Raw genomic sequence first — 107,911 nt, forward strand, 5'->3', positions numbered from 1 at the left:
AAATTGAACAAAAAACAAATATTGAACACATAAACAAACGACAACCACTGAATTACAGGCTCCTGACTTGGTACAGGCACATACACATAGAATGTGGCGGAGTTAAACATGTTATTGGGATCCCAACCCTCCGCTTATATGTCTATATGTCTGTTTATGTTTCTTTGATACATATGAAGTGGCTCTGAACTTATACATACCGTCATTGTGTTTACACATTTGTTTTTTTTTTTAGTGATTAAGATAATAGCACAATATTGACTACTGTACCCCTTTTTTGACATTTTTACCTAGTATGTCTGTTGCTTTAGTTCATACATAGTTGTCAATATAATGAAATTTTATCCGACTATCATACAAGTGAGAAGTTTAGCTAGTTATAAAACCAGGTTTAATCCACCATTTTCCACATAAGAAAATGCCTGTACCAAGATGACGGATGTTATCCATGCATTCGTTTGATGTGTTTGAGCTTTTGAGACCCTTTTGATTATGGACTCGCCGTTTTGAATCCACAATTAACTATTTTTATTTTGTCATTTTACGATCTAATGTCATTCTTTTTCAGTCTTCAACAGGAACCAGCTACAAGTATTTACAAATATATTCAATAGGACTGTATGTAATTGTAACACCTAGTGGATGATTTAAGCTGTAAAACCCTAACCCAGTAACTCCCTGCTTAACTTGTTGAGCTAAAGGTGTACACATCATGCAAATGGATTTCGGTAACAAAACGTCAACAAAAACTTCCAACTGCAATATTTTTTCTACCTCAAAGGTTATTACACCTTCCTCTAACTCAAGAGTTGTCTCATTGTAATTGAGGTATCGAACGATACATAGAATCTAAGCCGTTTTAGTTTACCTATTCCTAAGTGCCAAGTGAACCATTCTTATCACTAGGCGTCGATCATTCGTCCGTCTCCATCGTCTTCGTCTGTTAATATTTTGCTGTTAAACTAATGGGCAAAATATAACCTGCCAAACATGGGCACAATCATCATGGGATAGCTAGTTTTAAAAGGTTGTCCGATGACTCTGCCTGCTAACCAAAATGACTAAGAATCGAAAGACTATAGGGGTAAATTAAAAAAAAAATGTCTAATATCTTGAAAACTGCTTCAGATAGAAAAAATCTGACCTTGGCAGAATTGTTCAGAATGTTAAGATCTATTTACAGTCTATTTACATCAAAACTGTTATTTTTACTTCTATAGAGGTTATTGTCCTTAAATGACGAAAATTACTATTTTTTCCTCAGTTTTGCCTTCAGTTTATCTAATAATTAGGACAGATAGAGAAAAATGTTAAAAGCAAAAATGATCAACAAAACTAGATCTACAAATGATTTCATTGGTGTAATCGCAAGTCGTCTATTTACCATCTTGAAAACAGTGAAATATAGTAAGAATCTTTCGAAGATCTTCGAATATGCCAGCAAGGATGACATTTTCATTTTTCTTTTATAAGAGTAATTGCCCTTGAAAGGCGATTGTTACCCAAGAAAACAAAACAGAAAAAATATATTAACAACTAAAAAATTGTCTAGTCGTGATTATATTATAGTCTAGTCAACAATGTTAGAGAGTGCTCATTGTTGGAGATAAACATAGACCTAGGTGAGCGAAATATGTTCATTATAGCGTGTTTTTTTGAAAGTTGAACTATTATTATTTCTTTTAACCACCGTGTGTTTTTCGACTAAAGTGCCAACAACTAACAGTAGAGCATTATGTTCAATCTTCTGTGTTAGATAGTCGGAAGACACCAAATGAACATTCAAACTCATGAGAATGGGGTTCTCGTGTGTAAACAGATTCTGCTCCAGTTGTGGGACCTGTAATGTTGCTCTTGTAAGTACAACTGACCCGGTGATTATTGGTAGTTTAATTCTTTCAATGAAATAATTTTCATGGAGACTCACCAAAGATGAATTCTAGTCTTGGACATAATAGAACGAATCGATCTGGGACCCCTGGTACAGTAAACCATCGCTTTACTGGGATAAACAGTACCCCACAACTATGGCAGGTAATAGCAGGTGTTATGAATTAAATATTTCAATGTTCTTTCGATACGGAATACTACGTTAGCAACCATAATTATTTTCAAATCGGTCCCAAAATTACTGAGGACCATTTACACAATATAAAACGGGATAATACTATTAGCCAATTAGTTCACTTTTTACTGGTCTCAGCTGAAGCTAGCTTTGAACGGAAGAAAAATCCAAAATTCGTATGAAATACTACAAAACAAAGGCGTACAATATCAAGTATGTCTTTGAAAAATGTAACATTCATATCAAGATATTTTGACTCAAGGGTTTCCTGGAAGAATCTGTCAACAGTTGATATATCAGATATATCAGTTAGATTTAACTCGATCGAGTCAGTCTCTGATATTTCGCCACATGATACCTACACCAACTAGATGCATATCTTGAGGTATTCAGGCCCATTTGTAATCCAGCACATGTTCTTAAATTGGTCCAAGCATATTCAGTAGAGACCCATTGTTCTTAAATTGGTCCAAGCATATTCAGTAGAGACCCATTGTTCTTAAATTGGTCCAAGCATATTCAGTAGAGACCCATTGTTCTTGAATTGGTCCAAGCATATTCAGTAGAGACCCATTAGACACTAAGCAAAATCAAAAGCAAATTTGTTTTTGCATACAGTCGTCAAATATTCCCCGCCTTACTCAACTGAGTGAAATACGTTCTTCTTTTAGGTTCTAGCATTCCTTTATAACTTGTATATTGAAGATTTCAAGTAAGCCATATGTCGACTATACAAATTGTGATTTATAAGTAAAAGTCATAGACATTTGACATTTAATATTCAGATAAAACTACTTGTATACATTTGATAACCATAAAAGTGAAGGGTAAAAAATAAGGATCGGAAGTGATTCTGGTATCATTCTCTTAAAACCCTGTACCCTATGTACTACATGAAACTATTTGTTGTGGCAATGGGTTTCTATCTATAACTGTCCATGAATGACACTGATAATTTATAGCTGTCTTTAGGTTTAGTTTAGTTTAAACATATTTATTTATAGTGGATTGAGAAAACAAGTTTTGCAACTTATATTAATCCCTTTCCACTTTGCGGGTGCGAGTGCTGCCTTGTAGCGGTATTAGCCTGCTCTTTTTCGAAATCTACAAGGGTGTTATAGCAAGCCGTTCTCGTCAAAACTATGTTTAAACCCTTTTTTGGAAAAAAAAATACACACTGAGAAATCGAATTTACACAGTTGAGATTTAAAAAAATAAAAAACACACCCTGAGAATTCAAAATTACACACTGAGATTTCAAAAAGACACACCGAGATGAAATAAATTGAAAAACACACACTGAGAATTGTTAATAACACACTGAGATTTCAAAAATACACACTGAGATTAATATGCAAATTACTAATGAATATTCATGAGATGAATAATTCGACAGATCTCAAGAACTCTTGTCATTATTATAATGAAATGCGATTCCTTCAACCAACATTCGTAATAAATTTCAAGACATAAAAATCGCTCATAGTCATAAGTTTGTTGCCTATAATTGAGATCATTACTACCAGTGTATCGGGACTTTTTTTTTTTTTTTTTAACTTTAAACCGTTTAAGCATGGGTCCCTTTTCAAAAGTCTTCCAACTGTTACCCTGATTTCGCAAGGTAATCATACGTTTATATGACATTATTTCTATATCAATATTTTTTTTTTGTTTTTTTTGTAAGAGTCAATAATCTGTATTCATCATTGGGACAGGCAGGTAAAGTATGTCCTTTTGTGATCTTGGAATTTTTTTTATGGATTTTGCCAGCACTAAAGCATATAGTTCTAAATTATCATCTTTGGCTTCTTAAGTGCATGGATTCTGACAACACATGGCATATACATGTAGACACCAAGTGTAGATTGGTTCTCATATGGATTGATCCGATTCTGACAGTACATGTCCTTTGATTATACATGATGATGTAGTTCCAAGTATTGTTGATCTTGGCTTCTAATGTTGTTGTCAAGTTTCAGCAGTTTACAAATAGTTCCCAGTTGCAAGACCAGATGAATCCGGTGTTGACATGCATATCAATAATGTGGTCATTTTTTCTAAATTTTCTGTTTACAAAACTTTGAATTTTTCGAAACACTAAGGATTTTCTTATCCCAGGCATAGATAACCTTAGCCGTATTTGGCACAACTTTTTGGAATTTTGGATCCTCAATGCTCTTCAACTTTTTACTTGTTTGGCTTTTTAAATAGTTTGATATGAGCGTCACTGATGAGTCTTGTGTAGACGAAACGCGCGTCTGGTGTACTTAGTTATAATCCTGGTACCTTTGATAACTTTTACACCACTGGGTGGATGCCACTGCTGGTGGACGTTTCGTCCCCGAGGGTATCACCAGCCCAGTAGTCAACACTCCGGTGTTGACATGCCTATCAATAATGTGGTCATTTTTTTCTAAATTTCCTGTTTACAAAACTTTGAATTTTTCGAAACACTAAGGATTTTCTTACCCCAGGCATAGATTGGCACAACTTTTTGGAATTTTGGATCCTCAATGCTCTTCAACTTTTTACTTGTTTGGCTTTTTAAATATTTTGATATGAGCGTCACTGATGAGTCTTGTGTAATTGAAGCAGTAGAGGATGGAAACTTTATATTTATTATGGGTATAGGTCTGCATCATGGGGGTTGCAGAACCCACTGTCCATGATACCAGGGTTTCATCTTGGCATAATTAGGAGGCTCAAAGATGGGTGGGGTCAATTTTTTTTTACATTTCTTAAATTTCCTACTGTATGTAGAGTAGATGGAATAATGATTACTTCTATGAATATTAAGAGACACATGTCTGCTTCCACATGGAACTTTTTTTATTTCAGTAGGGGGTCTCCTATCAAAAACCACCTCGACCACAAACTTTAACCCGAAGGTGGACAGACGGACGGACGAACGGATGGAGAAACCAGAAAACATAATGCCCATAAATTGGGAGTAAAAAATATTGTGCAATTAGATATTTCTTGCTATTGCGCAAACTGTGCAATTGAAAATACTTGCTATTGCACAATACTGTGCAATTGAAGATTTCTGGCTTTTGCTGAATTTTGTGCAATTGAAAATTTTTTCCTATTGCACAATACTTAATATAATAATTTTGGATCCTGATTTGGACCACCTTGAAAACTGGGCCCATAATCAAAAATCTAAGTACATGATTAGATTCAGCATATCAAAGAAGCCAACAATTCAATTTTTGTTAAAATCAAACTTAGTTTGGACCCTTTGGACCTTAATGTAGACCACGGGGGGGTAACTTCCTATTATTGGGTATACGGGGATGTGCCAAAAATAAGGGTCATAATTTTGCGAGATTTTATATAAGAATGACCCTCCTTTTTAATGACATCCTATATTAAAATGCATTTACGTTTGATAACTGTATATTGATTTGGGGTATGATCTACATATCATATATAAATATGCTATTGAGAATCCTACATTATTAATGGTCAATTATTATATTAAATTAAATCAATTCATTTGAAAGTTCACCTATCAAATAAGTTCCCAAATGAACCCCAGAAATTTGTCTCCTGATTTCTTCTTCAATAACGTTTTGACGTCATATTTTCAATATTGTATATAAGTATAGGTCATTCTTTCTTAAATATTTATATAACTATAGGTACTGAATTTCAGTGAATGTTATATTAAAATGGGTACGTTTTTTGAGGCAAAAATGGCACACCCCTACCAAAAAAATATCGAAGTTACCCCCCCGTGATGTAGACCAACCAAAAAAAGAGAGTATGGCTAATAGCTAATACCTGGAACGTAGTACCTCATCTGCACTGATAGCCAATCAAAAAGCTCCATTCTTTATCAAGTTGAAACGACAAAGAATACAAAATTATTAAAATATAAACTTTTACATTTTCTAACATTAATCGTAAAAAATAAAACATTTCTATAACAGTTTCCACAAAAATTAAGGTAAAATACTTTATTCTTTTAATCAACCAATGAAATCGCTAGCCTTTCATCTGAAGTAATGCTGTCTATAACAAAGATCGACAAGTTTAAACAAAATGCATAACCTTCAGTGGGGACAAGTAAATTCTAGAACTCGAATTTAGAAAAGAGTAAGTAAGTAAGTTTGGCTGTCATTGTCCAAAACTGACAGAAAGTATGTCTAAAGTGATCCCAAAAAAGTTTCAGATGAAAAAGTGCGGGAACTTTCTCAAAATAACAAGAAGTCTCAAGAATCTGAATATCACAATATTCCTCATTTTCTACCCATTTGTTGGTACAAATTAATAAACAAGCACAATTATTATAGCATTTGCAATGACTAGATAAAAACATAAAAATATGGAAAGTAATTTTAACAAAATCTTGATGTTTACAATTTATGCAAAAATGAAAATATTCCTGACTTGGAATAATTTATGAAAATATCTCTTCTATAACAATAAACAAACAGTAAAGTCCTATTATCATAGGAACTTAGCACTCATATAGAATAAATAACATTATCAACAATTTTAAACATATATCTTATCTATTACAAGAAAAAAACATATTTACAGCATAATAAAAATATAAAATCAAAGTACTGAACATCAAATGACCGCAGGTTCTTGTGAATGGTCAAAAGCACATGTCACAGAAACAGATCACATCTCTATACCTGAAACTGAGGTTAATCTACAGAGATATTTTTTTCTGATACAAGTTCATGCTTGGATGAAGCACAGTCGCTTGAATTTTAGTGATATATGTATGAAAAAAAAAGAAAAAAAATACTGTTACAGTATAATGTGGATGAAGAATAAATGACAGGAAATTCAATCTCACGGTAATAACTATCCTATTGTAGTGATACAAAGCAGTATACCTTGGACTATTATACTAATATAATAATAGTCCAAGAGAATACACTGGTTTGTTGTTATATATTATATTAATATTACGGTTGCATGTATCATGTATTTATATAATATGAGGCAGGCCTGTGAATAGGTAGGAAGTCTATGATATTTTTTTTTATAACTTACATAAGGCCAAATAAAAATATATGTGTGGTTCCAGTAACCCTACCGTCCCTACTTTTTCGGCTTAAAAATAGCCTACCCTAAAGATTTTATTGTCATTTTTCAGGAAGCCCTGTTAAAGTCAGAATGTTTCTCCCATAGACTCAATGTAAAAAAAAAAACATAAAATAAAAAAAAATCCCTACCTACCTACCCTAATTTTTTTTCAGATGTAACTGGAACCACACATACTTTTTTATTTGGCCTAAGGCTGAGAAAAAAAATCAGTTTCTGGTAACCCGACCGACCCTAATTTTTTTATTGGATCTTCAAAAATAAATTTATTAAATGGTATCAACTGACCCTGTTTTTGACACAGGCTTCTGTTAATCGACATAATAATTTATCTAACTTGCTTCTACTGGCATAGAAAGCCAGTAAAACATTTTATTAATGTCAAAAGGTATTAAAAATAGATTAAAATCCAAGACTATTGCACAGCAGGTGCTTCAAAAACATTGCAAATGGCCGACTTCTGGTATTTGAAACTAATAACGGACCCGGACTTGGAAAAACCATGATAATTTTTCGAATTTCGTTTACGATGTCAAAAAAAAAGAATTGCGACCTACCGACCCTATTTTACAAAATGATGTTACCCAAAACACAGATTATTTTTTTTACGCCTAATTGTTAAAAAAAAGAAACAGAAATACCGTAATGTTTCTGATTTTGGTTCTGTTGTTAGAGATCTTACTTGGGATGTTATTTAAGTTATGACGTCATGTTCAATGTAAACAAAGAAACACAATGCATCAGGTAACATTAATTCAGTATAATCAAAGACAAAAGAATGATTAAAAATGAAATATTGGTATTGTGTTCCCTGAGTTCCTATATTTTACTAGACTACTAAAAGTCTCACATTCACAACAACGAAACCGGAAGAAGGAAGTAGATTTCTGCGTTCTGCACAAATGCAGGAATTTAAAAAAGCAACAACAAAATTTATGCATGATGGAAATTTAGGCGATAGCAAGACATTGGAGGGACCTCAAAGTCATCCTTTGTAAAAATATATGCCCTGGGGGTTACTTGCCACAGTATTAAGGGGAGATAATTAATCCAAATGACTTCATAGGGTGTGAACAATAAAGATTTGTTTTATACTGTCAGGTTTGAGTTTACCGTAGGTTATACTTTGTGTATAATGTATTAAGGGGAGATAATCAATCCAAATGACATCATAGGGGGTGAACAATAAAGATTTATTTTAGACTGTCAGGTTTGAGGTAACAGTAGTTTATACTTTGTGTATAATGTATTAAGGGGAGATAATCAATTAAAATGACTTGATAGGTTGTGAACAATAAAGATTTGTTTTATACTGTCAGGTTTGAGGTAACGGTAGGTTATATATACCTTGTGTATAATGTATTGAGGGGAGATAATCAATCCAAATGACTTCATAGGGGGTGAACAAAAAAATTGTTTTATACTGTCAGGTTTGAGGTAACGGTAGGTTATATATACCTTGTGTATAATGTATTGAGGGGAGATAATCAATCCAATGACTTCATAGGGGGTGAACAAAAAGATTGTTTTATACTGTCAGGTTTGAGGTAACAGTAGGTGATACTTTGTGTATAATGTATTAAGAGGGAGATAATCAAACCAATGGACTTCATAGGGGGTGAACAAAAAGATTGTTTTATGCTGTTAGGTTTGAGGTAATGGTAGGTTATACTTTGTGTATAATGTATTAAGGGGAGATAAAAATCCGAATTTCTTCATGGTGGGGTGACAATAAAGGTTTGTTTTATACTGTCAGTATGAGGTAACGGTAGGTTACTCTTTGTGTAAGTATAATGTATTAAGGGGAGATAATCAATTCAAATGACTTCATGGGGTGAACAAAAATATTTGTTTTATACTGTAATGGTTGAGGTAATGGTATGTTATACTCTGTGTATAATGTATTAAGGGGAGATAATCAATCAAAATGACTTTATAGGTGAACAATGAAGATTTGTTTGATATTGTCAGGTTTGAGGTAACAGTAGGTTATATTTACTTTGTGTAAAATGTATTAAGGGGAGCTAATCAATAGAATGACTTCATCAGGGGTGAACAAAAAAATTGTTTTATGCTGACAGGTTTGCAGTAAAGGAAGGTTATACTTTGTGTAAAATGTATTAAGGGGGAGATATCAATCCAAATGACTTCATAGGGGTGAACAATAAAGATTTTTTTGAAGTAACAGAAGGTCAGGGGTCACCACACCAGGCGAAGTGAGCGACTTTTCGCTCTAGGTCTCCCCACTTCGCTCTAGAGAAGCTCCAGGGAGAAGTTTATGTCGCCCTCGATTTTCATTAAATTCCCCAATGTCGCCTCATGATTTTTGAGAAATTCTCGATTCAAACGTAAACGACCGATAGGTATTGAAATACAAAGCATGTTTCCCCAAATTCAGAACTGTTTTCTCCGCGATAGTATCATACATCAACGTAAAAGTTGCATGCCCGGGTGTACTATAAGCAAGAAAAAAGGAAAATCTCGATTTTGTTATGATTGTTTATTGTCCGCCATCTTTGTTATTGAAAATTGTAGATGGCGCCATTTCATCTTTTCATCTCTCATCATTTACCTTATCCATATTGAAATGCACTATTAATTTTGATGTTCTTATATTTACTGACAAAATGTGATGTCCCATAAAAAAATTCAGATTTTTTTTTAAAAACGGAATATTATCAACTGGTATTCGCTTGTATTTTTACTACGTATGTAGTTAAGTACACTGCCGGGAACCAGCACAACAATTATAAACTACAAAACGCAGTCGGTTTTTTGTTCAGGATTTTGTTTTACAGACTGATACATGTACATGTGCTTTGTTTCAGCTAAAGGTCCTTTAAACAGCATTTCAATGAATATCTGCTCATTAATTTGATAAGGAACGGCAATATTTACTTCCAAAGTCGTATATTTTTGAAAAATGTAAAGTAAGAATTTTTGACATGGATCGCACCGTATTTGTTTTTGATTTAAAAGTACCTATTCAATTCCGGTTATGAAAAATACGACTTTTCCAATGTTACTTTTTGTGATTTAGTCATATTTAAACACTCGTGAAGTGTTTTAGAATCAATAACATACATTTCTAACGGCTACATGATTTTGGAAATCGGCATTTCCATGAAAATACCGCAAATGTGTGCTATTACATGTACATGATTTGAAATTAACAGTTTTACTTTACGTTTTCAACACATGTCAAACAGTTTTCTCTCTGAATTCTTATTAAATATTATTTTAACAACAAATGCATTTTGAATCATGATCTTAGCTATGAAGGACAGTGAAACCGTATTTTAACTTTTCTTAACTGATTATCATTTTTGTTTTAAAAGGTTCTTGGACTTGGTTTAATTTTAAAATCTTTGAAATGCAGCATAATTTGATCCAGGTCAAATCTTCAATTCATTCAGACCTACCAGAATAAACATAGCTCTTATGTCACTAACTTATGGTCCTTATGTCATGATATTTTTTGACAATTTGCATAGGGTCACATGTAAATAAAAAAGTATTTCAGACTACAAGCATGGCAAGACAAGGACTTACAAAATGTACTTCCTTAGCAATTGTCATGAAAAAATAGAAAAGTAACAACAAATTTTATTCATAAAAAGTATAAACGTGATCTGTCGATTTTCCCTGAAGTCTCCCTGTTGGGCCTTCACTTCTCCCTGAAATTTCCCTGTTGGGTCTTCACTTCTCCCTGTTTGGCTGCCAGGGAGAAGTGACTTCTCCCTATAATTTTGAAGTGTGGTGACCCCTGAAGGTTATACTTTGTGTATAATGTATTAAGAGGCAGATAATCAATCCAAATTACTTCATAGGTGGTGCCTGCGACAATACGTCTCTCGGCTGCCTATAAACATTTAAAAAAGATATTTTTCTTTTTAAATTTATATTTTTGTAAGTGAAGTAGCCGGCACTTGAAGCCACCGTGAACGGAGGATTTCCGCCGGCTACCGACTTCAATGGAAAGCCCTGAGTGTATTAAGGGGAGATAATCAATTGGCTTCATAGGTGGTGAACAATAAAGATTTGTTTTGTACTGTCAGGTTGGAAGTAACGGTAGGTTATATATACTTTGTGTATAATGTATTTAGGGGAAATAATCAATCCAAATGACTACATAAGGGGTGAAAAAAAAATTGTTTTATGCTGTCAGGTTTGAGATTTTATTCTCTGAGGTAATGTTTGAGGTAATGGTAGGTTCTATATACTTTGTGTATAATGTATTAAGGGAAAATAATGAATCCAAATGACTTAACAGGGAGTGAACAATAAGGGGAGATAATTAATCCAAATGATTTCATAGGGTTGAACAAAAAAATTTGTTTTATACTGTTATGTTTCAGGTAATGGTAGGTGATACTTTGTGTATAATGTATTAAGGGGAGATAATAAATCCAAATGACTTAAAAGGGGGTTGATTAAAAAGATTGGTTTTATACTGTAATGTTTGAGGTAATGGTAGGTTATACTTTATGTATAATATATTAAGGGGAGATAATTACTCCAAATGACTTCATAGGGGGTGAACAAAAAGATTTGTTTTCAACTGTTATGTTTCAGGTAATGGTAGGTGATACTTTGTGTATAATGTATTAAGGAGAGATAATCAATCTAACTGATTTTATAGGGGGTGAACAAAAAGATTGTTTTATACTCTCAGGTTTGAAGTAACAGTTGGTTATACTTTGTGTATAATGTATTAAGGGGAGATAATCAATTGAAATTACTTCATAGGTTGTGAACAACAAAGATTTGTTTTATACTGTCAGGTTTGAGGTAACGGTAGGTTATATACACCTTGTGTATAATGTATTGAGGGGAGATAATCAATCCAAATAACTTAATAGGCGGTGAACAGAAAAATCGTTTTATACTGTCAGGTTTGAGATGATGGTAGATTTTACTTTGATGATAATGTATTAAGGGGAGATAATCAATCAAAATAACTTCATAGGAGGTAAACAAAAAGATTGTTTTTTTGCTGTCAGGTTTGAGGTAACGGAAGGTTATACTTCGTGTATAATGTATTAAGGGGAGATAATAAATCCAAATTACTTCATAGGTGGTGAACAATAAAGATTTGTTTTGTACTGTCAGGTTGGAAGTAACGGTAGGTTATACTTTGTGTATAATGTATTAAAGGGAGATAATGGTAGGTTATACTTTGTTTATAATGTATTAAGGGGAGATATTCAATCCAACTGACTTTATAGAGAGTGAACAAAAAGATTGTTCTATACTCTCAGGTTTGAGTAACGGTAGGTTATACTTTGTGTATGATGTATTAAGGGGAGATAATCAGTCCAATTGACTTCATAGGGGTGAACAAAAAGATTGTTTTATGCTGTCCGGTTTGAGGTAATGGAAGGTTATATATACTTTGTGTATAATGTATTAAGGGGAGATAATCAATTCAAATGACTTCATAGGGGGTGAACTAAAAAAATGTTTTATGCTGTCAGGTTTGAGGTAACAGAAGGTTAGACTTCGTGTATAATGCAGTGTTCTAGGATTCCCATTACCCGTTACCCGGGGTAAGTGGATTAGGACAACAGGTAAGTCATTTTTTAGCCTTTGTCACCCGGTGGTAAGTCAATTTTCAAGTTCGGGGAAGCCGAAGAACTCTTGAAATTTCCCGGTCCTCTTCAATTTTCCCATATCTGCTTTTTATTTTTATTAAATCACGAGAAAAAACTTTGATAAAAGATCGAAGATTTTGTCGATGTCTATCGGCGCTTTTATTCAAGCACTCGTTTACTAGGTGTAATCAAGCGCAAAAGAGACCACATTCTTCTATCATTCTAAAAGTCGGTCACGGTGTCGGTAAAATCGGAAAATCCGGATTGATAACTGGTGCTTAAATCGGGACATAAACGATTTTTTTTCTTGTCATCAGAGGAAAATAAACTTACAGTTGCATTTATTATAGCTCTTAATAAATGACATAGTAATAACTATAACATATTTGTCAAATTTAGTAAGAAATCGGTTTTTTTAAATTTTGTACAAAATTCAATCGTATCCGAATCCAGCTTTGTTCAGTAAATTACAATATTCAAAGTTATTATGGCGGGTAAGTAATTTTTTTATTGATCTTACCCTTGGTAAGTCAAGGTGCCAAAAAAATCCTAGAACACTGTAATGTATCAAGGGGAGATAGTCAGTCAACATGACTTCATAAAGGTTGAACAATAAAGATTTGTTTTATACTGTCAGGTTTGAGGTAACAGTAGGTTATACTTTGTGTATAATGTATGAAGGGGAGACAATCAATCCAAATGACTTCATAGGAGGTAAACAAAAAGATTGTTTTTTGCTGTCAGGTTTGAGGTAAGGAAGGTTATACTTTGTGTACAATGTATCAAGGGGAGATAATCAATTCAAATTAGTTCATAGGTGGTGAACAATAAAGATTTGTTATATACTTTGTGTATAATGTATTAAGGGGAGATAATCAATCCAAATGACTTCATAGGGGGTAACTAAAAAAATTGTTTTATACTGTAATGTTTGAGGTAATGGTAGGTTTTACTTTGTGTATAATGTATTAAAGGGAGAAAATTAATCCAAGTGACTTCATAGGGAGTGAACAATAAAGATTTGTTTTATACTGTGGTTTGAGGTAATGGTAGGTTATACTTTGTGTATAGTAGATTAAGGGGAGATAATCAATTGAAAAGACTTCATAGGGGGTGAATCAATAAAGATTTGTTTTGTACTGTCAGGTTAACCCGAATAATTCAGTCCCTCCCCGTAATCGATCTCTCCTACTTGCAAGGGCCTGAAGTCCTAACACGATAAAAACTCTTCACGAATCTTGGATTTTGATTGGTGCCCTGTAGAAGAGGTGACCAATCAGCAATTAGCTCAATTTTATCGAGATATTTCATTGTCTATGCATTCAGGCGTTAATGTAGTAAGCGGAATATAACGACTGAATTATTCGGGTTAGTAACAGTAGGTTATATATATTTTGTGTATAATGTATTTTGGGGAAATAATAAATCCAAATGACTACATAAGGGGTGAACAAAAAAAATTGTTTTATGCTGTCAGGTTTGAGGTAACTGTAGGTTATACTTTGTTTATAATGTATTAAGGGGAGATAATCAATCCAAATGACTTTTTAGGGGGTGAACAAAAAAATTGTTTTATACTCTGAGGTTTGAGGTAATGGTAGGTCATACTTTGTGTATAAAGTATTTAGGGGAGATAATCAATCCAATTGACTTCATAAGGGATGAACAAAAAGATTTGTTGATACTGTAATGTTTGAGGTAATGGTAGGTTCTGTATACTTTGTGTATAATGTATTAAGGGGAGATAATGAATCCAAATGACTTAATAGGAGTGAACAAAAAGATTATTTTTATACTGTAATGTTTGAGGTAATGGTAGGTTATACTTTGCGTGTAATATATTAAGGGGAGATAATCAATCCAATTGACTTCATAGGGGGTGAACAATAAGTTTTGTTTTATACTGTAATGTTTGAGGTAATGGTAGGTTATACTTTGTGTATAATGTATTAAGGGGAGATAATCCATCCAACTGACTTTATAGGGGGTGAACAAAAAGATTGTTTTATGCTCTCAGGTTTGAGGTAACAGTAGGTTATACTTTGTGTATAATGTATGAAGGGGAGACAATCAATCCAAATGACTTCATAGGAGGTAAACAGAAAGATTGTTTTTTGCTGTCAGGTTTGAGGTAAGGAAGGTTATACTTTGTGTACAATGTATCAAGGGGAGATAATCAATCCAAATTAATTCATAGGTGGTGAACAATAAAGATTTGTTATATACTTTGTGTATAATGTATTAAGGGGAGATAATCAATCCAAATGACTTCATAGGGGGTAACAAAAAAAATTGTTTTATACTGTAATGTTTGAGGTAATGGTAGGTTTTACTTTGTGTATAATGTATTAAAGGGAGATAATTAATCCAAGTGACTTCATAGGGGGTGAACAATAAAGATTTGTTTTATACTGTGGTTTGAAGTAATGGTAGGTTATACTTTCAACTTTGTATATAGTAGATTAAGGGGAGATAATCAATTGAAAAGACTTCATAGGTGGTGAACAATAAAGATTTGTTTTGTACTGTCAGGTTGGAAGTAACAGTAGGTTATATATATTTTGTGTATAATGTATTTTGGGGAAATAATCAATCCAAATGACTACATAAGGGGTGAACAAAAAAAATTGTTTTATGCTGTCAGGTTTGAGGTAACTGTAGGTTATACTTTGTTTATAATGTATTAAGGGGAGATAATCAATCCAAATGACTTTTTAGGGGGTGAACAAAAAAATTGTTTTATACTCTGATGTTTGAGGTAATGGTAGGTCATACTTTGTGTATAATGTATTTAGGGGAGATAATCAATCCAATTGACTTCATAAGGGTTTGTTGATACTGTAATGTTTGAGGTAATGGTAGGTTCTATATACTTTGTGTATAATTTATTAAGGGGAGATAATGAATCCAAATGACTTGATAGGAGTGAACAAAAAGATTATTTTTATACTGTAATGTTTGAGGTAATGGTAGGTTATACTTTGCGTGTAATATATTAAGGGGAGATAATCAATCCAATTGACTTCATAGGGGGTGAACAATAAGTTTTGTTTTATACTGTAATGTTTGAGGTAATGGTAGGTTATACTTTGTGTATAATGTATTAAGGGGAGATAATCCATCCAACTGACTTTATAGGGGGTGAACAAAAAGATTGTTTTATGCTCTCAGGTTTGAAGTAACAGTAGGTTTTACTTTGTGTATAATGTATTAAGGGGAGATAATCAATCCAATTAACTTCATAGGAGTTGAATAAAAAGATTGTTTGATGCTGTCAGGTTTGCGGTAAGGAAGCTACCATTTGATTTTTATGGGGGGGCTAGGAGGAAAAATTTTGTCCTGCATTTTTTTTAACTGTAATCTCTGTCCTGCCTTTTTATTTTTCGCTCTGTTCGGTCCTGCCTCTTTTTTTTTAGTTTATCCTGACTTTTTTTTACCTAAATTGTCGTCCTGACTTTTTTTTTTGCAAGTGTCTCATCCTGCCTTTTTTTTTTACTCAAAACTCCTGTCCTGCCTATTTTTTTCAAATTTCATCCTAGCCCCCCCATAAAAATTAAATGGTAGCTCCCTAATGGAAGGTTATATATACTTTGTGTATAATCCACCCCAAGGGTGACTGGGGTATAGAAATATGGTCACTTGGTCTTCTCCCGACCGGCAGTAAAACGCTTGCTGAAGTGGGGCGTCCGTTTGGCTCTGCGGGATTTATCAAGTTCGTAGTCACGTCCGGTCAGAAGAGGGATGTTAAATCTGATGCCTTGTGTAAAGAGAGTGCCACGCTCTTTGCACGTTAAGAACCCTTGCAACAACTCTTTGAGGGGTCCGTAGGTGGCCTGTTGCAAGGTAAAATTTCTGTCTCTATCTAATATACCCTCATTTTCCAGTGGCAGTCCAAATTTCCCCGACCATCATCCTAGATGGCCTCTATAACAATAACCTACCTATTGTATTTATTGTGAACTTGTTCTTGTCCTGAATATGCATGAAATATTTGCCACTGGACGTTAAACAACCAACAATCAATCGTGTATAATGTATTAAGGGGAGATAATCAATTCAAATGACTTCAAAGGGGTGAACTAAAAAAATGTTTTATGCTGTCAGGTTTGACGTAACAGAAAGTTAGACTTTGTGTATAATGTATAAAGGGGAGATAATCAGTCCAAATGACTTCATCGATGGTGAACAATAAAGATTTGTTTTATACTGTCAGGTTTGAGGTAACAGTAGGTTATACTTTGTGTATAATGTATTAAGGGGAGATAATCAATTGAAATTACTTCATAGGTTGTGAACAATAAAGATTGTTTTATACTGTCAGGTTTGAGGTAACAGTAGGTTATACTTTGTGTATAATGTATTAAGGGGAGATAATCAATTCAAATGATTTCATAGGGGTGAACTAAAAAATTGTTTTATGCTGTCAGGTTTGAGGTCATGGAAGGTTATACTTTGTGTATAGTGTATTAAGGGGAGATAATCAATTGAAATGACTTCATAGGTTGTGAACAATAAAGATTTGTTTTATACTGTCAGGTTGGGAATTAATCAATCCAATTGACTTCATAGCGGTGAACAATTGAAATTTGTGTGATACTGTCAGGTTTGAGGTATTGGTAGGTTATACTTTGTTTATAATGTATGAAGGGGAGATAATCAATCCAATAGATTTCAAAAGGGGTGAACAAAAAGTTTTTTTTTTTGTACTGTAATGTTTGAGGTAACAGAAGGTTATACTGTTTATAAAGTATCAAGGGGAGATAATCAATCCAAATGGCTTCATAGTGGGTGAAAAATAGATTTGTTTTATACTGTCAGGTTTGAGGTAGCGATGTATAATGTATTAAGGGGAGATAATCAAGCCAATTGACTTCATAAGGGGTGCACAAAAAGATTTGTTTGATACTGTAATGTTTGAGGTAATGGTAGGTTATACTTTGTAGATAATGTATTAAGGGAATACGATACAGTAGCAGAGGTAGATAATAAGTTTTCAAATCTGTTCATGTTTTTTTTGCAACGTTGGCAACCCTGAACGTTGTAATTTCGCAATGTTTCTAAGAAGTACGTTAACATTTCGCAACGTAGCTTTAAAAGAAGTCATATTTCGCGGAATATTCACTGACGTCATTAATTTCGGTTGTGCGAATTTCAAAAAAGTACCTGCTAAAAAAGTGGTCATGCCATTTCTAAAAGACGGAGAAATCCGCTGAAAAGCAGTGAGATTAAAGGAAATACAATAAATCAAATACAATTTTGCATGACGAAATTGAAGAAATGGTGATAGACACAGAAGAGAGTACTGACAGTATAATATGGAAAGACGGAAGAAGAATTGTGGAGCTTTTTAGTCTGGCACTGAATAACTGCCAAAACTGCCCGGCCCGGCGGAATCTGCTTAACGTAGAGAAAGATAAATTGCAAGGAATTGGGATCTATCTTACTATTCGTTGCTTAAACTGTAACATGCAGAAAAACGTTTTTACCAATAACACAATTCGGTACAAAACAACCTGCAATATTTAATTATGAGTATTGGTAGCTGCTTAACGTCCAGCGGCAAATATATAATTGCATATTGATGACATTCAAATGTTATTTTAATTAAACTTAAAGAAATGAGAAAATGTATGAACCCGTAATTAATAAGAAAAATTTAACATAATCTATGGCACGTAGGGTGGCCGAATCGGGTTTGGTGTTGAAATCCATACGCAAAAGTCACTACTACGGTGTTTTGTACAGCTGTGCAATAGTTTTCATGACGAGAACAGTTATTTTCGTTTATTGATAATGAATTCGAAGTAAATAATACTATCGTGAATTGAAAAACATCAGAATCAAAATAGTTAAGTTTGTATCTTTTTTTTTTTTCTTTTCTTGTTTAGCATTTGGCAGCCTCCAAATTTTACGGAGAATTGTCATTGTAGGTCAAACTTAACAGACTATCAATGAAATAACAAAACCGACTGCATGTGCGAGACCCTCATTGGTGGACAAGGTCGTAAATAAAATAATAAATAAAAAAGGGTGTCTCATCCTGTTCTGGACTTGAAATTGGTACATAAAAAAAAAAATGCTGATTTTAATTGATATTTAAAAAAATATAATATTGTATGTGTTCAAAAAAATATATTGGTGTCGTTTTTGGTTTGAATTTAAGCAAAATATTACCAATAGATGCAGAATTGTCACACGTTAGTTTGTTTAATTGGTTGTATTTTTTTTTGTATATGAAACTGGATGTAATAGACCAAAACAAGAAAACACCACATGCCGTTAAAAGGGCTTGTAATTAAATGGTGTCTTTTGGTATTGTTCATCATATTTGTATTTTGTTCATTGTTTTGTACTTAAATCAGGCCGTAAGTTTCCCGTTTGGGTTGTTTTGCATTCGTATGTAGGGACCTTTCATAGCTTACTATGCAGTATGGGTTTTACTCATTGTTGAAGGCTGTCCGATGTCCTATAGTCGTTTATCCATTTGGTCTCTGATTGAGATTTGCCTCATTGGTAATCATACCACGTTTACTTATTTGTATAAGCATGTCCCTATTGTACTTCAATGTATTGAAAGATAAAAATTGAAGTATCGGCAAATGTACACTGATTGCAGACAGACAGATCAGAAAGTGTACACACGTTGAAACTCGTCATATAGTTAATCGATCGGACAGACAAACAAAGTGTTTTCAATATAGCTCTACTTCTAGACAAACAAGTTAGCCAATATTCATATGTATACGCCATAAAAAAGGTTATGCAGCTTATCTATTGATAAGACATCGTTCAATATTATTCTCTAATACTGGCTGCTGTACTTCCTATGAAATATTATATTACAACTTTATTTTTCATTCGATTAAGGCAATAATGGCATGATTTAAATTGCACAAAACAGCTTTTATTATAAAACAAGAAGTACTGCTTATAATTTAAATTTGAAAGATGATTATCTTTTGAATGTAAAAAAAAAGAAAGTACGTCAGAACCTTTTAAAGTTGACGGTACAGTATCGGTTTTGTCATTGTTGAAGGTTATACTGTTGACAATTTATGGTATCTCCTCACTAATGTATAGTTTGTTCACATTTTGTCATGTCAATAATGTTGTCTATCCTCTTACAGTACATGAAACAATTTAGAACTAATGTCGGACGGAGATGCACCTTTATACTTCTATCAGATTTTCTTTTTTTGCCGTACGTCTGACAAAGCAATCTGCTAGAATCCTTTTTTATAGTCTTTTTTTTTTATTATGAAAAGGTTCCTGTCCAAATTTCATTTTGTAAATGTTAAGCACAAATGTTTTTCCATTTTATGATTAACCATCTTATAAATTTTTATGATAAGTATCAACGCTTTGAAAAACAACTGCATATACTTGACAGTGAACTCGTGTACAGCGGGAATGATTACACAACGTTTTTGCGATTAAAACTTAATTTAACGTATTTTAGCGCCATACTGACAGATGTTTAAAAAATTAAGGTTTATGGCTTTTATTGAAAAAACAAGCACATGGACCCCAATTTTTTTCTTTTGCAATCAATCAAGTACTGTTTCAAGAAAACTTCACCAAAATTTCAGGAAAAAATCAACAATCAAATTTTTTCTGCACTTCCGAAAAGATGCAAAAATCTGGTCAATTTTCTTTATTTCTGATATAGCAATCTAAATCCGGAACATGATGATTTGATTAAACCTTAAACTTGTTTCAGCATGTTGATGCCATGGATCAAGGGAATATTTTACAAAAAACCCGGTTCAGTTATGACTTTTCGTTCAAAAGCATTGTTACTTTCTTTAAAAGTCATAATTTATGAAATTTCAGGGATTTTTTTTCAAATATGCAAATATCATACCAAATTATCTCAAAAAGTAAGTCATGAAGGTACTTTTTTCTTTGCATATTTGAAAAGTAAACATTGAAATTGACCTTCTATCAAAATTTTAAGAAAAAATCAACGAGGGATCTCTACTGTATCGTATGCCCTTAACCGGAGATAATCAATCTAAATGACTTCATAGGTTGTGAACGATGAAGATTTGGCTATATATACTTTGTGTATCATGTATTAAGGGGAGATAATCAATCCAAATGACTACATAGGGGTGAACAAAAAAATTGTTTTATGCTGTCAGGTTTGAGGTAACAGAAGGTTATACTTTGTGTAAAATGTGTAAAGGGGAGATAATCAATCCAAATGACTTCATAGGAGCGAACAATAAAGATTTGTTAAATACTGTCAGGTTTGAGGTAATAGTAGGTTATACTTTGTGTATAATGTATTAAGGAGAGATAATTAATGCAAATGACTTCAAAGGGGGTGAACAATAAAGATTTGTTTTATAATGTCAGGTTTGAGGTAACAGTAGGTTATACTTTGTGTATAATATATTAAGGGGAGATAATCAATTGAAATAAATTCATAGGTGGTGAACAATAAAGATTTGTTTTATACTGTCAGGTTTGAGGTAACGGTAGGTATAATATACTTTGTGTATAATGTATTAAGGGGAGATAATCAATCCAATTGACTTCATAGGGGTTGAACAATAAAGATTTGTTTTATACTGTCAGGTTTGAGGTAACAGTAGGTTATATATGAGGGGAGATAATCAATCTAAATGACTTCATAGGTGGTGAACAATAAAGATTTGTTTTATACTGTCAGGTTTGAGGTAACAGTAGGTTATATATGAGGGGAGATAATCAATTCAAAAGACTTCATAGGGGGTGAACAATAAAGTTTTGTTTTATACTGTCAGATTTGAGATAACAGTAGGGTATGCTTTGTGTATAGTGTATAAAGGGGAGATAATCAATCTAAATGGCTTCATAGTGGGTGAACAATAAAGATTTGTTTTATGCTGTCAGGTTTGAGGTAATGGTAGGTTATACTTTGTATAATGTATTAAGTAGAGATAATTAATGCAAATGACTTCATCGGGGTTGAACAATAAAGATTTGTTTTATAGTGTCAGGTTTGAGGTAGCGGTAGGTTATACTTTGTGTATCATATATTAAGGGGAGATAATCAATTGAAATGAATTCATAGGTGGTGAACTACAAAGATTTGTTTAATACTTCAGGTTTGAAGTAATGGTAGTTTATATATACCTTGTGTATAAAGTACTGAGGGGAGATAATCAATTCAAATGACTTCATAGGGGTGAACAAAAAGATTGTTTTATGCTGTCAGGTGTGAGGTAACAGAAGGTGATACTTTGTGTATAATGTGTTAAGGGGAGATAATCAATCCAATTGACTTCATAGGGGGTGAACAAAAAGATTGTTTTTGATACTGAAATGTTTGAGGCAACGGTAGGTTATGCTTTGTGTATAATATATTAAGGGGAGATAATCAATCTAAATGACTTCATAGGTGGTGAACAATAAAGATTTGTTTTATACTGTCAGGTTTGAGGTAACAGTAGGTTATATATGAGGGGAGATAATCTATTCAAATGACTTCATAGTGGGTGAACAATAACGATTTGTTTTATATTGTCAGGTTTGAGGTAACAGTAGGTTATATATGAGGGGAGATAATCAATTCAAATGACTTCATAGGGGGTGAACAATAAAGTTTTGTTTTATACTGTCAGATTTGAGATAACAGTAGGGTATGCTTTGTGTATAGTGTATAAAGGGGAGATAATCAATCTAAATGGCTTCATAGTGGGTGAACAATAAAGATTTGTTTTATGCTGTCAGGTTTGAGGTAATGGTAGGTTATACTTTGTATAATGTATAAAGTAGAGATAATTAATGCAAATGACTTCATAGTGGGTGAACAATAAAGATGTGTTTTATAGTGTCAGGTTTGAGGTAGCGGTAGGTTATACTTTGTGTATCATATATTAAGGGGAGATAATCAATTGAAATGAATTCATAGGTGGTGAACAATAAAGATTTGTTTTATAGTGTCAGGTTTGAGGTAGCGGTAGGTTATACTTTGTGTATCATATATTAAGGGGAGATAATCAATTGAAATGAATTCATAGGTGGTGAACTACAAAGATTTGTTTAATACTTCAGGTTTGAAGTAATGGTAGTTTATATATACCTTGTGTATAAAGTACTGAGGGGAGATAATCAATTCAAATGACTTCATAGGGGTGAACAAAAAGATTGTTTTATGCTGTCAGGTGTGAGGTAACAGAAGGTGATACTTTGTGTATAATGTGTTAAGGGGAGATAATCAATCCAATTGACTTCATAGGGGGTGAACAAAAAGATTGTTTTTGATACTGAAATGTTTGAGGCAACGGTAGGTTATGCTTTGTGTATAATATATTAAGGGGAGATAATCAATCTAAATGACTTCATAGGTGGTGAACAATAAAGATTTGTTTTATACTGTCAGGTTTGAGGTAACAGTAGGTTATATATGAGGGGAGATAATCTATTCAAATGACTTCATAGTGGGTGAACAATAACGATTTGTTTTATATTGTCAGGTTTGAGGTAACAGTAGGTTATATATGAGGGGAGATAATCAATTCAAATGACTTCATAGGGGGTGAACAATAAAGTTTTGTTTTATACTGTCAGATTTGAGATAACAGTAGGGTATGCTTTGTGTATAGTGTATAAAGGGGAGATAATCAATCTAAATGGCTTCATAGTGGGTGAACAATAAAGATTTGTTTTATGCTGTCAGGTTTGAGGTAATGGTAGGTTATACTTTGTATAATGTATAAAGTAGAGATAATTAATGCAAATGACTTCATAGTGGGTGAACAATAAAGATGTGTTTTATAGTGTCAGGTTTGAGGTAGCGGTAGGTTATACTTTGTGTATCATATATTAAGGGGAGATAATCAATTGAAATGAATTCATAGGTGGTGAACAATAAAGATTTGTTTTATACTGTCAGGTTTGAGGTAACGGTAGGTATAATATACTTTGTGTATAATGTATTAAGGGTAGATAATGAATCAAAATGAATTCATAGGGAGTGAACTACAAAGATTTGTTTAATACTTCAGGTTTGAAGTAATGGTAGTTTATATATACCTTGTGTATAAAGTATTGAGGGGAGATAATCAATTCAAATGACTTCATAGGGGGTGAACAAAAAGATTGTTTGATGCTGTCAGGTTTGAGGTAACAGAAGGTGATACTTTGTGTATAATGTGTTAAGGGGAGATAATCAATCCAATTGACTTCATAGGGGGTGAACAAAAAGATTGTTTTTGATACTGAAATGTTTGAGGCAACGGTAGGTTATGCTTTGTGTATAATATATTAAGGGGAGATAATCAATCTAAATGACTTCATAGGTGGTGAACAATAAAGATTTGTTTTATACTGTCAGGTTTGAGGTAACAGTAGGTTATATATGAGGGGAGATAATCTATTCAAATGACTTCATAGTGGGTGAACAATAACGATTTGTTTTATATTGTCAGGTTTGAGGTAACAGTAGGTTATATATGAGGGGAGATAATCAATTCAAATGACTTCATAGGGGGTGAACAATAAAGTTTTGTTTTATACTGTCAGATTTGAGATAACAGTAGGGTATGCTTTGTGTATAGTGTATAAAGGGGAGATAATCAATCTAAATGGCTTCATAGTGGGTGAACAATAAAGATTTGTTTTATGCTGTCAGGTTTGAGGTAATGGTAGGTTATACTTTGTATAATGTATAAAGTAGAGATAATTAATGCAAATGACTTCATAGTGGGTGAACAATAAAGATGTGTTTTATAGTGTCAGGTTTGAGGTAGCGGTAGGTTATACTTTGTGTATCATATATTAAGGGGAGATAATCAATTGAAATGAATTCATAGGTGGTGAACAATAAAGATTTGTTTTATAGTGTCAGGTTTGAGGTAGCGGTAGGTTATACTTTGTGTATCATATATTAAGGGGAGATAATCAATTGAAATGAATTCATAGGTGGTGAACTACAAAGATTTGTTTAATACTTCAGGTTTGAAGTAATGGTAGTTTATATATACCTTGTGTATAAAGTACTGAGGGGAGATAATCAATTCAAATGACTTCATAGGGGTGAACAAAAAGATTGTTTTATGCTGTCAGGTGTGAGGTAACAGAAGGTGATACTTTGTGTATAATGTGTTAAGGGGAGATAATCAATCCAATTGACTTCATAGGGGGTGAACAAAAAGATTGTTTTTGATACTGAAATGTTTGAGGCAACGGTAGGTTATGCTTTGTGTATAATATATTAAGGGGAGATAATCAATCTAAATGACTTCATAGGTGGTGAACAATAAAGATTTGTTTTATACTGTCAGGTTTGAGGTAACAGTAGGTTATATATGAGGGGAGATAATCTATTCAAATGACTTCATAGTGGGTGAACAATAACGATTTGTTTTATATTGTCAGGTTTGAGGTAACAGTAGGTTATATATGAGGGGAGATAATCAATTCAAATGACTTCATAGGGGGTGAACAATAAAGTTTTGTTTTATACTGTCAGATTTGAGATAACAGTAGGGTATGCTTTGTGTATAGTGTATAAAGGGGAGATAATCAATCTAAATGGCTTCATAGTGGGTGAACAATAAAGATTTGTTTTATGCTGTCAGGTTTGAGGTAATGGTAGGTTATACTTTGTATAATGTATAAAGTAGAGATAATTAATGCAAATGACTTCATAGTGGGTGAACAATAAAGATGTGTTTTATAGTGTCAGGTTTGAGGTAGCGGTAGGTTATACTTTGTGTATCATATATTAAGGGGAGATAATCAATTGAAATGAATTCATAGGTGGTGAACAATAAAGATTTGTTTTATACTGTCAGGTTTGAGGTAACGGTAGGTATAATATACTTTGTGTATAATGTATTAAGGGTAGATAATGAATCAAAATGAATTCATAGGGAGTGAACTACAAAGATTTGTTTAATACTTCAGGTTTGAAGTAATGGTAGTTTATATATACCTTGTGTATAAAGTATTGAGGGGAGATAATCAATTCAAATGACTTCATAGGGGGTGAACAAAAAGATTGTTTGATGCTGTCAGGTTTGAGGTAACAGAAGGTGATACTTTGTGTATAATGTGTTAAGGGGAGATAATCAATCCAATTGACTTCATAGGGGGTTAACAAAAAGATTGTTTTTGATACTGAAATGTTTGAGGCAACGGTAGGTTATGCTTTGTGTATAATATATTAAGGGGAGATAATCAATCTAAATGACTTCATAGGTGGTGAACAATAAAGATTTGTTTTATACTGTCAGGTTTGAGGTAACAGTAGGTTATATGAGGGGAGATAATCTATTCAAATGACTTCATAGTGGGTGAACAATAAAGATTTGTTTTATACTGTCAGGTTTGAGGTAATGGTAGGTTATACTTTGTGTATAGTGTATAAAGGGAGATAATCAATCTGAATGGCTTCATAGGGGTTGAACAATAAAGATTTGTATGAAGCTGTCAGGTTTGAGGTAATGGTAGGTTATACCTTGTATAATGTATTAAGTAAAGATAATTAATGCAAATGACTTCATAGGGGTCGAACAATAAAGATTTGTTTTATAGTGTCAGGTTTGAGGTAGCGGTAGGTTATACTTTGTGTATCATATATTAAGGGGAGATAATCAATTGAAATGAATTCATAGGTGGTGAACAATAAAGATTTGTTTTATACTGTCAGGTTTGAGGTTACGGTAGGTATAATATACTTTGTGTATAATGTATTAAGGGTAGATAATCAATCAAAAGGACTTCATAGGGAGTGAACTACAAAGATTTGTTTAATACTGTCAGGTTTGAAGTAATGGTAGTTTATATATACCTTGTGTATAAAGTATTGTGGGAAGATAATCAATTCAAATGACTTCATAGGGGGTGAACAAATAAATTGTTTTATGCTGTCAGGTTTGAGATAACAGTAGGTTATACTTTGTGTGTAGTGTATAAAGGGGAGATAATCAATCTGAATGGCTTCATATTGGATGAACAATGAAGATTTGTTTTATGCTGTCAGGTTTGAGGTAATGGTAGGTTATACTTTGTATAATGTATTAAGGAGAGATAATTAATGCAAATGACTTCATAGGGGGTGAACAATACAGATTTGTTTTATAGTGTCAGGTTTGAGGTAACAGTAGGTTATACTTTGTGTATAATAATTAAGGGGAGATAATCAATTGAAATGAATTCATAGGTGGTGAACAATAAAGATTTGTTTCATACTGTCAGGTTTGAGGTAACGGTAGGTATAATATACTTTTGTGTATAATGTATTAAGGGGAGATAATCAATCCAATTGACTTCATAAGGGGTGAACTACAAAGAGTTGTTTAATACTTCAGGTTTGAAGTAATGGTAGTTTATATATACCTTGTGTATAAAGTATTGAGGGGAGATAATCAATCCAATTGACTTCATAGGGGGTGAACAAAAAGATTGTTTTATGCTGTCAGGTTTTTCGATATAAGATGCAATTTCCTGCCATCTGAGCACCTCAAAAGCACACAAATGGTCATTTCAGTTTTGAAAATATTTTGGTTTTTTTTTTCAGATAAATTAAAGTTGACATTCAGTGAATAAATTTTATTACTCCTGAACTTTTACCGTCAGAAAATTTTGAAAAATGAAATGCAAAATCTGCAATCTGAGACAATTTCTAAGGCCTTGTTAGGTGGAGTTATTTGACCTTTTATTCCAGGATTATTTAGAAAAAAAGGATAAAAATAAGTCAAAGTTTTCATTAATTCTTCAAACAGTTTATAAGATTTTTCTTGTAGTGATACAATGTCTTTGTTTGTGAACTAGAGGTCAACTTCATCATCACTGTTGAAAGCAATTCAGTGGATATGTTGCTATTATTTTATAATGGTTATATTCTCCCACTGATAGATTATTGTTGTATTATTTGGAGTGATTGGGCCTAAAATAAAATTTCATTTGTTTGGCATTGCCGCTCGACCCACTGAAAAACTTGCCGCCCAAATAATTTTATTTGCGTTTCAGAAATTTATTTTTTTTTATTTAAAAAAAATCGAAATTGTGCCAGAATTTGATCGTATCCGCCGAGTTTGTTCCTTGCTTTACTTATTTGAAATCAAGATCTTAAAAGCGCTTGCCTTACACTGTCTTGGGAGCAAACATTTAAATGACATGGAATAGAAAAAAGTCTGCCAAAAGTAATGTCTAAGAGGCCGGCAGGGGAAGGCATCTCCCCATGCTGCAATGCACTGGTTAAGGGAGATGGATTTTATCAAAAATCAAATTTTCATGCAGCTATTCTTCGAAAGAAACGTTCTGAGATACCTTGTAGAGGACTCAATTTTATCTTTTGTAAAGCAGAAACAGATGATTTCTGCTTGACTTTGTCGCTTCATGAGATAGAAGTTTTTCACCGGGACATCATAGAACAAATATGCGTGGCTCTTACATTTGTTGAATTTATTAAAAATTTGAAATTTATCATTGACAAATTTTCCCTTGAATCAGAGAACAAAGTATCTACTATAGTCAGAACCACAATGATGCCGATGATTCAAGATAATTATCATGCAAGGCCGTAACTACCCTTGAGGCAAGTGAGGCAATTGCCTCACTAAAATTTCGACACTGATTATTTTTTTTATACATATATATAAATATAATAGTCATTTGTTTTTCTGTCACAACCTCAATTGCTATAACTTGTCATCATTCCTTTTAAACTATTCTTTCTGGATATAACTCAGCATCTCAACGGGTGATGTTTCTCGATTACACTTTAACCTAGTAACGATAATCATCATGGATCTTTAGTTAAAAACAGGCTCTTGCAGAAAAAGGAAAAGCGACACTGAAGGTAAAGAAGGAATAATTCTAGTAAACTAGTTTTTTTTTGTGAACAGAGTCTGAGTATTGCATATAACTTCATTAGAACACTCCAAAAACGATAAGAAGACTGACAAATCAAGTACTGGTCTTCGGAAGGGGGCAGTCCTGTCTGCGTATTCGTTTCTCCGTTTCACCAACTTTTGACAAATCAAGTACTGGGCATCGCAAGGGGGCAGTCCTATCTGCGTATTCATTTCACGAACTATAATCTTTCTCTTTACAGATAAATAAAATATAAATAATATGAAACACGAATGCATGGATTAGTTTTTACCCATGTTTCTTTAACCTTAAAAATTGAAAAAAATATCCCATATTCCAACTTGATATTATTGAGGAATGGTAGAACCTTTAACACAGGATTTTGTCTTTACATATTCGGGACTACGGAATTTCGTTTCTTTATATTCGGGGTTTCGGAATCGGACACATCCAACCCCTAACCCCTAAATTTATAGATTCTGGAACTAAAATACCACCAACTATTTCCAGAAATAATTTGAAATTACGGAACTACATGTAAACGTCAAAAACTCCATTCCAATTCCCCTGTACCCATATCATATATACTTACTCTATAAATAGAATCATATACATGTATGTTATCTCATTCTATCCCTAGTTTGTCTACTCTTTGTCAGCATAAAAGCGAGTTTAATAATTTGTAACTGCGACTGTATGATGGTGCTTACAGGAAAGCTTAATTCCCTTTTGCAAACAAAAGCTGCTACCGAATTGCTGATGGAGAAGGAATTGGAAGAAGACATTGATCATTGTATTGATGATAATGTGCTACCTTTAGAAACACAGACTGCCCTGAAACGACTGAAAACTTGGAAAAGAGCATACATGAGTGGCGAGAGATTGTCCATGTTCATCGCGATAAGGATATCAGCAGACCAAATCATGATTCTGAAACGATTTGACTGAACCGGCCATAGAAAAATGTGGCAAACTCTACTGAATCGATGTTTGTTTTATGTTCTGGCAGCAGACTCAAATCAGTGATATTTGGATGATTATCTTACATATAAATTTAAATAAAGTTGTTAAAAATTTGGTGTTAGTAAAAGTCTTAAAATATGAAAAACTTATATAAAAAGTGTACAAATTCAAAACATTATCAAACTCTCTAAAAAATGCCTAGAATGCAGGATTTTGCACCATTCATTTCATACCCTCCAAAAAAAATTTTCGCCTCGCTTTGCTCGGCTCAATTATTTTGCCTCACTAAAATAAGATGCCTAGTTACGGCCTTGTTATGACTGTAACTTGTAAGCACCAAAGCTTAAAGACAAAAATGATTTACAGGTTTATAGTAGTTTTGTACCAGTAGATGCTAGCCTGGTACAAAACATACATATTTTAAAGACTAGCATCTTGTGTCAATTGAAGTACTTCCCCCTTTTCTTGCCTTTTCTCTTAACATGAATAAGATAATTTTTCAAACATAAAAGATACTGACAGCAACATATTTATAAATGTATCTAGTGTACTAGTGATGAATAAAATTCCCTCCTTTTCCACAATTCAAAGGGTTCATTAATTTATCTGTATTCATGTAATGCATGTCCATATTTCTGTTAATCAAAAAAGCATTAGAACCCATAATTTATTTATCTGCAAAAATTGTCTGTCTTGCTGCATATTTCTATTTTGAATTTATCATACGTTTTAAACCTAGCTCTTAAAAACCTTGCACTTGGATAATATTAGTATAAACACCATGTCTATTTGTGCCAACCTTCCAATTTTTTAATTTTTGCTATCCTAATTTGGAACAGATCCTTTATCCTCAAAACTTTATATCAGGGACAGTAGGCGTGTTTGTATGGTTGTTCGTCACACCTTGCGTGTTTGTATGGTAGTAGTTCGTCACACCTTGCATGTATGATTACTAGACTCCAGGTATTGGTTTGAGCCCTAGTTGGGCACTAACGGTTGCAAAATTAAGGTTTAATTTTCATTTCATATGTGATAAGGTTACAGTGTTCTCCCAAGGATTTTTTGATAGCGCTGTTGTAAGCACGCGACGTAAGATTCATTTACCATTTTTACATAATGTTACATTTATATACAACTATACCATGTTGGTTATATTATTTAAAATATACATTAACCTTCATTTTGTATGCTTTCACAAAAATGGAAAAAGCATTTAAAATATTATGTTTTAAAAATCAAAATGCCTAGAGAATTTATATAATTTGATTTCATTACCACCCTTCCAATCCTTTTTTTGTGATAGTAAGTACGTTAGTCTGTTAGTCAGTTTCCTCCCGCAGGTTGGCGTTTCCCTTCAAGTACTACGGTTTAGTACGCCACTTAAACTGACTGCCATGAAATTACCCATATGGTGTAGAAAGTGATGTTTATAAAACCAAAGCAATTTTTTTAAATCTTTGTCCATTTGTACAAGGAGCCGTAGTGGTTGAGCCATTTAACTTATGGTAATTTTACCAAACGGTGACCACAACTTCAAGATGTGACATCAGGCCTCTGTTCAATGGGCAGTCCCACAATAAAAGTTTAATTTTCACGTCATACATTTTATATGGCTAATTTGTCAGATTCCTGCCTCAGTTCTGTGTTTTTTCTGGGTACTTTGGTTAACTTTGCCAATAGAATTGACCGTCTTACATGAAATTATCCATATGATGTAGAATGTGACATTGACGGTTGACCCCTTTCATAGAAACCACCAGCATGTACACACAAAAATGCTGCAATGCTTTACATTGATTTAGAGAATTCATGATTTACATGTAGAAAGCTTTTTTAAAATGTAAAAAAAAAAATAATTTCCCTACCTACCTACCCACCTACTGATAGTGTGGGTCGGCAATGCCAAACAAACAATTTTTTAAGGGTGGCCTTGTGCTAAAAATGAGCTAGTCAGAATAATACATTGCAGAAAAGGGCTGCAAGACTTATTTTAGATGCTGATCCACTTTCATCATCAGCTCCATTGTTTAAACAGCTTGGATGGATGACAGTAGAGAACAGAATCTCATACCACAAATCAGTTATATTGATAAAATGCCTTAAGAATGAAGCCCCTGTATATCTCCCTGAAAAGTTTAAAGAAATGCCAGAAATAAACCAATATTGTTTGAGAAATGCCTCTTGCAAAAATTTACAAGTTCCAAAAGCTAAAACAGAGCTTTATAAGAAATCTTTTATATATTCAGGATCTATTTTATGGAATAACTTACCAATATCCCTGAAAAAATCAACCTCAAGTACAAGCTCATTCAAAAAAGATTTAAAAAAATTACTTGATGGAACATTAAGAAGCTGTGCATTTTTTATATGCTATGCATAATTTTCACACATTTACTCAAACTTATGATGTTGTTGATGCCAATACTATACATGTCATATATGACATGGAACTTAGAGACCTGTTTTGAAAATTGTATATTTCATAACAATTTTTTATTTCATTATTCATGTATGTGTGTCTGTTTGATATTTTGTAATTGTTTGTTATATTTCATTGTATTTCACGAGGGCCTCAGGGAAGATTAGCTTTACAGCTAACTGTGTAACCCTCTTTAAATAAAGAATTATTATTATTATCATTATTATTAAAACAAAATGCCTTTAATACCATTTTGAATGACATGCATAAATGGTTTTTTTTTAATAAGAAAGCCACCAAAAAATATTGTTGGCTTTTTTTTCAAACTACCTCTTCCTGTTTCTTTTTTTAGGGGTAATAATTTTTTTTTCCAAATTTGGGAAGTTTTTGCGTAAACCCCTGAGGGTTTACGCAGTATATATTGGACGAGTGATGTAGTCTTTCGGAACACCGGATGTTAGTCGGAACACTTCTGGTCTTTCTATGACCACCTTTCAAATACATGCGCAATAGCTATGACCACCTTTCAAATGCATGCGCAATAGCTTACAAATCTGTTGAATATGCATTAGCATCTTAAGTTGCTATAGAGATATTTTACGTATGATCTGAAATTTATTATGATATAATATTTTCTTGCACACGATTACAAGCTGCTAATATTAACCTACATGCGTAGTATTTTAATTAGTCAAACGATGTAACCAGCTGTGTTTAGATATGAGATAAGATTTCATGTAAACAATGCGCTTTATATTCTGAACGAGAATAATTAAAAATAAAATCTTTAGAAAGAGTTTTAGTAGCATTTTATTTTAGATTTTACGTTTAGTGAAGATGTACATGTTGTAAAAGAGCAAGCTATTTATTTTTTTATACTGAAATTAAAGGGAAGTCTTTCTTGCATATGATTAAATTATAGTTATTTTTTTTGGTTAAATATTGCAACTTTAATAAAAAAAAAAAATGGTTATTAAAAATAAAATTAAATAGATATTGAATATGAAAAAATAAAATATTTTGAACGAGAACAATTAAAAATAATATCTTTAAAAAAAAGTATTAGCACTTTTTGAAATTTTACGTCTAGGATAGACCAAGGACATGGAAATATAATCATTTTCATTAATATTGCAAATTTAAAGTTATTTTCTTTGTTTAAATATTGCAACATTATTTACTTTTTTGAATAACCTCTGAATCCTTTTCGTCATTAAAATGCGACTGATAAGTATAGATATTCAATATGAAGGGGGAAAAAATAACCGTGACTGAAATCTAAATCTAAAATTTATTTTAAAAAAATACACATTTGACCATGCAGATGTAAGAAATGATACTTCAAGCAATGAAACAACGAATTAAATGTGCCAATTTAATTACGACTGATAACCTAAAAATGAATCATGCATGCATTTTTAGCAGACTTAACCAGGTCGGCGATAAGATATCGAATATAAAAAAAGAAGATATCGGGTTTGGTGTCAATGAGACAACTATCTACAAGAAACCAAAATAACACAGAAATACAAACTATGGGTCACCGTACGGCCTTCAACAACAGGCAAAGCACGTACCGCATAGTCGGCTATAAAAGGCCCCGAAATGACAATGTAAAACAATCAGTCAAAAAAGAAAATTAACAAAGTCCGTATCATCGTATGCGTAACTTAGTTGCTCACCAGAGGAACTTTACGCAAGCGTTTAAACACGCGTTCCATAAGTTTGAAGTACGTCGAAATGCAAAGGTATACGCTTGGTGAACGCTTTTACTTCAGGAAAATTTTAAGGGAACATAAAAAAAATCATTCAGCTCAAGCGTTTGTCAAACGTATATACATGTACCTGTAAACTGCACGCACATAATATACACGCTACACGAGCGTTGAAAACGCTACAGATAAGTTTTAGACACGTTAAGGGCACATTGCATACAAAAATACTCGTCCCCTTAAAGCTTTCATTTAGGAAAAGAAGTCCGATACGGGTGAAACTTCATCAAACCTACAGAAGATATTACACCCTCTCTAACCATGCAACATGGGACTAGACATAGAAGTACAGGAACTACTCACATTAGTTTGAGCTGTACAAGATCTACAAAAATATCCCGCCTGCCTCAAAGGTGCATATAGGATCGACCATGGTCCAGCACTAATGATACAAATACCAACCAGAGTTACAATGACGTGGTAGTAAGTCTTTAAAGGCCACCGAGCGGCCTCCAAAAATGAAAAAAAACTACTATTTAGTCGGCTATTAAATGCCCCGACCATTAAGATTTAAAAACAAAAATCAAACAAAACTAAACAGCCTTATTGATAACAAAATAATTTACGAAAACAACTTGACCGACATGAACAACAACCACTGTACTATATGTTTCTGGTTTTAGAATGGACATTGGCACATAAACAATGTGGTGGCCATAAACCCAACCCTCCCAAATGAACCAAACCTTAAGGACAACACATCGCAAGAAAAAACTGTAAAATATCAGTTGCAATTCGCGTCCCTAAAATTATGTGTACGGTGCACAATAATCACTTACATAAAAACAATAGACACAAATCACTGAAATAATCGCACTTACCGAAAGCTATTTCAAAGCTAGTGAACATGTAGACGAACCAGTGGACAAAGACGGACTGGTAAACATGTAAACAGACGGGCGAATGTGACAGACTTATTGACAAACATTCACATATAGACAGACCTGCAGTTGGGAATGTAGGAAGACCAGGAGAAACGCTAAGGTACGCTTTACGCACACCCAATACACGCTTTAAGCTCGTTGTGCACACGATACAGATATGATTGACAGGTTGAATGCATCAAAATTACTAGCGTTTTGGTAGCGTGCATGATTTTTTTTTACCTCGGCCGACGTACGTCGGATCTATACGTTGATGTGTGAAGCCGGTATTACATTATTTAAACCACTAAACAGGCAATGTCAGTTTCTAATTCTTATGCACAACAAAAGTAATATAAGACAATACATCTTTATCAAACAATGATCTAATATATATATAATGCCAAACAAGCATTTGGGTTTACGATTGCATTTCTTTTTTTAAAGAAAGCAACTTGTTTTTTTTTTTAACTCTGACACCTACGTTTTTATTGCTGACCTTTGCTGTCTAATCTGCAGTTTCTTCACATTTTGGTTATCAGACATTTTCATTTTACATTGAAAATCCCATGTGTTACAAACACTGTGAAGATTCTGATCTGAAATCTGGATCTCAAAAGTGCTTTCATAATAACAATATAAAATTTACATTCTTCCAAATGCCATCACTGTCTTTGTAAAATGTAAACATAATTGGGAGGACTTTTATGTCAATTTTTAGCATTGAAATAGCCAGACCATATACAAATTTCCAGGTGGTCCACAGGACTACTGATTAACCATGTTTTGGTAGTCCTCCTAGATTTTAGGGGGGCACCGGACTACCGGACTACCGGTACCTCGAATTACCGAATAACAGTGTTATTATCCGAATAACTCATGTAATTACCGAATAACTCTTCAAATATCAATATTAACACATTTAAGTGACTTTTAAACATATATTATTGAATAAAATGATAATAGAAGTGTATTTTATAACCTATAAATAAAAAAAAAGTTGCAGGTAAGTTAATATTGATCATTATAAAATTATGGATATCGGTGTGTACTTCCAAGATGGCGACCAAGGAAAACGTAAGAAATGAAGAAAAGAAAGATTGCATATATGCCTTCAAAGGAAAACGCTATGAAAATATAGTATTAAATAATTTACTGTATATACAGAGAATTGTCTAATAATTGTTTTTCAGAAAGGATTTGAAACTTTAACCAGTACATAAAAGCAATGCAATTATTCCAATCACTAATTACTTTTCATAACAATTTACTCAACATTAAATAAAATGTAATTAAGAATTTTCACATATTCAATTCAAATCTAATCAAAAAATTATTATAATTGATTGTTTTAATAAAAACAAAGCTTCTGAATGGATGATTTTTATGTTTATTCTAATAAAATTTTCTCAAAACTAAATATAAGATTTTCATTGGCAAATATAAATGTTTTTACAAGTCACTTTATTTTTGTATAAAAAGCCATGAATACATGTGTGCTGTCTTCCATTTTCAAAATGGCTTTATATCCGTGTGTTCAATGTGATGAAGAATGTGTTGATTGCACCATTCAATTCATGAAGTGGCGATATAGTGTGGGCCGATTGGCCAGTGGGGCGAGTTGACATTGTTTGATATCTACTCATCGTGTTAGGGGGTCATAAAGGGTATACATCATATGGTAATATATAAAGTATATTATAATGGTTGTGTGGCGTTCTAAACTAGATTTTATGAATTGTAAATGGTTTTTCGTCTAATCTAAAACAGCTGGGATGTAAAATAGTTATCCCATTCGGACTTGGTGTGTCAGTGTAAGATCACCCTCTGGCCTCCGGCCATCGGGATGATCTTACACTGACACACCGCGTCCTTATGGGATAACTATTAATTCTGTTAGATTGTTAATTGGGTTGTTGTTTTCTGACACGTGCCCATTACATAATTAATCATTAAGAGATAATGAAATTATATTACAGTATGGACACTCTGCATTAAACAGGCTTGTGACTGTCTTGGTATACCAAGGCTGCATTACCAACACCAATAATTATAATAATGAAAAATAGAACACAAATAAATATTTACAACTATATACAATATGTACATCCTATGTTAGTTTTCTGTCGAAGGGTAATAATGTTCAATGTTTCACCAATAATTTTTGATTATTTAAAATAAAAAATTATTAAAAAAAGATATTTTAATAAAGTTAATTTGAGTTTTCCTGTTAAAAAAAACCCTCTTCTTAAACAAAATACATTGCACGTGGAGTCATTGAGAAAATAGTTCAGTTCATTTCCTAACTTTGTTAATAAACCAACTGACCGACTTCCTCAAAGCTACTAAGAAGGCACGGTAACCCTCTTCAGTGAAATGTATCCCGTCACGAGCTTCGTATTCCACTTTGACTACAGTTCAAAATTCTAATTTCATTTTAATTATTTACAATTTCAGCATCTTCGGTAACCAAGGATTAGTTCATTCGGATGATGACATTTGTTTTGAAGTGAAGTGCGAACAAATTCAGGAACGAACAAAGGAACTGTCAGCTTCGTTCCACCGATATTTCGCCAATCGTGTAGCACGTACCATTCGTGAGTTATGGGAGGGACCGACACCACCAGGTTACTTTGACCAAGGCTGGACCAACAACAACAGCGAATCACTTAACCATGTGCTGAAATCAGCCATAAACTGGCAATCAAAACCGTTACTTGACTTGATAGTGACCATTCAGGAAATTGTTGAAGCCCAAATAAAGTATTTCCGCGGACTATGACAGATAAGCCCGTGCCTTGTGCAGGATATCTTAGTAGTTATAAATTTTTTACAATAAATTCTAAATAAAGTATTTCCGCGGACTATGACAGATAATTAGCCCGTGCCTTGTGCAGGATATCTTAGTAGTTATAATTTTTTTACAATAAATTCTAAATAAAGTATTTCCGCGGACTATGACAGATAAGCCCGTGCCTTGTGCAGGATATCTTAGTAGTTAAAATTTTTTTACAATAAATTCTAAATAAAGTATTTTCGCGGACTATGACAGATAAGCCCGTGCCTTGTGCAGGATCTCTTAATAGTTGTAATTTTATAGATTTAAAGGGGCTTAGTTTACATCCATTTCTAAATCACAAATATAAAAATATGATAAAGATAATATTTTTTTAATAACTAAAATTAAAACAAAAACTAATTTAAATAGTTTACTATTCCATATTTTATTTTAAAAAATGCCCACCCTCACATTGTTCATTGCCGTGACGTGGCGTGAGGGCTCCACTTTGGTGGTCTAAGATGAACACGTTGAGGGATTGTATGCAATCTTTCTTTTCTTCATTTCTTACGTTTTCCTTGGTCGCCATCTTGGAAGTACACACCGATATCCATAATTTTATAATGATCAATATTAACTTACCTGCAACTTTTTTTTTTATTTTTAGGTTATGAAATACACTTCTATTATAATTTTATTCAATAATATATGTTTAAAAGTCACTTAAATGTGTTAATATTGATATTTGAAGAGTTATTCGGTAATTACATGAGTTATTCGGATAATAACACTGTTATTCGGTAATTCGTGTTGCCCCCGGACTACCGTTAGTGTCGAACCCTGTTATGCGGTCAGGTTTGAGGTAATGGTAGGTTATACTTTGTATAATGTATTAAGTAAAGATAATTAATGCAAATGACTTCATAGGGGTCGAACAATAAAGATTTGTATTATAGTGTCAGGTTCGAGGTAGCGGTAGGTTATACTTTGTGTATAATATATTAAGGGGAGATGATCAGTTGAAATGATTCATAGGTGGTGAACAATAAACATTTGTTTTATACTGTCAGGTTTGAGGTTACGGTAGGTATAGTATACTTTGGGTATAATGTATAATGGGGAGATAATCAATCCAATTGACTTCATATGGGGTGAACAAAAAGATTGTTTTATGCTGTCAGGTTTGAGGTAACGGAAGGTTACTTTGTGTATAATGTGTTAAGGGGAGATAATCAATCCAATTGACATCATAGGGGTGAACAAAAAGAGTGTTTTTTGATACTGAAATGTTTGAAATAATCATAGATTATACTTTGTGTATAATATAGTAAGGGGAGATCTAAATGTATCATAAGTGGTGAACAATAAAGATTTGTTTTATACTGTCAGGTTGGAGATAACAGTAGGTGATATTTAAGGGGAGATGAGCAATTCAAATGACTTCATAGTGAGTGAACAATAAAGATTTGTTTGATACTGTCAGGTTTGAGTTAACAGTAGGTTATACTTTGTGTATAATGTATTATGGGGAGATAATCAATTCAAATGACTTGATAGGGGGTGAACAATAAAGATTTGTTGTATGCTGTCAGGTTTGAGGTAATAGTAGGTTATACTTTGTATAATGTATTAAGGAGAGATAATTCATGCAAATGACGTCATAGGGGTCGAACAATAAAGATTTGTATTATAGTGTCAGGTTTGAGGTAACGGTAGGTTATACTTTGTGTTTAACATATTAATGGGAGATAATCAATTGAAATGAATTCATAGGTGGTGAACAATAAAGATTTGTTTTATACTGTCAGGTTTGAGGTAACGGTAGGTATAATATACTTTGTGTATAATGTATAATGGGGAGATAATCAATCCAATTGACTTCATAGGCGGTGAACTAAAAATTTGTTTTATGCTTTCAGGTTTGAGGTAACGGAAGGTTATACTTTGTGTATAATGTGTTAAGGGGAGATAATCAATCAAAATGACTTCATAGGGGTGAACAATAAAGATTTGTTTAATACTGTTAGGTTTGAGGTAACGGTAGGTTATATATACTATGTGTATAATGTATTAAGGGGAGATAATCAATTCAAATGACTTCATAGGGGGTGAACTAAAAATTTGTTTTATGCTTTCAGGTTTGAGGTAACGGAAGGTTATACTTTGTGTATAATGTGTTAAGGGGAGATAATCAATCCAATTGACTTCATAGGGGTTGAAGAAAAAAATTGTTTTTTGATACTGAAATGTTTGAGGTAATGTAGGTTATACTTTGTGTATAATATATAAAGGGGAGATCTAAATGACTTCATAGGTAGTGAACAATAAAGATTTGTTTTATACTGTAAGGTTTGAGGTAACAGTAGGTGATATATATAATATAAGGGGAGATAATCAATTCAAATGACTTCATAGTGGGTGAACAATAAAGATTTGTTTTATACTGTCAAGTTTGAGATAACAGTAAGTTATACTTTGTGTATAGTGTATAAAGGGGAGATAATCAATTAGAATATCTTCATAGGGAGTGAACTATAAAGATTTGTTTTATGCTGTCAGGTTTGAGGTAATGGTAGGTTTTACTTTGTATAATGTATTAAGTAGAGATAATTAATGCAAATGACTTCATAGGGGTCGAACAATAAAGATTTGTATTATAGTGTCAGGTTTGAGGTAACGGTAGGTTATTCTTTGTGTTTAACATATTAAGGGGAAATAATCAATTGAAATGAATTCACAGGTGGTGAACAATAAAGATTTATTTTATACTGTCAGGTTTGAAGTAACGGTATGTATAATATACTTTGTGTATAATGTTTAATGGGGAGGTAATCAATCCAATTGACTTCATGGGGGTGAACAAAAAGATTGTTTTATGCTGTCAGGTTTGAGGTAACGGAAGGTTACTTTGTGTATAATACATTAAGGGGAGATAATCAATCCAATTGACATCATAGGGGGTGAACAAAAAGATTGTTTTTTGATACTGAAATGTTAGAAGTAATGGTAGGTTATACTTTGTGTATAATATAGTAAGGGGAGATCTAAATGTTTCATAAGTGGTGAACAATAAAGATTTGTTTTATACTGTCAGGTTGGAGATAACAGTAGGTGATATATAAGGGGAGATGAGCAATTCAAATGACTTCATAGGGAGTGAACAATAAAGATTTGTTTGATACTGTCAGGTTTGAGTTAACAGTAGGTTATACTTTGTGTATAATGTATTATGGGGAGATAATCAATTCAAATGACTTGATAGGGGGTGAACAATAAAGATTTGTTGTATGCTGTCAGGTTTGAGGTAATAGTAGGTTATACTTTGTATAATGTATTAAGGAGAGATAATTCATGCAAATGACTTCATAGGGGGTGAACAATAAAGATTTGTTTTATAATGTCAGGTTTGAGGTAAGGGTAGGTTATACTTGGTGTATAATATATTAAGGGGAGATAATCAATTGAAATGAATTCATAGGTGGTGAACAATAAAGATTTGTTTTATACTGTCAGGTTTGAGGTAACGGTAGGTATAATATACTTTGTGTATAATGTATTAAGGGGAGATAATCAATCAAAATGACTTCATAGGGATGAACAATAAAGATTTGTTTAATACTGTTAGGTTTGAGGTAACGTTAGGTTATATATACTATGTGTATAATGTATTAAGGGGAGATAATCAATTGAAATGAATTCACAGGTGGTGAACAATAAAGATTTGTTTTATACTGTCAGGTTTGAGGTAACGGTATGTATAATATACTTTGTGTTTAAATGTATAATGGGGAGATAATCAATCCAATTGACTTCATAGGGGGTGAACAAAAAGATTGTTTTATGCTGTCAGGTTTGAGGTAACGGAAGGTTACTTTGTGTATAATGTGTTAAGGTTAGATAATCAATCCAATTGACATCATAGGGGGTGAACAGAAAGATTGTTTTTTTGATACTGAAATGTTTGAAGTAATGGTAGGTTATACTTTGTGTATAATACAGTAAGGGGAGATCTAAATGTTTCATAAGTGGTGAACAATAAAGATTTGTTTTATACTGTCAGGTTGTAGATAACAGTAGGTGATATATAAGGGGAGATGAGCAATTCAAATGACTTCATAGGGAGTGAACAATAAAGATTTGTTTGATACTGTCAGGTTTGAGTTAACAGTAGGTTATACTTTGTGTATAATGTATTATGGGGAGATAATCAATTCAAATGACTTGATAGGGGTGAACAATAAAGATTTGTTGTATGCTGTCAGGTTTGAGGTAATAGTAGGTTATACTTTGTATAATGTATTAAGGAGAGATAATTCATGCAAATGACTTCATAGTGGGTGAACAATAAAGATTTGTTTTATAGTGTCAGGTTTGAGGTTAGGGTAGGTTTTACTTGGTGTATAATATATTAAGGGGAGATAATCAATTGAAACGAATTCATAGGTGGTGAACAATAAAGATTTGTTTGATACTGTCAGGTTTGAGGTAACGGTAGGTATAATATACTTTGTGTATAATGTATTAAGGGGAGATAATCAATCAAAATGACTTCATAGGGAGTGAACTATATAGATTTGTTTAATACTGTCAGGTTTGAAGTAATGGTAGTTTATATATACCTTGTGTATAAAGTATTGAGGGGAGATAGTCAATCCAAATGACTTCATAGGGGGTGAACAAATAAATTGTTTTATGCTGTCAGGTTTGAGATAACAGTAGGTTATACTTTGTGTGTAGTGTATAAAGGGGAGATAATCAATTGGAATGGCTTCATAGGAAGTGAACAATAAAGATTTGTTTTATGCTGTCAGGTTTGAGGTAATGGTAGGTTATACTTTGTATAATGTATTAAGGAGAGATAATTAATGCAAATGACTTCATAGGGGGTGAACAATAAAGATTTGTTTGATAGTTTGAGGTAACAGTAGGTTATACTTTGTGTATAATATATTAAGGGGAGATAATCAATTGAAATGAATTCATAGGTGGTGAACAATAAAGATTTGTTTTATACTGTCAGGTTTGAGGTAACGGTAGGTATAATATACTTTGTGTATAATGTATTAAGGGGAGATAATCAATCAAAATGACTTCATAGGGAGTGAACTATAAAGATTTGGTTAATACTGTCAGGTTTGAAGTAATGGTTGTTTATATATACCTTGTGTATAAAGTATTGAGGGGGGATAATCAATCCAAATGACTTCATAGGGGTTAACAAATAAATTGTTTTATGCTGTCAGGTTTGAGATAAGAGTAGGTTATACTTTGTGTGTAGTGTATAAAGGGGAGATAATCAATCTGAATGGCTTCATAGGGGGTGAACAATAAAGATTTGTTTTATGCTGTCGGGTTTGAGGTAATGGTAGGTTATACTTTGTATAATGTATTAAGGAGAAATAATTAATGCAAATGACTTCATAGGGGGTGAACAATAAAGATTTGTTTGATAGTGTCAGGTTTGAGGTAACAGTAGGTTATACTTTGTGTATAATATATTAAGGGGAGATAATCAATTGAAATGAATTCATAGGTGGTGAACAATAAAGATTTGTTTTATACTGTCAGGTTTGAGGTAACAGTAGGTATAATATACTTTTGTGTATAATGTATTAAGGGGAGATAATCAATCCAATTGACTTCATAGGGCGTGAACAAAAAGATTGTTTTATTCTGTCAGGTTTGAGGTAAAAGAAGGTTATACTTTGTGTAAAATGTGTAAAGGGGAGATAATCAATCCAAATGACTTCATAGGAGTGAACAATAAAGATTTGTTTAGTACTGTCAGGTTTGAGGTAATGGTAGGTTATACTTTGTGTATAATGTATTAAGGAGAGATAATTAATGCAAATGACTTCATAGGGGGTGAACAATAAAGATTTGTTTTATAGTGTCAGGTTTGAGGTAACAGTAGGTTTTACTTTGTATATAATATATTAAGGGGAGATAATCAATTGAAATGAATTCATAGGTGGTGAACAATAAAGATTTGTTTTATACTGTCAGGTTTGAGGTAACGGTAGGTATAATATACTTTGTGTATAATGTATAATGGGGAGATAATCAATCCAATTGACTTCATATGGGGTGAACAAAAAGATTCTTTTATTCTGTCAGGTTTGAGGTAATGGAAGGTTACTTTGTGTATAATGTTTAAAGGGGAGATAATCAATCCAAATGACTTCATAGGGGGTGAACAATAAAGATTTGTTTTATACTGTAATGTTTGAGGTAACAGTAGGTTATACTTTGTGTAAAATGTGTAAAGGACAGATAATCAATCCAAATGACTTCATAGGGGTGAACAATAAAGATTTGTTTAATACTGTTAGGTTTGAGGTAACGGTAGGTTATATATACTTTGTGTATAATGTATTAAGGGAAGATAATCAATTCAAATGACTTCATAGGGGGTGAACTAGAAATTTGTTTTATGCTGTCAGGTTTGAGGTAACAGAAGGTTATACTTTGTGTATAATGTGTTAAGGGGAGATAATCAATCCAAATGACTTCAAAGGGGGTGAACAAAAAGATTATTTTTTGATACTGAAATGTTTTAAGTAATTGTAGGTTATACTTTGTGTATAATATAGTAAGGGGAGATCTAAATGTTTCATAGGTGGTGAACAATAAAGATTTGTTGTATACTGTCAGGTTTGAGATAACAGTAGGTTATATATAAGGGGAGATAATCAATTCAAATGACTTCATAGTGGGTGAACAATGAAGATTTGTTTTATACTGTCAGGTTTGAGTTAACAGTAGGTTATACTTTGTGTATAGTGTATAAAGGGGAGATAATCAATCTGAATGGCTTCCTAGCGGGTGAACAATAAAGATTTGTCTTATGCTGTCAGGTTTGAGGTAATAGTAGGTTATACTTTGTATAATTTATTAAGGAGAGATAATTCATGCAAATGACTTCATAAGGGTCGAACAAGAAAGATTTGTTTTATAGTGTCAGGTTTGAGGTAACGGTTGGTTATACTTTGTGTATAATATATTAAGGGGAGATAATCAATTGAAATGAATTCATAGGTGGTGAACAATAAAGATTTGTTTAATACTGTTAGGTTTGAGCATAGATGTAATACCCATAGATGAAGCTCAACCCTGACTTCAAAGGTTCTATGTGGGTTGTAATGGCTTTCACACTTATCTGATAATGACATGAACCAGTTGGTCATTGAGATGCAGATTGACAATCAAGACAATAGAAAACTGACAATTAAAAGTTACTTAGCAATTAAATATGCTAAAAATCAGAAAGAAACAAAATCAAAATATATATTTTATATTGACTTGATTATAAAAAATAATATTTGTTTAGATAAAACAATGATTACAAATTATTCTCGAAAAGAAACTAATAAATGTGAATATTTTTCTTTTTATTTTAGGCAGAACTTCTGTTTTGATCCTGTTTAAATTTGATATCAATTTAACTCTATCTTATAATTAATAATGCTTACTATTATTTATCAACAAGTTTATTGAAAATATAATTGTTAGAAAACATTAAACAAGTTGAAAATATGTATGCTCCAAAAATTATTTTCAATGCCTTGTATGTTTTGTTATTTCACTAAATTTAAAACTCTTTACAGTAATTATAATTAATACATATTTCATAAACCACTTGAACATGTTGAATGAAATTATTATAATTTTTGTAATTAGCCATAAAATATATAAAACTCATCTATGATTTAGTAACTAACTTATTCTGAAAAATATAAAAATGATTTAAAAAGGACAATTTCTCTCTTAAAACTAGAAAAACTGATGAAAAAAGGAAAATAATGTACTTTCTAATTATTTTTTTCCCAAATTCGACGCAGTTCGACACCTTAATGAAGCATATCAAAGGAAAGGTGTATTTCAGAAGCTCAAAAAGGTGCTATTCCCATTTTCAGGAACTAACAGGAACACAGTTTTTATGAAATATAAAGACACAAGCCTAAAAAATACATTTTTGAATTTAGTTCAATATTTCCCTCGTAAAATGCGGAATTTTTGATCGATTTCATCCATTTTTTAACCATTCTGTTTGTCTGTCCAGTGCGCTAAAAATAGACATATATTAACAACAGAAGGGACATAACTCGAGAAGACATTTAAGAAAATCTATTTTGCTGTACTGGTCAATGAGATCAACAGATAAGAGATATGGCTAGAGTTACTTGATTGATTACAACACACATATAACATCAAAGACAGTCAATTTGGTCATGGTTCTTTGTATCTAACAATAGAGAACAGTGGGGAACTTTTGGGGAGCTTTATCTATGGGTATTACATCTATGGTTTGAGGTAACGTTAGGTTATATATACTTTGTGTATAATGTATTAAGGGAAGATAATCAATTCAAATGACTTCATAGGGGGTGAACTAGAAATTTGTTTTATGCTGTCAGGTTTGAGGTAACAGAAGGTTATACTTTGTGTATAATGTGTTAAGGGGAGATAATCAATCCAAATGACTTCAAAGGGGGTGAACAAAAAGATTGTTTTTTTATACTGAAATGTTTTAAGTAATTGTAGGTTATACTTTGTGTATAATATAGTAAGGGGAGATCTAAATGTTTCATAGGTGGTGAACAATAAAGATTTGTTGTATACTGTCAGGTTTGAGATAACAGTAGGTTATATATAAGGGGAGATAATCAATTCAAATGACTTCATAGTGGGTGAACAATGAAGATTTGTTTTATACTGTCAGGTTTGAGTTAACAGTAGGTTATACTTTGTGTATAGTGTATAAAGGGGAGATAATCAATCTGAATGGCTTCATAGGGGGTGAACAATAAAGATTTGTCTTATGCTGTCAGGTTTGAGGTAATAGTAGGTTATACTTTGTATAATTTATTAAGGAGAGATAATTCATGCAAATGACTTCATAGGGGGTGAACAATAAAGATTTGTTTTATAGTCTTAGGTTTGAGGTAACGGTTGGTTATACTTTGTGTATAATATATTAAGGGGAGATAATCAATTGAAATGAATTCATAGGTGGTGAACAATAAAGATTTGTTTTATACTGTCAGGTTTGAGGTAACGGTAGGTTATATATACTTTGTGTATAATGTATTATGGGGAGATAATCAATTCAAATGACTTCATAGGGGGTGAACTAAAAATTTGTTTTATGCTGTCCGGTTTGAGGTAACAGAAGGTTATACTTTGTGTATAATGTGTTAAGGGGAGATAATCAATCCAATTGACTTCATAGGGGGTGAACAAAAAGATTGTTTTTTGATACTCCACCCTTAAAAAATTGTTTGTTTGGCATTGCCGACCCACACTATCAGTAGGTGGGTAGGTAGGTAGGGAAATTATTTTTTTTTTTACATTTTAAAAAAGCTTTCTACATGTAAATCATGAATTCTCTAAATCAATGTAAAGCATTGCAGCATTTTTGTGTGTACATGCTGGTGGTTTCTATGAAAGGGGTCAACCGTCAATGTCACATTCTACATCATATGGATAATTTCATGTAAGACGGTCAATTCTATTGGCAAAGTTAACCAAAGTACCCAGAAAAAACACAGAACTGAGGCAGGAATCTGACAAATTAGCCATATAAAATGTATGACGTGAAAATTAAACTTTTATTGTGGGACTGCCCATTGAACAGAGGCCTGATGTCACATCTTGAAGTTGTGGTCACCGTTTGGTAAAATTACCATAAGTTAAATGGCTCAACCACTACGGCTCCTTGTACAAATGGACAAAGATTTAAAAAAATTGCTTTGGTTTTATAAACATCACTTTCTACACCATATGGGTAATTTCATGGCAGTCAGTTTAAGTGGCGTACTAAACCGTAGTACTTGAAGGGAAACGCCAACCTGCGGGAGGAAACTGACTAACAGACTAACGTACTTACTATCACAAAAAAAGGATTGGAAGGGTGGTAATGAAATCCAATTATATAAATTCTCTAGGCATTTTGATTTTTAAAACATAATATTTTAAATGCTTTTTCCATTTTTGTGAAAGCATACAAAATGAAGGTTAATGTATATTTTAAATAATATAACCAACATGGTATAGTTGTATATAAATGTAACATTATGTAAAAATGGTAAATGAATCTTACGTCGCGTGCTTACAACAGCGCTATCAAAAAATCCTTGGGAGAACACTGTAACCTTATCACATATGAAATGAAAATTAAACCTTAATTTTGCAACCGTTAGTGCCCAACTAGGGCTCAAACCAATACCTGGAGTCTAGTAATCATACATGCAAGGTGTGACGAACTACTACCATACAAACACGCAAGGTGTGACGAACAACCATACAAACACGCCTACTGTCCCTGATATAAAGTTTTGAGGATAAAGGATCTGTTCCAAATTAGGATAGCAAAAATTAAAAAATTGGAAGGTTGGCACAAATAGACATGGTGTTTATACTAATATTATCCAAGTGCAAGGTTTTTAAGAGCTAGGTTTAAAACGTATGATAAATTCAAAATAGAAATATGCAGCAAGACAGACAATTTTTGCAGATAAATAAATTATGGGTTCTAATGCTTTTTTGATTAACAGAAATATGGACATGCATTACATGAATACAGATAAATTAATGAACCCTTTGAATTGTGGAAAAGGAGGGAATTTTATTCATCACTAGTACACTAGATACATTTATAAATATGTTGCTGTCAGTATCTTTTATGTTTGAAAAATTATCTTATTCATGTTAAGAGAAAAGGCAAGAAAAGGGGGAAGTACTTCAATTGACACAAGATGCTAGTCTTTAAAATATGTATGTTTTGTACCAGGCTAGCATCTACTGGTACAAAACTACTATAAACCTGTAAATCATTTTTGTCTTTAAGCTTTGGTGCTTACAAGTTACAGTCATATAATTATCTTGAATCATCGGCATCATTGTGGTTCTGACTATAGTAGATACTTTGTTCTCTGATTCAAGGGAAAATTTGTCAATGATAAATTTCAAATTTTTAATAAATTCAACAAATGTAAGAGCCACGCATATTTGTTCTATGATGTCCCGGTGAAAAACTTCTATCTCATGAAGCGACAAAGTCAAGCAGAAATCATCTGTTTCTGCTTTACAAAAGATAAAATTGAGTCCTCTACAAGGTATCTCAGAACGTTTCTTTCGAAGAATAGCTGCATGAAAATTTGATTTTTGATAAAATCCATCTCCCTTAACCAGTGCATTGCAGCATGGGGAGATGCCTTCCCCTGCCGGCCTCTTAGACATTACTTTTGGCAGACTTTTTTCTATTCCATGTCATTTAAATGTTTGCTCCCAAGACAGTGTAAGGCAAGCGCTTTTAAGATCTTGATTTCAAATAAGTAAAGCAAGGAACAAACTCGGCGGATACGATCAAATTCTGGCACAATTTCGATTTTTTTTAAATAAAAAAAAATAAATTTCTGAAACGCAAATAAAATTATTTGGGCGGCAAGTTTTTCAGTGGGTCGGGCGGCAATGCCAAACAAATGAAATTTTATTTTAGGCCTAATGGTAGGTTATACTTTGTGTATAATATAGTAAGGGGAGATCTAAATGTTTCATAGGTGGTGAACAATAAAAATTTGTTTTATACTGTCAGGTTTGAGATAACAGTAGGTTATATATAAGGGGAGATAATCAATTGAAATTAATTCATAGGTGGCAAACAATAAAGATTTGTTTTATACTGTCAGGTTTGAGGTAACGGTAGGTATAATATACTTTGTGTATAATGGGGAGATAATAAATCCAATTGACTTCATAGGGGGTGAACAAAAAGATTGTTTTATGCTGTCAGGTTTAAGGTAACGGAAGGTTACTTTGTGTATAATGTTTAAAGGGGAGATAATCAATCTAAATGACTTCATAGGGGGTGAACAATAAAGATTTGTTTTATACTGTCAGGTTTGAGGTAACAGTAGGTTATATATGAGGGGAGATAATCAATTCAAAAGACTTCATAGGGGGTGAACAATAAAGTTTTGTTTTATACTGTCAGATTTGAGATAACAGTAGGGTATGCTTTGTGTATAGTGTATAAAGGGGAGATAATCAATCTAAATGGCTTCATAGTGGGTGAACAATAAAGATTTGTTTTATGCTGTCAGGTTTGAGGTAATGGTAGGTTATACTTTGTATAATGTATTAAGTAGAGATAATTAATGCAAATGACTTCATCGGGGTTGAACAATAAAGATTTGTTTTATAGTGTCAGGTTTGAGGTAGCGGTAGGTTATACTTTGTGTATCATATATTAAGGGGAGATAATCAATTGAAATGAATTCATAGGTGGTGAACTACAAAGATTTGTTTAATACTTCAGGTTTGAAGTAATGGTAGTTTATATATACCTTGTGTATAAAGTACTGAGGGGAGATAATCAATTCAAATGACTTCATAGGGGTGAACAAAAAGATTGTTTTATGCTGTCAGGTGTGAGGTAACAGAAGGTGATACTTTGTGTATAATGTGTTAAGGGGAGATAATCAATCCAATTGACTTCATAGGGGGTGAACAAAAAGATTGTTTTTGATACTGAAATGTTTGAGGCAACGGTAGGTTATGCTTTGTGTATAATATATTAAGGGGAGATAATCAATCTAAATGACTTCATAGGTGGTGAACAATAAAGATTTGTTTTATACTGTCAGGTTTGAGGTAACAGTAGGTTATATATGAGGGGAGATAATCTATTCAAATGACTTCATAGTGGGTGAACAATAACGATTTGTTTTATATTGTCAGGTTTGAGGTAACAGTAGGTTATATATGAGGGGAGATAATCAATTCAAATGACTTCATAGGGGGTGAACAATAAAGTTTTGTTTTATACTGTCAGATTTGAGATAACAGTAGGGTATGCTTTGTGTATAGTGTATAAAGGGGAGATAATCAATCTAAATGGCTTCATAGTGGGTGAACAATAAAGATTTGTTTTATGCTGTCAGGTTTGAGGTAATGGTAGGTTATACTTTGTATAATGTATAAAGTAGAGATAATTAATGCAAATGACTTCATAGTGGGTGAACAATAAAGATGTGTTTTATAGTGTCAGGTTTGAGGTAGCGGTAGGTTATACTTTGTGTATCATATATTAAGGGGAGATAATCAATTGAAATGAATTCATAGGTGGTGAACAATAAAGATTTGTTTTATACTGTCAGGTTTGAGGTAACGGTAGGTATAATATACTTTGTGTATAATGTATTAAGGGTAGATAATGAATCAAAATGAATTCATAGGGAGTGAACTACAAAGATTTGTTTAATACTTCAGGTTTGAAGTAATGGTAGTTTATATATACCTTGTGTATAAAGTATTGAGGGGAGATAATCAATTCAAATGACTTCATAGGGGGTGAACAAAAAGATTGTTTGATGCTGTCAGGTTTGAGGTAACAGAAGGTGATACTTTGTGTATAATGTGTTAAGGGGAGATAATCAATCCAATTGACTTCATAGGGGGTTAACAAAAAGATTGTTTTTGATACTGAAATGTTTGAGGCAACGGTAGGTTATGCTTTGTGTATAATATATTAAGGGGAGATAATCAATCTAAATGACTTCATAGGTGGTGAACAATAAAGATTTGTTTTATACTGTCAGGTTTGAGGTAACAGTAGGTTATATGAGGGGAGATAATCTATTCAAATGACTTCATAGTGGGTGAACAATAAAGATTTGTTTTATACTGTCAGGTTTGAGGTAATGGTAGGTTATACTTTGTGTATAGTGTATAAAGGGAGATAATCAATCTGAATGGCTTCATAGGGGTTGAACAATAAAGATTTGTATGAAGCTGTCAGGTTTGAGGTAATGGTAGGTTATACCTTGTATAATGTATTAAGTAAAGATAATTAATGCAAATGACTTCATAGGGGTCGAACAATAAAGATTTGTTTTATAGTGTCAGGTTTGAGGTAGCGGTAGGTTATACTTTGTGTATCATATATTAAGGGGAGATAATCAATTGAAATGAATTCATAGGTGGTGAACAATAAAGATTTGTTTTATACTGTCAGGTTTGAGGTTACGGTAGGTATAATATACTTTGTGTATAATGTATTAAGGGTAGATAATCAATCAAAAGGACTTCATAGGGAGTGAACTACAAAGATTTGTTTAATACTGTCAGGTTTGAAGTAATGGTAGTTTATATATACCTTGTGTATAAAGTATTGTGGGAAGATAATCAATTCAAATGACTTCATAGGGGGTGAACAAATAAATTGTTTTATGCTGTCAGGTTTGAGATAACAGTAGGTTATACTTTGTGTGTAGTGTATAAAGGGGAGATAATCAATCTGAATGGCTTCATATTGGATGAACAATGAAGATTTGTTTTATGCTGTCAGGTTTGAGGTAATGGTAGGTTATACTTTGTATAATGTATTAAGGAGAGATAATTAATGCAAATGACTTCATAGGGGGTGAACAATACAGATTTGTTTTATAGTGTCAGGTTTGAGGTAACAGTAGGTTATACTTTGTGTATAATAATTAAGGGGAGATAATCAATTGAAATGAATTCATAGGTGGTGAACAATAAAGATTTGTTTCATACTGTCAGGTTTGAGGTAACGGTAGGTATAATATACTTTTGTGTATAATGTATTAAGGGGAGATAATCAATCCAATTGACTTCATAAGGGGTGAACTACAAAGAGTTGTTTAATACTTCAGGTTTGAAGTAATGGTAGTTTATATATACCTTGTGTATAAAGTATTGAGGGGAGATAATCAATCCAATTGACTTCATAGGGGGTGAACAAAAAGATTGTTTTATGCTGTCAGGTTTTTCGATATAAGATGCAATTTCCTGCCATCTGAGCACCTCAAAAGCACACAAATGGTCATTTCAGTTTTGAAAATATTTTGGTTTTTTTTTCAGATAAATTAAAGTTGACATTCAGTGAATAAATTTTATTACTCCTGAACTTTTACCGTCAGAAAATTTTGAAAAATGAAATGCAAAATCTGCAATCTGAGACAATTTCTAAGGCCTTGTTAGGTGGAGTTATTTGACCTTTTATTCCAGGATTATTTAGAAAAAAAGGATAAAAATAAGTCAAAGTTTTCATTAATTCTTCAAACAGTTTATAAGATTTTTCTTGTAGTGATACAATGTCTTTGTTTGTGAACTAGAGGTCAACTTCATCATCACTGTTGAAAGCAATTCAGTGGATATGTTGCTATTATTTTATAATGGTTATATTCTCCCACTGATAGATTATTGTTGTATTATTTGGAGTGATTCAATCAAAGGCAAAAAAAACCTTTTAAGTTCATTAGACCACATTCATTCTGTGTCAGAAACCTATGCTGTGTCAACTATTTAATTTTAGATTTAAAAAGTTTGAAGAAGAAATCTTTAATTGATTTGTAAAATCTTGACATTTGTTTTGTGTAAAAAAAAACCATGTATTGTCAAAAATTTGATCACAATCCAAATTCAGAGCTGTATCACGCTTGAATTTTTTGTCCATACTTGCCCCAACTGTTCAGGGTTCGACCTCTGCGGTCGTATAAAGCTGCACCCTGCGGAGCACCTGGTTATAAGGTGGAAATGAAAGAAGAGAGCTGAAATAAATTTTAAGATGTTTTATGCTAACTGATTTTGATATGGAAAGAGTGATCAGGCCAGGTGTATAAAGGTAATATTTACAGTTTTCGGAACATCTCGTGACTTGTCCATAGGGGTATGGATGTGTATTGGCTAAATTTGTAAGTTGTATACATGCAATTTTTCTGAAACTTGGACATATTTTTGGACTTGTACTGTACATTACACACACAAAAGATCTGCCAAAAAGAATTTTTTTTAATGACAAAATGTTATAAAGAACTAATAGAGAAATTAATTGTGGTCTCGGGACTAAGAGGCTGATTCTCAAAATCTTGTAAATAAAGAATGGACCAACTGAATTGGCAGAAAGTCACTTCAAATGATAAATACTAGTTGTTTATTGTATTTTTAACTTGTATATATCATGATTCTGGGATAATGGGCACTTTAGGGGTATTTTTGGCCATTTTGATGCACTGAATGCCCTTTGACCCCTGTTTCAGCCCTTTCTGTGAATTCTGTTGGACCCCTTTTTAACCGGATTTTTGTGACAAAAATGTCGGTTATTGATTTGGGGATGTACGGCGGGCGGGCGGCAATCAAATGTTGTCCGTGCATTAACTCATGAACCGTTCAACCAAAGCTTTTAAAATTTTAATATGTTATTACTGACAACTATACGAAGGTCAAGTTCAATAATGGCGATTTTGACTTTTACCGTTCAGGAGTTATGGTTCTTGAAAGATTGAAAAATGGAGTTTCCAGTCGTGTCCGTGCATTTACGCATGAACTGTTCTACCAAAGCTTCCCAAATTTTAATCTGTTGTTACTGATGACAGAATGGAGGTCAAGTTCAATAATGACGATTTTGACTTTTACCGTTCAGGAGTTATGGTTGTTGAAAGATTGAAAAATGGAGTTTCCAGTCGTGTCCGTGCATTTATGCATGAACTGTTCTACCAAAACTTCGGAAATTTTAATATGCTGTTACTGATGACAAAATGGAGGTCAAGTTCAATAATGACGATTTTGACTTTTACCGTTCAGGAGTTATGGTTCTTGAAAGATTGAAAAATGGTGTTTCCTGTCGTTTCCGTGCATTTTCTCATGAACCATTCAACCAAAGCTTTTGAAATTTTAATATGTTGTTACTGATGACAAGATAGAGGTCAAGTTCAATAATGACGATTTTGACATTTACCGTTCAGGAGTTATGGTTCTTGAAAGATCGTAAAATGGCGTTTCCATTCACGTTGTTGCATTTACTCATGAACCATTCAATCTAAGCTTTTCAAATTTTAATATGTTGATACTGATGACAAAATGGAGGTCAAATTTGATATTGACGATTTTCACTTTCACCATTCATCAGTAATGGTTCTTGTGATATTGCCAGGACACAAATAAATGTTAATAAATCCGGTTTGCTGTCGTTGTGACAGCCTCTTGTTATTTTTAGAATATATTACTACTCTTATGTATTTTTAAAACAATATACCTTCAAAATGGATGCATTTTTTTCAAAAATATAGACAAAAACTGATTGATAGCTCTGCACCTGGCTACAATGGGCAGTGTTAAATTTGGACAGGTTTATGTACACCTAATGGCAAATATGGGGTTATAAATTGTAAATTTCCAGATGCCAGAGGGTGGAAACAAATGCATGCGCACAGGCTTGCCTATATGGTGCATCATCAGAATATTTTTAGCTCACCTGGCCCTTTGGCCAAGTGAGCTTTTCTCATCACTTGGCGTCCGGCGTCTGTCGTCGTCCGTCATCGTCCTGCGTTAACTTTTACAAAAATCTTCTCCAAGATGGCCGCCATGGCTAAAAATAGAACATAGGGGTAAAATGCAGTTTTTGGCTTATAACTCAAAAACCAAAGCATTTAGAGCAAATCTGACATGGGGGCAATATTGTTCATCAGGTCAAGATCTATCTGCCCTGAAATTTTCAAATGAATCGGACATTTCGATGTTGGGTTGCTGCCCCTGAAATGGTAATTTTAAGGAAATTTTGCTGTTTTTGGTTGTTATCTTGAATATTATTATAGATAGAGATAAACTGTAAACAGCAATAATGTTCAGCAAAGTAAGATCTACAAATAAGTCTACATGACCAAAATGGTCAGTTGACCACTTTAGGAGTTATTGCCCTTTATAGTCAATTTTTAACCATTTTTCGTAAATCTTAGTAATCTTTTAGAAAAATCTTCTTCTCTGAAACTACTGGGCCAAATTTAACCAAACTTAGCCATAATCATCATTGGGGTATCTAGTTAAAAAAATGTGTCTGGTAACTCGGCCAAGAAACCAAGATGGCCGCCATGGCTAAAAATAGAACATGGGGGTAAAATGCAGTTTTTGGCTTATAACTCAAAAACCAAAGCATTAAGAGCAAATCTGACAGGAAGTAAAATTGTTGATCAGGTCATGATCTATCTGCCCTGGAATTTTCAGATGAATCGGATAATCAGTTGTTAGGTTGCTGCCCCTGAATTGGTAATTTTGAGGAAATTTTGCTGTTTTTTTGTTATTATCTTGAATATTATTATAGATAGAGATAAACTGCAAACAGCAATAATGTACAGCAAAGTAAGAACTAAAAATAACTCAGTATGACCAAAATAGTCAATTGACCCCCTAAGGAGTTATTGCCCTTCATAGTCATTTTTAACAATTTTCTTAAAATTTGAAGATTTTCAATAACATTTTCCACAGACAGTACTGTTATAGATGGAGATAATTGTAAGCAGCAAGAATGTTTAGTAAAGTAAGATCTACAAACACATCACCATCACCAAAACACAATTTTGTCATGAATCCATCTGTGTCCATTGTTTAATATTCACATAGACCAAGGTGAGCGACACAGGCTCTTTAGAGCCTCTAGTTAATGATAAATCTTATGATGTTTTGCACCTGTGCCACAATTCCAAATGTATTACTGTCGGGCATCTGTCGGAACCTCATGGTTTCAACAACAGCCAACAGTCATGCGTTTCAACCTGTTCTTGCTTGGGCCACCCAGAACCCCTCCCTCCCTGTAGAGTGGAGTTGAAAATGGACAATAATAATTTGGGTAAAATATCAATTGGGTACATTTATTTTTATAACTATCCAAGGGAAGGGCTGGCAAAAAATTGATATATATCAGAATGAGGGAAAAAAAGAAAAGAAATTTCAAGACTGATGTACAACAAATTCAGATTCTTTTTTTAATATTTGTGTGGTCCTTAAAAGGACCTTTTATGATTCTGTGTGCTGTTGTTCTATAGGTGGATCAGCTGGCATCTCAGTCAGCAGCAGGTCTTGGAAGCTTTGGTTTGCAGTAGCTGTCATGGTCCTGGAACTGTAAGGCAGGCTGTGGATCTAATTGGCCTTTGCAGTAATGATCATGCTTTTTATTCATTTCCCTCCATGTTTTGTGCTCGGCTAACTTTTCTGCATTCTCCTTTAATCTCCTTTCTTGGTCTCAGTTCATAATCCTGACTGTATTTGAAGTCAGTGTCCATTTTATTCAGGTAAAGTTGACTTCTAGTTGAAAGGTCTACTCCTAGATTCTTACATTTCAGTTGGGTTGAAGTTCCTGGCCTGTTGTTATTTCTATGTACTCCTGAAGCAAGTTGTCCTTCCATATTTTTGGAGTAAATTACATTTTTTGGCAAATTTACACTCATTGCTCTGTGAACTCCTTCATTTTTGTTTGTATTGTCATACAGTTTCATACTTTCAACAGCTGCTTTTGTTAGTTTCATTTTCAGGATTTCTTGTAGTAAAAATTTGTCTGTTTTATCCATTTGCAGGGCAGTGATTTGGTATGTGGACAAGTAATGGGAACGACTCCACCAGTTAAGTGCAGCATCATCTTTGCAGACAATGGAATGTTCCTGACACAGGGTGCAGTCGCCATCATAACAGCGAAAAGTTGCATCTAGAACTTTTGGTAAGTCTTTACTCATATCATTAATGTTTTTGTCGTACTTTTCCATCAGTTTATTAATTATCATGGAGCATTTGCACTTAATATCTTTGCTAAACACTGTCTTTAGTTTGTCTATTTTCTTCTTTTGTTTTACCATGGAACATTCCCGCACTGTATTGAGCACGATTAGAGGCCCTGATTTGAGACTGCTCCAAATGTACTGGATCTGCTAGTCTTTCTACCTCCCTTATTGGTTCCAGAGCTTTAATGGCATCTTCAATACCTCTAGCTGAACGTCCATCTCCATCTGTGGTCACATACCGTACCAGAAATTTCTGTAGTCCTAGCTGGTTCCCCATCTCTTTTCCCAGCTCATACTCTGACAGGGCAGCAGCTCTGTATAAATTTGAAGTACATTCTTCATGGGCTGGACATTCTATTGGAAAGCCTTTCCCCCTAAGCCAAGCCTCTTTCCAGCACATCTTATTCTGCACAACTGCAGCTACAATAAACTTTCTGTCTGTCATTGTTTCAATACCAAGTGCGAATGCTTGAGTGGCATTCTGACCCGGCTTCTTTTTACTAACAATTGTGTTGCTGTTGTATTTAGCATCCACAGTTATGTTGATTTCATTTTCTGGTACACCTCTCTTTCTGTTCACTTCTTTTACTTGTTCAAGTTTCTGTGCCATGTCAGTTTTGTTGAGTTGACCATTTCAGCTGCTACTCTGTTAGATGTGCTTTGCATACTGCTTCGGCATGGTGGTGGTGTGTCAACTCCTGCAAGTAGTTGCTGCACCGTGGTATTTCCAATTGGGCAATCCTGCAAAGCAGATGCAAGGGCTACATTTGGTTGTCCTGGGTTGGATCCTGGTTTGCCATTAGCTATTTCTTTATACATCTTCATTCTGTCTCCAATAAAACCACAGGTTATGCATTTTAGGGTATACTGCCAACAAGTTCACCACTTTTTCTGTGCATGGTAGTCCACATTCAACCTAGGACAGGATGGTGACTCCACTTTATGTTTATCATAAGCAGTGTTGACCAAGCTGATTGTCAAGTGACTGTCTATCCATCTCATACCAGAATGTAATGCATTGTTTTCTTCCATTTTCAGGTTAACATTCGCTTGTGGTCGAAGATTACAGATTTGACCAGTAGCCTTTTCACAGTCAGCAGATTGTAAAGTTTGCCACACGTAGGAAGTACTTGCACTAGCTGAATCAGGGATCTGTATTGACGTCCGGCTTCTGCTTCTACCAGTTGTGCCTTCAGTGAACCATCCAGGATTTCTTGGAGAGTTGTCTTTCTTTGACCTCTATATGGGGTATAACCTTTACTGAACATTTTAAAAATTTAACTGGATCCGTAATATCACAACTTGGACTGATAGCATAAACTTTGGACATCCTTATATTTATAATCAAGCACTGTATGATATCTGCTTTGATGTACATTTTTTCCTTTGATGCAGTCTGTGACATGGATTTCAAGAGACCACCTTCAGAGGCAACTCTGAATTAACAGAGTTTTATTAGCAGTATCCAACTAAGCCAATTAATGTACTATTAGGGGTCCATTTAAAGATTGTTTTATCCAGAAATCTGTTAGAAAATTAAATTCTATTTATCTATAAGGATATAAACAAAACAGAAAACTTCACTAAAAAGTTTATTTAAGAGAAATATTTCAAGGAATAAAGAAATTACACTAGTTTGAAATTTTCTTTACATGTAATCTGACCTGATGTTACACTTGAATATTGGTACCTCAGGTAAACAGGCCAAGTACCTGAGAAATTTGACTAATTAGTGTTTATGTTGTATTTTACTTATTACAGATAAGATGAGCAATTTTTTAAGATAAGTTTTGAAAGTAAATTTTCTTTTTAAATATTTTAAATGGCCAACAGGAATTGATTTTTTGGAATGATTTTTGTACCATATGATAAAGTAACAACTACTAAAGGTAATAAATAAAATTTGTAATGAAAAATAGATGTTTAATTTTTTTCTGAAAATCTTATACCCGCGAGCCTCCTTAAAATTGACACTAGTAATTTTTAAACACCCTCTTTCCCCTCCTGTCTAACAAAGAAGGCTTTATATGTGTGTTATGCATGTATATACTTATAGAAAGAGAATCTTCCATAGATTTGATTTCTAATGGTCATAAGGGTGAAATATAGTCCCTTTTGGGTGAAACCATGGCAACAATCTGCATTTCTTAGATACAAAATAATAGCAAAAACGGGATACAAAATAATAGCAAAAACGGGGGTGAACATGTCACAAAAGTCTCCAAAATCTGGTCTAAAGGAAAATTTCAATCAATTACAGTGATACCTTTCCTAAATCCATAGGTTTCTATCTATCAAGTGGTCCAAAAAAAATCGTATGCATTTCTGCTCGTTTTTCCATAAAATTGAATCGAAAAGATCGAGCGCAAAATCTTTGTTGATAAACACTACAATAATTTATGGACCTATGGACGGTTCGGATAGGAAATTACGGACTGTCAATCATATAAATGGCCTATAAAACATGTTAAAAACAATCCTAAATGTTCATATAAACCCACTAAGAAGGCTATATTATTCTTCAATTATCTAAAAATCAATTTTATTATACAAAAACTTTGTATTTAAAAAATTCACAGGGGCCATAATGCGAAACTAAACTTCTAACTGTGTATTGCTACCTAATTTAAGGGATTACTTTTTCAAATCGGGACACAGACGATAAATGTGCAAACGATTTAATCCAAGGACATTCAACTTGTCTTATCCCGGATACAATATGGACCTGTTTTACTGTCAACGCTGACCACTATCCTGTAAATCATGCCACTGTGGACTTCATAAATAAGTATCAGACAAGATGCAATGCAGAATTGTTTTGCAGAATCATCGTAATAGTCTAATAATAACTGTAACATGGCTACAATTTAACTTAAAAGTTAAAGTGTTGAAGCTAAGTTTTGATACTGTACATTAAAAAAAAATTATATAAGATATGACATGTATGATATGAGTTCCAATGAGACATCTCTCCATCCAAGTCAAAATTTGTAAAAGAAAAACCATCATTGGTCAAATTACGGCCTTCAACACAGGAGCATTGAATATACCTATCTTGCCAAAGCAAAGCCTTACAAGTTATCATTATAATTTATTTGGACTTGACTCACAGTTGATATGAATGGATGCCCATGTCCATCAGGCCCAAGATTCAGCAACGTGAGTCGGATCGCCTTGGGCCCGGAACCACCGGATACCGAATAGAGCAGAATACATGTATCTTAATATCACTAAAAATAACCTTGCATTTTTATACGACTGCAAAAGTTGAAAATTTTTTGGTCGTATATTGGTATCACGTTGGCGTCAGCGTCGTCGTCTTCCAAATACTTTTGGTTTTCGCACTATAACTTAAGTTTAAGTAAATAGAAATCTATGAAATTTAAACACAAGGTTTATGACCACAAAAGGAAGGTTGGAATTGATTTTGGAAGTTTTGGTCCCAACAGTTTAGGAATTAGGGGCCAAAAAGGGCCTAAATGAGCAATTTCTTGGTTTTTTGCACTATAACTTTAGTTTAAGTAAATAGAAATCTATGAAATTATGACACAAGGTTTATGACCACAAAAGGAAGGTTGGGATTGATTTTGGGAGTTTTGGTTCCAACTGTTTAGGAATAAGGGGCCAAAAAAGGGCCCAAATAAGCATTATTCTTGGTTTTCGCACCATAACTTTAGTTTAAGTAAATAGAAATCTATGAAATTTTGACACAAGGTTTATGACCACAAAAGGAAGGTTGGGATTGACTTTGGGAGTTTTGGTCCCAACTGTTTAGGAATAAGGGGCCAAAAAAGGGCCCAAATAAGCATTATTCTTGGTTTTCGCACCATAACTTTAGTACAAGTAAATAGAAATCAATGAAATTTAAACACAATGTTTATGAACACAAAAGGAAGGTTGAGATTGATTTTGGGAGTTGAGATCCCAACAGTTTAGGAATTAGGGGCCAAAAAGGGACCCAAATAAGCATTTTTCTTGGTTTTCGCACCATAACTTTAGTAAAAGTAAATAGAAATCTATGAAATTTAAACACAAGGTTTATGACCATAAAAGGAAGGTTGGGATTGTTTTTGGGAGTTTTGACCCAACAGTTTAGGAATAAGGGGCCCAAAGGGTCCAAAATTAAACTTTGTTAGATTTCATCAAAAATTAAATAAGTAGGGTTCTTTGATATGCCGAATCTAAAAATGTACTTAGATTTTTTATTATTGGCCCAGTTTTCAAGTTGGTCCAAATCGGGGTCCAAAATTAAACTTTGTTTGATTTCATCAAAAAATGAATAATTGGGGTTCTTTGATATGCCAAATCTAACTGTGTATGTAGATTCTTCATTTTTGGTCCCGTTTTTAAATTGGTCTACATTAAAGTCCAAAGGGTCCAAAATTAAACTAAGTTTAATTTTAACAAAAATTGAATTCTTGGGCTTCTTTGATATGCTGAATCTATACATGCACTTATATTTTTGATTATGGGCCAAGTTTTCAAGTTGGTCCAAATCAGGATCCAAAATTATTATATTAAGTATTTTGCAATAGCAAGAAATGTTCAATTGCACAGTATTCAGCAATAGCAAGAAATCTTCAATTGCACAGTATTGTGCAATAGCAAGAACTTGTCAATTGCACAGTATTGCACAATAGCAAGAAATCTTCAATTGCACAGTATTGCACAATAGCAAGAAATCTTCAATTGCACAGTATTGTGCAATAACAGTATTTTCAATTGCACAGTATTGCACAATAGCAAGAAATATCTAATTGCACAATATTGCACAATAGCAAGAAATTTCAATTGGAGCTATCTTTCTTTGTCCAGAATAGTAGTTGAATCAACTTAATTCATTGTTTTATACAATATACAATGTATATTCACTTTTACTACCAACTGATAAATTAAAACAATCTTTACCATTCAGTTATAGCAAGCACTTTTTTTACATTTTAATATTTTATGATGTATTTAAATGAGTAGTTATTGTTGCAATCTCCATTAGTAATTTGAATTGAAGTCAGTTTTGGAATAAGGGAAAGGGGGATGTGAAAAAAATTTGTGGGGTGGGGGGGGGGGTTCAATTTTTCTCATTTCAGACTTCATAGATAAAAAGAAAATTTCTTCAAATATTTTTTTGAGAGGATTAATATTCAACAGCATAGTGAATAGCTCAAAGGCAAAAAACAAATTATTAGACCACATTCATTCTGTGTCAGAAACCTATGCTGTGTCAACTATTTAATCACAATTCAAAATTAGAGCTGAATCCAGCATGAATGTTGTGTCCATTTTGCCCCAACTGTTCAAGGTTCAACCTCTGCGGTCGTATAAAGCTGCACCCTGCGGAGCATCTGGTTTTTAATGTGTTAAAAGACAAAATAGCAATATACCAATAATAGATGCACAAACATTGCCCAATTTTACAGTGTATTAGAAGAAAATGTCATGAATGTCAATTCATTTAAATTGATTTACAGGATTTTCCTCAGAAAAGATTACGGGACAGCTATGATGCTCAAGAACAAGAACAGTCTAACATTTCACTGAAAAAACAGAAATTAAATTTACAATACATGTATATATTTTATTTTTATGAAATTGAGAATGAAAATATGGAATTTGTCAAAGAGACAACAATGCTACTTAATAGGTGAAAACAGTATGCTGCAGCTGGCCACTAAACAAAAATGTGTACTTGTTATACATGTAGGTACATTTATAAAAGAGAACTTTCAAAACTCAGAAATATTTAGAATAACTAAAATTTAAAATCATACAAGACCAGGCTCTGAACTGGGGACAAGCACACATATGTATGTTTCTTTAGATATCAAAACTTCCCCAATAACTTAAGCCAATGTAGAGCAAACAAAAATACAGCATTTTTGTGTATTTTATTTTAGTATCAATTGTAAATAATATAAAGCGTATGAGTCATGCATGTGCCAGGCTTTCTTTTTTTTTTTATGCATACACCACCAGTAACTTTTCATGCATTTACCATATTTGCATCAATGACAACATGTTTTCTATTTCTATCTAGCAATCAGTAAAATGGACTGAAGAGGAAACTAAACATAACATCTGAAAGATATTTAGTAGTGAGTACCATAATACAGCACCAGAATGGAAGAAAGTGTCTTCACTGTTAAGTGATGTGTTTCCAAACCAAAGAGCAGGTATAATAGTCTTGTCATTTGTAAAACTAATCTTTTATTGGTCATCTTAATTTGTCAAATAGAGACATAAAGATGACAACTGTTGAACCATTCAATTTCAAACAGAAAAACAAAAGGTCCAAACTATATTAAAAAAAAAACAAGAAATGAGATTCACTTATGAGCCACATCAATAAATGACACCTACTAAACATCAAGTTCCAGACTTATTTTTAAAAAGGTTGAAAAAAGAAAATGTGTTTAAACATTTTAATAGGTACCAACATGCACCTTTACCTAAAGCAATAGTGTAACATAACAAAATAATTATAAAGACAAAGTATACAATATCAAGGTATGAATTTCTTTATCAAAACAATGGTTATACTTTTTTTCAACAGATTTGAGAATCAAAACTCCTTTAATAATATTATAGTTCTTCAAAATTTTACATTTGCTATTATTATTAATTTTGGGTAATCGTATTACAGCCTGACAAACTGGTCTGTTATGTTTGCGTCTATCTCAGTGTTTAAAACTGAGAATGGAAATAGGGAATGTGTCAAAGCGACAACAACCTGTACACAGAGCAGACAACAGCCAAAGGCCACCAATGGTTCTTTAATGTAGCGAAAAACTCCAACACCCGGAGGTGTCCTTCAGCTTGCCCTTAATCAAATATGTATACTAGTTCAGTTATAATGGACATCATAATAAACTCTGAATTATAATAATAATACACATTGCTTCAGGTGAGGATGCAGGTTGGTACCTACTTGTTTCTTTTTCAGCTAATTCATGTCAAACACATGCCACAAGAATGAAACTTCTTGATCATGTTGATGTTCATATTAAACTGGGAAAATGTGAAGCTGCCTGTCAGACAGATATGACATTTGATCCTAAGTATGTAAAAATTACAATATACTATTATAACTTATGGTAGACAATGCCTGAACCGTAGAGAAATACTTTTATCATTTTTATATTTCTATGTGGAAAACATGTTAACATCTTTTAATAAATATTTTTATTTATTATTTGAAATTTAAAATTATGAAAGTAACTGAATTGAGACTTCATATGTATTTCAGACTTACTTTATGGTAGAAGAATCATTTCAACCTGACACACATTATCAAAGTGTGATTTTCTTTGTCAAGCTCTGCTATTAAGAATAAATATGTTTTTCAGAGTACAATTAAAAGCCTGTAATATTAATCTCATTTATTTTACTCATTATTAGTCTCCTACTGACAAAGTCAATGTCCATTCCTTAATCTGCCAAATCAGTCATCCATATATTTCCTAAATGCTTGAAGATATTGATTTGATAATTTTGGTGTATTGTTTTATCATGAAAAGTAATAGGTCAAATTCAATTTTCATAATTTCAGCTTTTCTTCTTGTTCAGTTGAAGCCATTTCCCTTGAAATAAATTTTTCATAAAATTCTGACCATATACTAGATTTCTGTTCAAAGGGAAATAACTCATTTAACAAACATTTTTAAAAGACCTTCAGTGGTTAACTTAACAAAAATTGAGACTTGAATGGAGAGTTGTCTCATTGGCGCTCATACCACAATGACAAACACTGTCAACTGTAAAGATTTTCTGTGATTTTTGTTCAAGATAACTGACTCAAAACTAAACTTATCTTTCTGAAGTGATTAATAGCAAGGTTTGACCTAAACCATTAAGCTAGTCTTCTTACTGTTATAATTTGATAGTTAAAAGATGACAGTGTTGACAGACAACCAATAGACATACCAGTACAAAATGTAATAGATTCCCAGGCTAATGATGAAATTATTCACAGTTATGATGTTGATGATAGAACTTTGGGTAATTCTATGGTATGTTACAACTAAAAAGTTAGTGATTTTGTGTATAACATTTATAGAATTTATTTAAAAAAATGGAATTCTCCTTGTTCATCACTTCAGAAAATGTGGTTTAATAGAACAATACAATAGACATCTGCATGTTCCATGTAAATGCTATTCTTTAAAGAAAGATCAATAGATTTCTATTTCTATTTCTTTGGAAATTTGACATTTATTTAATAATTGAATGCTCTTTTTTGTAAATTTATTGGGGTGTAAAAGCGTTGACCGAAGTACATTTTGTATGAAGTGCAGTCAACGCTTTTACAACCCTATAAAGTTACAAAAAAAAGCATTCAAATACTTATAATTACATTTTTACCTATAGGATCATGAAAACACGCCTTTTATCAAGTTTTTATTTCATTTACCTGTGCACTTTCTTGTGGGACCTCGTCTCATCATGAATGAAAAGTTGCATTGTGTAATGCAATTGATTAAGGAATATCACAAGATTGCTAGTTAGCCAATCAGAATAACGAATTATAATGAATCATACATCTAATGTAATTATTATAGACTACTGTAGAATTACATGATTCAAAGGCAATTTTCAAGTAATTTGTATATTTTTTTTTGTTGAAGGATAATAACTTTGAAGAAAACAGACAGTTGGAAAGAGAAATGTTTCTTGTTGAAATACCAATGACTCCTGCTGGAGACAACATACCTCAAGTTCCTGTGCTTAAGCCTAAGGTAATAAAAAAAGATGGCCTGAAGAAAATATAGTGTAGAGTAAAGTGCAATTTTTCATTATAGTTTCAAATGATTTCTAAGCTAGGTTAATTTAATCTTTCCATTGGTTTTAATTTGTGACTTTGAGTAAATAGTTTCAAATAAATGTAATTGTAAGTGAACTGCATCTTGACAGATAATTAGATTGCTAGTATCAATAATCATCATACATCTGAACCTCCTGATGGGAGTACAAAACTCCCGTTTTCAGGGGTCCCCTCCTGTCCTCCCGTCGAAGAGAAAAAAAACCCGTGCAGAAAATTTCATGAATGAAAATTTTCAGTCGCCACTTTTTACTATTTTGTTTACAAAATTTATCATTGAGGTCGTAAAATCACGAGATTTTTTAAGTCGTAAAAAACACAAGGTTTATCGAACGTATCCGGTATAAACTGAAATTACCTGATTATGTGGAGATTTTAATCCTTGCTAAAGGCTAATTAACAAGTGATAATAGTTTGATTGAACAATCATAAGGTGTTGGTATATCAATCACTCTATGTGGCTTCTGTTTATGGCACACGCCAACGATGATTAAAGGTAAATACCGATAAATACCGGCATTGATAGAAAATGGAATGTTGTTGTCTAAACATTTATCTGAAGTTTTTTGAGGCAGAGAAAAACATTTATTGTATATGAAAATACTGGAAAAAGGAATGGTTTCAGCTCAATGTGAGCTGTTTGCTACACAAGCTGACTGAAACATTATATAAGCAAAATGATTATTTTGTACACCAGTATGTGTTCAAAATGCCAAAACGACAGTTATCTCCGTCTTCAAAGAGACCAGTTTCAAAACAACAGAAATATATGACTAAGTTCAACAATGCCTGGAAAGCTGACTTCAAATGGTGCCAACCAGTTCCAAGGGCCAAGACCAGGCATACTGCACCACTTGCAAAGTAGACTTCAAGATCTGTTATGGGGGCCGTAATGACATCACCAGACACAGTGAGACCCCTTCTCACAAGCAGAAGCATGGATCCATTTCAACAACTCCATCAGTAGCATCTATGTTCACCAACAGCAACAACGTTGACAAAGTTACTTATGCAGAGACTGTTTTTGCCAACTTTATTGCAGACGACAACCTTCCATTCATGATTGCAGACCACTTGACTCTATGTATAAAAGATACTAGAACACACCCGCGAAATCGCGGGCATTCAGAGCGTAGTTTAAAGTATGTAAAGTGTTGTTGGAAGAATTTTGTAAAAAATTGAATGACTGGAGAATTTCAGCAAAAGTGTCATAAGTCATAGCTTATTGGGGACAGGAAAATGCTTTTTTTTTTATCCCTCCTCCTTTATTTCCAAATTCCCAATTTTTGGTTTTCTATCAATTGCAATATGAACATACATTTAGTATGTTATGGACATTTAAGTAAGGAGCCTGTAATTGAGTGGTGGTCCGGCGTTTGTTTATGTGTAACTTATTTGTGTTTCATTCATTTTTTGTACATAAATAAGGCCGCTAGTTTTCTTTACATTGTCAGTTCGGGGCCTTTTAAAGCTGAGTATGCGGTATGGGCTTTGCTCGTTGTTGAAGGTCGTACGGTGACCTATAATAGTTGTTAATTTCTGTGTCATATTGGTCTCTTGTGGAGAATTGTCTCAACATGGCAATCATACCACATCTTCTTTTTTTTTGTAAAAGATTTAATGACTGGAGAATTTCAGAAAAGGTATCAAAAGTTCACATGAATATTTTTAGCGCTTATCTGTATATTATGAAAATTCATTCCTTATAAATATAGTGTATTTACTTTCAATTCTAAGTTTACTAATCGATCCATGGTGGTCATTGATATAGTATACAGACCCTCTCTATTTAATAAATTCTGTGACTGCCGTGGATAGTAAACTTGAAAATGATAGCAGATAGAATTCTGAAAATACACTTTATTCTTTGTTGTATATGTATGTTCAAAGTATACAGAAAAATGCAAACCGGAAGTCTAATCTGACTTAAAATTTCGTCCAATGGCGGGACAATATCCGGATACCTTTTTTTCTCGTTTTTCTCCCGAAATAACTCAATCTGAATAATCATATGAATAGATGACAAATGCGACTATGCACTATACCTATAGGACACAGAGGCGTGTTGATTAATTTGTTGTGGAAAGAGGAGAAGCGACACCCAAAATGAGGTCTTCTCGTTTAATAGTATAGATGTTTCCAGACTCACCTACTGCACAGAAGTTCGCCTGCAGACGTACAAAGACCACACACATTGTAACACAGGCACTAGCACCACATTGGGACAACAGAGTCACTGACAAGTGTAAAGAAGAGAAGTTTACTGTAATGATAGACGAGTCCAACGACAAGGGTGACAACAAAATGCTCAACATCTTAGTCTGAGTCTACAACACAACCCTTCAGAAGATCACAACACACTTTGTTGGCATACCTACATGCAACATCGGTACCAGTGACAACATCTTCAGATGTCTTGACAAGGTATTTAGGTAAGTATCACATTAATAAAAAAATAAAAAAGAAGATGTGGTATGATTGGCAATGATACATCTATCATTTATTATGAATAAAATTTTTAGGAATAAAATAGGCAAGCCAAGTCAACTTCTGAGAATGAGACTATGATATAGATTTATAAAATATTGTGTGTAAAATATTTTTATGTACGACATATAATTTGCTTTCATAACAATATTTTTTTTTTTTTGTATTTCAGTGAAAGGGGCATTCCATGGTCCAACTGTGTAGGCTATTCTTCAGATAACTGCAACATCATGATTGGTAAAAACAACAGTGTCCTTACCAGAGTCCAAGAGAAGAGCCCAAATGTTTTCAACGTTGGTTGTGTTTGTCACCTGGCAAACATCTGTGCACAGAAAGCAGTAAAGACCCTCCCATTACCAGTAGATGACCTGCTTATAGATGTCTTCTTCCATTTTTATCACAGGTATAATATTATAACTTATTCAGATTTAAAAAAGAAAATGTGGTATGATTGCCAATGAGACATTTTTTTTATGTGATAAATAAGTTGAAAACATTTTCATATAATTAATTATATTTGATATATAGTGACTCAGTTTTTTAAATCAACTCTATTCATTTACTTTGTAATTTACCTTTTGTTATAAACATATGTTAAAATGAAGAATAACTATTGACTTTCTGTTATAAATTATTTGTTTATCTATTTCAGTTCTAAACGCAAAGAGGAGTATACTAGTTTCCTTGACTTCACAGACACAGAACCCATGAGCTACTTGAGCACTGTGGTACCAGGTGGTTGTCCCTAAAGAGATGTGTAAGACGATTACTCCAGCAGTGGCCAGCCTTAAAGTCCTACTTCCAGAGTCATGCAGAGAGTGAGAAGCCAGGTCGTATTATGAGGTGTGCAGAATTCCTAGTCAACGACGAGATGTGGCTCTACTATGCCTTTCTTGACTTCATCCTTCCTGTGTTGAACGACTTCAATGTTATGTTTCAGGTACTTTTATTTATATTTTATATATTTAGCATTAGATAGGGTATATTTACATGAGACAACAAAACCAGTAAAGAAGTATAACAACAAAAAAAGATAGCCAACGGAAATATAATTTTAGAAATTGATTGAAATATCATATTATTATGTGCTGTATACTATTTTAAAAACAATATTTATTATAATTCTAATATATACATTTTTAAATAATATTAATTATTTATTACAGGCTGGTGAGTCTATGGTTGGGTTTCTGCACACAGAAATGGTTCGTCTTCTCCGTAAACTCATGGCCAGATTTGTCAGCACTAAGGTTATCACCAGTCAGCAAGACATCACCAAGGTCGACCTCCAGTCCACAGAGAATCAGCACGACAACGTATATGTTGTTACTGACAACAAAATGGAGGACAAGTTCAATAATGACGATTTTGACTTTTACCGTTCAGGAGTTACGGTTGTTTGTCCTGCTAGAGGGTCATTTTCTATTTAGTTTATATGTTGTTATTGTTGACAACATGGAAGTCAAGTTTGATATTGATAATCATAAATTTTACCTATTAGGAGTTTTGGTCCTTGTAATATTGATAAATGCCAGAACACAAATAAATGTTAAAGAATCCGGTTTACTGTCATTTTGACAGCTCTTGTTTTTCTATTACAGTTCTGTAAGACAGTTCTACTGTACAACAGTGTCTACCATGACATGATTACAAAGTTTCCTTTCAAGGATAAGGTGTTGCAGACCATTGCCTACCTCAACCCAGATTCCAGACGGAATGTGTCACCAGAAGATGGTAAGTTATGTTTAATATGGTAATTTATGTTACTTAAATGCATGTAAATGAAACAAAATGAATATATGGTAACACCAATGACACAGTTTACAGAAAAGTATTTGTAGGTTTACATGAGACAAAACACCAAAAAGAAGTATATTTATTGTCAATATAAAAAAGAAGATGTGGTATGATTTCTGATGAGACAATGTTTGTTTGTAATATTATGTTGTGAAAATATTTATATTTCTTATTTATAATATTTTTTTTATCTTATAGTTGCCAGTCTGTCAGACAGATTTCTCTCTCTGAGTCCTGACCAGAAATCACAACTTGAAGACCAGTGACTACATCCTTTCTCCAAAGTCAGACCTGCCACCTTATGACAAAGAAAACACTACTATGAACCAGTTCTGGCAGTCCAGTGCTCCACAACCAGTGCTTAAACTTTGAGACATTAGTGTAAAATAATGTAAAATAGACAGTGCTTTAACTTATTTATTGTGAAAGAGTTTAAACAATGACAATGATCAGTTTTCTGTCATCATATTAGTGCTTTTAACCATGCATACCCATTGTTATTGTTTGTTAATTTATTATTTATTTATTATGTAATAAATGTATAGCATATATCTCTCTTATATCTCAAGCCAATGCCAATGAAAAACAAATAAAAAAAGATCATCATCAGCAATCAACAATGTAAAACAAAAGAAAAAAAGATTCTTCTCAATTATTCCTTAATATAAACAGACTTTAACTAATGCCATTTACAAGGAAGATTGAAGAAAGAAACACAAAAAAACACAAAAAAGACAGATTTTTATACGACCGCAAAAATTGAAAATTTTTTGGTCGTATATTGGTATCACGTTGGCGTTGTCGTCCGAATACTTTTAGTTTTCGCACTCTTACTTTAGTAAAAGTGAATAGAAATCTATGAAATTTTAACACAAGGTTTATGACCACAAAAGGAAGGTTGGGATTGATTTTGGGAGTTTTGGTCCCAACATTTTAGGAATTAGGGGCCAAAAAGGGCCCAAATAAGCATTTTCTTGGTTTTCGCACTATAACTTTAGTTTAAGTAAATAGAAATCTATGAAATTTTGACACAAGGTTTATGACCACAAAAGGAAGGTTGGGATTGATTTTGGGAGTTTTGGTCCCAACAGTTTAGGAATTAGGGGCCAAAAAAGGGCCCAAATAAGCATTATTCTTGGTTTTTGCACAATAACTTTAGTATAAGTAAATAGAAATCAATGAAATTTAAACACAAGGTTTATGACCACAAAAGGAAGGTTGGGTTTGATTTTGGGAGTTTTGGTCCCAACAGTTTAGGAATAAGGGGCCCAAAGGGTCCAAAATTAAACTTAGTTTGATTTTAACAAAAATTGAATCCTTGTTGTTTTTTGATATGCTGAATCTAAAAATGTACTTAGATTTTTTATTATTGGCCCAGTTTTCAAGTTGGTCCAAATCAAGTTCCAAAATTAAACTTTGTTTGATTTCATCAAAAATTGAATAATTGGGGTTCTTTGATATGCCAAATCTAACTGTATGTAGATTCTTAATTTTTGGTCCCATTTTCAAATTGGTCTACATTAAAGTCCAAAGGGTCCAAAATTAAACTAAGTTTAATTTTAACAAAAATTGAATTCTTGGGCTTTTTTGATATGCTGAATCTAAACATGTACTTAGATTTTTGATTATGGGCCCAGTTTTCAAGTTGGTTCAAATCAGGTTCCAAAATTATTATATTAAGTATTGTGCAATAGCAAGAAATGTTCAATTGCACAGTATTCAGCAATAGCAAGAAATCTTCAATTGCACAGTATTGTGCAATAGCAAGAAATTTTCAATTGCACAGTATTGCGCAATAGCAAGAAATCTTCAATTGCACAGTATTGTGCAATAGCAAATATTTGCAATTGCACAGTATTGCGCAATAGCAAGAAATATCTAATTGCACAATATTGTGCAATAGCAAGAAATTTTCAATTGGAGTTATCTTTCTTTGTCCAGAATAGTAGTTGAATCAACTTAAATCATTATTTTATACAATATACAATCTATATTCACTTTTACTACCAACTGATAAATTAAAACAATCTTTACCATTCAGTGATAACAAGCACTTTATTTTACATTTTAATATTTTATGGTGTATTTAAATGAGTAGTTATTGTTGCAAACTCCAATAGAAATTTGAATTGAGATCAGTTTTGGAAAAAGGGAAAGGGGGATGTGAAAACAAAATGGGGTGGGGGGTTAAATTTTTCTCATTTCAGATTTCATAAATAGAAAGAAAATTTCTTCAAACATTTATTTGAGAGGATTAATATTCAACAGCATAGTGAATTGCTCAAAGGCAAAAATATTTTAAGTTCATTAGACCACATTCATTCTGTGTCAGAAACCTATGCTGTGTCAACTATTTAATCACAATCCAAATTTAGAGCTGAATCCAGCTTGAATGTTGTGTCCATACTTGCCCTAACCGTTCAGGGTTCAACCTCTGCGGTCGTATAAAGCTGCACCCTGCGGAGCATCTGGCTACATCATATGTTTAGTTTTACGATAAAAAATATGTCGATAAAAAACCTCCTGATCTGAGGTTCAATCTCCTGACCTAAATTTCCAAATCTCCTGATCTGAATTTTACAGTCCATCACATGTATGAATCATTCGCAGGTTACAGATGAACACAACTACAATAAAATGGACAAGAAAATACTGCAAAAAAACAAAGTCATGTTGGTGCACCAAAAAAAAAGATTACAAAAGTTTCTGCCAATGGTTGAACGGTTGACTAAAACCTACCACTTTATCTTTTCTGACTCCTAAATTTTAAAGAATGTCTTAACCTTTTGTCCATAATCAAAACTGGTAATATCAAAAGTATATCCACCCAGATTTTGTCTGTTTCTGCGCTTTGAAAACAAATTATAGCAGACGTCATTAATCTAGTTGGAAAAAGGCCGGAAAAAATGCTAAACAAAAAAAAAAGGATTTGTGTCAGTACTGATGGAAAAAGATTTTAAAGCTCTCGAAACAGTAAAATTTGAAGATGTACTGATAGAATTTCAAGAAAAATTTCAAGAACTACTGGACATGATAGTCGCTATTATGTTGCCCAAGGATGAAACTTTAATTGCTAATGTAGTTCCACTGCTAGCTATGATTTATGGTATTATAATGCAAACAAGACATCATGAATTGAGCAGAATGCAGAGAGTGGTATCCATGTGCTTAGCTGACAACATCTGTGATCAAAGTGTTAGAGCTCTAAATATCAAACTTTGTTTAAGTATTCTAATTTTTTGCATGTTGTTAATTAATGTTGATATTTTTTAAGGTGACTCATTGAATGGAGAGGTAATCAGGTTTTCCAGAGGTGACATATTTTATTGGTATAGCAAATAATATTTGGCAATGGGTTATATTTTAATACATATTTAAACTATGACTAAATTAATCGTAACCATGATTGATTTCGGTCTAATTAGTCTGTTACAGAGATATCACATCCTGGTGGTACAATGTAGTGCACCTAAATTTTTTTGGAGATGTCAGTTCAAGTCTGACCTGGGATAAATCAAACCTCAATTATGCAGACAATGATTTAAAATGCTTGCATGTATTCTATTGTTTGTGTTTCATTTTCACTGCCCATGAATAAAACTGTTTTTTTCAATAGATCTCAGTAATAAATGTATATTGAAAGTATCTGTTTAAAATTATTGCATGCATATTTTGAAAGGTAACAAATTCATTTATGTGACAGCCATTTTCCTATTCCTTTAAATTTAAATAAAATGTTATAATTATATTAAGAAATAGTCTTGTGTGTTGAATGATTTGAAATTTTTAAAACTTTATCCAAGCTTTTAATAAAAATTATTATGATTCAGGTATATGACCGGGTGAATAGAATTGGAGTGTCGACATCATACACAGTAGCTCTAAGCACTATCAATCAGTTGGGTAAGAGGTACCCTGACCTACTTATAAATGCTATGAAAGAAGGGAAATACATAAGACTTGTTGGCGACAATGTCAACTTCTCAGTTGGTACGAGCCATGAAACCAAGACAAACCACAAACATATTGTTCATATGTTCACATCAACAGCAGTTATTTCTGACCACCACTATTTATCAAAACCAAAGGAACCAGAGATTGATTTGAATCAATTGAGCTTTGAACACATCTTGTTACAACCACAAGAATACATTATCATAAGAAATGATATAATTAATATCGTTATAGATCTGGTTGTACAATTCTTACCTCAACTGTCTTCCTAAAACCTAACAACTCAGACAAAATATCAACACCATGCAAAAAACAGTAACTGTGCCTTTACCATGTCTACCATATAATGAGCAATATCTTCAGGACGACGTTAAAATTCTAACCTGGTACCAGAATCTATTTCAGCAAGTAATTACTGGTTCAAATGCAGATCCAAATACTAAATTCCAAATTGGAGGTGACCAGTTGACAAGAGAACGACTTACCCAGGCAATGTTACTTAGATATGGCAATATCAACCCAAATGACGAATTTAAGAATGTCGGGAGATGTGTGGCAGAGTTTTTCCACCTAGGAATGAACTTTTTAGAAAAGGTTAGTGAGTAAATTACATACTTATTCAAAGTTTGTAGAAGAGTATAAGTAAACAGGAAATCAGGAAATTAATTTACTAAAGACTATTTACTGTTACTTTAAGTAGTAACCAGCCAGTAGATTTTCTTTGAGTTTTTTTTTATTAATTGTAAACTTCTTTACAATTTATATCAATATTTTTAAGCAGACAAATTCATTCACAAGTGATAACATTCTAAAACCTATATAATAGTATTTGGAATATTTGTAAGTCTAAAGACCAAGAATTTTCATTGTTCATTGTCTATGTTAAGTTGGTGTATTGAAAAATTGCAATGAATATGTATGCCTGACAGTTTTTATCTGTCCAGAACCTAATTGTCTTAGATTTTTAAAAATTTTAAGTTTCTGTATTGGTTTAAAAAAAAACCTTTATCTTTGAGACTTTCAACATGATAAATTCCAGTGTATGCACTCTTGTATTTGTGTTACATGCATAACAGGAATTTTTGCAGAGATGTGGAATAAGACAGGATTAGTTGAGGCTGGAACCTTAAGAGGAGAGTGTGAGAGAATCAGCAGAAAAAGAGTAGATACCAACGTTATGAATGCATATGAAGAAGATAAAAAGTATGTCACCAGCTACATGTATGTTACATCCAATTTGGTAGTTGCTGTGATGCACTTTTTTGGAATGGAAACGGAAAATGACAATCCAGTCAGAAATTGTCCATCAGCCCAAGAATCATCATATGACCTGATGGGTAACGACATGTATATCTTTCCAGTTTGGTCTGGAGAAAATGATCAGTGTACAGATTTGAAAGGTACAATGTACAATCCAAATTCATGTAATAATAAAATAAGAGGATGTGATATGAGTGCCATTGACACTTCCCTCCATCTAAATGATGATCTAAGGTATATTCTAATGCAACAATGTTTGTAACGTTCATGTTGAATGGATAATGTCACTTATTTACCAGGCATCAATTGACAATTGATGCTATGGAACATATGCGCATGCACAGACGATACATATGAGAGATTTTAAATACATGTTTCAATGTCGTTTTCTGTCAGTCTTTTTGAATTGATGATTTGATGGTCGCAAATACCTTTTACTGTCTCAGCTAAGGAATCTCCAGTAAACTTAATTTTGAATTGCTGAATGTATTGACATGTAATTTCTACAATAATAAGCCAAAAAACTCAAATGTTGCACCTGAAAATCTTCTTTTTATCAAATTTTATAACATTCTGAAGTGGCACAGAAGCCAGAAAACACCTGGTGTTTATGCTTGACGCAGGAAGCATACCTATGACGTCACCTAGTGTAGGGACCAAAGAAGAGAACATCTTTTCACGGAATTTTCTGTAATGAAGATTTTACAATGAAATAATGATTAAAATTTAATTATGATCTTGTTTTGCATTAGAATAGAGATAACTGTATTGTATTTGAAGCTTTGCGGGCATACATCGGTAGTTTTACTGTTGCAAATACCCGTTTCAAGGTTAACAAAGATTTATATTATATATATAATAGTACATTATAATACAGATTTCACAAAGAATTTTATTCTTTAAAGATTGCTATTAAACATGTTATAAAATATTTCAATACAGATACATAATTATGCTACAATAATACACATAAATATAATGGTAGTTTATTCTAATCATCTAGTTTATTTCTTAGTACATTGTAAAAAAACATGTCAAATTATTTGAAGTTAACAACATTTGATCTTTTACTCTTCAGAAATTTCTTTGAAAAATGGAACTTTACTAATTCTTGATTGAAATTATATTTAACATATCTAGTTGTAAAACCTAATTTAATTCTTCTATTAGAAAATTTTGAAGTGAGGTTTTAATGTTTAACTGTAATAATTTGACATGTTAAAAAAGAAAATTGTTAAAAAAAAATATACCTTAAAAAATTGGTATATGTGTAACATACTTAATATTTCGACGGGAACCAGTCTACTTATGTCGTAACTTCCATACCCTTTCCTTTCATGAATGTGACCTACTGAATTCTATTTACCGGATTTGTTATCACATAAGCAACATGATGGGTGCCACATGTGGAGCAGGATCCGCTTACCCTTCCTGAGCACCTAGGATCACCCTTAGTTTTTAAAGGGGTTCGTGTTGCTTATTCTTTAGTCTATGTGTACTATTGTTTGTCTGTTTGTCTTTTTCATTTTTAGCCATGGCGTTGTCAGTTTATTTTCTATTTATGAGTTTGACTGTCCCTCTGGTATCTTTCGTCCCTCTTTTAGTGGTTAAACTGTTTATTCATAAAAAGAAACCTTGGTAATTCATTGTATTCAAAATATTTAAACACATATCATTTATTTATGTTTTTCAAATGCACACAAATGTGTTTTTTCATGAACAATCTAACCAAATTTAAGCAATTTTCAATGACTCATAGCATGAAGAAATAGCACTGTGACCCATAATTTTTATTATATTTTTGAACTAGAGGCTCTAAAGAGCCTGTGTCGCTCACCTTGGTCTATGTGAATATTAAACAAAGGACACAGATGGATTGATGACAAAATTGTGTTTTGGTGATGGTGATGTGTTTGTAGATCTTACTTTACTAAACATTCTTGCTGCTTACAATTATCTCTATCTACAATGAACTTGGCCCAGTAGTTTCAGTGGAAAATGTTAGTGAAAATCTACAAATTATTTTTAGGTCTTACTTTGCTGTACATTATTGCTGTTTACAGTTTATCTCTATCTATAATAATATTCAAGATAATAACAAAAAATAGAAAAATTTCCTTAAAATTACCAATTCAGGGGCAGCAACCTAACAACCTGTTATCCAATTCATCTGAAAATTCCAGGGCAGATAGATATTGACCTAATCCACAATTTCACTCTCTGTCAGATTTGCTCTAAATGCTTTGGTTTTCGAGTTATAAGCCAAAAACTGCATTTTACCCCTATGTTCTATTTTCAGCTATGGTGGCCATCTTGGTTGGTTGGCCGAGTTGCGGGACACATTTTTTGGAAAGATTAGAACTTGTTCTAAATCTTTACTTAGGCACTGGCCTCCATAACAACAGGACAGGTTAGCTACTGTTACTTAATGTATTCACACTGAAATATAGTTCCCTATGTTCTCATGTATGTGCACATAAAACACATATAAACTGAAAAAAAACTGGGTATATTATTGGAGCAGTTCATTCAAGAATGTATGTCATTAAGGTGTGTTGATGCGCAGTCTTTTTAAAAAAAAACATTGATTAGGTAACTGGGTATTGATTCAACTAGAAGTATGATTGACAACTGTCATTATCACTAAACAATCAGAGACAAGGTGGACCTTTAATTACAATGCCCCACCTCCTAAACTGCCAATCAAATTGACCACATTACCTATCAACCTCAGTCTTACATAATTATACAGACCACTAAATATACATATAATTCTTAATACACAAGTATTTGACCTCATAATTGAATCCACAAATGTGTATATTAGATGTTTGATATTTATAAGGATGATAGATTTATTTATTGCCAATTACTTTTGATCTACATTACATATAGTCACCGTCACGCGGACAGATTCTGTAAATTATATCTGAAAGACAAATTATTAATGGATTAACAAGAAGGAATTGGCTTGAAACAGTTTAAAAATTTTAAAACTTTTAATTATAACAAACCATTGTTTATTAGTTTATTTCCCATCAATCAGTATGTCTATTTTAGTCATTTGAATTTTTATTAGAAGTGATATATATTTTTACAATCGAGAAAGAATCCACATTTCAATAAGATAAGTTTTTCAATTGGTTAACGTTGAAAAAGTACATTTTCAATGCCCTGTGTTGAAAAATACTTTAAAAAATGATCAAAAGGCACTCTAAAACTTTTAATCTTCAATGCCATATAACCTCTGTTTCAACTTACAAAATGCCCCAAAACAACATTTTTCAATTTTTTTTTGTTGACACTTGAAAGTTTTAAGATGTTGGTCCAGATTTATGTCTTACAAGGATAGTTGGTAACATTTACTAGAAGAATTTTTGCATTTTTTTGTTTTTTTGAAACATGTTCAGAACCGGCAACATAATTTCGATAAGATATAAACTGCAGTTTAAATAAAATTGTGCAAATTAAGAGACCCATATTATTTAATTTGAGCTTGTTTTATCCTCATACTGGAAAAGCAAGTTTCCTTCTAAAGACCTGCTGTAAATGCAATTTTCAGTAAAAGTGCTTTATAAATGTTCATTTTTCCCCACCATACCTTAATATGAAATAATTCAAACTACTCTTCTAATCTTTCCATGAGTGATTTCCATCACTTTGATTAAACTAGACACCCCAATGATGGTTGTGCCAAGATTGGTTTAATTTGGCCCAGTAGTTTCAGAGGAGAAGATTTTTCTAAAAGATGACTAAGATTTACGAAAAATGGTTAAATATTGACTATAAAGGGCAATAACTCCTAAAGTGGTCATCTGACCATTTTGGTCTTGTTGACTTATTTGTAAATCTTACTTTGGTGAACATTATTGCTGTCTACAGTTTATCTGTATCTATAATAATATTCAAGATAATAACCAAAAACAGCAAAATTTCCTTAAAATTACAAATTCAGGGGCAGCAACCTAACAACGGGTTGTTCGATTCATCTGAAAATTACAGGGCAGATAGATCTTGACCTGATAAACAATTTTACCCCCATGTCAGATTTGCCCTAAATGCTTTGGTTTTTGAGTTATAAGCCAAAAACTGCATTTTACCCCTATGTTCTATTTTTAGCCATGGCAGCCATCTAGGTAGGTTGGCCGGGTCACTGGACACATATTTAAACTAGATACCCCAATGATGATTGTGGCCAAGTTTGGTTAAATTTGGCCCAGTAGTTTCAGAGGAGAAGATTTTTGTAAAAGTTAACGACAACGGACGCCAAGTGATGAGAAAAGCTCACTTGGCCCTTCGGGTCAGGTGAGCTAAAAAAGCATAGTAAAATCTTCCATTTAGCAAATTAGAAGAAAATTTTGTCTCAAAAAGTTTATACTTATGATCTACCTTAGGTTCAGATAAACCCTGCAAGACAGGCATATTTGTTTTTCATTCATTTTGTACATAAATCATGGATTTTTTTTTTATTTGAATTGTTTTAAATTGTTCGTTTGTCATTTCGAGGCCTTTTATTTCCAATTATGCGGAATAGGTTTCACTCATTGTTGAATGTCGTATGGTGACCTATAGTAATTTCTGTGTTATTTGGTCCCTTGTGGAGTGTCTCATTTACAATCATGTCACATTTTCTAATTTAATAATTTCAATTTCCTTATACATTTAATAATCATTCCATACACCAAATATAGTTGACATATTGATTACACATTTTAGTATATTAAAAGAGGACTTATTTACTATTGACCAAAGAACCATGCAAATGAGGTCAATGACAACTGCCAGACAGACATGCACTCCTTAAATTTGTGAATCATTGCATACATATAGTTTATATTCTACATGAAGAAGATAAAGAAGAAGAAGAATATGCTTTATTTCCATAAAATGGGCCCACAAGGAGCATAATATAATATCATTATAATATTATTCTTTTACAAATATAATAAACAATACAGTATACATAGTTACAAACACAAATAAGAAACAACTGTTTTCATATATTAGTATATATATAAAACCTTCGTCTCAGGCACACCTCTAGAAAGTAACAAAAATGAATACTGCGAGTAGGTTAAATATATCTAGCTGAACTGCAGGAGGCACCAAGGGACAGTGCTATATGGCACGGTGGGTGCATATTAAAATGTGTATCGGGACATTAATGATACGGCAAGATATTGTAAGAAGTTGCACATAACTGGTATGTCATCATCGTGCCTGGTGCAGAGGAGTCAGTACTGTTTAAAGTGACAAAACTGCAAGAGGCACCAAGGGACAATGCTAGTTGACATACCAAAGTGCACATATTACAAAAAAGATAAAATAGTACCATTTTAATCAAAAATATCACAAACAGAAAGGTAATAGAACTTATACAATGTGTCATGTACACCACCATGACAACTTCATGCCTAGTGCAGAAAGCCTGTTTTAAATATTTATCTTTCAAGTTATATTTTGTCTTCATCAACTAACTCACAGACAGATATCAAGATATCAAGATTCTCTACATTAAGAAGCCATATCAGTTTTTGGCTAGGAATCAAATGCATAAAGTTTTGGCATAGTGAGTTAATAGTGGAATTTAAACAATTTCTCTTATCTTGAGATGATGTGGACGAGAATAAATAATGTTTTTCATCATCAACTTCATTTGAGGTGCACCTGACACATATTCTGTATTGTTGGAGAGTACCCAGATAGCGACCTTGTTTAATTCTTAGTCTGTGAGAAGAAATACGCAATCGAGTGAAATTTCTCCTCTGCTCAGGCGATTGTAATAAAGTAATATCTTTCAAGACAAAAATGAGTCTTAAAAGTGCTATAGCTACAAATCTTCCCATCAGCACAATTGTGCATTTGGTTTCTCCACTGTATTTTGTAGTATAAAGTTTCTTTAACTACCCCAATTAATTTTGTAGTATAAAGATATTGATTTAGAAGCCTTATAAAGTATAAAATTATATTCTACATGTACATGTACTTCTAGTATTTGAAAAACACAAATTTTAAAACTTGACATTGGTATTTGAAAAACACAAAATTTTTAAAACATGACATTGACAAATGGCATATCAGCTTATAACAGTATCTGATAAACAACCATACTCAGGATCACTCAGGTATCTTTAACCTTGATCAATTATCCATAAACTTGAAAACAGGTTGAGATCTTTGTTGCAATCTGTATCAGTTTCAGTGGATATCTAATTTTACAAAACAATATTTATCTGATTTTATGATAAGTAATCTGGATCATTATCATGATTATGATACTGTAAGTTCAGAAATTATTGTGATGTTTTAATAAATGCAAATACTGTGACAGGGTTAGAATTGCAACAATAAGAACTCACATTCCGATAACTGAATTTAGAATAAACATCTTAATGCAGAAATTTTTGTCATCCCAATAATTTAACTAAAAATTTAGTTGATTCTTGAAAATTGCAATAATAAATGCACGCAATAATTTCAGAATTTACCATAGGTAAAAGGTTATCAGTTAGTGAGACAACTTTTTCCAGACAATACATGTACATAATTCTTTTGTTTGTTTTGTTTGGTTGCTGTCTCATTGAACAAAACTATATTTTATTACTCCTTGTATCCAGAAAATATAACTTTAGAATTAAAACTGAATAGCATATAGATGGACAACAAATGCCAAATGATGTAAATTATGGCCATTTAGGTCAGAGGTAAAAGATGAAGCAAAGGCATGTGTATTTACCACGACTGCCACTTGATATTGTGATTTCCAAAATTTACAAATCTCATTAGCTTCCTTCTGTATTTTAAAGACAACTGCATAAGTTGCAGTTTGCATATCATGAATCATGTTTGCAGAAAAATTCAATACAGGCAGCAAAAAAATAAATTAAAACAGCTCATTTAAAATTAGTTTTTGAAAGATTTTTTATTTTTATTCCTCATATGTCTATAGCTATGAGATCAAATTGATAAGACACTTATTAACATTGTTAATTTCAATATACTAGTAATTGGTGACATGTACACATCATGTACATGTACAATCCTTAGCTGATCAGTTCTATATTTTCATTATTTATAGTTCAATATTCTTCTTCAGTGTTTTTTTTTAACAAGAACCAATAATCTGTATTCATTATTGGGATAGGTAGGTAAAGTAGGTCCTTTTGTGATCTTAAATTTGTTTATGGAATTTGCCAGCACTATAGCATGCACTTCTAAATTATAATTGATCTTTGACTTCTAAAGTGGATGGATTCTGACAACACATTGCATATACATATAGACACCAAGTGTAGATTGGTTCTCATATGGATTCTGACAGTACATGTCCTTTGATTATACATGATGATGTAGTTCCAAGTATTGTTGATCTTGGCTTCTTATGTTGTTGTCAAGTTTCAGCAAGGGTTGAGATCTCATAAAAAGAAAGAAATTAACACAATTATATTTTGAAACAATTATGGAAAAAATACAAACAGAACATGAATATTTTTGATAGTAATAATTGGTAAACAATTCATGCTCTCTATCAACCAAAAATATGTTATACTACAGAAGAAAAAGAAACAAAAATCATCATCATTTATGGTTGAAATTCATTTTAAACTTATTAATTAAAAAACCAGGATGATCTAAATTGCGTTTGAAATCCCTGGAAAATTTTTCTATCATTCCTTGTCATTATGACACAACATCCGCAACTACTACAATCATGCACAACATACACAATACCATGCATGCACATCGTCAATTGCAAGAGATAATTCATCAGATGATTTACGTAAATTATAACAATTGAAAACTCTATCTTCATCTTCTAATTTAACCATTCTTGAAATGTCTATCAGTGTAGTAGAAATATTTATCATTTCACCAAATTTATATAAATGACAAGCAAAAAAAAAAAACAATCATAAATCTATATTAGGTACTTTTCCCTGTACGATTCTTCATTTTTGAAAACATTAATCTAAGACAAAAGATTGTTTTTGACTAAGATATGATTTTTTCTGTTCATAAGTTTGTCTATCTTGTGCAAAGCAAACACTTAAAAATGTTTGTAGTTTTCTTATCTATTGAACTTAATGCTCTATTCATCAATTGAAACCATCAAACCATACAAATACCAGTACAATACTAGTACAAATGTTGAGCAAGAAGATTGTTGCCAAAAAAAAAGCAGTAATTGATTACCCTTCTGGAGCATCAGAAATCACTTCATTTTTGTTGTTGTGGGGATTGACTTTCTCAGCCTATATATAGTATGCTCACTGCTATATAGTCTTGTTGACATTAAATATAGATCTAAACAACCAAACTGATTATTTCAGATATTTTTTTATAAAAAAGTTAAAACACAAACTGTTTTTAGTGAATACTTACTTGATCTTTAAGGAAGTAATAAATTACATCTCCTATTTTTTTTTTTAATTTTTCACCATTTTTTGTTCTGCCTCTGGATTTTTTAATTTTTCCATCATGGCTTCACTTTTACAGAGCTGTGACCTAAAATGTAATAATAACATCTGTTAAACATTTATCATAAAACGAAACTATCAGAAAGTGGCAAATAAAGGTTTATAATTTGAACAAAATTGATAAAATGTATTTTTATATATATGTATGTAGGACTCAAATCTATGGTGGGTTCCAAATCTATGGCAAATTCCTAATCTATGTCAAATGTGATGTCATGCCATCCCAAATCTATGGCAATTTTTTTACAATCCTAATTTATGGCAAGTTTTGAAATTTCCTAATTTATGGCGGATTTTTGTTGTTTCCAAATCTATGGCAAATGTTGTGCAAATGGAAAACAATGCAGTACATATACGACCAATGACTTGTCTTAAACAAGTGGACTTCTTATTTCTCGTTTTGATATAGATTAGACCATTGGTTTTTAGCTTGACCTATAATGGTTTACTTTTATAAATTTTGACTTGGATGGAGAATTGTCTTATTGGCACTCATACCACATCTTCAATTTGCCATAGATTAGGAATCTGCCATAGATTTGGAACCCGCCATAGATTTGAGTCCTACATATTTATCATAAAATTCTTAAAATTAAAAAGAAGATTTGTAATGCAAACCCACAGAACACGTTTGTTGATAAAAGTCAGATGTTTCTAATGCCAACGGTTGAGATCTCACAAACATGTTTAACCCCGCCGCATTTTTGCGCCTGTCCCAAGTCAGGAGCCTCTGGCCTTTGTTAGTCTTGTATTATTTTTAGTTTCTTGTGTACAATTTGGAAATTAGTATAGCGTTCATTATCACTGAACTAGTATATATTTGTTTAGGGGCCAGTTGAAGGACTCCTCCAGGTGCGGGAATTTCTCACTACATTGAAGACCTGTTGGTGACCTTCTGCTGTTGTTTTTTTCTATGATCGGGTTGTTGTCTCTTTGGCACATTCCCCATTTCCATTCTCAATTTTATTCCTTTTAAGGTGGTACCCAACACCTTCACTAAGATTAATTTGGCTCGTTTAATTTTCATAAAATTTTGACAAAGTATTTACTTTGACCATTTAACAAAAAGTATAAAAATTTTTAAAAAATTTGAACCAACCATATTATCAGAAAATTTACACTGGTCATATAGCATTTTGACAAACACTGATTTTGATCATTGAAAAGCTTAATATTCCCGTAACAACACAACGTAATTAAAACTTTAAGCTGATTTTTACAGTTATCTCCCTGTAGTGTTAGGTACCACCTTAAAGGTATGGTGTTTTCTCCAAGCACTTAAGCTTCATCCACCAACAAAACCTAACCAACACGCAAAACAGAAATAATATAAAGAGAATAAACATACATTGTCTCGATCAAGATCTTAATTATCATCGACTGATTCAGCATCATATAAACCTCTTGCTGATTACTATTATAACAGGTGCAAATAAATACTACGTTTGATATTTTTATATTAATTTTTAACATATCATCATAATATCATATACCATCATTATTTTCAGTTTGGTTTCCACACACAAAACTCTGAATTCCTTCATGGCATATTTCCTCAAATGTTTGTCTTGCTGGATTAACTCTGCAATTAATTTTTCATGTATTAATTTTGAAATACAAAAAAATTTAACTATATTACTGATAAAATTTGAAATTCAACTCAATAGCAATCATGTCAATAAAGACCACACTTGCAAATATTTATGGTCCGCTAAGTGAAATAAAAACTAACACATGTTATGATGATGCAGGCCACAGATGTGACAGTTTATGTTTCAAATCAATCATATCAAAAGATACATGTATAAAATTTGCATACACTACAATTATAAGTACTAATTGTGAATTTAAATATTTAAATACTTTCATTACAGTCTGAACCAATGAGAATATTATGTTATAAATGAAAAGACAAATGTCATCAATTATTGAAATTTAATTTTTTGAAAAGTCAATAAATTTAGAGTTATCTCCCTTTGACTATAAATTCGTTAATAATAGTGTAACATCTCAACTTTTGGGAGCAGATACCGCTCTTTTTGTTTCCATTCAATTCAACAATTAACAAACCTCTTTTCAAGGTGGAAGAAGGGGAAGGGGGAGGGTATTAAAACATTTTATGAAATTGAATGTCACCTAATTTCTGAATGTGTTCTTCCTTCGGCAGCTATTTGGAAAAGAGGCTGGATGTTAAAACATCTGCTTGAAGTAGCGCCCCCTTATCAATTACAAAATCGCCAAATGATGATTAACAAACTCCAATGAGTTTCAAGTCAGTTAATCACATACCGGTATGTACCATACACAACTATTTTCTACGTATTTCTAAAATTTACAAAACATGATTACACAAGACTGAATACAATTAAAAATTACAGTCTTTCATTGTACCTACCATAAAGTCACTTATGCTGCACATAAGTGTATTTAAGTGGAGAATAGGGATTGCTAATAAGTGTATTTAAGTGGAGAATAGGGATTGATGCATACCCAATTTTACTCTGTAAAAACATATTAGTGACACCTTTTCTTATAATCATTTTTAGTGATTTGTAAAGCTTTGTGCTTTAAGGATGTACTTAGGTTTAAATTTAAAGATCTAGGTTTTAAAATTAATAACGTAAATAAGATGAGCGATAGTTAAGGAAAAAATAAAATAAAAATATACATAGCTAGGTTATGCAACTCTTTTTCATGATGTTTGATGTTACAAAAATTGACTGAAGTGATTTCCTCTGACTTTTACCTGATATTTAGCATTGGCATTATTTGGGTAGCAAATTAAAATCTAGAATCTACTTAAAATTTGGGAATGACTTTTTTGAAATTTCTTTGAAAACATAAGTAAGTGATGTGGGGCAAAATAGATTACCCTGTATCTTGTGAAAATTTAATCATGTTAAGAAATTGTGGAACTACCTTTTCCCAATAACTTTCCAACTGCCATTATCCATTGTATGTCCTATTTCTTCTACTTGTGTCAGTTTATAGGCAGTATCACAGTTTGAATTGTAGATTACTATCCCGCACCAACTAAATTCACCTGCCTCTAAAAGAATAATTATATATAATTATCATATAGAACTTTATGAAGATTTACTGTGATCAAAAAGAGGAAAGATAAATCTTTTCAAGACTGGCACATTGTAGAAAATGAATAAATGATGGATAGATCGGGGATACACAGATCCAGTAAATAAATTATTTATTCCCCAGTAAAAAGTAAAAAGTTTAAATCCTTATTTGCAACAAATGGCTTGCTCCTGACATTTAATTTAGTCCTTCGAACCATTCAGCATATTAAGTATTTACTACTTTAAGTATAAAATAACTTGTGTTTATTAAGAGATAACTGTATTGTATTTGAAGCTTTACAGACGTCCATCAGGTAAGTTTTATTGTCTCAAATTAAGTTTACCTGCGATGCACATAATTCAATTTCAATCATTATTTCAGTGTATTAAAATTAAATGTTCATTCAAGCGAATTCTTTGGCGCCAAAACTTTTTACATCAATGCATGCAATAATATCTGAATTTACAGTATCTAGCTATATCAAAACTATCAATTCAATTGAAGATCACTAATTAACCTGGAAGAATCAGTCAATTTACTGTTTATCCCACAAAAATAAGAATAAACATCATGTGGTCAGAGTTATCTCCCATTGACTTAATGTAAACTTGCAAAAAATTTAAAGTACCGTAGAAACTGTAAAAGAAACAATCTGAAATATTAAAGGCTAATGAGAAGGTTTCCAATAAGATGCATATTATAATACAGAGCTGCGCCATGAGCACATGATAAGCCCGTTGGATAATTGATAAACTGTCACTCCCTACTTTAAATGTGCTACTGTATCCGCTGAACTAAAAGTATGAATTAATTAAATATTATATACTGGTAGATGGTGTACAGGTCAATGAAAAAAAATGTATACTTAACTATCTTTGTGCTTCTATATCCTATATCTTCATGTGGACTCCTGCATCTGTAAGAAAAATAAAGAGTTTGAATTAGTTAAATAGTTTAAAAGACAGTATATGGCTCTATTTAAGGGGTACCCAACACTATACACAAGAAAAACCTGACATTTAATTTTTCTCCTTTTTATCCCATTGATAAACTAGGCCAAGCTAAACATCTTGTAAAAATTTCAAACGATTTAAACCATACGTTAAAAAGATTTGGCAACTCGAATATGGCATCTTTTACATGCTAATACCAGCCAAATTTGGAAGTTTCAGATATTGAACTCAACCTGGAAACTCAATACAGAAAATATGTCGGGAAATTGATTCCTGGAAGCAAGCAATTAAAATAAAGTAAACTTCTTCTAAATATGAACAAATTAAAGAATTTTCTTCAGAAAAAGTATACATACATAAGTTTTATAATGAAAACTATCCATTGAGTTATAAAAAACAAATGCATTATTTTTTTTAATTTGAGGGACTTTAAAGTCCATGCAATTGTGGTATAAAATGGAAAATACATCATCAGATTTCACTAGTGAGGTAAATTTACTGTCATATAATGTTTTTAATGAGTCCACATCCTCTAATGCATTGTGGGCAGAGTAATTTTCTCCTACAAACTGTTTGACAAGAGTCTGCTGCTTAAAATTTTCTACATCATTTTTGGGAATATATTTTCTAGCCACTTTCATTGTGTCAATAAAACCTTTTACTGTTTCACTAAATGTTGAAAACAAATTATATTTTTTCAATTTGTTAACAATTACAGGAATGTCAAAGTTACAAATGTTATGACCGATTATAAATGGCTGGTTCTGTTTCTTTTAAAAAAGTATAAAATCAAGTAGGGCTTTAGTTTATGTAGTGACAGTCAGGTTCAACTATTTCTCCTCGAACATACATTTTATTTGTTCCATGGCTGTAAGTTATACCAGTAATCTTATTGGCCTTGATCTGAATGTCCACTCTTGGGATGACATATCTGATAAAATTAATTATTTGAATATGACTTAGCTGCTATCTGAATGATGTCGCTATTCCTTCCCAAGCCTGTTTTTTTCTAAATCAAAAAACACTTTGCATTCAGTGCCATCTAGATTAAAAGGAAGTAGAATTTCTGTGGTTTGCTCAGGGTCCTGTTGAAGATCAAATTCCATTTGAGATCCATAGGGTTTTCCTTCTCTTAGCAGATGTTTACACTTATCTTTGTTGTGGTTTCTTTTCTTTTGTAACTGTACGGCCAACTTTATATTTCTTTGAATTCTTTTCTTTTCTTTTTTCCATTTTTTTTATCTCTTACAGAGGAAATTGTGAATTCTCCAGGAGAGAGGTTTGCTGCTTCATTGATCTAAAAAAAAATGCAAAATAATTAAAATGTAATACATATATGCATTAAAATATTAAAAATCAAGAAAAAAACCAGTAATCTCCATCTTGAACACATATTTTGACCTATTATGGTAACTCTTTATATGTTGTGACTTGGATGGATAGTTGTTCATTAGCACACATACCACATCTTCTTATTAATAAAGAAAATAATTTGAGAAGAAAGTCAAAGATAATTGAGTTACATACTAGATAAACATGATTTGTGACTGTAAATTGTACAATTTATATCTGCAGGGCTAAAAAAGCAATTAACTGTTACAGTAATCTCCTTGTATATAAACATTGGATGTAACATGTAACATGGTTTCAAAAAGATAAAAAATTATTAAGGGGGAATGTGTAAGATGTCATGAATCACTGTAGCTTTGCAATTTTCCAAGTTAAAAAGGGACAGAACTATAGATTGACAAATGAGTCATGACACAAATTTGAACTCTGTCTGAGTATTGTGATTCTTACATGTATCAGTTTTATAAAAATTTGTATCAGACAAACTAATGTTAGAGTAAGGAAACAAAACAATTTGCAATTTTCCAAGTTATAAAGGGGCACTTTAATTACTCTAGAACAGTAAGTGACTCACTTTCCATGATTAGGTAAACTTCAGGTAGAGTGAGGAATGAGAGTAAGGTCAGACAGACAAAAAGACATGGAGTGGACATATAGATAGTACTAGAAATTTAATATTTATGAACTTTAGGTCCAGGTCTTAGTTACCTATCCTGGAACTTGAGACAAGTGATATACCCACATACTTAAAATTCATTATATGCTATATCAAAAGATTAATAAAGTTATGGTCTGAACAGGCTTTTCTGAGAAGATAAAAAAGAAGAAAGAAATAGAAAAGGAAAGAAAATGAAGAAACTGTATTCAAACACTATGTCACCCTTCGTTCAAATAGAAGATGTAAAAATTTTCATAGTTACCTTGGATAAGTAGCCATATCCTTCATTTTTCTGAAGCACAGCTGAAGAAAGCCTATTCTGGAGTGAGCATGATCCACCATAATGTCTAAAAAAAGAGTATGAAGAACTATTTAAGTACATTAAAATATATTCCCCTCTTCCCTTATTTGAACTTGATGTCAAAGGTGCAGGTAACAGTTTCATACCAACTCACCAAATATGAAGACCCTTTGCAAAAGATTAATATTTTTATATAAAGTTTTACTTAAATGATAGTATTAACTTCCTTCATTGAAAACTAATAAACTGCAACCTGCCTGAATAGAAAATTAAGTTTTACATGCATGCGGGTTTGTTTTTTTGTTATTGGCTTTGAACTAGCTGTCAGTAATTGCAATGTTACATATTTGTTTTTCATTTATTTATTTTTTACATTACTTTGGCCTTTAGTTTTCTTGTTTAAATTGTGTTGAATGTTGTACTTTGACATATGTATAATTGGTCTCTCTTTACAAATTGTAACTTGGATGGAAGAGGTGTCTCATTGGCACTATTACCTCATCTTCTTATATCTATATATAAATTTGTGAATTGGGGCCTTTTATAGCTAACTATGTCATATGAGAATTGCTCATTGTTAAAGGCCTTACTGTGACCCATAGTTTTTAATTTCTGTGTCATTTGGTCTCTTGTATAGAGTTGTCTTATTGGTAATCATACAACATATTTTTTATACTTATATTCATTGTTGCTTAAGAATGTGGACTGACATGCAAATACCACATACAAATTACCTTGATTTAGGTGCCTTTACAGATACAAGCTGGTTAAAGCTTTCATTTGACTGTGTAGATCCAAGATCATTTAAAGACTTACTCCTACCAATCATTGTTTGCACTAAATTATTCAATTCAATCTTTAATCCATCAGACTTGAGCGGTTTCCCATTTGGTAAACTCCTGAAATGGAAATGAATAAAATAAAGTTTACATTTCAAATTTTAGTTTGCACAAAATACTTAGCTTGAAACTTTAATGTTAGTATATATGCTCAATATTTCTGTAAACGGGCGGATCAAGAAATTTAAAAAAAAAGGGGAGTTCTTAGAAAAAAAAGAAAGTGCAGCTTGATACGACCACAGAGGTCTGACCTAAAATCAAAAATCTATATACATGGTTAGATTCAGCATATAAAAGAACCCCATATAATCCTTTTTTGTTGAAATCACATAAAGTTTGATTTGGACCCTTTGGACCTCAATGTGAGCCCATTTAAATGGGGCTCAAAATCCAAACACTTAATAGGCAGTTAGATTCAGCATATCATAGAACCAAATATATTCAATTTTTGTTGAAATCAAACAAAGTTTAATTTTGCACTAACTTAAAAAATTGGCCCATAATAAAAAATCTAAATACATATTTAGATTCAGCATATCAAAGAACTCCAGGATTTAAATTTTGGTTAAAAACAAACAAAGTTTAATTTTATACCCTTTAGACCTTGATGTAGATCAATTTAAAAACGGGACCAAAAATTAAGAATATTAATACACAGTTAGTTTCAGCATATCAAAGAACCCTTATAATTCAATTTTTTGAAGAAATCAAACAAAGTTTAATTTTTGACCCCTTGGACCTCAATGTTGACCAATTTAAAAACCGTGCCTTAAATCCAAAAACTTAATACACTGTTAAATTCAGCATATTAAAGAATCATTTTTAGGATTTTAGGATTGACATAAGTTTTGGTTTCTTTTTACAAATTGTGACTTGGATGGAAGAGGTGTGTCATTGGCACTTATACCACATCTTCTTATATCTATTAATTCTTTGAGAAATAAGACAATACAGAAAAAAATATGTTGTCAATACCAGTATAAAGATAATTACATAAATTTTTCTGGATCTTTACAATTTTCATGTGATCCAAAAATATGTGGTACAATTGTTTGCAGGCCAATCTTTATGTCATCTTCATTGTCACATTCCTTAATGGCATACATAAAGCACCTCAATATATATTGTTTTGTTTCATCCTTTTGCAGTTCTTTGTAACTACAAAATAAGAAACAAATAATTAATGTAACAAATTTTAAAAAGTCTTCCGACTTTTATGGGGCATGGATGAAATCTTTAATCATGGATTCATGCATCTGCCTTTCAATTTAAAAAAAAAAAAGGGTCCTAGTTTCTATTTTTTCAATGTCTGCCTTTCTATTCTAAACTTCATATAGCCTCACTAAAAACTATTTGGTTGTTCCATAAGCCATGGAGATTACTCATATATATATACTAATAGTTCTTTCAATTTTCAATGTACATGTAATGTTTGTGAATTCAGTTAACACGAAGATCTTTATATGTCTTTGTACAACACAAAATTGAAATTTCATTGTAATGGTTTTTTTTAGAGTTAGTAGTCTTCACAGATCAATATAATAAGATCTATAAGTATGATTTGATTTAGTAAAGGATGGGCTTAAGCCTTGTCATAGACATACTTGTAACACTAAAATTAATTTGTAAAATACCTCTTTGAAATATTATACAAGCTTATTGATAATCCCTTCTTCACATGGTTCTGGTCATCTTTTTTCTGTATGTTTCCAAACTCAACTTCAAGTCTGGCTGATTTTGCTGCATCATTATCAGAGCATGTATGACTGATTTGAAGATTGAATAATAATTATAAACCTACAAAAAGCCAACACAAGAGCGGTAAAGATATACAACGGCAAGCATATTTATTTATTTGGAAAATAGTGATATATAGCTGTTATATTCTGCCTTATTTAATTACATGTAGCTTATGTAAATAAAGCAACTTAAATAAATATAAACTGGATTTGTACATGACATTGGTCATGTTATATCATTAACGACTTGATTCTATGTCATAAAAGTGTAAGAACAAAATCAAAGTTTCCTGTAAAAATCACAAAATGATCACCTTTCAAATTTGAGAGTATATTTGAAATTAGAGTTATTTCCCTTTATAGGATATTTTCAATGCATTTTGGGGAACTCGTTAAATGAAATTTTATTTCAAAATTCTTTTTTTTTTTAATAGGAAACATACCATTAATTTCACATTCATCATCTTTTAATCTGTGGGCCATGGCCATATCTGCCTCCATGGATTTACTAGCTAGACTCATGCCAATTCAAATGACACTCATGCTCCAGAACTGTCTCGATATCTTTTCTGTTTTGATGGAATTCACAAGTCTAACATGTCTTGTTTCATAAATCAAAAGACAACATCTTTCTTGTCTCCTTTCCAATAAAAGTTGCATGTCCTGCAAGAATTAAAGTAAAAGGTATAACATACATGATTCAATGATAAATAAACAGTTTAGTAAATATTGTTATGAAGTTTGCTTTCAATTTGAATAGGGGTGTGAGATAATGGATATTTTAATAAAAATGTTAACAGATTTTTTTATTAATATGAGGAACAGATAATGATAATAAAGAGCCTGTAGTTCAGTGGTTGTTAATTAGTTTATATCTGTCATATTTTTTTCAAAGGGACGTCCAGTCTGGATATTCCACTTTATGTGCGTTACATTTAATACTTACATTGCCATTTGTGGTGAGTGACTTTTCCTCTCTTTGTGCCATATTGCACAACTGGATTGTTACATTTTTAACCTGTCCAATTAATTATTTCTCTTTTTTCCTTAATGTGCTCTCTGTTATGGATGGTAGGTTACATTCTGCTAGAAAGTTCTGCAGATGAGTTGGGCCCATCCCTGCATGTATCATTCCTTTAATAGAATATATTAGGTATTATTAAAATTGAGAAAGAAAAATGATGGCCTAATTATGGAAAATGTACACACCTACATTTCTAAGACTTATAAGAAACAGTTGTGTTATAAACAAAGTAAAGATGGTAATTTTTTTCTCTTAAAATTGTAAAATTCTTTAAAATTTCCTAGACTGAAAATACATTTACAGGAAACATGTAGGCCGTCAGTCTTGTGCTAATTTTTCTGACTTGGCTTATAAAGTTTCATCTAAGAATATTTACATGATATGATGATGTACATATACATGTAGTTGTACATTTAATATCCAAGCCCTAAAATAAATATTTCACAGTTTATAATTAGTTATTTTAACTCTTTTCAAAGCCTACTTTGACTATGAAAAAGATAAGAAGGGAGGGGTTGAAAGTTGTTATGTTCATTGGGACCTAAAGGGAAAACAAAGAGTATGAATTAGTAAAAAAAATTCAAAGAGAGGGTAGGGGCCTAAATAATGTGAAGATAAATATATACTCAACTTTCAATTTTCTTCTTCTGTACACTTCCCCTACAGCATCTGAAAGAAAAACAGAGTATGAATTAGTAAAAAAGTTTCAATGACAGGGTAGGGGCCTATGTAAAGAAATATATACTTAACTTTCAATTTTCCTCTTCTGTACACTTCCCCTACAGCATCTGAAAGAAAAACAGAGTATGAATTAGTAAAATAGTTTCAATGACAGGGTAGGGGCCTATATAAAGAAATATATACTCAACTTTCAATTTCCTTCTTCTGTACACTTCCCCTACAGCATCTGAAAGAAAAACAGAGTATGAATTAGTAAAATAGTTTCAATGACAGGGTAGGGGCCTATGTAAAGAAATATATACTCAACTTTCAATTTCCTTCTTCTGTGCACTTCCCCTACAGCATCTGAAAGAAAAACAGAGTATGAATTAGTAAAATAGTTTCAATGACAGGGTAGGGGCCTATGTAAAGAAATATATACTCAACTTTCAATTATTTTCCTCTGTACACTTCCCCTACAGCATCTGAAAGAAAAACAGAGTATGAATTAGTAAAATAGTTTTAATGACAGGGTAGGGGCCTATGTAAAGAAATATATACTCAACTTTCAATTTCCTTCTTCTGTACACTTCCCCTACAGCATCTGAAAGAAAAACAGAGTATGAATTAGTAAAATAGTTTCAATGACAGGGTAGGGGCCTATGTAAAGAAATATATACTCAACTTTCAATTTTCTTCTTCTGTACACTTCCTCTACAGCATCTGAAAGAAAAACAGAGTATGAATTAGTAAAATAGTTTCAATGACAGGGTAGGGGCCTATGTAAAGAAATATATACTCAACTTTCAATTTTCTTCTTCTGTACACTTCCCCTACATCATCTGAAAGAAAAAAAGAGTATGAATTTAGTAAAAAAGTTTCAATGACAGGGTAGGGGCCTATGTAAAGAAATATATACTCAACTTTCAATTTTCTTTTTCTGTACACTTCCCCTACAGTATCTGAAAGAAAAACAGAGTATGAATTAGTAAAATAGTTTCAATGACAGGGTAGGGGCCTATGTAAAGAAATATATACTCAACTTTCAATTTTCTTCTTCTGTACACTTCCCCTACAGCATCTGAAAGAAAAACAGAGTATGAATTAGTAAAATAGTTTCAATGACAGGGTAGGGGCCTATGTAAAGAAATATATACTCAACTTTCGATTTTCTTCTTCTGTAGACCTCCCCTACAGCATCTGAAAGAAAAACAGAGTATGAATTAGTAAAATAGTTTCAATGACAGGGTAGGGGCCTATGTAAAGAAATATATACTCAACTTTCAATTTTCTTCTTCTGTACACTTCCCCTACAGCATCTGAAAGAAAAACAGAGTATGAATTAGTAAAATAGTTTCAATGACAGGGTAGGGGCCTATGTAAAGAAATATATACTCAACTTTCAATTTTCTTCTTCTGTACACTTCCCCTACAGCATCTGAAAGAAAAACAGAGTATGAATTAGTAAAAAAGTTTCAATGACAGGGTAGGGGCCTATGTAAAGAAATATATACTCAACATTCAATTTCCTTCTTCTGTACACTTCCCCTACAGCATCTGAAAGAAAAACAGAATATGAATTAGTAAAAAAGTTTCAATGACAGGGTAGGGGCCTATGTAAAGAAATATATACTCAACTTTCAATTTTCTTTTTCTGTACACTTCCCCTACAGTATCTGAAAGAAAAACAGAGTATGAATTAGTAAAATAGTTTCAATGACAGGGTAGGGGCCTAAGTAAAGAAATATATACTCAACTTTCAATTTTCTTCTTCTGTACACTTCCCCTACAGCATCTGAAAGAAAAACAGAGTATGAATTAGTAAAATAGTTTCAATGACAGGGTAGGGGCCTATGTAAAGAAATATATACTCAACTTTCGATTTTCTTCTTCTGTACACTTCCCCTACAGCATCTGAAAGAAAAACAGAGTATGAATTAGTAAAAAAGTTTCAATGACAGGGTACGTAGGGGCCTATGTAAAGAAATATATACTCAACTTTCAATTTTCTTCTTCTGTACACTTCCTCTACAGCATCTGAAAGAAAAACAGAGTATGAATTAGTAAAAAAGTTTCAATGACAGGGTAGGGGCCTATGTAAAGAAATATATACTCAACTTTCAATTTTCTTCTTCTGTACACTTCCCTTACAGCATCTGAAAGAAAAACAGAGTATGAATTAGTAAAATAGTTTCAATGACAGGGTAGGGGCCTATGTAAAGAAATATATACTCAACTTTCAATTTCCTTCTTCTGTACACTTCCCCTACAGCATCTGAAAGAAAAACAGAGTATGAATTAGTAAAATAGTTTCAATGACAGGGTAGGGGCCTATGTAAAGAAATATATACTCAACTTTCAATTTTCTTCTTCTGTACACTTCCCCTACAGCATCTGAAAGAAAAACAGAGTATGAATTAGTAAAATAGTTTCAATGACAGGGTAAGGGCCTATGTAAAGAAATATATACTCAACTTTCAATTTCCTTCTTCTGTACACTTCCCCTACAGCATCTGAAAGAAAAACAGAGTATGAATTAGTAAAATAGTTTCAATGACAGGGTAGGGGCCTATGTAAAGAAATATATACTCAACTTTCAATTTTCTTCTTCTGTACACTTCCCCTACAGCATCTGAAAGAAAAACAGAGTATGAATTAGTAAAAAAGTTTCAATGACAGGGTAGGGGCCTATGTAAAGAAATATATACTCAACTTTCAATTTCCTTCTTCTGTACACTTCCCCTACAGCATCTGAAAGAAAAACAGAGTATGAATTAGTAAAATAGTTTCAATAACAGGGTAGGGGCCTATGTAAAGAAATATATACTCAACTTTCAATTTTCTTCTTCTGTACACTTCCCCTACAGCATCTGAAAGAAAAACAGAGTATGAATTAGTAAAATAGTTTCAATGACAGGGTAGGGGCCTATGTAAAGAAATATATACTCATCTTTTAATTTCCTTCTTCTGTACACTTCCCCTACAGCATCTGAAAGAAAAACAGAGTATGAATTAGTAAAAAAAGTTTCAATGACAGGGTAGGGGCCTATGTAAAGAAATATATACTCAACTTTCAATTTCCTTCTTCTGTACACTTCCCCTACAGCATCTGAAAGAAAAACAGAGTATGAATTAGTAAAATAGTTTCAATGACAGGGTAGGGGCCTATGTAAAGAAATATATACTCAACTTTCAATTTTCTTCTTCTGTACACTTCCTCTACAGCATCTGAAAGAAAAACAGAGTATGAATTAGTAAAATAGTTTCAATGACAGGGTAGGGGCCTATGTAAAGAAATATATACTCATCTTTTAATTTCCTTCTTCTGTACACTTCCCCTACAGCATCTGAAAGAAAAACAGAGTATGAATTAGTAAAAAAAGTTTCAATGACAGGGTAGGGGCCTATGTAAAGAAATATATACTCAACTTTCAATTTCCTTCTTCTGTACACTTCCCCTACAGCATCTGAAAGAAAAACAGAGTATGAATTAGTAAAATAGTTTCAATGACAGGGTAGGGGCCTATGTAAAGAAATATATACTCAACTTTCAATTTTCTTCTTCTGTACTCTTCCCCTACAGCATCTGAAAGAAAAACAGAGTATGAATTAGTAAAATAGTTTCAATGACAGGGTAGGGGCCTTTGTAAAGAAATATATACTCAACTTTCAATTTTCTTCTTCTGTACACTTCCCCTACAGCATCTGAAAGAAAAACAGAGTATGAATTAGTAAAAAAGTTTCAATGACAGGGTAGGGGCCTATGTAAAGAAATATATACTCAACTTTCAATTTTCTTCTTCTGTACACTTCCCCTACAGAATCTGAAAGAAAAACAGAGTATGAATTAGTAAAATAGTTTCAATTACAGGGTAGGGCCTATGTAAAGAAATATATACTCAACTTTCAATTTTCTTCTTCTGTACACTTCCCCTACAGCATCTGAAAGAAAAACAGAGTATGAATTAGTAAAATAGTTTCAATGACAGGGTAGGGGCCTATGTAAAGAAATATATACTCAACTTTCAATTTTCTTCTTCTGTACACTTCCCCTACAGCATCTGAAAGAAAAACAGAGTATGAATTAGTAAAATAGTTTCAATGACAGGGTAGGGGCCTATGTAAAGAAATATATATTCAACTTTCAATTTCCTTCTTTTGTACACTTCCCCTACATCATCTGAAAGAAAAACAGAGTATGAACAAGTGAAACTGCGAGCTACTGCTCACTGATGATACCCCCGCCGCAAGTGGATAATATTAATAGTGTAAAAATATGCAAGTGTTCGGTAAACAGGAAGTTGTCGAGTGATGAATCTGAAAACGCATCACACGGTATAGCTGACTTATAAAAATCCTGAAACCAAATTTCAGAAATCCTTGTATTGTAGTTCCTGAGAAAAATGTGACGAAAATTTTTAACTTGGTTATCATGTGTAAAATCATACAAGTGTTCGGTAAACAGGAAGTAGTCGAGTGATGAATCTGAAAACGCATCACACGGTATAGCTGACTAATATAAATCCTGAAACCAAATTTCAGAAATCCTTGTATTGTAGTTCCTGAGAAAAATGTGACGAAAATTTTTAACTTGGTTATCATGTGTAAAATCATACAAGTGTTCGGTAAACAGGAAGTTGTCGAGTGATGAATCTGAAAACGCATCACACGGTATAGCTGACTTATATAAATCCTGAAACCAAATTTCAGAAATCCTTGTATTGTAGTTCCTGAGAAAAATGTGACGAAAATTTTTAACTTGGTTATCATGTGTAAAATCATACAAGTGTTCGGTAAACAGGAAGTTGTCGAGTGATGAATCTGAAAACGCATCACACGGTATAGCTGACTTATATAAATCCTGAAACCAAATTTCAGAAATCCTTGTATTGTAGTTCCTGAGAAAAATGTGACGAAAATTTTCAACTTGGCTATCATGTGTAAAATCAGACAAGTGTTCGGTAAACAGGAAGTTGTCAAGTGATGAATCTGAAAACGCATCACACGGTATGGCTGACATATATAAATGTTGATACCAAATTACAGAAAGGGTGGATGTGTAGTTCCTGAGAAAAATGTGACGAAAGTTTCATGGGACGGACTGACTGACGGACGGACTGATGGACGGACTGATGGACGGACGGACGGACTGACAGACAGAGGTAAAACAGTATACCCCCCCTTTTTTAAAGCGGGGGTATAATTAGTAAAATAGTTTCAATGACAGGGTAGGGGCCTATGTAAAGAAAAATATACTCAACTTTCAATTTTCTTCTTCTGTACACTTCCCCTATGGCATCTGAAAGAAAAACAAAGAGTACGAATTAGTAAAATAGTTTCAATGACAGGGTAGGGCCTTATGTAAAGAAAAATATACTCAACCTTCAATGTTCTTCTTCTGTAGGTGTTACCCTCCGTCATCTGAAAGAAAAACAAAGACTTTAAGAGTATAAATTAGTAATAGTTTCAAAGACAGGGTTGGGGTAGGGATATTATGAGATTGAAAAATGTTTTCTTTAGATAAACAACAACTTACTTGGTGTGCCCATGTGTAAAATGTATTTTTGAATTTCTCAATTTCAAAAAAGACTTGTGAAATGGCATAAAATATCTGATATGTACTTTCTTTTTTTTTTCTCCAGAAAGGGCTTTTAAAAAATAACTTATCTACTATATATGTATACAATTTTGTGAAATGTAAAAAATGGCAATTCTTACCTTTCATATCCCTATATATTAGTTTCATTTGTTAAAAAAAAATATGGACCCAGAGTGAGCCACTCTTAGGCAGTCAGTGGGCCCCCACTTATGAAAAATTCTGGATCCACCACTGGTTTGAAAGTCATTTAAGTTATTCATATAAAAAATCTGTAAGGGTTCCACGGAACTCAGTGTCTCGCCTACTCTTTCTGTTAATTGCAGGCTCAACAAAAATGAGGATATAAATCAATAAAATATTCCTGTTGATACTATCTTTTGATTGTAAGAAGCTTATGTCCAAGTTTGGTATAGTTTATGAATCTAATAAATGTTTAAAAACATAAACTGCAGACTGAATGTACTTTTAACTGGAAGAAAACAGTTTTCTTCTAGATACTAGCTTTTGATCATTAACAAGCTTCTGTCCAAGTTTGGTACAAATCCAAAATAGTATAAGAAAGTTTTAAAAAATTTAACCACAGAGTGAATGTGCTGTTTCCTGGCAAAAAATCTCAGGCCATTTAAAAGTAAAATACAGAAAAATGGATTTATTCTTTTAACAAAATTTATTTCTGGATACTATCTTATGATCATTAACTTCTGTCCAAGTTTTGTACCAACCCAGGATAGTTTAAGAAAGTCATAAAAATTTATTAATTTTTTTTACCACAGAGTGAATGTAATATTTCACAGCAAAAAAACTAAGTCCAAAAAATATAATAACTTCCTATTATTGGGTATACGGGGATGTGCCAAAAATATGGGTTATAATTTTGCGAGATTTTATATAAAAATGACCCTCCTTTTTAATGACATCCTATATTAAAATGCATTCACGTTTGATAACTGTATATTGATTTAGGGTATGATCTACATATCAGTGGCGGATCCAGAAATTTTCATAAGTGGGGGCCCACTGACTGACCTAAGAGGGGGCTCGCTCCAGTCACGCTTCAATGATTCCCTATATAAGCAACCAAATTTTTTCCCAAAAAGGGAGGGGGGGCCGGGCCCCCTGGGCCCCCCTCTAAATCCGCCTCTGCATATCATATATATAAATTCAATCTATTCTTCTGCAAATCTGATTAAATGTGCACCTTTCTGCATGGAAGTATTTGACATTTAAAAATATCATATATATTTTAAATATTGTATATAAGTATAGGTCATTCTTTCTTAAATATTTATATAACTATAGGTACTGAATTTCAGTGAATGTTATATTAAAATGGGTATGTTTTTTGAGGCAAAAATGGCATACCCCTACCAAAAAAATATCGAAGTTACCCCCCCCCCCCCCCCCCCCCCGTGATTGTAGGTCCATGAATGTGTATATGTATTACATACTATGAAGCCCAGGTTGTCGTGTGGTTTAGCACGACAGCTACAGTGCAGGTGATTTGGTGTCACGATATCTGAGTAGCATGGGTTTGAATCCCGGCGAAGGATTACCACAGATTTCAATGTAAACAATATGCACATGTATATTTACTGGTAACATTCCCAAGTTATGTATCTATGAGATGGAACACAGAGAGCATAACTGGAAACCTTAGTATGTAAACAAAATTAATTTTCTATGAATATTCTAAATCTCCCCAAAAGAGGCGTGGTTTGAGAAACAGCTGTTATTATTTACAAAGTGCAACCTATAAAGAAAGTTTGTTTGGGTAAATTTCCACAGTATATTGAGAAAATTCTTGATTATTTAACGGAAAAATATCATCAAGATAACGGTAAATGTTGTTGAATTTATCAATAAAATGCAATTTAATCAGGTCTTTACAGAGTTTAGTCATAAACTGTGATTCATAATTATAACAGTACAAAATCAAGTCTGCTATAAAAGTGGTGCAATAAGTGCCTAAAGGAATACCTACAACCTGTTGATGAACTGTGTTGCTGAAACATACATAAATAATATCAAGGAGAAAATAATAACAGCTTCAATCATCTCATCAAACCTCCAGTAAAAATATCTAGCATATTTACCTTTCTCATTAGAGAAGAAGGTTTTAAATGAGTTGCAGCAAATAATTATTTGCATTCAAATTTATCAAACAACCATTTAATTAAATAGGAAAACTTTTGTTTGATTCATGCATGTTCTGATTTCATCAATATATATGTGTGTAAAAAAACTTAAATAACAGTTTGAAAGTAAACTAATTATAGCTTAATCCAATCAAATTGTGTAAGATTCAATTCAACTGGTCCACATCATAATAAGTAATACATGTACAATGTAATAGGGGTAAACTGGGTAGGGAGAAAATGAAAGATATTTCAAGTTAATTTCTTTGCTATCACGAACAAAATTTTGTAAACCAAAACTTTTGTTTTACTTTGAAAACCAGATGCCCGCAGGGCGCAGTTTTACACGACCGCAAATGTCGAGCCCTGACCAGTTGGAGCAAGTATGGAAACAACATTTAAGTTTGATACAGATCTGAATTTGGATTGTGATTAAATATACTGAACAATTTTTTTTGTTGTTTTTGGATTGTATTTTATTAAATGATCATTAATATTATCCTTATAGTTTTACCTGTAATTTTAAACAGTCGTACTTTTTTCCGGGTGATTAATTTCGCGCCATTTCAGCTTTGCACGTGTAATTGATGTTTTACCTTCTGTACCTGTACTTTTAAAATGAAATTTAATTTTTTTTGCACTAACGTTCAAAAACACACCATTGGTAAGAAAAATAAATAAAAGTTTGAAAAAATTGCATGGTCCTGGCGTCATCCAGGCCACTTCGAAAATGACCGTCAGATGGCTCTTGGAATGGTCGATGGCGTCATGAGTGTTGCTGACGTTGTGGCTCGATTTAATGTCCATAAGTCAACAGTCTAGGGACTAACAAACAGATATCAACAAATTGCAACAGCACAGGATAGGTCGGTATGTCGTAGACCGAAAACAACCATCGTCAAGGGAGGAGCGCTACCTTCGCTTTACGTCAACATGTGACAAGTTTTTTCTGGCCACAAGAGTAGTGCATTGACTAAGGGCAGCTGCTGGTGTGCCTGCCAATCCTTCATTGATGCACTTAGAGCATGACCGAGAAATTGATTTTGAATAATACTATACTCATTTCCGCATTTTGACCCTCCTGCGCTCTGTACAAAAAATATGCTAACGAATATGAGTGTTAAACATTCATTTTGCTTTTGACATGTCATAATTCCATTTTTCTATTATCAAAATTATATGTTGTTATGATTTCGTAATAAAATAAAATTTCCTATTTTTGTTGCTAAACTTTTTGGCTCAATATAGTTGCCACAGCATAAGTTTCTGACACAGAAATGAATGTGGTCTAATGTACCAGCTGTTGAATATAAATCCCCTCAAAAAGAGTTTGCAAAAATACCTACTGATTTTTAATAATACATCATAAAATATCAAAATATAAAATGACGTACAGACATGGTTAAAATTAATACTAATTAATAGTAACTTCTAATGTTTAAATATAAATTTTCATCTAATCATCTCAAGACAATCATCATTTCTTAATACATAATTTTCAAGCAGTGTAATTTAGGGAGTTAATCAAACACATATATAACAGTATTCTTTATATGGAATTGGCTTACCTCCCTTACACTACTTGTAAATTGTCTAAATTGTCCTTTAACCAGAAAACCCCTTGTTTTCCCCCTTTTTTGCCCCTAATTGCTAACTGATTTGAGCTATAACCCCCATAACCATCCCTTTGTGGTATGGAAACTTGTAGTATAATTTCAAGAGAGATTTATACACTTAAACACAAGTTATTGACTGGAAACTACAAAAATGCTTATTTGGGCCTCTTTTTTGGCCCCAAATTCCTACACCATTGGGACCATAATCCCCTAAATCAATCCATACCTTCTACCTGTGGTATAAAACATTGTGGTACAATTTCACAGCAATTGAAATACTTATACACAAGTTGATATTCTGAAAGTAGAAAAATGCTTGTTTTGGACCCCTTTTGGGCCCTTAATTCCAAAACGCTTGAGACCATCATTCCCAAAATCAATCCAAACCTTCTTTTTGCATGGTATTGAACCTTCTTCATTGATTTCATAGAGATTGATTCCCTTAAACTAAAGTTATTGTTCGGACAACAAATGTGTCATGATAATGTGTACAAGTTTCATGACATTTTGTTTAAAGAACAGAAACCAACTTTGGGATGTACAGACGGACTAACATACATACAGAAAGACACAGGTAAAACTTAATGCCCCCAATCTATTTTATTATAGTGTCACATATTGCTTGGCATACATGTACATCATATACAATAAGATTAAAACCTAATAGAACCACAGGCACTTGTTTCTGTCAATGTGCAGATTACTCTCCACATGGTGACACCTGTACAAAAAAATTCATGATTTTTGTATGAGTGTGGATAGTAAACCGCACTTTGACAGAAACAAGTGCCAGTGAATAGAACAATAAAAACCCAGCCATATCTATTTGGCTTATGAGACACATTGCACAAAATATATTATTGTATAGCAATATAATATTTCCCACAGAACGTAACCAAAAGTTAGCGTGCAATAAATTCTAATATTGCACTAGTGCAATAAATCTTCAAAATTCATGACGTCATCAACGACAAAATCTTAGTTTAAACCAATTTTTACTTTCAAATATTATATTGCTATACAATAAAAGGGTTATTGCATGAATATTGGGGAATATTGTCCCTCGTAGAACATATATTGCACTCGCAAGCTCATGCAATATAAAATTCTACTCGGGACAATATCCCCCAATATTCATGCAATAACCCTATATTATTATATATATACTCTTAGAAATTCAACATCACTTTAGATTTTTTTAATTTTTCAGAACTAATAACTGTGTACATGGTGTATGATAGTATTTTCAACATAAAAAAAATAAAAGATAAAATAAATTTAATAAAATTAAATAAATAAAAATATTATATTCTCAACATAGTGGAGTGGGTACAAATTCAGTGTTATTCCGGGGATCCAAGGGGGCCTCTGCCCCCCCCCTTTTCGTGGGAAAAATTTTGTTGATTATATAGGGAATCATTGAAGCATGACTGGAGCGTGCCCCCATTTAGGTCAGTCAGCTCCCCCCCCCCCTTTTAGGAAAAGTTCTGGATCCGCCACTGTTAATTAAATTGGTTTTTTTTTACACAATTATCGATTTACATTTTAACAGCAGTCATATCGGTGTACTCGATCATCAATGATTATTTTTTTGGAGGATTTTGGACTATAAACATAAATATCGTGGACTGGTAACAGTAAAAGACATTTATCTAGCCATAAACAAGAGGGATATGTATATTCTACCGAACAAAATACAGACTAGTAAACAATTTGAACAAAAGGCCCAGCAACAGGCGAAAAAAAAATCCGTCCGAGAAAAAACAGAAAAAACAAATTGTCGTACCATAAATATATTTTAAAGTGATCGTTACATACATAATCTAATTCTTCTTGTGTCTTCGGCATTAAACTTAATCTAAAGTTAAACATTAATAATGTGTTAAAAGATAATTACCCCAGTAAGACAGTAGAGCGATCGCCATTTGTGTTGTCAATAAGGGAGCTTCCATTTGATTCTTAGGGGGTAGTATGAAATTTGAAAACAAGGCAAAACACGAGTTTCGGGTCATAAAAAGGCAATAAGATCTTTTTTGGGTATAAAAAAGTCAGGACCGAAAAAAATAAATGATAAAAAAGCATGACAGAGACTACAAGTAAAAATTGCAGGACATTTTTTTTTTCATCCTAGCACCCCTAAGTATCAAATGGTACCTCCTTAAAAAAAAGACTGACCAAATGCCAATATGTTTACACGTTATAAATATGTCCTATATGGGGGAGGAGGGTCCTGATCCCGAAATCCTGGGTTTTAAAACATGAAATCCCGAGGTCCCGAATTAAATAAATTTAAATCCCGACATCCCGATATTCGAAAAAAGAATTCCCGGATCCCGAAATCCCGAGCTTAAAAACACCCGATCCCGGAGTCCCGATAAAGGTCCTATCCCCATCCTATGTGTCTTAAATATTGTATGTAAACAGTTTTGTTGTGTCATTCTACATATATAGAGAGGCCCATTTTACAACGTGTATTTGATAATTAGCTGAAAATGTGATCATAGCTGTTCTTCTCAGTAGCGGATCCAGAAATTTTCATAAGCGGGCTCTTAAGGGGGCCGTTCCGGTCATCCTTCAGTGATTCTCTATATGCTCAAGACAATATCTGAAAAAGTCTAATTTCCATGTCCCATCTTTCACCATCAATTAGTTTTTTTTTTATTCGGGCATCTTTTTGAAAAAAAAAAAAAGTTTCTGACAGTATTAACTCGAGAATATATGTAATGCACCATATGCAACCAATTCAACATTCTTTTTAATATTTCGTCTAATAAATATTATAATTTAAATGGTCACCCCCCCTCTCCCCCCCAATAAAATCATATTGTCCCCTGTTATTTTCTGAAAATTAGATCATTCAAATTTTTGTTGTGTACCATTGCATGCAAAAACTAGTGGATTTAGAAGGAACGTACGTACGTAGCACTAATTATATAAGCAGTGATTATCTGACACTCTAATTAAAAATTAATTACTAATTAATTATGTCACCCGACATATCAGAAAACGGGAGCAATGAGAGATCGGTGTTTAATTAGATTGATTATCTGACCGCAGCCTGAAGATCTCTAAAAAATGAAATAGTCCACATAGTTTAGGAATGAAGGAAATTGGCGTTCGTAGGCTACGCGTTCCCGCATCTGGTTTTATAATAAAATGGCATCGGATCGGGAATGAAACGTAAAATATATACGAAAGTTTATTAAAACTACTATAGAAGTTTTATAAATATTTATATAGGTAAGTGAACAATTTTTTTCAGTTAATAAATATCATAGTCTTAAAATGGAAGAGAGTGATATACATGTGGGGAAAACATTTCAAAGTTAACATCATGAATTGGAACGATTTGTTTAAAACTATCAGTCGATATTAATTTTATACAATTGTATTAAAGTAACTTGGAGTCAATTGCAGCTGCAGAGAAAAGAAAAACTGGAAACACAAAAATTGAAGATGAATTAAAATTTAACAGAATAAAATTTTCCTGTATTCACGGAGGTAAAAAGTTCTTAACAAAAGGCCCAATACATTATTTCTGATAAAGCAAAGGCCGATGCCAATTACCTTCTAGAAGCTTCGTTAATAAATAACAAAATATTTGACGAAAATGTAAACCTTCAGTGCATCAAAAAATATTTTACCTCTGAAGAGTGGAAGCAACTTACAATTCGGATCAAGTAAAAAAGAGAATCATGCGAATGGACATGTAACAAATGTAAAAAAAAAAACCTACACGATCAGGACTCTTTGGCCTGTGACTGTTGTTTGGACTTGCAGCATTTGAATATGAATAGGACTAGTTTACAGGGACTGATTTTGAATCAGTGTGTATATTTAATTTGCAATGTTTATTAAGTATTATTAACTAATGAAATACAATTTGAAAATATTGTTTTTCATACTCTCCACTCGTTCTACACGAAATCCCCATATTATCGATAATTCCTTTATATATTTCACGTTTTATTCCCGATTGATGGAATGTTATTATACAACCAGATGTGGGTACGCGTATCCTACGACTGACACTTTGGCTATTCGTGTCCGCATGCGGGTACGCACAAACAGATGGACGAACGGTACGACGAATAGATGGACGAACGAACAGACGGACGGACGGACGAACGGACGGACGAACGAACAGACGGACGGACGCACAGACCAGAAAACATAATGCGCATAAATTGGGCATTAAACAAATTAAATATTGTTTTAACAAAAATAAATGTCGTATAACTGTATAATCCGTCACGGCAATGACAT

General features: G+C 32.6%; 2 protein-coding genes and 2 long non-coding RNA genes across 8 annotated transcripts; 2 read left to right on the forward strand and 2 right to left on the reverse strand.

Annotated features, from left to right (window-relative positions):
• The first annotated feature begins 6,075 nt into the window (after positions 1-6,075).
• On the forward strand, positions 6,076-58,468 carry LOC143072306 (uncharacterized). The gene is made up of 3 exons (XR_012977128.1): positions 6,076-6,166; positions 56,706-56,845; positions 57,945-58,468. It is a non-coding gene; the product is annotated as an uncharacterized LOC143072306 (long non-coding RNA).
• A 3,546-nt stretch (positions 58,469-62,014) lies between these two features.
• On the forward strand, positions 62,015-70,554 carry LOC143072307 (uncharacterized). Of its 5 annotated transcripts, none has more exons than XR_012977131.1 (9): positions 62,020-62,472; positions 62,941-63,076; positions 63,847-63,961; positions 64,787-64,912; positions 65,528-65,638; positions 68,381-68,611; positions 68,875-69,148; positions 69,375-69,942; positions 70,204-70,554. XR_012977131.1 is itself a non-coding variant. In XM_076247186.1 (7 exons), the coding sequence occupies exons 4-7, from the start codon at positions 64,910-64,912 to the stop codon at positions 70,269-70,271; spliced, it is 315 nt and encodes a 104-aa protein (XP_076103301.1). In that variant the 5' UTR covers positions 62,015-62,472; positions 62,941-63,076; positions 63,847-63,961; positions 64,787-64,909; the 3' UTR covers positions 70,272-70,554. The 5 variants fall into 5 exon arrangements, 1 of the variants encoding a protein (XP_076103301.1); XR_012977130.1 differs by having other exon boundaries at positions 62,021-62,472; positions 68,861-69,051; XR_012977129.1 differs by having other exon boundaries at positions 62,022-62,472; positions 68,861-69,148.
• Positions 70,555-81,344: 10,790 nt separating this feature from the next.
• On the reverse strand, positions 81,345-88,153 carry LOC143072309 (uncharacterized). Its single transcript, XR_012977133.1, has 5 exons — positions 87,642-88,153; positions 86,616-86,745; positions 85,190-85,278; positions 83,602-83,724; positions 81,345-82,633 (listed from the first exon to the last, which is right to left on the reverse strand). It is a non-coding gene; the product is annotated as an uncharacterized LOC143072309 (long non-coding RNA).
• A 10-nt stretch (positions 88,154-88,163) lies between these two features.
• LOC143072308 (uncharacterized) lies at positions 88,164-93,105 on the reverse strand. Its single transcript, XM_076247187.1, has 6 exons — positions 93,055-93,105; positions 92,507-92,669; positions 91,866-92,030; positions 90,768-90,932; positions 89,995-90,079; positions 88,164-89,021 (listed from the first exon to the last, which is right to left on the reverse strand). The coding sequence occupies exons 3-6, from the start codon at positions 91,976-91,978 to the stop codon at positions 88,920-88,922; spliced, it is 465 nt and encodes a 154-aa protein (XP_076103302.1). The 5' UTR covers positions 91,979-92,030; positions 92,507-92,669; positions 93,055-93,105; the 3' UTR covers positions 88,164-88,919.
• Positions 93,106-107,911: the final 14,806 nt, after the last annotated feature.

The sequence above is a fragment of the Mytilus galloprovincialis genome, chromosome 4 (genome assembly GCF_965363235.1).
Source record: "Mytilus galloprovincialis chromosome 4, xbMytGall1.hap1.1, whole genome shotgun sequence".
NCBI classification, from domain to species: Eukaryota; Metazoa; Mollusca; class Bivalvia; order Mytilida; family Mytilidae; genus Mytilus; species Mytilus galloprovincialis.

Coding starts and splice junctions, on each gene's coding strand:
- LOC143072308 (XM_076247187.1), bottom strand. CDS start 91,978: ATGTATGCCATTAAGGAATGTGACAATGAAGATGACATAAAGATTGGC. Junction 90,933..91,865: donor AAAGATCCAGAAAAATTTAT/GTAATTATCTTT, acceptor TTTCCATTTCAG/GAGTTTACCAAATGGGAAAC. Junction 89,022..89,994: donor GATATGGCTACTTATCCAAG/GTAACTATGAAA, acceptor ATTTTTTTTTAG/ATCAATGAAGCAGCAAACCT.
- LOC143072307 (XM_076247186.1), top strand. Junction 65,639..69,809: donor TTCCTGTGCTTAAGCCTAAG/GTAATAAAAAAA, acceptor TTTCTATTACAG/TTCTGTAAGACAGTTCTACT. Junction 69,943..70,203: donor GAATGTGTCACCAGAAGATG/GTAAGTTATGTT, acceptor TTTATCTTATAG/TTGCCAGTCTGTCAGACAGA.